The sequence below is a fragment of the Cajanus cajan genome, chromosome 6 (assembly GCF_000230855.2).
Source record: "Cajanus cajan strain Asha chromosome 6, NIPB_CcT2T_4, whole genome shotgun sequence".
In the NCBI taxonomy this organism is placed as follows: Eukaryota; Viridiplantae; Streptophyta; class Magnoliopsida; order Fabales; family Fabaceae; genus Cajanus; species Cajanus cajan.
Window position 1 is genome coordinate 58934609 of NC_138522.1, and position 128936 is coordinate 59063544.

At 34.6% G+C, this 128936-nt stretch overlaps 10 protein-coding genes across 27 annotated transcripts; 3 read left to right on the plus strand and 7 right to left on the minus strand.

Annotated features, from left to right (window-relative positions):
• The first annotated feature begins 10674 nt into the window (after window positions 1-10674).
• Window positions 10675-18759, plus strand: LOC109796616 (sucrose nonfermenting 4-like protein). Of its 3 annotated transcripts, none has more exons than XM_020356320.3 (14): window positions 10676-10921; window positions 11009-11344; window positions 11495-11582; window positions 12729-12893; window positions 13528-13635; window positions 13742-13801; window positions 13954-14043; window positions 14498-14632; window positions 16651-16795; window positions 16874-17047; window positions 17754-17817; window positions 17927-17996; window positions 18073-18190; window positions 18286-18759. In XM_020356320.3, exons 2-14 carry the CDS (start codon window positions 11232-11234, stop codon window positions 18375-18377), a joined length of 1422 nt encoding a protein of 473 aa, XP_020211909.1. In that variant the 5' UTR covers window positions 10676-10921; window positions 11009-11231; the 3' UTR covers window positions 18378-18759. The 3 variants fall into 3 exon arrangements, with proteins under 3 accessions (XP_029126888.1, XP_020211909.1, XP_020211910.1); XM_020356321.3 differs by lacking the exon at window positions 10676-10921 and adding an exon at window positions 12223-12388 and having other exon boundaries at window positions 11322-11344; XM_029271055.2 differs by lacking the exon at window positions 13954-14043 and having other exon boundaries at window positions 10675-10921.
• Window positions 18760-19896: 1137 nt separating this feature from the next.
• Window positions 19897-33411, minus strand: LOC109795661 (protein ALWAYS EARLY 2). Of its 11 annotated transcripts, none has more exons than XM_083059126.1 (17): window positions 32992-33280; window positions 32595-32703; window positions 32178-32318; window positions 32010-32072; window positions 30469-30546; window positions 29414-29546; window positions 28407-28684; window positions 27910-28192; window positions 27643-27738; window positions 26881-27104; window positions 26619-26797; window positions 26233-26515; window positions 22224-22427; window positions 21724-21888; window positions 21108-21290; window positions 20851-20966; window positions 19897-20163 (listed from the first exon to the last, which is right to left on the minus strand). In XM_083059126.1, the coding sequence occupies exons 2-17, from the start codon at window positions 32688-32690 to the stop codon at window positions 20133-20135; spliced, it is 2553 nt and encodes an 850-aa protein (XP_082915252.1). In that variant the 5' UTR covers window positions 32691-32703; window positions 32992-33280; the 3' UTR covers window positions 19897-20132. The 11 variants fall into 11 exon arrangements, with proteins under 11 accessions (XP_082915252.1, XP_082915253.1, XP_082915250.1 ...); XM_083059127.1 differs by having other exon boundaries at window positions 19897-20240; window positions 32992-33279; XM_083059124.1 differs by having other exon boundaries at window positions 19897-20966; window positions 32992-33278.
• A 1107-nt stretch (window positions 33412-34518) lies between these two features.
• Window positions 34519-38577, minus strand: LOC145949312 (zinc finger (Ran-binding) family protein). Its single transcript, XM_083059130.1, has 5 exons — window positions 37880-38577; window positions 37483-37600; window positions 36679-37031; window positions 36249-36347; window positions 34519-35979 (listed from the first exon to the last, which is right to left on the minus strand). The coding sequence occupies exons 1-5, from the start codon at window positions 38458-38460 to the stop codon at window positions 34686-34688; spliced, it is 2445 nt and encodes an 814-aa protein (XP_082915256.1). The 5' UTR covers window positions 38461-38577; the 3' UTR covers window positions 34519-34685.
• Window positions 38578-47445: 8868 nt separating this feature from the next.
• Window positions 47446-67776, minus strand: REV3 (recovery protein 3). Of its 5 annotated transcripts, none has more exons than XM_083059122.1 (24): window positions 67551-67773; window positions 67298-67380; window positions 66999-67053; window positions 66625-66674; window positions 66388-66500; window positions 65789-65831; window positions 65564-65632; window positions 65220-65336; window positions 64928-65099; window positions 64711-64802; window positions 64440-64618; window positions 64140-64356; window positions 61557-63162; window positions 60421-60642; window positions 59738-60015; window positions 58507-58649; window positions 57775-58366; window positions 57563-57709; window positions 51349-51624; window positions 50653-50760; window positions 50045-50250; window positions 49068-49371; window positions 48031-48642; window positions 47446-47762 (listed from the first exon to the last, which is right to left on the minus strand). In XM_083059122.1, the coding sequence occupies exons 1-24, from the start codon at window positions 67660-67662 to the stop codon at window positions 47589-47591; spliced, it is 5970 nt and encodes a 1989-aa protein (XP_082915248.1). In that variant the 5' UTR covers window positions 67663-67773; the 3' UTR covers window positions 47446-47588. The 5 variants fall into 5 exon arrangements, with proteins under 5 accessions (XP_082915248.1, XP_082915247.1, XP_082915246.1 ...); XM_083059121.1 differs by having other exon boundaries at window positions 59738-60003; window positions 65789-65855; XM_083059120.1 differs by having other exon boundaries at window positions 59738-60009; window positions 65789-65855.
• Window positions 67777-68932: 1156 nt separating this feature from the next.
• LOX1 (lipoxygenase 1) lies at window positions 68933-73216 on the minus strand. The gene is made up of 9 exons (XM_020355903.3): window positions 72908-73216; window positions 72370-72659; window positions 71894-72134; window positions 71426-71764; window positions 71225-71310; window positions 70963-71070; window positions 70567-70871; window positions 70208-70471; window positions 68933-69889 (listed from the first exon to the last, which is right to left on the minus strand). The coding sequence occupies exons 1-9, from the start codon at window positions 73107-73109 to the stop codon at window positions 69136-69138; spliced, it is 2589 nt and encodes an 862-aa protein (XP_020211492.1). The 5' UTR covers window positions 73110-73216; the 3' UTR covers window positions 68933-69135.
• Window positions 73217-90500: 17284 nt separating this feature from the next.
• Window positions 90501-94766, minus strand: AXR4 (alpha/beta-Hydrolases superfamily protein). 2 transcript variants are annotated; one of them, XR_014427562.1, is made up of 3 exons: window positions 93465-94766; window positions 91062-91394; window positions 90501-90727 (listed from the first exon to the last, which is right to left on the minus strand). XR_014427562.1 is itself a non-coding variant. In XM_020357391.3 (2 exons), the coding sequence occupies exons 1-2, from the start codon at window positions 94614-94616 to the stop codon at window positions 91134-91136; spliced, it is 1413 nt and encodes a 470-aa protein (XP_020212980.1). In that variant the 5' UTR covers window positions 94617-94766; the 3' UTR covers window positions 90501-91133. The 2 variants fall into 2 exon arrangements, 1 of the variants encoding a protein (XP_020212980.1); XM_020357391.3 differs by having other exon boundaries at window positions 90501-91394.
• Window positions 94767-99541: 4775 nt separating this feature from the next.
• On the plus strand, window positions 99542-106083 carry LOC109797353 (Metallopeptidase M24 family protein). The gene is made up of 13 exons (XM_020357366.3): window positions 99542-99959; window positions 100163-100288; window positions 100366-100485; window positions 100950-101225; window positions 101427-101599; window positions 101791-102045; window positions 102569-102720; window positions 103054-103244; window positions 103471-103579; window positions 103675-103829; window positions 104358-104450; window positions 104972-105052; window positions 105719-106083. Exons 1-13 carry the CDS (start codon window positions 99663-99665, stop codon window positions 105794-105796), a joined length of 2106 nt encoding a protein of 701 aa, XP_020212955.1. The 5' UTR covers window positions 99542-99662; the 3' UTR covers window positions 105797-106083.
• A 3762-nt stretch (window positions 106084-109845) lies between these two features.
• NP2 (NPK1-related protein kinase 2) lies at window positions 109846-115622 on the plus strand. Its single transcript, XM_020356644.3, has 17 exons — window positions 109846-110293; window positions 110548-110589; window positions 111099-111164; window positions 111254-111364; window positions 111447-111527; window positions 111612-111689; window positions 111792-111874; window positions 112469-112553; window positions 112629-112729; window positions 113080-113119; window positions 113314-113370; window positions 113459-113508; window positions 113592-113745; window positions 113821-114051; window positions 114156-114490; window positions 114580-114647; window positions 115190-115622. Exons 1-17 carry the CDS (start codon window positions 110009-110011, stop codon window positions 115291-115293), a joined length of 1971 nt encoding a protein of 656 aa, XP_020212233.1. The 5' UTR covers window positions 109846-110008; the 3' UTR covers window positions 115294-115622.
• A 1574-nt stretch (window positions 115623-117196) lies between these two features.
• LOC109795672 (putative microtubule-binding protein TANGLED) lies at window positions 117197-119495 on the minus strand. The gene is made up of 4 exons (XM_020355160.3): window positions 119156-119495; window positions 118927-119069; window positions 118568-118629; window positions 117197-118266 (listed from the first exon to the last, which is right to left on the minus strand). The coding sequence occupies exons 1-4, from the start codon at window positions 119234-119236 to the stop codon at window positions 117413-117415; spliced, it is 1140 nt and encodes a 379-aa protein (XP_020210749.1). The 5' UTR covers window positions 119237-119495; the 3' UTR covers window positions 117197-117412.
• Window positions 119496-122910: 3415 nt separating this feature from the next.
• On the minus strand, window positions 122911-127641 carry LOC109795670 (kinesin-like protein KIN-14S). Its single transcript, XM_020355159.3, has 13 exons — window positions 127450-127641; window positions 127292-127363; window positions 127154-127186; window positions 126705-126850; window positions 126507-126603; window positions 126157-126420; window positions 125776-126055; window positions 125191-125352; window positions 124717-124932; window positions 124600-124637; window positions 124229-124392; window positions 124024-124137; window positions 122911-123886 (listed from the first exon to the last, which is right to left on the minus strand). Exons 1-13 carry the CDS (start codon window positions 127454-127456, stop codon window positions 123152-123154), a joined length of 2328 nt encoding a protein of 775 aa, XP_020210748.1. The 5' UTR covers window positions 127457-127641; the 3' UTR covers window positions 122911-123151.
• Window positions 127642-128936: the final 1295 nt, after the last annotated feature.

Genomic DNA, 128936 nt, shown 5'->3' on the forward strand with positions numbered 1-128936 from the left:
ACATTCACATCATACAACTCAAAAACCATCTTTTTTTCAACATGCAACCGTCAAATGCATAAAAATCCCCATTTTTCCCAATTTTCCCGAAACCCCGAAAACGAAGAACTCTCCAATCCAACCATCAATCTTCTAAAATCATGCAACATTTGAGTTCCTAAACTCATTTACAACCAATCCTCACGAAAAACTAACTTCCCTTACCTCAGATAATAAGAATCCGAGCTTTCAGGGAAGAGAGGGAGAAAAATAGAAATGCAAGTAGGAAGAAGGGACCGGTGCTCTCAGCTAGCTCCTTGCTCAGCACTTACTGTAAAGTTATGGCACAAATTTCTTCCATATTTCCTGTTTTAAGGAAAACACGTTTCCTTGATTTTAGGCCATGATTATATGCATGGTTTCCTCTTTTTTGCTCCTTGTTTTGTTCCAGGTTTCCTTATTCTGGGTGCATACGCTTCTTCTCAATGCCTATATAAGGCATCAAGCATTTGGAGCAAATTGCAATTGATTCAGCAATCTACACACTTGAGAAAAATCATACATAGAGAGGAAAGATTCAAGAGAGTATTTTTAGTCTATATTTGAGAGATTATCTCTTTGTTCTCATGATATTAGAGAACTTTTTGTACTCTCCTATTTCTACATAGTGGAATTATCTTGCTCTTGATCGCCCGTGGTTTTTTCTCCGTCTTTGGAGTTTCCACGTAAACTTGGTGTGTATTTATTTTTCTTGTCTCTCTACTTACTTCGCTCTATCTCTAATTAACTTGATCCGGTGCTTTCGCATTCCGCTCATTCTTTCTGATACCCAACAAGTGGTATCAGAGCTACTTGTTTAATTAGAGATTCAATATGTCTACCGTCACTAAATTTGACATTGAGAAGTTTGATGGCAAGATTTGTTTTTCTATTTGGAAAGTCCAAATGAAAGCCGTTCTTACACATAATGGATTGAAGAAAGCTTTAGATGGAAAAGCCAAAAAGCCGGTCAACATGACTGATGAGCAATGGGACGAGTTGGATGAAAAGGCGCTTTCAGCAATCCAACTATGCTTGTCCAAGGAGGTTCTTCGTGAAGTAGCAAATGAAACAACCGTTGCTGCTTTGTGGCTGAAATTGGAATCTCTTTATATGACCAAAAGTCTCGCAAACAAGCTTCGTCTCAAAGAAAGACTATATACGATTCGTATGGTCGAAGGTACTCCTATTCAATCTCATCTTCATGAGTTTAATTCTATTATCATGGATTTGGAAAATATTGAAATTAAAATTGATGATGAAGATAAAGCTGTTTTGTTGATTGTCTCATTACCTTCTACCTATAAACACTTTAAAGAAATTATGTTGTATAGCAACAATGATACCTTATCCTTTGAAGATGTTAAATCTAATTTGTTGTCCAAAGAAAAGTTTGATCTTGATATCCACTCTGAGGACAAGGGTGAGGGTTTAAGTGTCAGGGGTAGAACTCAAGAAAAAGGGAGTACCAGTAACAAGAAAAGTAGATCCAAATCCAGAGGGCGTAAATCCAACAAAACCTGTCGTTATTGCAAGAAATTTGGGCATGATATCTCCGACTGCTTTATCTTGAAAAAGAAACAAGAAAGGCAAGAAAAAGGTAAAAATCCTGCTGAAGCTGCTAATGTTGAAACTGATTCTGATGGTGATGTTATGATATCTGTCTCTTCTGATAAGAGGAGCAAAACTGAATGGATTCTTGATTCTGGATGTACATTTCATATGTGTCCTTATAAGGACTTATTCACCACTCTTGAACCTGTTGATAGTGGTGTTGTCTTGATGGGTAATGACACCCAATGCAAGATTGCAGGAATAGGTACTATTCAGATCAAGACTCATGATGGCACTATCAAGACTCTTTCCAATGTTCGCTTTATTCCTGACTTGAAGCGAAATCTAATTTCTCTTGGCACCCTAGAGTCTCTTGGGTGCAAGTATTCAGCTGAAGGTGGAGTTCTAAAGGTATCAAAAGGTGCTATTGTTTTATTAAAAGCTAACCGTATTGGTAGTTTGTATATCTTGCAAGGATCTATAGTGACAGGATCAGCAGCTGTCTCATCTTCTATGTCTGATAAAGATGCCACCAAATTATGGCACATGCGCCTGGGCCATATGAGTGAAAAAGGCATGCACCTTCTGAGCAAGCAAGGTCTCCTTGGTAATCAAGGCATCGGTAAGTTGGAGTTTTGTGAACATTGTGTCTTTGGGAAGCAGAAAAGAGTTAGCTTCTCCACTGCAACTCACCGCACAAAAGGTACCCTTGATTACATTCATTCTGATCTTTGGGGTCCTTCTAAAGTTCCATCTTATGGAGGATTCCGTTATATGATGACTATTATTGATGATTTTTCTCGTAAAGTCTGGGTCTATTTTCTAAGGCACAAAAATGAAACATTCCCCACTTTTAAGAAGTGGAAAACTCTTGTTGAAACTCAGACAGGAAAGAAAGTCAAGAAGCTCAGAACGGATAATGGATTGGAGTTCTGTGAAGGTGACTTTAATGAGTTCTGCGCAAATCATGGTATTGCTAGACACAAAACCATTCCAGGTAAACCCCAGCAGAATGGTGTTGCAGAACGTTTAAACAGAACTATCCTTGAGAGAGCTCGTTGTATGCTCTCAAATGCTGGGTTATGGCATCAACGTGAGTTGTGGGTCGAGGCAGCATCTACAGCTTGCTACTTGATCAACCGATCTCCACACTCTTCACTTAATTTCAAGATTCCAGAAGAAATTTGGTCAGGTAATCCTATTGATTATTCTAATTTAAGAATTTTTGGATGTCCTGCATATGCACATGTTAATGATGGAAAATTAGCTCCTAGAGCTATTAAGTGCATATTTCTTGGTTATGCATATGAATCTAAAGGTTATCGTTTATGGTGTTCTGAGTCTAAGTCACGAAGATTAATTCTTAGTAGAGATGTGACTTTTAATGAGGATGCATTATTATCTTCTGGAAAACAATCATCTGTGTCTTCTTCCAGTACTAATAATCTGCAAGGTACTAGCGAGAAGGTGGAGTTACAGTTAAAATCTGTAGCTCCTAATGTTGATGTTCCATCTTCCTCTACCACTGAGTCTAGCATTGATGATCATGGTGATGATCATCCTATTCAGCAACAGGAAGAATATAACATTGCACGAGATAGGACAAGAAGACAGATAAAATTGCCAGCTAGATACACTTATGACAATTTGACTGCTTATGCATTGTCAATTGCACAAGAGGTAAATGATGATGTTGAACCTGCCAGCTATAGTGAAGCTGTTTCTTGTGTTGATTCTGCTAAGTGGCTAGTGGCTATGAATGAAGAAATTGAAAGTCTTCACAAGAACAACACTTGGAATTTGACAAAGCTCCCCAAAGGCAAACGACCTCTAAGGTGTAAATGGATCTATAAGAAGAAAGATGGCATTCCAGGGGTTGAAGATCCTAGATGCAAGGCGCGATTAGTCGTTAAAGGCTTTTATCAAAAGGAAGGTATTGACTTTAATGAGATTTTCTCACCTGTTGTTCGTCATACTTCCATTCGTATTTTGCTTGCTTTTGTTGCTCTGTTTGATTTAGAATTAGAGCAACTTGATGTAAAGACAGCTTTTCTACATGGAGAGCTGGAAGAAGAAATTTATATGGATCAGCCTGAGGGATTTGTTGTTCCTAGTAAGGAGCATCTTGTTTGTCAATTAAAGAAATCTTTATATGGCCTCAAGCAAGCACCCAGACAATGGTATAAAAAATTTGATTCCTTTATGATTGGGCAAGGTTATTCCAGGAGTAAATATGATGATTGTATTTATTTTCAACAATTTCCTGATGGAACTTTCATATACTTGTTACTTTATGTTGATGATATGTTGATTGCATCACGTGACAAGTCTTTGATCAACAAATTGAAAGCTCAACTCAATGATGAGTTTGAGATGAAGGAATTAGGTGCAGCTAAGAAAATTCTTGGCATGGAGATTCATAGAGATCGACAAGTTGGTAAATTATTCTTATCTCAACAAAAATATATTGAGAGATTACTTGACAGATTTAATATGAATAATTGTAAACCTGTTTCTACTCCACTTGCTGCACATTTCAAGTTATCTTCAGACCTTTGCCCACAAACAAAAGAAGAGATGGAGCGTTTGTCACACGTTCCATATGCTAGTGCAGTTGGCAGTTTAATGTATGCTATGGTGTGCACTAGACCTGATTTAGCATATGCTGTTAGCATGGTGAGCCGATACATGCATAATCCTGGAAAGGATCACTGGAGTGCTGTAAAATGGATTTTTCGGTATCTTAAAGGTACTAGTAATATTGGCTTGGTGTTTGACAGAAACAAAGCTACAACTAATAATGTTGCAGGTTTTGTTGATTCGGATTATGGTGGTGATCTTGATAGAAGAAGATCTCTTTCTGGCTACATTTTTACTCTCTGTAATTCTGCTATCAGTTGGAAAGCTTCACTTCAATCTATTGCAGCATTATCTACAACAGAAGCAGAATATGTTTCAGCAACAGAGGGTGTGAAAGAGGCTCTCTGGATCCGAGGTTTGGTCAAAGAACTTGGTCTCACACAAGATGTTCTTACTGTATTTTGTGATAGTCAGAGTGCCATTCATTTGACTAAGAATAGTCGTTACCACGACAAGACCAAACACATAGATGTTAAACATCACTTTATCCGAGATATTGTTACTATTGGTGAAGTTCTACTACAAAAGGTACATACATCTGAGAATCCAGCAGATATGCTTACTAAGCCACTTCCGAATGCCAAGTTTCAGCATTGTTTGGGCTTGGTTGGTCTCTACAACAAATGATTGCCCCTCTGGGGCTTTATCTGGCGATGAGCAACTTATTAAATTTGAGCCAAGGTGGAGATTGTAAAGTTATGGCACAAATTTCTTCCATATTTCCTGTTTTAAGGAAAACACGTTTCCTTGATTTTAGGCCATGATTCTATGCATGGTTTCCTCTTTTTTGCTCCTTGTTTTGTTCCAGGTTTCCTTATTCTGGGTGCATACGCTTCTTCTCAATGCCTATATAAGGCATCAAGCATTTGGAGCAAATTGCAATTGATTCAGCAATCTACACACTTGAGAAAAATCATACATAGAGAGGAAAGATTCAAGAGAGTATTTTTAGTCTATATTTGAGAGATTATCTCTTTGTTCTCATGATATTAGAGAACTTTTTGTACTCTCCTATTTCTACATAGTGGAATTATCTTGCTCTTGATCGCCCGTGGTTTTTTCTCCGTCTTTGGAGTTTCCACGTAAACTTGGTGTGTATTTATTTTTCTTGTCTCTCTACTTACTTCGCTCTATCTCTAATTAACTTGATCCGGTGCTTTCGCATTCCGCTCATTCTTTCTGATACCCAACACTTACAAACACAACAATCACCACAAGGAAGTTTGAGAAAAAGAATGGGATGGAGTAAAGTGAAGGAAGAGATGAAAAATGAGAAGGGAAGGGTTTTTAGGAGTGAGAGGTACGGGTCTTACAGGTTCAATGTGATATTCTTACTGAGAATAATAATAGTAAAAAAAATGTGTGCAACAAATCTATTTATGACATTTGAGTATAAAGATCAAAATCATATTTTTTATTTTTTATTTTATAAAATAAAACATGTATTTTAAATTTGGCAAATAATATATAAACAATATTTTTTGAAATTACAATATCAAAATGACATTTTAAATTTGATAGACCAAAATAATAATTTTTTATATTTAGAGACTAAAAGTACAAATTTTAAATTTTAGATACCAAAAAATACATACCTCAAATTTGAAAAATTATAGCATAATTAACCATATAATATAATATTTAATTTTAAATTATAATAAAATATAATAATATTTATTAAAATAACAAATCTACATATATGTATATTGAAATAAAAGTGTGAAAAATAATATAATATAAATTATAGATACTGTTGATATACGCAAATTAGCTAATATTTAACATAACTTTAATTAATTTATGTAAAAAAATTATATTGATTATATCAAAATTAAACTCTTTGAAAATTTTAGATGTTTAATACTATTAAGAACAGTAAAACATATTTATTTACGATATCATCTTTTTATATATTATTATAATAAAACATTTCATATCATCGACAAATTAAAATATATTATACATATATTTTAAAATATTACAAAAGTTGACACTCTTATTATTTACAATAATTTATACTCAAATAATAATATAAAACATCAATATAATTAAATTATATTTTTTTATGGCAAACTTAAACTACTTAAATCGGTTTACTGGTGAAATTGTATGATACTCTTTTACCTCAAAATGATTTAATCTAAAAAAAATAATAATAAAAGACAATCATTCATAATTAAAATCATTATTCTAAATGTGGATAAAAGAATTCACATTCACCATTCAATGCCGAATAAAACTTTGGTAATAAAGAAATATAAATATAAAAAATAATTAGACATTAAAATGCAAAACAAATTAAAACTATGATAATTACTTTAAGTAAAAACACATTTATAAAAATAATTAAAATAATTAAATTCCCTATCTTGATATCATAACTGTTCCAGTATGTCTTAAAGTCCCACATCGCCTAAGAGTCGATGTTAAGGGTAGTTTATAAACACCCTCTCTCCTTAATCCACCAAGGCGCCTTTTAAAGGACAAAATCGTGACGGCCCAACGAGTGTCAAAGCGGACAATACCTCGGGTGCGGTCATCCTAACGATGACAGCGAACTTAATGTAGGAACATTTGGCGCTAGAAGGAGGGCCTAGGCCACTCTTGCCCCTTAGCATCGACTGAGGGACTTGTTCCGTTATGCCTAAAAGTTCCACATTGCCTAGGAGTCGAGGCTAAGGGTAGTTTATAAACACCCTCCCTTCTTAACCCACCGAGACGCCTTTTAAAGGATCACATCGCCTAAGAGTCGAGGCTAAGGGTAGTTTATAAACACCCTCCTTTCTTAACCCACTGAGACGCCTTTTAAAGGACAAAACTGTGACGGTCTAACGGACTTACGGTAGGAACAATAACTAATGACATCATCTCATAATATTAAATAAATGAAACTTAAGTTTCATCTTTTGCAATATCATCCTATCCAACATGCTCACCTAGACATGTCATTTACCCCAAATAACAAACAATAAAGGTGTGCGAATACATTTTATACATGTTAAAGCACATATAAAAAAATCAAATAGAAAACTAAAATACACGACACAAACACACTTCAATACACAACTCAAAACACTTTATATATGAATTTTTGTATTCTTAATTTTATATGGATGTGATAATGAGTAATTAAACATTCACTTTTACTAGTTACGACAAAGATTCATACGAGCTAGCCAATATTTCATAATTGACCATAGTTAACGCTTATCACGCATGTTAATAACATGCTTCCCTAAGTTAAAACCCTTTGGGCTAATAACCCTCCTAATTGGATTTATAAACCAATACATCTAAACAAAAAGATATATAAATACATGGATTCTATATAGCAACACAACACATAAATGATTCATGGTTATGCAACAAATTGACTTAACCCTTTCCTGACAAAGTGTAGACTTTACAAATTACCAAACAAAGTTTGATATTTAACATTGCTAAGCATAGCTTAGACTTCACTCTCAACATTCGATTAGCACAAAAACTTAAATAACCCGCAACACAATATTTCATTCAATAACTCTTACTTTTAACAAGATGTTATAGATTGATGTAATATGCACAAAGTTGTAGGTTTGATCTTTGTTATTGTCATTGTTATTCTTATTGATTACAAAAATATGACAATATTACTAAGTTCTGATTACCATTAATGGATAATTTCAATAATATATATATATATATATATATATATATATATTAATTTAAAGGTTCATACTACATTATCTTTTTATCTTTTAAGGTATGAATTGATTGGCACAAAAGCGTGTTAGCTCAATCAATGAGTTTTTAAGTTTTGACTATATTCAATTTTATTAAATGTTCATAAAGAGAACGTGTCGACAGTAGTAATTTTATTAAGATGTTATAAATACTTATTATACTCAATAATTTATATTCTATGTCAAATTTTAATGATCAAAATGATGAATTAAAAATTATTAATGCATATATAAGTCTATAAGATTTTAAAAATTTTGAAAACTATTTAATACTTTGTTTTATTAATTTAAATCGATGGATAATCATAAAAATATTTTATATGTTGATTTGAATTAATAAAATGGAGTATCAAATAATTTTCAACTTTTAGAATAATTTGCATACTTGATCTATGTATTAAGATTTTTTAATTCAATGGTTTAATCATTTAAATTTGATGTAAAATATAAATCATTAGGTAGAATAAGTGTAGGTAGACTTTTTCTTGGAGTTAGTGGATCTTTCCTCTCTCTCTTCACACACACATATACACATACACATAGGGATGACAAATATACCCGTACCCACGGGTAATACTCGAACCTGTCCTGACTTTGACGGGAAATACCCGGTTTGACCGGGTACGGGTAAAACCCGATACTTTAAATCGGGTACAGGTACGAGTACGAGTATGTACTTACCCGTCCCGTCCCCGTCCCCGTTTTCATTTTTAATTTAATACCCACTTTCAATTTAACTATATTAAATAATTTTAATATTTTTTTATGTGTGATTATTTATTATAATATAAGATAGAAAAATAACTTAATTATAATTATAATATAATAAAAAAATAATTTAAAAATATCATTTTTTTATAAAAAATAAAAAATAAATTTTTTTACGGTACGGGTACGGGTACAGGTATAGCCGATATTCGGCAGGGACGAGGATGATGATGAAAATCACATACCCGACGAGTACGGGTACGGAGACGTGGATAAGTTTGACTTGCAAGGACGGGAACGAGTATCATGAAACTCGTACCCGACTCGCCCCGTTACCATCCGTACATACACATACACATATACATACACATGTATATATATATATATATATACATACATACACATATATATTTTAAAAATTAAAATTGCATCATTTTTTAATGTGCGAATTTATTGATATAAAAGTAAGTTAGCTCACTAAATGAGTTTGACTTTGAGTTTCGATTATATTTAGCTTTATTAAATGTTATAAAGAGAATGTGTCGGCAATAATATTTTTATTAAGATGTTATAGTTGATATAATATGCATAAAGTCTTAAATTTGATATTTGTTACCATCATTGTAATGTTTACTAATTACAAAAATATGGCAAGATATTACCAAGATTCAATTGCCACCGGTGAACAATTTTGGTAATATGTTTTATATAGATTTGAATTGACAAAATAAAGTATTATTTAGTTTTCAATTTTTTAAAAAATTTATAGACTTATTTATGTGTTAAGAAATTTTAATTTAATGATTAGATCGTTGAAATTTGATGTAAAACACGAGTTATTAAATAAAATAAGTTTACTTAAACTTACTTTTAGAATAAGTGGATCATTTTTTGTCTCTCTCTTTACACATATGAGGAGAGTTCAAATGACATTGATGTAATTTTTACCAACTATTACACTGTTAAATAATTTTTAACTAAATGTAAATTTTGTCAATCCAGTCGTTAAATTATAACGTAATATCACCTTATATGTTTATATAGAATTTTATTAAAGTTGAACAATAATTTAAAAATATTTAAAATATTCATATTTTAGTATATTTTAAAATGTATATACTACAATAAATCTGTTATATAATAATGAAGTATTAAATCAATTTAGATTAATATAAAATTATATATATATAATATAGACATAATAAATTATTAGTCTAATAATATATTTTGAAAAATTTACTTAATTAAAAATTATTAAACAGGGTAATAATTGATAAAAATTTCATATATTTTTTAAACCTTTCTATATATGTTAATTTAAAGTTTCAAATTGCATTATTTATTTATTTATTTTTAACGCACAAATTAATTGACGTAAAAATATGTTAGTTCACTAAATGAGTTTGATTTTAAGTTCCGACAGCTTTATTAAATGTTCATAAAGAGAACGTGTGGGTAATAGTAATTTTATTTGATTTAAATAACATTTATTAGTTTAAAAAATATATGTGATATCTATCAAATAAAAGTATATTGATTGCGATAAAAAAGTATATTAATTAAATGTATAATTATGTTCTTTGTATGTGTTGTAATTTCTCAAATTGATTTTTATACTAACAATAACAAATTTATTAAACGTGTTTATATGCATACATGTTATCGACTTAATTTTTGTTACATTAAATCTCTTATACATTCTTAATTTAGTACTTAATTTGATCTAATGAACGAATAATACATTCCTAACTCAGTCTTAGTATGAAGACCAAACTAAGAATTTCCTACGTATATATAGAGACCAAATAAAAGTTAAAGGTTAATGTAAGACATAAACACTAAATTGACAATGTTCAGACATGTAATAACTAAATTATATATATCTAATGAAGTATATTATTATTTTGTTTTTGGAACTCTATGGTCTCTATAAATTAAAATCAATAATTATTTAAGAAAAAGTGTGGAATTAATAAATGGAAATATTGTATAAATTGTGTTTGGGGGTGTGTTTGAATCTGAATCACAAAAATCATAATTACTGCCCACTGCATTGCATTTGTGTTCCCTCTGTTTTCTCTTCTCTCTCCCTTTATTCTCTGCCTCTGCCTCCATTTTTATTATTTACTTTTTAATCATTTATATTTAATTAGTGCTTCCGCCCTCCTCCATTCTCTCTCGCTGCATCACATACATCGTTTTCTCTCTCCCCTTTTTGACCTAAATCCCTTTCTGCTAATTCCGCGCATTTTTCCGTCACGGATTGCACACAAATTGTACTCACCTTTCGGAACTCAATGGTGCTTTGGATTACTCTTTTTTGTTTTTCCAATTGACGTCACTCTAATTCGTTGATTTTTCAGGTGGTCAATTGTCGATCAAGAGGTTTCGATTAACATTGCTCGTGTTTTCGCTATTATTGCAATTAGGAGTGTGGTGTTGATTGTGAAGGTGCACTGCATGTTCCGTTCTTGAGGAGAGGGGGTCCTCTGCTCCGAGGATTCCCGTCGTTGGTTGTTCAGATTCGTGCCTCTGTTCCAAGTTCGAGAGTTGCTCTGAATTTTAGGGGTCGAATTTCTGGGGGAAATGTTTGCTTCAGTTGCGGATACGGCAAGTGAGGGGAGTGGAGTTTTGATTCCTCAGCGCTTTGTTTGGCCTTATGGGGGAACCAGGGTGTTTCTTAGTGGTTCCTTCACGAGGTATTCCGTTACTTATTAAAACGCTACTTGCTGTTATGATCCTTCTTCTTTGTCATGCAGCGTGATAGATGTGATTGTTTTTGTGGTTTCTCATTTTTCTAGTGTTAGGAATGGGAATTAATTTACTAATGGTGACTTGTATGTACACAGATGGTCGGACCATATAGCTATGTCTCCGATGGAGGGATGCCCTGCTGTGTTTCAAGTTGTCTGTAACTTAATGCCGGGACATCATCAGGTTGTTTGGCCTCTGAATTTGGTTGGCTAACATGAGGAAATGATCCCTTGTGTGATAGATGCTTTTACTTTGTTTACTTGTATGTATGTATGTGCCTGATGGTCAGTGTATGGGAACCAGCTCGTCAAATTGTGTTTGTGTCCATGTTGCCAGGAAAATGAAAACCAAAAGGAGGAGTGAGCTTGTAAATTAATTACTTTAAGACTCAACTTGTGTGGTTGTGATTTTAATTTAGATTTTGCAGAAAGGAATAAGGAGCTTCATGATGATTTTCAGCTTTCATTTGGGGTTTGTTTTGCATCACTAATTGATGGGTAAAAATTTGGCATGGCCTTCATGGAAGGCATGAGAGTTGGTCTTGCCCCTGTTGGAGTTGTTGGAATGAGTGAATGAGTAAACATTGATGGTTGGAATTGAAATGACAACATTTGAGTAATTTGTGTCATTTTTACCATGGAGGAAGTCATGCAAGCTTGTTTTCTCAGAAGCAGGATGGTTGGTCAACTAGATGGTAGATTAGACTAATGAGTAATGATGTACTCGATGATATCATGATACCATGCAAAATTTTGTTATTGCAGGAGATCTAAATTTTTTTGAAGCATCTAGTTGACCATGCAAAATAATTTCGTTTTTGCAGGAGATCTAAAAATTTTGATTACTAGATTGAAAAAAAAAAGGGAGAATCACTAGGGTCGGCCTAGTGGTGGAGAGATTGGGATAGTAAGCATGAAGTCATAGATTCTAAGTCACTTCTAACCTCAGTGCGACTATTGTACACATAAAAAAAAGTTTGAAAATATATGGTAGGTTGGGTTTGTATTTTGTTTTATAATGGAACAAATATTGATTAGGATAACTTATATGCTTACAATTTTATCGTCACATTTAGATTTGTTTATGCTAATTTTTATGAAATGTTCCATTATGACATGCGCTAACAAGTAGATAATAATTTTATATTCCATTTATCTGTGCAGTATTTTACTGTCCTTACATTCACGCACAGTGTTAGTATGTTTGATATAATTCACCTTGTTGATATGATATCTGATATTTTAGGAAATATTAAAATACTGCTCCGCAATATGGCAAGGATAATTGATTCACACTGACAGTAATAATATTGTTTCCAATTATGTGCAGTACAAATTTAATGTAGATGGTGAATGGCGGCATGATGAGCAGCAGCCATCTGTAAGTGGGACCCATGGAGTAGTCAATACTATGTGTTTATTTAGAGAACCAGATATCTTACCTGCCTTAAATACTGAAGCACCTGGTAGATCCCACATGGAGGTTGACAATATGGTAAGTTTCTTCTCCCTTCTCGCTTTTTCCCTGTTTGCTATTGTTATATTCAAGTGTTTGTATAGTATTCTAATCAACACAGGAGCTTGACTCCTCCTGTGTGAATGGACTTTTCTTTCCAACACTAAAGAAATGACACAGGAGCTTGAATCCCACATTGGCTCTGTGGTAGCAACTGAATTTCCATATAATATATAAAGGCTCTCCCCTCTTTACAGACTTGCTTTTCGGAGTGGATTCTCCCTTGCATCACTAATGCTATGTTTTTAACATAAGTTTGATTATTGTTGTCTTCAACGTGGGGTTCATTTCATGCAAAAAAAATGTATGCATTTGTAGTTCTATACATGTGACTGTAAAATTCCAGTTTAATATATTACTAAAGTCAGAGTTAACTGTAAGGTAGATTTATCAGGTATTTAGAAGAAATAATTATCCAACACACTCGTAATGTGTGGCTGTGGCTGTGTGTAAAGTTCCTTTATTCCCTCTATGATAACTTTTTGATACAAATGAAAAAAAAATGATGCTGAAAAGTCTTGAATCTTCTAGTCTTCTTTTTGCTTTGAAAAATTAGATATCTTAATTTTTCTTGTATATAATCTTATTTCAAATGCAACACTTTTTTACCCAGGAAGCTAATCCCAGGATGCCTGTGTCTGATCTGGAGGCCTCTCGCCACCGTATATCCGAATTCCTATCCACACATACTGCATATGATTTGCTTCCAGAGTCAGGGAAGGTTTGAATATTTCTACCTTCTCAATTTTCCCTCTCCTCATTCAATAAGAATTTGAAATTTATTTTGTTTTAGCTCATTTTTCTTGATTGGTTTGTTACAATTGCAGATCATTGCCTTGGATATGAATTTACCAGTTAAACAAGCATTCCATGTTCTATATGAACAGGTTTTCCCCGCTTCTCTACTCCATTTATTACCATGACTTTTTTTTATCCCTTTCGATTTACATGAGGGCACACACCCATGTCCATGGAAGGAATGCCCATCTGCATGTCTGAGTTGTTACCTTGTATGAATTGTAATGCAATCTGCTTTCAGGGTGTATCTATGGCACCACTATGGGATTTTTGCAGGAGCCAGTTCGTTGGAGTCCTTAGTGCAATGGACTTCATTCTAATATTGAAAGAGGTTTGTGGGGAATAAATCATTTATGCAACTCTCCTGTGCCAGTTTTTGGTAAAAGTCATGATTTGCACCGTACAAATAGTAATTTTATAGCATTGATATTTTAAGCTACTTAACAGCTAGGCACAAATGGGTTTTAGGCTAATAATAAATCATTTATGGAATTGCTATTAGATAATTTGTGCTAATATGAAATATTAAAAGATATTTTTTTTAAGGAGAGAGCTTTACAAGTATTTCCATTCTGGAATCTCTGATGCTTATGTCTTAGGCAGATATCGTCTTGTTCCTCCAATGTTACATATGTATGTGGTTTAAGAACCTTCTTGTCGACATCTTGATTGTTCATTGTTACTTTTTTGAGTATCTAATATATGATTCATAGCCTACTGTTATAATGGAATGCATGGTGCGTATTTCTGTGAATTCAATAGTTGTGTAACAAGCATAATTTCAGCTGGGGAGTCATGGTTCAAATCTGACTCAAGAACAACTCGAGACTCATACTATCGCAGCCTGGAAAGAGGGAAAATTACAACAATACAGAACACTTGATAGTAATGGGGGATCATATCCTTGGCGATTTGTTCATGTAAGTGCTCATCAGAAGTTGTGATAAAATTTTCATGTTTTCTAAGTTATTCTTCCAATATCATACTGTGTAAGATTGTCAACATTTTACATGTTCAGGGTTGTAACCTGTGACATATTCAGGAATACATTTGCAACATAATTGATGAGTATTAAGTCCTAGACAATATGAATATCTTGTAAGACATTTTAGATGTAGGTATATACCACTGGTTCAATTTACATTTTTTTGGTGCATGAGTTTCATTTGGTTTGATTTTAAGAAAAAAATGTACAATTTTAGTTCATGGCCTGAGCTTTCAAGCCAAAGAATGTGTACTGAACCAAACTGAGATTGTGTGCACATACATGCGTACATATGTGAACAAAAAGCAGCGAAACAGTATCTTATTTTAGAAATCAGACTAGAATTTAGAAACAAAAGTTTGTTTTTGTCATGTGTCTAAAATGTATGCAATAGTCATATATAGGAAGTGTTGTAGGGAGATGATAAACATGTTGCAGTATATGTGAATGAGAATTTCCCTGTTTTATTATGGAATACTATCAACTACTTTAAGTTTCATTTCCTTCTCGTGTTGTGGTGGATGGGGAAAAGGATTCTTTTATAGCTAGTTGCAGCCTGTAGGAGACCTAAGTATTGCTATGCTATCTTTTTAGGATTTGAGCCTTAAGTGGAAGCCAAGGGTGGAGCCACATTATGGCTTGGATGGCTATTGACTACCCCAAAACTTATGTGAATGTGAAACATTGGCAAATTAAGACTTTTTGCTAATATTTTTAAATGTTTATTTTTTTGGACTTCCTTTGATCTAATAGTTGGCTCTAGCCCAACAGATATTTTTCTGACTGCCAATTTTTAGTGTTTGGACTTTGGATGAGCTTTTTGCTGAAGCTGAAGTGTTTACACAGTATGTTTATTGCTTTAGTTAAAAATTTTTAGCTCTTAGAAAAAGTGCAAACAGCATTTTTTATTCTTTCAGAAGTTTTTTTCCCTTCCCTCTTAAAGTGGTTTCAAGAAACAATACTTTCCTATTAACAAAAGATCACCCATTCAGGCATGAATGTTTTAGGCAGCTTCTTGTTCTTTTTGAGTTTTCTCTTCTATGGTCGTATATGTGTTTTTTCTCCAGTATTCTTCATAAAATTAACTAGTTGTGATCATGAAGTACCTGCCAAGCTCAAAGGAAAAACTTATTATACCACTATATGTTCAGGTATATGTTATGGTAATGAATGTTAGACTTTAAAGGAGGAACGAGAAAAAAGGTGGATGTGAAAATGAGTGTAAAAATGGATTGTAGTCACCCAAGGAAGGACATGATGTGGAATAATTGTATACGAGGAGATACTGGTATGATACTGATTGATGAAAAAATGACAAACTCGGTTAAGGTGATTTGGACATGTGCAAAAAAAAAAAAAGCCACTAGAATCACCAGCGACATGAATAGATTGCATGGTTTTCAACCTTGTTAAAACGGGGAGAGGGAGACCTAGGAGGACATTGGAGGAAATTGTTGAGAGTGACCTCATGGTGACCAATCTCCCTGATAATTTGATCTTTAACCGATATGTAGCTGATTTCACCTAGTGGTATGAGGCTTTTTGTTGTTGTATTCCCCATAAAAGGAGCACCTAGTTTTTAGTGAACTGGTCAGCTACCATTTCACGATCCTTTGGTATATTTCTAGAAATATTCAGATGTAGATTTTCTCGTGATTTTCTCTTATCAATTAATTAGGTCATGCTTCTGCTCCATTGCTTTTCCCAGTTGCTGGTTTTTTCTTTTGTTATATACTGCTTAGTATTTTGTTTAATATAAATCGCCATGGCTTCTTTTGCATTCATATACTTGATGATGATTTAACATATGTAGTTGAAGAAATTGCATTTACTCTAGAGCTTCATTCTGATTTTGTTTCTAGATTTCCCCTCCATCTATAAAAGGACTGGAGGTGAGCTTGAGTCTTTTCTGATTGGACTTTTTGCTGTCCACTCCTCCCCCTTAATCTTCAGGCTGGACCCCATGAATGTCTAAAAGATGTGGCTTTGAAGGTTTTGCAAAACAAGGTTTCAACCGTTCCTATCATCCATTCTTCTTCAGAGGATGGTTCATTTCCTCAACTGCTACATCTTGCATCCCTATCAGGAATACTAAAAAGTAAGATTCTGGGTCAACTGGTTATAGTTATAGATAAATGATTGGAAGTTGGAACTCATGTATGGACTTAATTTTCAGGTATATGCAGGCATTTTAAACATTCCTTGAGTTCTTTGCCCATTCTTCAACTTCCTGTGGGTTCAATACCTTTGGGTACATGGATGCCTAAAGTTGGGGATCCAAATGGACGGCCACTAGCAATGCTGAGCCCAAATGCTTCTGTTGGTGCTGCTCTGTCTATGTTTGTTCAAGGTGATCATTCTTGTGTTTGATCTGGTTGGTTAGTTATGTTTGTTCCCCCCTACAATTTTTTTCTCGAAGGGTTCCCACTTCAAATTCACTCCAAGGGTATTTCTTTCAATATCAATTAAGATAGGGAACACACAATTGAAGGGGAGGTTTGTGCACACATGGCGAACCTTTCATTTGTACACAAACCAATTGAAACAATCAATTTGTTTGACAAATATTTTGCATGTTGGACTCAAATCTGAAAATATAAAAAAACTTAAGTTTCAATGGCTAGTGTATCGAATGGTACAATGTTTCACTTAGAATTTTCCAAATTAAAGTGTCATTTCATGAACATATTTATGATTGTTATTTTGTTTTTGGCAAGAGGGATAATATTTAGTGAATAGCTGCCATGGAAACTGATTTTTTTCCCCCTTCTTTTTTTCATGATTTAGTACATAGTATTAATAGTGTTGCAAAAGTCAGAATGCTTGCATTGTAATTTTTATCTAGCTTTCTGTATCCTTTGTGTATATTGTTGAGAGTAAAACAGATGCGTATTGGAATCTGTGTCAAACTATGCAGCAAAAAGATATTCTTTATACCGAAATCAACTAATACAATGATTTATTGTTACCCTTATTCTCAAGTACATAATAATATACAGTGTACCACATAATTACCTTAGTTACATTTGTTTAGCAAATATGTTTTCTCTTTGCAGCTGATGTTAGCTCAATACCGATTGTGGATGATAATGATTCATTGCTTGACATGTATTCAAGAAGGTAGTATTTCCATTTCTTCCCCTTTTTCTGCCCCACGTGTATGATTTTCACATGTATACTTTCAAAGGTTTCCTCAAGATATATGAAAATGTGCCTATTTTCTTTTCAGTGATATTACTGCATTGGCCAAAGATAAAGCTTATGCTCGGATATCTGTCGATGAAATTAGTATTCATCAGGTAAATACCACGTGATGGATATTGCATTTGTTTGTTAGCAGAAACTGGATCTAAATATTTGTACTTATGGTTGTAGGCATTGCTTTTGGGACAAGATGCAAATTCACCTTATGGGCTTTATCACGGCCACAGATGTCACATGTGTTTGAGATCTGATTCATTGTACGAAGTGATGGTGCGGTTGGCTAATCCTGGTATTATTTTCTTTACTAAGAAGCTCCTGCTTTCTTGGTTAAAAGATTGACACTAGTGTCTTGGTTCACTTATTTCCTTCACTTTACTCACACAGGGGTTAGGAGACTCGTGGTTGTGGAGGCTGGCAGCAAGCGTGTGGAAGGGATAATTTCTTTAAGTGACGTGTTCAGATTCTTGTTAGGCTAGTTGGGATTATATTATAGCGGTGGTTGTTGCATTGCAAGGGACTCGTTTGTTCTATTTCTGACCTCCTTACTTTTCAGAGTCCTTGGTGCTTTTGCCCTCGTATCATATGCTTTCTAGGATACAGAGAAAATTATGTAAATTGAGGATCGTTTTTCTCCTTTAAACATCTTTTAACCGAATCGTTTTCTCCTGTGTGCCGGCACATTTGCAATTCATGTGTCCAGTGCTAACAGAAATCAAGGAGAAACCTTGGGTAAAAAAAATAAAGAGTAGGAAATGATTAAATATATAGCCCTGTACAGCACTATGCTGTTGGTTGTATCCTTGTAATTTAAGGGTCTTCTTTTTCCAGACCATTATGACATCAGATTTCAGCTGACAATCGGGAATTCGTTCATGAGTTCTGTGACTTTTAGTAGGTTTTGTTATTTATTATTTGGTTACGGATGGAGCCAGATAGATAGGATTGGGGGAGCCAGCTTACAAAAAAAAAATGATCTTATAATAAATATTATTTTTTATAGAAAATATTCACAATTATACATGTTTCAGAACAATTCAAGAACATAAACGTAAACCTAAGACGGTAAACATTGTTTTTAAATATCATAAATGTCAATCAGCTTTACTTTTACATGTTACTATTATCTACATGAATTGATAATATTTTTATTTTAATGTTATTTTACAAAATTTGTTAGTTTTTTTTTTTTTTTGGGTTTTGAGGGGGTGGGGGACGGGGTTAAGTAAAATGGGCATTCGTTCCTGCACAAGAATGGATCAAAAGTTTTTACATGTAATGTTGATTCAAAGCTTAAATATATTAATTTAAATTTAAAATATTTTATTTAGGTACAATAGTTTTTTTTTATAAAAAAATCATTAAACTAACGACTGTTTGCACCTAGTTAATGTGTTTATACAATGATGTCATACATTATTAGGCCTCTTATTTATTTATTTTATTAATTTTAAATCAAGTTTCTAAACCGAAAAATATTGCAATCGGATATTCGATCTTTTAAAATTTGTGTTAATTTTGTAATGGTTTGAAGTCACAACAAATTAACCACGTGGACTCGATTACAAAAATTATAAAAGATTAAAAACTCAATTATGTTTTTTATTTTATTTATTTTTATTTTTTTATTTTTAAAGTTTAGGGACTAAATAAAATATACAATAATGTATATTATAATATCAAACATGAGTCTTCGGAAACTAAAAACAAGTATCGCTATTTTATTTAAATATATATTATTATAATAAAGAGAAATACTAACATACAAATTAAGTCATAAAAAGGTAGGCAAGTTGACTGTATCAATCTACCATCAACTTGGTTTTTGGTAAGTCATGTTAGGTATAAACGGGTTGATGTGTCAGAAACCTCAACCAGTTTCACAAAAAAAAAAAAAATGGATCTCAACAGGTTGTTGTGTTAGAAGGCCATAACAATTATTTATTTATTTATTTTTTAATGAATATAAGGGAAAAGAGCTCCACACACTAAAATCCGTGAGGAAACACGATGGAATAACTATTTGCTAAATGGTCTTATATAAAAAGGAACAAAATCCTTTATCTAAGGATCGGCCAAATTTAATCAATACATAGCAACTTAATTTCATGGAGAGTATGAATCCAAACAAAATTACCATCTCTTCTATTAAATGATAGATATCATACACCAAAGTACTACAAGGATGCATAGGGATACAGCTCGTTGTCAACCACTGGATAGAAATACTAGATTCAGATTCCACGATGGATCCTTAAAGCCAGGCTGCCATACAATAAAGATTTTCAGATAATTGCCCTCATCAGCCATAGGAATAGCAACTTCACAAAGGCCTATATGTGCTGCAAAGGAAAAAAAATAACGATAACACATGAATCTCGTAAAACACCTCTAACTGAAGCGACACCTGCTTTCTTATTCACAATCCCGTCACAATTCAATTTAAATCGATCATGTCAACGAATGAAATCAATTGAATTTGTCTATGCGCATATACTCAAGGAAGTAGCGATTATTTGACATTGAATAGAATAAATAATATCCAAAGGGCCCTACCAGCTTATTCTCAAGAATTCTACCATTCCTATTCTTCCAAGTCAATAGTAACAACAAAAATAAGAGACCAAATATTGCCACTACAATAAACCTTAGAGGTTAAATTAGCCATAACAATTATTCTAATATTAAATATTTTAAATTTGCATAAGTATTCCGCGGAGATAGACGAATAAACATGTTATCCTGAATTTCAATCAAAGTTCCAATTTATTTATTATTGGCTTATTGCTAATGGAATATCCGATTTCAAAAGCTGTTTCATGCCGAAACTTCTATGTAATCTGAATCAATATTTCAGCATCCTAATTCCTATATACAAGAAGTCGAGAAAAGGAACAGAGGAATCAAGTAGGGATAAGACATAAAATCTGAGACTTAATTCTTCTCATGCACCTTTGAATTTCTCTGTAAACAGCAAGGTTTCGTGGACTGCGTGGACGCAGGCTGGTAACAGCAGAATCTAATATCTGAGCCACATCAGCTGGAGCATATTGTTGTTCAATACAAGTCTGCTAGTTGAAGAATATTAATTTAATTGTGGTTAGCATATTTTTCAAAAACGTCTCCAAGTTGAAAGACAAGAGTATAAGGCGTTCGCTCAAAAAGCATTTTTTACTAGGCTTTGGGCGTTTCATGTCTCATTTAATTACCTGTATCATGATCCATGTGGCGACACAGGAAGTTATAAGGTCCAAAGGAATTTGAGTATCGACTTTATTATGCACTTCTTGACCAGATGTATCATTGAGTAGAGGCTCCGATGAACAGAAAATTGACCGTACCTGCCCAGTCCTCGTGAAAGCATATTCACCTTCCCTCGTCGAAGACAATGCCTGAATTATAACATCAAGTAGAGTTCTTAGAAGCATATAGATTAGAGGCAATCTTGAACAATTTTCCAATGTATAGTCTTGTATGGTTCTTTAAGAGTCGAGAGTTACAATAAAATCAGATCATCTGACTTTATGTCTGGTGGCATCATTTTATGATTGCAGCTTAGGCCAAAAATACATTTGTTCAGAACTGAATCAATTTATAAATACGTAGAAACCCAATTTGAGGTTCAAATCTATGGGGATACTTAAAAGTTTACAAGCTCTTGACTCTTGCTACCTTGAACAAATTTGTTACATACTTTTTGTTGAGATATGAAAAATATCTTTCTTGGAGTTGAGTTAGGCCCTCAGCCCAAATTCTAAGAATTAATGTTATTCTGTTTGCGAAAATTCATAATTACTGTGAAAGCATAGGTGGCACCCTCCAAACCTTAAATGCAGCATCCACCATAGCATGTGCTCTAAGAATGGATTCTTTAATAATTTCGACACTTGATGGGAACTCTTGTACCAGAGAACCATCTATCATCCGTGGTGGCTGAGAGTTTCTCAAGTAAGTATTACGTTGCTTCAAATGAAGCACCGGTTTAGAAACCTGAAAATAAAATAATAAACCGTAAGTTGCTTCCATGTCAAAACAGACAGTTTTAACTTGTAATGATAGATTTCAGATAGAAAATGTAACTGTATTTTCTATGACAATTGTAATCCTTTGTTATCCTATCCTGCCAAACTTAGTGAGAGAAAGTAACAGGAGATCAGGTAAAAATGTTACATATAAAAGCAAAGCATAAGCACCAGAAAATATTTATTTTGGGGGGAAGGGTGAGGGATAGGGGAGCAAAAAGGAATAGCCATTGCATTAGAGGGACACAGTATTCAGAGAGTACAGATTGAACTTTGATAATTTTTATTTATAAGCAGCCCAACCTTTTTGTGCTTAGCCATAGTACTTGAAGATGAGGCTGCCTTTTCCATAAGTCCACTTGAAGCACTTGTCATGCAGCCTCCAAAACGTGATTTTTCTTTCATGTCTTTTTTTTCCCTCATACAAGGGACATTACCAGAACCAAACTGCCACCTTAGAGTTTCTGGCATATTATCCAACGGATTTGAAGGCATGCAATCAATGTCCTGCACCCAAACTTCCACTCATTAAAAGCACATAGTAAATGTAAAACCAACTTTCTCATTTTCACAAATAATATGTCACTTTTCCCCCTCAATTTAATAGGGAGAAAAAGTGTAGAGTTTTGAAGAATCAGTTATGGAATTTGCTAATATCTTGCAATAAGAAGCTACAATATATATTATGTGTTTGATACTAAATCTAGTGCCTAGAATCAGGATAGGACAATATCGTAATACTACTAACATTAAGGAAATTAAACAGCCTAGCTAAACAAAGAAAGAATCACAATCCCAAACACTATTGCACTAAATCCTAATTCAGAAATTTAGAATAAATCACAATAAATCCTAATTGAATCTCAGTACCACATGGTTTGTAACTTTTATTGATGATTATACTCGTATGACATTAACTTCCCTTATGAATCCGATAAATAGTTTCCGTCTTATCAAAAACTTGATGTTTATCAAATATTTGTCAATTTTTTTTCGTCTTGTCTAAAATCAATTTGGCAAGTCCATGAGCAGAATACAATCAATCAATGAAACTGAATATGTTAAAATTGAATTTTCTAAGTTTGTTATAGACCAAGCTATTATCCATGAATTAACCTATAATTAAAACCCAACAAAATGAGGTTGTAGAGAGAAGGAATCGTCACTTATTTGAGGTCACCAGAGCTATACTCTTTCAAATGTTTATTCTTAATGTCTACTAGGGAGAAATTGTGCAGAGTCCAGACTACCACCTAACTCATTAACAGATTACCCACTCATGTATTACAGGGTATTAGTCCAGTTAAAAACATGTTATTCTTTGCTTCTCCATTACTGTTGAGTCTCCCATGTCATGTGTTTGGGTGTTGCATTTGTTCATTCTCATATTCTCTATCGTGGAAAAGCTAGACCCAAGAGCCATAGTATGAGTATTTATTGGTTACCCCTACAATAAAAAAAAGGTACAAGTTTTATCACCCCAGGATCATCAGGTTTTTGTATTAACACGGATGTTACATTTCATGAAACAATATCCTTTTTTGTCAACCCTAAACTTTAGGGGGAGAGTATCCTAGAAGTCAATTATTTCTAAGGGTCATTACCTCTTTAGTCTTTGCAGGATGTCCAAGACACTAATATTGTATAGAAAGATTACAATGAACATTGTAACCTTGACTACCCTGGTCAAATATAAGCTTAATGGGTTTCTAGTTGGTTCCAATATGTCTCCTGTGTGACTATAATGCTTCACTTAGCCTTTCTTCCAGCAAGTCTCTTCGTAGGTTGCCCTTTTCAAGACACTGCCAGCTAACTCTAATAGGCTGCAAGCTTGGCAGGCTAGGGGTGAGCACATTTAAAGCAACTTTCTAACACCCCCTCGTGCCTAGGGCTATAGGTTTGGAGTGTGCGATGCAAGTGGGAAGTGGTCCAATAAATGAAGGATAGACTTTGACGCCTTCTTAAAATTTGAGTGTAGGGCCTAATTCAACTGCACAACCAATTTTTAAGGTGAGGATTTCACAAGCTTATAAGGAGTATGTTGGTCATATTTTTAGTTGATGTTGGATCTCAACCCCTCGAGACCCAACATCCCAGAGGCTGCACACTACAACAATCCCTCCATAGGTTGCCTCTTTTGAGACACTAGTTACTAACTTCGATAGGACACATTTAAGACAGGTTAAGGGTGACCACAATTAAGACGAGTTTCAAACATTCAGGTTTGGTCCCAAGAATCTTTCATCAAACTCCATCAAGTTCTTCGTTAAGAGCTATTTAAAATTTGAATATTCTCTCCTCCACAAACTTATTATAGGTATTTTTACCTCTTGGCAGCAACAACTAATAGATTCAGACATGTTAAGTTGCTAGTAATAACGGAGCACATTGTAAAAAAGTGTTGCGAGTTTCACCTTGTTGTAAATTATGAAGAATATCTTTGATTTAAAAGATTCTGGTGTATTATTATATTCAAAGTACAATTCCTGAACAATATTCTAGATTTTTTGTAGTTAAATAAAACATAAAGTTCTGACCATATTCTTGGTTCATGGTGTTGATCCACCATGACATGGTCACATGGTTCTTGGACTTCCACTACCTGTATTTAGGATTGGATTTGGAAGAGTTCGTCTATATCGGTAAAAGCATTCCATTTTGCTTTTTGCCTTTACTGTTGATGAACTGAGACCGCTGGTGGTAATCTTTCCCATAAAGATTGTGCCTAGTGATGGGCATTAGGGATTGAAGATAACTTCATTGCTGTCGAAAGCAATAACAAGATTTTCATGAATTTTGTGTTTGAGAACACTTTGATGCCATTAAGATCACTAAAAAAGGAGAAAATAATAATTTTATTTCTTCTTTACAATAATGGACATGGACATACATAGGCTGAACTACATGTTAAAATCTCCTAAATATGGAAACTAGGGATCTAAATAATATATATTACTCAAATAATACACAAGTTATATATGTACAATGATTTGGGGATACAACACTACCCCCTTCTGGCGGCTGAAAGGAAATTTATCATTACCAGCTACCAAGATCTTGAAGGAACTTTGTGGGCAGTCCTGACAAGTGGTCCGCCAACTGGTATTCTTAAGGGATACATGTTTAGTGGTTATTATTGCACTATCAAGCTTCTTTCTGATGAAGTGTTAATCTAAATGTACCCCAGCCTACCATGTAGGACAGGGTTATGTGGAATAAATAACTAATGGCTTATGTTATGTCACAAAATAGCTTCATAGGACCTCCATAGCGAACTTATTAGTCTAACATGATTTTCATCTATAACAGTTCACCTATTTCTTGAGTCATCGAAACTTAGATTCAACATTTGATCTAGCAACTAAACTCTTTCTTACTCCTACAAACATACAATAGCCAGAGCTTTACCTCCTATCAATGGCTGATCCTGCATGATCTGCAGTGATATACACTTCCATAGATTATGGATAGACACCCACCCCCTTCTGAATGCCAGTTCTCTTTCTAGAAGTGATGGTGGTTGGGATGAGTCTTCAGTGACCAAATAGGCCACATATTGCGTATCTGCTGGTGGGGACAGTGACTGTGCCGAGTCTAGCAGCTGAAGAAGATGAACAAGCACCATGAAGGTAGATACAGATCAAAGTCTGCCAAAATGAAGGCATCTGCCATGGTGATTGTGATGGAGGCAGCTAGGGTTTTGCGGAAGGAAAGTCTCCCACATTAGGAACTCTGGTACCGATTTGAAAAGGAGAAAATGATAATTATATTTTTTGATTATGAAACTGTACATGGGTTTAACATATAGGCTGAACTACATTAATGCTCAAATATGGAAACTGGGTGTCTGAATAATACACACACAGCCAAGAAAATAATAAACAAGTTAAATAATAATAAAAAAAATGGGACTACAACAGGATCAGATAATGGAATTTGCTAATTTCCATTGCAATAGGAAGCTACAATATATACTGGGTATCTTCACCCATGATTTTAGGACCTAAAAATCAGGATAGTATCTGTCTATGTGTGCTGGGTATAAAGTTTTAGGACCTAGCTAAGGGAAAATGATCAAACTCCAAAAAAACTATTTCTTGTAATACTTCCTAAATCCCAATAAATTCTAATTGAATCTGATCAACTGACCAGAATCAGCAATAATCTTCAATTTTATTTTTAATATCATATAAATATTTCTTTATACATGACGAGGAAGAAAATATTGGTCTTATTTGATACTACCTCATCGAAAAGGGATATAATATTTTAAAACAAAAAATCAGCATATGCTAATATGAGACCATGTTACCATGACAAGTTCAACACCCAATTCAGGACAGTCAAACTGAACACTGTACTTGTCATGGTGAACTTCAAGCACACTCCCATCATGAATCTCTCTTGTTTTTGAGTGGAAAGCAATCGCTCTTTGTCCAACACATAATGGTTTAGCCAAATCCGATGGAAGTCCATCTCTGATGCCAGTCCACAGTTCATTGTAATATTTCCGAACAGATTCCCGGTACAGTTTAACTTTTTGTCTTTCTCCATAAAGAAAGTGTTCAGAAAACCTGCGAGGTTTGCCAAGGGAACTGCAAGAAACAAGTAAATGCAATGTCAAATATGCACTTTCCTATTTATAACTGTTTGCAAGGTTCAGCAGTAGATCATGCTAACCACAACTGGATTTCATACCATTTTATGATATTCCACTCAACACGAGTTAGCCTTGGGATTCTCCCTAGATCAACTTGATTTAAGTATTCCGTGAACTCGCTTTTGGAAAACCATGGATAATCAATTGCGCTATAAAACCATTCAAACATACACCATCTACGAACCATATAGGACGACAAGCAAACAGAAAGCTTTTCCTGATACATACCAACTTAAAAGTTTAATGCCCTTCCAGAGCTTTAGAATGCTAGATCAATTTAAATTGAGTGAAAGCTTTTACCTTTAACAATAATGCCCTATCTTGGACAAGGGTCAAATATTTATTAGGTTCACTATTCAATATGTTCTCAGAAGATTTCTCTTTACGTGTGAATGATCTCTGTAAAATTGTCTTACGTCTACTTCTAAGTTTAGTTGATGAACCAACTCCAGGGACTGCATGATGGACCTTTTGTTTAAGACTCGGAAGTTTAATTCTCTCTCTGTTTTGGCTTGTTGATGTGCCTTCAGGTAAAGCACACTTCTCAGAGTAGCAACTAACAACAAGTAGATTTTCATCAAGAAATTCATGGAATTTAAGTTGAACAAGAAAATGTGCTAACTTTTGATTCCAAATCATATGAAGTAAGAGGTTAAAGTGCAATTAATTAAGCCAATGTTAAAAAGTTGGAAAATAGATGTTTCATACTTTCAGCCTTGTGTTGGAGTTACACATGCTCTGACTATCATGCAGAGTGGGTTATTAGATGAACTGAACTGAGACGAATATATCTTAACTAACTGAATTAATACAAATGCATAATGAAATCTCTATTGGTGTGTGTACACATCTCTTACATGTACCGAAGACTCCATTCTTACCAGATTCTGGTGTAGATGTTGGTATCATTAAAGAAAGTGACAGATCAACCAAAGTTTGGAAAGCATCTTAACTATCATGCAGAGTGGGTTATTAGATGAACTGAACTGAGATGAATATATCTTAACTAACTGAATTAATACAAATGCATAATGAAATCTCTATTGGTGTGTGTACACGTACCGAAGACTCCATTCTTACCAGATTCGGGTGTTGGTATCATTAAAGAAAGTGACAGATCAACCAAGGTTTGGAAAGCATCCCAGGAAGGGCTTTTATCTGTCAGATACAACAATTATTTACATGTTGTCTCTAAAGAGAAATGTGGAGGAAAAAATTCAATTTTTGAAATTCCAACCATTATTCTTACTCCAAGGTGTAGAGATGAAAAGCAACTTAAAAATTAATGGTTTAAAAACAATTTGCACAGATTCGTATCGAAAGAATTACCTCCATAGAAAACTTTCTTGCTTCTTTTACCTCCACATGTAGTGGCTTCTCCACCATCATGAAGATGGTTTCCAACAGTTTCCACTCTTTCCTTCTTTCCATGAATCTTTTTCCCTCTCTGATGAGCTTCAACAGTGCCTATGCCTTCCATGTTCAATAAGGAATCAGTATCTCTAGCACATTCACCTTTTTCAGCTCCCCTACTTTCTATTCTATCTTCCAAGCACTCTTCATCAATAGAAGCATCATAAAACTTGGCAGGAACTATCTCAGACTCTTGGTGCTAGTTGACAAATTAGAATATAATTAATTCAAATATCGAAAACATGTGACATAACAAAGTATGAACACAAGAAAGCTTGCCAGTTGCCACAAGCTTATATTTGAAAGTTAAATGTTTATTCACAAAACCAAAATCCAAATTAATCTTTTGAAGCAACAATATGGCCCCAAAGAAACAAGCTAATGGCAAAACTTGCAGGAGAGCAGTTAAATACCATTCTTTGCCCCCTCTGAACAGGAGCGACTTTCTGCTTTGTTCTTTTGTATGGCAGCTTTTGAGATACTCTGGGACAGTCACCTCCTTGTGCAACCTCAGCTGATGCCAAAGTCGAAATACGTACAAGTTCAATCGCATCTTCGCCATCATTAGCACCAAACTCTGACTTTGGGTTTCTTTCATTAGGCAAAACATTATTTTCCCTATCCTTGTTCTTATAAGAGTAGTCAACTGAGAAACGAGGCGTCCTTTTCCCAACTGCCCGTGGTCGGTTACCTGATTAATTGTTGAACATCATCAATATCGCAATCAAATGTAGAATGTTACATATGATAAAAACATATTACCATGTATTGAGTTTAAAAAAATTGAAACCAAGTATTCAAGCTACATGTTCGAACCTAAATGGCTAAATAACATGCATCGGAAGGGAGGGGAGTTCACAAAGGGTCCAGCAGTTTTATCAGTGCTACTATTTAATTAAAAATAATAATTACAAGTATTTTTCACACAGTGAAAAATGTCAAACTATAACAAGAAAGTAATGCATAAAGATTTCTGCATAAATTTTCTCTTGATAGAACTTGGCATCAGCTGGATTATATTCTAACTGAAGACAAACAAACAGACACCTTACAGACAACAGGCACAATGATTAAAACACTGCATAATTGCAACCATTCTGTCAAGTGACTTTGATTTAGATATCGGTAGTGCTATACTGATACCAGAATAAAGTCCAAGTTATATTATGTAAATCTTTTATGAGAATATTTATGTAGTTTCCTTTTGGGGTGAGGGGGCTGGGAGAGGGACATTGAGCTATAGATTAGTCATTCTTTAGGTTATTTTGCTGTCTTTCATCTTAACTATTAATTTCTAGTTGCAATGATTTTAAGCATACAAGTTCTGCTTCAGTAATCCAAAAATGATTAAAAAAGTCAGTTAGAGGAAAGCTAACTTCCCTTCATCATAAACAAACAGGGGAGGAGAACTAAAGGCAACCTTCATTGAAAGCAATTGATTGAGATTGGACAGAATCATTAGTGACCCTAAGCTGATTTTTGCGACATTTTTGTTTAATAGGTTTTTGAGATCCTCGAACATCATTGCTCTCACTTTCACTATCACTGTCTTCCTGCAAATTTCCAGTCCAGAAAAATAATTTCAGAAACACATAATTGGTGCTAATAAAACAAATATTGAACACAAAATAGCAAAGCTAAACAAAATTTCCAACAAAATTCTCCATGCATCAATCAATCTTGGATCTTGGCAAACTAATAAAGATGAAAATCCTATCATGAACATGAACTATAACACTTGAAACGTCAAGCTTCATAGTTGTTGAGGAAAAACAGCAGATATATTATGCTGTAAGGGTATGCCATTGGATAAACACAGCATTTTTTTAGTTTTGTCTTGGGCATAAAAGTTCCATCTTTCTTTCTGCAAGCTGGAAATTTTTGCTTCTGCAAAATAATTTTTCACACCAAAAGCTGCTTTTACAACTCAGATTTTTTTCCAGAGAAAAACAACTCCTACCAAATAGAAAATGTAAGATTTCATCTTAAAACCAATTGGTGTTAAGTGAAATTGCAAATAGGCATATAAACCACCCCCCAATAATCCCGCATGCCAATATTTGAGGTAGATATGGGATTCTCTAACAGACCCTTGACAGATGCCTTCCGAATCAGGCAATACATGAAAGAAACTAAGGAAACAATACAGATCCCCTCCTCTACAAACCACAGAAACAACAGAAATGGGCATAGTTATACCAACTTCAATTGGGACTAAAATTGGTACTCAATTGCATGAGATTAGCTCTTTGTTTGTATATTTATATTAACAAATCTGTACAATGGAATCCCATGATTATTGGGATTGAATCTATCCTGATTACATCAGAATTCAGAAGTATATATAAGGAAATAGATTTTACAAGGAGAAAATATCTCAATCATATCTCAACAGAAAACAACTACAGAAATATTAGACAACCACAATCATAATAAAACATCAAATTTTAGCTCAAAACTTAACTTTGACCATACCATCACATTATAGTAATCTGTCATCATTGCAATTAGGCCAACAACAGAAGCTACCCCCTCCGGAAGAGATAGGTATGCCTGTAAATTACAACTTGAAGTTTTAATGACACTTGAGAAAAAAAAAAAAAAAGCTAAACAAATTTAGTATGTTAGTTCATGATACATAGATGAAAGAAATTTTGAGAGTAAGTGTGGACTTAATATTCAAACTAGCTCAAGCTTATAGACAAATGAGGGGCTTTATTGGGGGTGTAATCATTAGTCAGTACATCTTGGTCAGCAGACAACCATTGTTGTTGCTCTTCAGTATGCAACTGCTATGAGGACAGAAACCAGCTTCAGTCTCAACAAGGTGTCAGCTTATGTCTCAACCACCAGAAAATCATTGGAAGGTGTTGAAAAGCCACCTAAGTTGTGGTCACCCTTAGCCCGCTTTAGTTGTGGCCTCTTGGAGAGTTGTTAAATTACAGGTTCAAGGATGGTAGTTGGTGGTCTAAGAAGCAACTAGCAGTTGGATTCAGACTCTACTCACTGAACCAAAATCCAAGATTCCATTTACATTTACAGACAATTAGTGTATATTCCCCCTTTCCATAATCCAATTCTACATACTTTCACCAAACATATGGTGCTTGACATTATCTTTGTTCATGAGAAAGTCTTGAACAAGAGACCAATTACTTCTCATATTACAGCTAAAGATCAGATAACAGATGTTCCAGACCAAGATCTCTCCAAACTCAGATCTGCGGTTTGTAAGAAAAACTCAACGTGTTTGATCATTTTCAGTTGATTCATCTACCTTGAGTTTGAGGTGAGCTGTTAGAGATATGTTATATGTGCATTGGTCCCTCTGTAAGTTCTAATAATGAAAACAGATAGTTGTCTCTAGTTCTCTTTCGTAACAAAGTCTGATTTAAACTGTTGTAACAGACATCAACCTTAATTAGACAATATCTCCAACTGTTTATACAACTCTATAAATACCGGAACTCGTCAAAGTACATTCACTGTTATGAATTATGGTATATGAATTATATTATGTGAGAAACAGATCAAATCAGTTGAAAACTAGAGAAGCAAATACAACAAGAAGGAGATGGACACAAGATTTAACAAAGAAAACTTTATAAACAATTATCTTTAATAAAGAGGGGAAAAACACTCTATAAAACTAAATGAGTAAACAATGAAAAATACTCAAACTTACAAAGAATACACCATGGTTTTTCTCTACACTCAATCCTTTTCTTGCACTTTCTTATTAAGCATAGATTCTAATAAGATTTAAAAAGCAATAGGTAGAGGGGATATTGAGAATGAAAGAAGGAAGAACAAAAGCCTGAGAATCCATAGGTATAAACAAAACATCAATAAATCAGTTTCCACAAAAGAAAATCCAAATTTTAGACAAATCAGTCAAGATTAAAAAAAATGAATCCACACAATAATAGCACTGAAATTCTGAAACTAAAGACAGTACATAATGATAAGGTTCATATAATGTAGCTACAGACTAAGCTACTGTAGTATTAATTTACCCGATTCATATTGTAAAGAGTCTCCACCATTTTGACAGATTTGTTAGTTACAACTGCAGCCACCTGGAAATCAAAATAAATCAATAAGGGTGCAGGATGATAACAAACCTTCTAATGACTAAGGTGAGATGGTCATCATAACAAATAGGAAGCCAAAGCAAGTACAACCGGCCACAAGTTTCCAATGAATAACAGCAGACAGAAGCACACCTTCTTCCAGTCTTTACCAAACTTCCTGTACGCTTCATAAAACTGCTTTAGTTCCTCCTCGTTCCATTTAGGTTCCCATTTATCAGACAACTTTTTCTTCTTCACAATGAGCGCATTAAATAGTATTCAAAAAGTCAAACTTTAAACACGAGAAAAAAAAAAAACTGTTTAGAGCAAGCAGAGAAATGGACTGGAATCAACAAAAGTTATGCATATAAGACAGATTCTTGTCAAGTGAAATTTGTGAACAACACCCATAATAACACCAACATTACACATTACACAAAACCCAATAACTATCATTTTATCTCAATTTTATGCTTTTCTACAATATCTCAATTTAAAAAGCAGAAACGCTACCTAACCAATACGCACCCGTTGCCTACTAGAGCCAGCTTCATCTTCCTCATGAGAAACCTCCAAAATTGATAACGGCTTATTCGTAGCTCTAGGCTTCTTCTTTGGTGCCATAAATCCTTTTTACCTATCAGCAACAAAAATATAAAATAAAATAAAATAAACAATGCAGTAACAACTCAGCTTCCGAGATGATCAATAATGCAAAATAGAAAGATAAACGCATAAAAAAAATTATCGAATAAAAGATCAAGAAGAAGCAAGATAGCTTTATCAAGAGCAAAAGAAAACTAAGAAACCGTTTCTTGGAAGAAAAGCAACATTATCAACAAGAAACGGCCAGACGGAAGCTCACTCGAAATTGTTCCTTACATTCAAATTCTAAATCAGAGATTGAACAGTGAAATTGGCTTACCATTGGTAGGGTTTAGGGTTTATTGGATGACAGAGAGGTGGCAGGGTTTAGAGAGAGAAGTTGCCGCGAAATGGTTTAGAAAGTTTGTTTGCAGTGAGTGTGAGGGAGGGAAGAATGCACCATCACATCACGCCATTGTTTCTTTTATATGTGTCGCTTCACCGCTCCTGCTTTCGCGCCTAATTCAACATTTTAACTTACTATCATTTTAACATTTGATACTCGGAACATTCCAAAAGTTTCTTTCCAACTTTTTTTAGTTATTGTGGTTTTAAACCCCTGTAAGTTGGAAATATTATACTCATTGTGTTTTTTTCCTTTTTAATTTAAAATGTATATGCCTTATTTTGCTTTTAGTAGATATTATAGTTTTTTTTTTATGAAAAATAATTTTGCTCAAATCGAATAGAAATAGTTAATCCAAAACTTAGTAAATTATATATGAAATTAAAATAATTTAATATTTTGTGATCATTAATTGTTGAATAAACGCTTTAGCCTATTTAGATAAAATATTTTGAATAAATTATGTTACGCTTTAGCCTATTGATATACATGTTTTATTTTTTCTTAAAAAAAAGGAAAATTTGTAAGCTAAATACCTTAGTAGGTGAAATTAAGAGAAAAAATAATATTAAAACGATATTCTTATAATTATTAATGCAAGTATTTGATTGAAAATAAATGTGAAATCAGTATTTATTATATGAAAGTTATTCATATTTGATATGTAGCGTCTATTCCATATATATATATATTTTTTTTTTATTGTGAAAACATTTATGTTTCCGGTGAATTTAAGTAAAACAATAATGTATCTCACAATTTAATCTTAACTCTTGTGTCTTAGCAAATTTTTCTCTGTAATATCCTGTTTTGTTTCGCAAACTATTTTAGTTAGTTTCAAGTTTTTTTTTTGTGCTAGTTGAGAAATTTGTTTAATCTTTATTAATCGTATTTGATAAAAAAAAAATACTGTTGCGGGTTGCATCAATTGTCCCGTGGCGGAGGCTAGGTGGGCCAAGTCACTGTCGAATTGGACTGCTGCGCTCTTAAGTAAAAAGAGTTGCACCCTGACTATCAACTATAGCTTTTAGCCTAGTGGTAAGCGTTCGATCCAACAATTGGTATCAGAGCCAAGGTCATGAGTTTGATACTCAGCGAGGCAATTGCTGAGGGAGAGATTGTTGCGGGTTGCATCAATTGTCCCGTGGCGGAGGCTAGGTGGGCCAAGTCACTGTCGAATCATGGCGCTTGGGCTGCTGCGCTCTTAAGTAAAAAGAGTTACACCCAGACTATCAGCTATAGCTTTTGACCTAGTGGTAAGCGCTCGATCCAACAAATACTAACTTTAAATATTTTGAGACATTACTTAAAGTAGCATTTTTAAAAACACTAACTTCTAACTTCTTATATTTATTTCATTTTTACATTTAAAGTATTATATTAAAGAATAATGGTAAAAATAAAATAAACCAGTAATATTTGATTATGAATATCTTGAAATATAATGCAAAAATAATAAAATAAACATAATAAATAGTGTAATGGTTAAAATGAATAGTATTTTTAACATCAAATGATATCATGATACTGACTGATCTTTGGAGGCTTGTACCACATTTAAGTTTAGCAATCAGCAGTATATGCAACGACGAACTGAAAAACAAAATTTTGTTCATGGAGTTGCGTCGCTATCTTTCAATTACACGCCTACTATTTCTAAATTCCTCAAATCCCTTTTCATCCACACTATATTTATTAAATTGTCCTGTGCCATGCTCCCTGTCTTCAAATTTATGCCGATGACGGTCATTTCCTCTGGACCCTCTGCCATTCCCATATGACTGCCGGGATGATCCATTACGGTTGTTTCCTCGGGACCCTCTGCCATCACCATATGATCGTCGAGACGGACCATCAAAATCATCAAAACTCTTCCAACGGTCATTTCCTTTAGAACCCCGGTCAAAATCATCAAAACTCTTCCAACGATCATTTCCCTTAGAACCTCGGTCATTTCGCTTAGAACCCCTACCATTCCTGTAAGACTGTTGGGATGATCCATCAAAATCATAACTGAACATATTTGCTTGGCGACCACCAATAGATCCAGATTTCCGGTTTTTGGCAAAGCTGCTTCTCCCAGAATCATGTCTATTCCCCTTATTTTGTCTGGATGGATCAAATTTGTTCCCTTTATTTTTTCTGAATGAATATGCCTCATCCTCATCAGAGTATAAGCCAGCACTAATGTCTTCCTCAGATTCAGAACCAAAGCTTAATTTCTTGGCTGATCCTCTGCCTTTTCTTTTTTGGTCAGCAGCAGAAACGTGCCCAGATTTGAAGTTGGAAAGGACGGACAGTTGTTCATCTGTAACAAAATCATGTTCATCATCCTTGAATCTTGAAAAAGATGTATTTTTGCGAATTGACCGGGACTGTACACTTCTTTCAGAAGCTGTTTTATGGCGTGCATGCATTTCATCATCACTGCCTTCAATATCTTCTGATTCTGAAAAGTTTTCAGCTTCAGAGAAATTATTTATAGATGTTTCAGTTCTTCTACTACTATTTTGAGTAGTTTCTAGTTCATAACTATCTATATCATCCTCATCTTCAAAATCATCAAACCCCATTCTAGGTCTATATTCTCCTTCAGGGGACCCTTCAATTCTGTTTTTCTCAAAATTATCTTCCCACCCCCTATGATTCCCATGTCGATCATTATTATCTGAAGAGAAATTTTCATTTATAGCACGAGTATCTGCATACTCAAAAGCAGCTACATCTGCACCATCTGATTCATTGTCATCAAAGTCAAAATTCCATGCATTGGAAACCTCTTGTCGGCTGGGCATCTTATCTAACATAGGTCTGGAACTGTGTGTTCTATCTTGCATTTTATTCTCCAGAAGTTCATCAGGTGGGCGTTTACACTCACAATGAAAGCATACCACATTCCTCCTGTAATTCAAGAAGTTGCATCTGCCAGGTAATAAATAAACAAGTCAAGCCAAACACATTTTAGAAATAGAAGCTTCAGGGGTCACATAAGCCTTATGAACTTTGATGAATAAAATTTTGCATGCTATTAGTATTAATTTTATCAAAACATAATTTTCCGGAACTTCAGATATGATTATTATAGTTGCCCTCTGTGTGTGTGCATGTGTGCGTGAGAAAGAGAGAGAGAGAAGAGGGAGAAGTGCAGGAACAATGAAATGAAATCAAAGAAATGAAGGACTTAAACTTACTCGGGGCACTCCCATTCTCCTGGCAGCAACTGTCTCTTAGGACGCTTGGCATCACACTGTAAGCAAACCGTATTCTTTGCAAAATTCATGAATTCACACCTAAGTGTTCAGCAGCACATTCAGTCAACAATAGTAAAATCCAAAATACAATATGCTGATGTCATCCAATAATGAGTTGTTCATAAACAATTGATTTCCTAGTCTAATCCTATATATTCAATTACCAGGAGGAAGTGAAAAAAAAAAAAGAGACTATTATCAGGTGTATGCCCAAAAATCAATTTCACTAGGCTTAAAAGGAGTACTCAGCATAATAAATTGGTTGAAAATAGAAAATTTTCAAATGTAAATTCACTTGAAACTGACAGCAGCCAGGTGGTAAAACTGATTACTATATAGCAAGTAAATCAGAGAGATTCAAGAGACATACTTAGGACATAGCCAGTCCCCTTTTTTCATCTCAACATCATCCCGTCCAACACGCCTCTTTGGAGGAGGAGGAGGTTGTTTCACTTTTGGTGGTGGTTTTTTAAACACTGGAGGAGGGAGATTTGGATCAATGGGAACTGAACCCAGCTTGACAACCTCATGAAGCAATTTACGAACCACTGTCTTCACAGACTTCTGCCTTAGAAGTGACTTATTGATGACTGATCCATCAACAGGATCAAAACCAAAAGTCAGCAGGAGCCGCATGACATCAAGAGTTCGTGCCTCATCCTCTTTGTTTGTTAGCAGATACGCCCTTTCACAATTGTTTCTCAAGCTGCAGGAACTACAGACCTGATATCAATGAATTTTTCATCAAAAATATACAAAATATACATTTTAATATTGAGTAACATATGCTATGGATCAAAGAACGAGACCAACTAAGAGAGAAATGTAAGGGGGGACTGACAAAGAAAAGGTGACATGTAAGTGATTGAGAGAAAGATAAAAAGGATGCTGGCAGAGTAAAAGTCATCCAAGTTCTTTGTCATCAATCATAAACATAGACATACAGATACTAATTTAAATGTCTTCACAGTACACTAGTGTTGAATTGCCTCCCCTCCCAAACATAAAACCCACTTCACTCACAATTGTATCCACGAAGATGGAACCAAAGAACTCAGACAGAGAAAATTTCACAATTCACAAATAACAGTTAACACAACCATTCAAAAAGCAACAAAGAAAATAACACTTATGTAAGTTATGTTCGACACCAAACAAAATGCATTACACTTACATCTCCTTCGTCAAGATGAGCATACTTCCTTAAAAGTTTAGCAGAGAAAACCACCCTTTTGTCCACAGTAGGGCATCCATAACCAACCAAAAGTTGAATATCCTTCCTCGACAAGGACCTGAAATCAATCATCTCCTCTTTCAAAAATTGTAACACATAACATCCCCATAGACATATATATCAACAAAACAAAGCCATAATAGCTACAATATCAACATAAAAAAATAATACATGCATTATTCTGTAAAGAAACCAATCAAAACGACAATTTTGTTAACTATTACCACAAATTTACAATAACTACCTTCAAAAGTCATTCTAACTTGATTTCTGATTGGTTGACTTCAGTGCATAAAAAATTAAAAATTAAACTCAATTATCATTTTATAGCACAAACCTCAAAATATCAAACCGGTCCCTCCCGAAATTGAGACACGCCATCTGAACGCTCTTGAAATCGTTAGTGAAATCGAATCCTTCAGCAACCTCGGGGGGATCAAACCCCAAATCGTGGACCATTTTATCCTCATCCCTCCTTCTGTGGTCGAAGTAATTCTGGTGCACGAGCGTCTCCATCAACTGGATCCACTCCGGCCACGGGTGCACGAACTCCAGCTCCTTCTTGGGAGGCGGCTCCGGCGGGCTGTCGACGGCGGAGAGTGGCGACTCCGGCTGGGCTTCATTTTGAGGGGGCGGAGAGGGAGTGTCCTTGGATTGGCGCCAGGCTCGAATGCGCTGAAGCGTTTCGTGCTTTTGTGAGCGCTCTTTTTCGATGGCGTCGATTTGGTCGAAGACGAAGCTGAGACGGGCGGAGAGGGAAGAGGGTTTGGGGTTGGAGTCTGGGGTGGTGGAGAGAGGTTTGGGGAGAAGGTGGGAGAGTGAGAAAGAGAAAGAGGGTTTAGGGTTTATGGAAGAAGAGAGATGGAGGGTTCTGGTTAGTAGAAGAGAGAAAGGACGATAACGATATCCATAAGCCATTCCTAACAGAGTGAGGGATTATCTCATTCAACCTCCGCTCGTCTCTGCTCTGCTGCAGAAGCAGAAAGAAAGCTTAAACCCTACATTCATTGCGCCAAACCTCAATACTCACGTCGGTTGTTTACAGAGTATTTATTTATTTATTTTCTCAAAAAAACACTTATGAAGTTAGAAAGAGAGAATAATTAAATGTTAACTAATAAATACAGTTTATGTAAAAATAAAAATAAAACTAATAAATACAGTATATATTCTTTTTAATTTTACCTAAACATGACAATTCTATTTAGTGTTCTTATAAAAGAAAAATCATGAGAACGTAATCTTATAGTATTTCACTGTTATTTAATTTCTATTATTTTTATTTTTATATTTTAAATAAATATATAAAAGTAAAGAGAATTTCTTTTTCCTAATAAATTATAATAATGATTTCAAACCACTGTGATTCGTCTAGGAGAAGGTTAAGTATATTAACATTTTGGAGCTATTTTTGTTTTGTTTTGGCTTTTATATTTTTATTTAAATGTTTTTTTTTTCTTGCCAATATATAATAATTAGTACAACATATTTCTTTTACGTTATTGTTAATTTATTATTAAATCAAATTTAGAACGAACATTTTAATTTTAACAATTTAGAAATTATGAGAACTAAATATAAACAGTTAGAATTAATGAACTACGATTACAAAAATTAAAATAAGGAGACTAATAATACAGTTAGAGATATATTTTTTTTTGTAAGATTTATATTTAGATTTATACAATGTCATGTCTAATTTTTATAAAAATAATCTTCTTATAAACAAGGGTGTTGAATGATAAAATAAATAACCATTTCAATTGTCTACAACATTTAAATTTTAATAATGAATTTGATTTTAATACACTATCATTATAAGAAAATAATTATAATGAACCAAAAATATTATAAGAAAAATTATGTTATTAACTAATTAAAAGTCGCTCTAAGTATAATTTTTGAAAAAAATAATACAAACTGTTTTTGCCAGAGATCTGTGATAGAGATGATCCGTTGGGTAAGGTTGGTGAGCCTCCTTCACGGGTACGCTTTGTGCTCCAAGATGGGGTGGTACCTGCAAAAGAGACTCCGATGCTAAAGTTAGGGTTTGTATGAGTAGATGTCTCGTATAAGTAATGCACGTACCTTAGTGTGAGTTAGGGTTGCGTTGGGCCTTGGGCCTGAGATCAGTTATGATCTAATTAGATAGTGGATTTCGTCTGGACCAAGATCTCCTGAGATCGGTTATGATCTGGTTGGATTGCAGATCTCGTTTAGACCGAGGTCTCCAAATGCGTGTTTCGAGGTCATTCCACGTAGCTGTGCCGAGCTCGAGCTCGGCATGGCGGTACAGATAGTACACTAGCCCCCCGAGCTTCGAAGACCGTGGGTCGAGAAGTTTAAGACCGAGCTCGTCAGGGAGTAGTGACCTTTCGCGTACGCTTGTTTATCGAGATGCCATGTGTCGCAACTGGTCATTTCCCGAAAACGTGCAAGTGGCGCGTTAATGGGAGTGACGGTTATGTAACGATGGTTTGCCTTTGTCATAATGGTTCTCAATTAATGTGTCATCAAACGTGTCCCTTGGCTGACACGTGCCGTGACCATTTTGAATTTGGGAGAAATCATTTTCTCTCCCTCGCGCCTCTTCCCATTTCACTTTACTCATTTTTCGCTCTTTCAGCTTCTTGCGCACGCTGTTTCTCTCGTTTCTGTTTATCCTCCGTCTCCATTTTCTCTGTTTCCGCCGTCGTTTCCGGTAACCCAGTCATTGTTAGGGTTATTTTCTGAGGAAGAGTACAAGGTACTTCCTTTCTACAGTTTTCTTTTTTCTTCTTCCCAAATCTTTCTTCGAGTCTTTCTTGTTTTCTCCATGGCTGGAGGAAGTGGTGCTGGATCCTCCGCGCCTTCCAAGGGCAAGGGCAAGGCGCGGGGCAAGGCAGTGGCTACTGGGACGGCCGCCGCCGAGAAAAAGAAGGTGGTGGAGCCGCCTACGGACCCCGTTCCAGGCATTCCTGGCTACGACTGGGTTCGGCGCGAGATGGGGGAGGCCCAAAGCGTGTTCCAGTCCTTTCTTGAAGTCAATGCGATTTTGAGATCGTACAGGGTTTGTGACCCTTCCATTTCCCGAATGATCCGGCTTGAACCTTGTCAGGTCGGTGAGGGCGTGTATATGGGGAAGTCTACTGACCCTCCCCATTTCTATGTTTACCAATGCTTCTTCAGGGATTTGGGCGTTTGTCATCCCTTCACACAATTCGAGTGTGACTTTTTGAATTTTGTCAATGTTGAGATTTCCGTTGAAACACTTTTGTTAATATTTGTAAATTCGTTTAATTCTATCAACGGTCTCAAACACGGCAAGTATACCGGCCGTTCAAGTAGTAAAAATATCGTATCCACAGGGATTAGAAGGTAAAATAAGCATTTAGTGACTATTCGTGACTAAAGAATAATTCCAATTTCATAGTTTGTCATGTGAATTCAAAGTTGTGACTATTGGAATGAAAACTATAAATAAATATTGGTTTGTGAGTGGAAAAAGATAGAGATGGTATAATGGTTGTGTGAGGTTGTGGGGGTTAGATTTCACCAAACGTCAGACTAATGAATCCTTAATCTCTTGTTATATACATTGCTTAGTCAACCCATAAGTTTACTCAAACCTAATCCCTTAGAGAAAGAGCCTAGGTGCGGACATTGAATATCAATCCCTTGAGTACCCAATATCTACACCCGCATTACGGGCTAGGGTTTAAGACTACTAATGGGTCAAGCTCTATCCCTAGATACAATCTCCACTAGGCATATGTTCCAGAACTAGTTTCAATGGTATTTCCCAATACTCAATGGAACCTTAAATCATGTAAAGGGTGATCAATCCAAAGCAAGCATTAAGCGTAGAAACGTACACAACAAAGAATGAAACAATACATATATATATCATTAAAAACGTAAGGATTACAATAGAGTACGTTGGTTACATCTAACCCCACAAAAAATGGGTGGAACCACTCAACAATGAGGGTAAATACAAAATAGAGATGAAAGGGGAAGTGAAGAACTGAAGGAAAGATCCACACACGAACGTTCCAAAGCTCTGAGAATTCCTTCTATAGCTCCAATGAGGCGCCCCTGCGTGAATGAGGGAGAAACCCTCGAAAATGGCTTCAAATACGAGCTTGGGGAGATCAGATTAGGGTTTCGCGCCCGGCGCGTAAGTCTTCACGCCCGGCGCAGGGCCTTCTAGTGAGGTCAAGTATTCTCTGCCTCAGAACACGCCCGGCGCAATTCCTTTTGCGTCAGGCGCGAATATTGCTTGCAAAGACGAGGCACTCTGTTCTTCTCAAGCCCGGCGCGGGTAATGTTGCGCCCGGCGCAGCCACTCTGCTCTGCTCCCTACTCCTTAGATTTCCAATCCTAAGGGTCTTCAATCCTCAAGTCTCTAGCTCAATACCTGCACAAAAATGAGGTGTATTAAGGTATTGTTAGCTAAATTTGGGTTAGTTATATCTGCACACAAAATGAACCAAAAAGAGAACAATTGTATTGCAATGGTTCAAAGAATGAGTGAAATTGTTTATTAAGTCTTGTCCAAAAAGAGGTATAATTGAGACTTAACAGTCAACTCGGCTCCTTGCCAGTTGCACCCCAATAGTTGGGGTTTTTTGAGGGCTTTTCAAGTCCTGTGTTCGGCCCTAGGAATAGAGGTGTCTCTTCCTGTCTTCCTTCATTTTTACCAACTGAAGATAGGTGTTCCGCCTTATGGCGTTCTGTCTCTGAGTGGGAGTAGGGATGGGGGTTTATTCACTCTTTACTCCCAGTCATACAAAAATTATAGACAAGAGTTCTTCCGGGTTGCCCTCGTGGATGTCGACCCCCTAGAGGATGGGGCGTTCTACTTCGGCGGGTTGCCGAAGTTCCCTTTCTATTGGTGCCCCAAACCGTCTAGGTTTCACGGGGTGGGCCAATTGAAATTGACAGCTTCGGAGGCGGCCTCCATTGAGAACCTTACTGCGCTTCCTCGCCCGCTGGATTGCAAGCTCGTCCTGTCGCTTGCGAATTCGGCGTACAAGGAGAAGGGCCTGGAAAGTGAGTATCTCGTCCTCTTTAGATTGTTAGGGTTTGTGAAACCTTCTTTTTCTGATGTGTTTTATTTTCTGTTTGCAGGCATCATGGGGAAGAACAAGTGGCGAAAGCTGAAGCATCGCTACAATGTTGCTGAAATTGAGGTCCCTGAGCCTCAAGAGGAGTAGATTTCCCCCTGAAGGTCAACCGAAAAAGAAAGAGGGGCGAGAAAGAGGTCGGGGAGACCTCTGCCCCTCGTGGAACGGAGGAGGTGACCTCCAAGGTCGCTGATGCTGATGCAGTCGACCTCACTAGGAGCCCTCCGCCTGAGGAGGCTCCCCAAATGGCCGCTGTGGCGACTGCTGAGCAAGTTGCTCCTTCTACTGAGGTAAGTGTCTTGTTTTCTTTAACTTTTCTTCTATGTCGGTTTTGCTTTGTTTATTGATGCGCTATTGCTCTTTGCAGGCGGGGATAGCTGTCGAGGTGGAGGCCCCGGTTGCTGAGCAGGTCGCCCAGGCCGCCGTGGTGAGTACCTCGCTTTTGTTTTTCCCTCTATCTTGTAGGTTGTTCATTTTGTTTCTTGACATGGCATTGGTTTTTGCAGGCAGGGGACGCTGCCAAGGTCCAGGTGCCCCCGAGGTCGGAGGTGCCAGGCGTGGACCCTCCTATTGCTGAGCAGGGGACGCCAGTTTCTGCCTCTGTTGAGGCTCATGGCAAAGGGTCGAGTCTCGAGGTCCCTACAGCTACGCCTGCAACCTTGGCGGCGCCGTCAGGTTCATCGTAGGGGGCTTCCCGGAGCCAATACATAGCTCACCGCTTTGGCAAGGGCCTCACCCAGGTGTGATTGGACCACGTGAGTGCCTCGGCTGACATGAACTCGCTATGGAGCGCTGGGGTGACTGCCGAGAAGTTCTTCCCCCAAGGTGCGCTAAGCTCGGGCGACCAGGGGCTGATAGACGAGGCTGGACCCGTGGAGGGCCTTGACGCTACCCAAGTCTTTCTGCAGAGGACCATGGCGATTGTGGACCACTAGAAGCATAGGTGGTCCAAACAACAGGAGGATCTGGTTAAGCTGAGGAACCGAGTTCAACCTCTGAGGGACGAGAACAAGGTCCTGAGGGAGGAGAACAGGTCTATGGCGGCTCCTCTCGGGGAGGCTAAGCTGCAGGGCGAGGCCGAGCTCCAGGCCACCCGGAGGGAGTTAGTCAGGGTCCAGAAGTCCTTGAAGATTGCTTTGAGGTCTAATGAGACCTATGCTGCTCAGGTGGGTGAGTTGCGGGAGCAAGCCAATTCTTCCCGGGCTCGGGTGCGCTCCTTGGAGGACGAGGTCACCGCACAGAAGGCGGAGCTGGTGGCGGCGGCCGAGAAGCGCCTTTGCAATGAGGTGCTCCTTGGTGGCCAAGTAGACGAGAATGCCTCTCTGAGGGTAGACCTCGCGAAGCTGGAGGAGGCGAAGGCGGGACTGTAGAGGAAGCTCGAGGAGATCGAGCGAGCTGTTATTTTTGAGCATAAGAGGGGATTTCTGAAGGCAGCTCGCCAGGCGAGGTTTCTCGCCCCGGGGTTCGACTTCTCCGCCATGCATGTGGAGAAAGTGGTCCGCTTTGGGAAGCTGGTGGCGGAGGATGACCTTGAAGACAGCTCCAGTGAAAATGCCTCTGCTTAGGCCACTTTTGTGATAGTCTAGTTTATTTTTCCTGTTTGGTTATTGCTTTTGAATTCATGTTTGGAACTCAACAAACATTATTGTGTATATATCGATGGTTCTTCTGCTCTTGGACTTGTGTGTTTTGCGCTCTTGCGGGGCTCAAACTTGGCCTAATGTGTATGTTTTGTTTTGAGGTTCGAACTCGACTCGTGGCTTATTATGAGATAAATTGTACCACGGTTCGAACTCGACCTCTGCTTTTAGGGTGAAATAGATCGTGCCCAGGTTCGAACTCGACCTCGAATAAGAGTATTAAGGTTCGTATTCAACCTCAAAGTAAAATGAATTATATCAAGGTTCGAACTCGACCTCAGGTAAGCGTATTAAGGTTCGTATTCGACCTAAAATTAGAGTAATATGAATTTTATCAAGGTTCGGACTCGACCTCAGGTAAGCGTATTAAGGTTCGTACTCGACCTAAAATTAGAGTAAAATGAATTTTATCAAGGTTCGAACTCGACCTCGGATAAGCGTATTGAGGTTCCTACTCGATCGAGGTGGAGAGGTTTCCACCCTTGAGGGAGTGGTGTCTCCATGATGCCATCCACAAAGGGATGACGGCGGAAGGTTGCTTGACCCCCCGTGACATGAGTTGGGGCCTTGCTGACTTCATGGGCCGACTTGTTCGTCGGTACATGAGACCGATGCGTGGCAGGTCGTGGAGTCGGTGCCCTAGTCGCAGTTCGGGGCTGAGAGACCGACTGCCCTTCTTCCTCGTGGAGGTTGCTCGCCTCAGGAGGATGATCAGAGGGGCGTCGATGGAGCTAGGCGCGAATCCGCTCGTTTTCAATGCGTAGCGTCGCTAGGTCAGCTTCATTGGCGATCCGCATCGCCGCTAGGTCGGTTTCGTGCTGGGCACGCATGTTTCGCAAATCGGTGTCGTGTTGTTGCTGCATCTGTTCGACCTGGTCGATCAGTCTCCTCAATGTGGCTTCGTTATCCATGGTAGTTGTGTGATCTGCGTCGTCTATTGCGCGTCTGCTATGGCTTCTGGTGAATACCATAAGCGTGGCCGATAAGAGTTGTCTTGATCGGCCCCACGGTGGGCGCCAAATGTTCTTACCGGAAATTTGTGATAGAGATGATTCGCTGGGTAAGGTTGGTGAGCCTCCTTCACGGGTACGTTTTGTGCTCCAAGATGGGGGTGGTACCTGCAAAAGAGACTTCGATGCTAAAGTTAGGGTTTGTATGAGTAGATGTCTCGTATAAGTAATGCACGTACCTTAGTGTGAGTTAGGGTTGCGTTGGGCCTTGGGCCTGAGATCAATTATGATCTAATTAGATAGCGGATCTCGTCTGGACCGAGATCTCCTGAGATCGGTTATAATCTGGTTGGATTGCGGATCTCGTTTAGATCGAGGTCTCCAAATGCGTGTTCCGAGGTCATTCCACGCAGCTGTGTCGAGCTCGAGCTCGGCATGACGGTACGGATAGTACACAAACATTAACAATTTTACCGGACACCCCTTCATAGTGTAAACAATACTTACACTGTTAATACATTTCAATTAAATCCTTTAATAAATTGCATTTTTATGGTGAACTTAATAATTCACATATAATAATCAAATATTATTTTGTATCATTAATTATTTATTAATATTATTCAAATAACAACTTTTCATATAAGTTTTTTGATCCAATCTTTTCTAGGCAAACGCTCTTATGATAAATTTGTTTAAACTTAAATGTTAAAAAAAAGTTATGTTAAGAAATAGGTTAAATACCTCTTTTGGTCCCTTACAATGTTTTTTTGTTTCAATTTAGTCCCACTTTAATTTTTTGTCTCAATTTGGTCCCCAATAACTTAAATTAGTGTAATTTGGGACTTCCGTCCAAATGATTTAGACGGAGTTAACTGTTGGTTACGTGGCATCTACGTGGATGCGCATGTGAACACCAAAATTCTAGAAAAAACCTGAAACCAAAACGGCCTGTTCTGAAACCAGAACGGCCCGTTCTGAAAGCAGAACGAGCTGTTCTGCTTTTAGAACGGCCCGTTCTGAATTCAAAACGGCCCGTTCCAGAACGGCATGCTTTTTATTGTATTTTTTTTATATCTATATTAATAAATATATAATAAATAAAAAATACAATAAATTAATATTCATTTATGAATAAAACTAAAAAAAAATCAAATAAGATAAGACCTTCCAAAATATTTTTTTGATTTGAATTTATCTAGTTCAAAATCTTGACTTGCCGCAATGTATTTCAAAAATTGAAAATAAAATTCAGGATTTAGGGGTACCTCCTCAAGAACAGGTTGTTATTGTTAGGGTACATCGTCAATGACTTCAAGGAAAAACACTGTTTCGTTTTATCCTTGACTGTATAGTATCAATTTGGTAGTAAGTGGTTCACTCCAGTTTGACTAACAATGAAATAAAACTTGTTACCATCGTCCTTAGTGATACACTGCATCATCATTAATGATATACTGTATAGCTCAAATGTTTAGCAATTGAAGTTATTAATCCTCATTAACAATATACCAAATCTAGTGTTTGAAATACTTTGTATTTTAATTTTTTGGGGCACGAAATTCTGGACCAGAACGGTCCGTTCTGAAACCAGAATGGCCCGTTCTGGTTACACTGTTGGTGTGTTAATTTTGGACCTGGAACGACCCGTTCCAGGTGCAAATTTTACACACCACTAGTATAACCAGAACGGACCGTTCTGGTTTCAGAACGGGCCGTTCTAGTTTCAGAACGGGCCGTTCTGGTTCCAGGTGTATTCAAGTATTTTTTGATCCACCGACGTGACATCCATCTGGCATTCACGTGACCACCGATTAACTCTGTTTAAATCATTTAGACGGAAGTCCCAAATTAGAACGATTTAAATTATTAGGGACCAAATTGAGACTTAAAATTAAAGTGAGACTAAATTGAAACAAAAAAATATTGTAAGGGACCAAAAGAGATATTTAACCTAAAAAATATTTTAATCTTTTATTTTCAGACTGATTTTTCAAAAAAAAAAAAAAAAAAAAAGGTTTACAGAAACATTTTAACATATTTAAGGAATTTTTTTTTTTCAAATTAATGAAGTGGATGTTCGGCTGTATATGCAGGATCCACTTCCAAGCAAGAATCGCGTCAAACTAATTGAACTAATTGTTGCTATTCGGCGCAAATATACATATACGGCGTTGCTGAACGCGCAAAGAGGAAAACACATCCTTGGGGATTAACTTAACTTTACATTTGATTAATTACAAGTTTACAACATCACACAATATACAAAATTTATTTTGCTTAACGCAAAATGGAGATATTTTACCATTTTGTGCAGCAAATGTTATACTCGCAAGCAAAACAGGTTTTCAGAACCATTCCACTGTGCATCTCGGATACAATTCTTTGTCTGCGGCAACATGGGTGGCAGCTAGCAGTTCTTTCTGAACCTTCCGCCTCTCATAGAACACCAAGCATGAAATGGACGTGCACTTCACACCACTTTCGAGAAGCCTATCCCCTCCTCCACAATGGTGACATATCTACAAGAGTTTAAAAAAAAAATAACTATCAATGGAGCAAGAAAGAAAACATCACAAAGCTTCGAATCTAAGGGATTTACGAAAAGAAACAAAGAAAAGCGGGTGATTGATACACAAACTTTCACCAAACATGACCCCGCCCCCCCCCCCCCCCCAACGCATAACTTAAACAACCCGATCAGCAAGAGAAAGAAATAAGAGACATACACAATATCTAAAGAATCCTTAAAACAATTAACAATGATGAAAAACATGCAAAGATACTTACAGCAACAAGATGTTGCATCTCTTGCTCTAACTTCGATGTCTTACTAATCAGTGCTGTCGCAGCAGCTACTTCATTTTCAGAACATTGATTGCATAAACGGGCTGATGCCTGGACCAACCTATCACATAACACACAATGTTTTGAAAGATAGTAATAATCAATTCTGGTTCGATGGAAATTTGAAGTTAATGTATGCTTTACAGAAGCTTCCCTTATGGGGCGAGGCATCTCCGAAAACCAATGGTTCAAGTCAGCACCAACAAGCCCAAATACCCTCTGTAAAGCTGGTATTATTTGTTTATTAATGTAATATAAATCATTTATTCTAAATGGAGAATCAATTGCCAAAACTTCCAATGGATCCACAACCATATCAACCAGGCGGGCTCCAGGCTCTCCATGGATTACAACATAGGGTATTCTCTCTGCATAACGTGGTTCTGACCTAGGGTCAACCCTCATTGCCTTAGTGGCCACAATTGCAGCAGGAGGAAGTGATGAGATTCTTGCACTGTAGGTACCCAAGCGAACCTCCTTTGCAAAGATAAAATCTTTAAGGCAGAATCTGCCAGAAAGAATCCTCTTCCACTGACGTTGCAAATAAACCTTCACCTGCAAGCAGCAAATAAAAAGTGATAAGCATGACTCAGATGAAACCAACACCGTAATTTCAAATCAGATGAAGTATCCAGAATAAATAGTTGTAATTCTGTTGTTTCTTTGTATTTTTCCTTTCTTACAAAGAGATTGCTTGAACAGGGAGGGTAATTAAAGGGCATAAATCGAAGTGGAGGAAACATTAGAAATAACGTTAAACAAGGCAATTGGGTGGATAGATATTAATATGTAATCGAGATAATTAGGGTAACTATAATCTTCGTATTTTATGACACCTATTATACAGTATATAATAGCCTTCACTGTGTAATTGAGACACGGAGTTTATCACATGTTTCTCATTTTCTCAACAATTTTTAAACAACTAGTACATTCAATGTGATATGTATGGGAAAGACGCAATCTGCTGGCATTTATACCTCCAATAAATTATGATGCTCAAAAAAGAGTCTCAAAGACTGCTCCATTATCTTTGCAACTGCACCACACGTATCCCTGCGTACTGTCTCAATACCTTTAGCATCAAAAACAGGTTCAATTTGGCCAGGGCTTTCATAACTGTAGCCAACATATCGTTTCTTAGTAAGGAGGAAACACGGATGATAAACTTTTTCCAACTTCAGGGTGACAGGGCTAGGATTCATAGCAGTGATAGCAGAAGCAATCTCATTTCCAATTTGGAAAGACTCTTTTATAGTGCGCCCTCTAAGGAGGACAAACATACTGCATGAAATACAGTAACTTTATTAGTTTTTGTTCCTTCAATTTATTTACACCCCTGCCAAATTTACTAATCATTAAAAATTAAAACAAACTATCATGAAAGGAGATGATGCTATGGTCAAAACTAGAGACAATATTCAATTGTTACAGAACCCGGCAAACTGCATCAATATACTATTGGAAAATAATTAATACAAAAATGAATAAACATGTGTTTTCAAAGAAATGACTTGTGATTTAAAAAATGATTTTACAATTATGTCATTATTAACAATCATCTTTTTACATGTGATGACAATAAAACGCTAGAACAAAAGGGGGTGTCATGTAATTTTCATGTGGAATGTCTTCATCATAACTATTATGTATTTCCAAATTTTATTCAAAAGGGATTGCCCTGGTATAGAGGGAGCTTTCAGCAGTCATAATATAATTTCAGATCAGAAGGCTTCTAAAACCCTACAGCTCTTCCTCCTATCTGATCTCTCCCCCTCCCCCCCCCCCAAAAAAAAAAAAACTCCGGGTCAAACTGTTTCCTGATACATAACCCTTTAGGAGCTAGGCATCCTTTTGTTCAGTGTACTCTGGAAATAAGTAAGCTGAGTATGCTTTAGGCAAATCACAGGAGACATCAAACTAACTTACTCTAATTAGAGATATAGTATAGTGTTACCTATCAGTATCTCCATAAATAACTTTAGCATTCCACTTTTCGTGTAGATTTACAAATGATATAGCTTTTTCCAGTGTACTACGGCCACACTGAACAATACTGTCAGCAAGTTCTGCACAGGGCATGCGACCACTAAATCCAGCAGCAGTGTAACCATATGTTACGTTCGCTATGAGCTTCAAAGCAAGCTGTCTTGCATTAAATATCTGAAAAGAAAATTGTACTACTTGGTAAATTCTATTTAAATTATGCCTATAAAAGAATCATATCCTAAATAACGCACAAGTATAATTAAATTCACAAAAACCATAAATGGTGAAGGTAAAAATATTAGTATGCATTTATTGGAAATTTTTCATAAAATTTCTGTTTTTATTTTTTTTATAAATATGGAGTTTTCAGAAAATCCTCATGACTAAAAAGAATAAATTTAATTCTTTTTTTTGTAGAATCTGAGCAATAAATATTACAAAATAGAACAAAAGAACATAAATTCTAAACATTATATACTCATGTACATGGTCTTCAACTGTACTATTATCCTAGTAATGTTAAGCAAATATACTGGGTGCAACTAGAAGACATGCAATTCCAATTCACATCCATACCCGCTGAAGAACTTGCTCTGAAGGTGCCAACTTTTTTATTGCTTGTTTTACCATTATTCTAGTTGTTAAGATTTCTTCCAATAAGCGCGGAAGTACACCTCTTCGAACCTGTATGACAGTACAACACAGATTAAAGTTATTTTATCCTTTCCACAGGAGTCACTTGCAACAATACATGAAATATTTACTGCACCCAAATGATACAAATAAAATATATAAAAGCTGATTGATTTATAGGAAAAAGGTTGACATAACAGTTTGCCGAACAGAAAAAGAAAAATAACAACTTGCACTAATCTTGATGAAACAGTGTTGTGTCTATGGTCATTGGGATTAGGATAGTAACCAGTTAACAGAAACTAGCCCCATAATTTCAGCAATCTAACGTTCTGCAAATATATGTCATTCATTCAGCTCCATTAATTTTAAGTTCAAGAATCCTTCATCTGTGTGTGGGTACAATGAAAAAGAGGAGATGGAAGACAGTGGGTCAAAATTTGAGGCTGCTCAACAGAAAAATCAAAGATTGACTGAATCACAATGATCAGCTAATGAGAAACTTGCCCCACAATTTACAACAATTTAAAGCTTTGGCAAATCTATAGCATTCATTCAGGTTCATTAATATTAAGTCAAGAACTTCAAAATATAAAAGAAGTTAGAGAATAGGAAAAGAAAAAAGATTGACTGAATCACCTTGGAAGGTACAAACATAACACCATTCGGAGTGAGCAAGATTTGATCCTTTAAATCCTGCAGAACATGCTGCTCTGGTGAGAATGAACTAACCCCTAGTGTGTTGGCCTTTTGTGCCACAACTTTACCAAGACAAGTGCAAAAGCAAAGATTGTATGCAATTATCATGGATGGATATAAAGACTGGAAGTCAAGCACAACAACAGGATCTGAATAAAATCCAGATTCCGGTTCCATTACTAGGGGTAGGCACTCCATTGCAGGTTGAGAAGCAACCTAGATGAGAAAAATGAGTTATTAAGCCCTTAGGACTTGGGTACAGGTGAAGAAAACAAATATTAAATAGACTATAAAAGAAGCTTCAGAATAATAAATAAATAAATAAATAAAAGAGAAAACATGTAATTAACAATACATATGTTAGTGTATATGGGTTACAACAAAAGGGAATATTTGTTTGTTTGTGCTTTTTGCTTTTTGCATTCTGTGATATCTTTAGGATATCTTCAGAATCTTTTTAGTGGACAGCTGTCCTGCCACCTCTCTAATTTTTCTCTCTCTGCTGGTTGCTTTTACAACCGTTTTCTCTCTTTTCTCTCACTGTTGTTTTTAGAAAAGGTTCCCTATATATTCAGCTCTCCTTGTATTCCTTCGTAAGCATCAATGATAATAAAACTTCACTATTACATTTTACCTCTCTTGATTTTATCTAACATGGTATCAAGAGCCTTCTGATCCTGTACCCGGATCTTAATTTTTCTTCCTCATCTCTTCTATGGCAACTTCAAATAATTCCTCTCCCTTTTCACAATTTTTCTCCAACTCCATAGCTGAAAAACTTGATGATTCAAATTATCTTCACTGGAGGCAGCAGATCGAACCAGTCATCAAATCCCACAAACTTCAACAGTTTGTGGTTAATCCGCAAATTCCACCCCGGTATCTGACAGATGCTGATCGTGATTCTGATATTGTTAATCCAGCATATGAAACCTGGGAGGTCCAGGATCAAATGCTTCTCACATGGCTGCAATCGACGCTCTCGAAGTCTATCCTTTCCCGTGTCATTGGCTCCATTCACTCTTATCAAGTGTGGGACAAGGTTCACGAGTATTTTCATACTCAAACTAAAGCTCGTGCTCGACAGCTCCGCACTGACCTGCGTTCCACCACTCTTGATGGTCAGTCTATGCGTGATTTTCTGACTCAAATTAAAACTATTGCTGATGAACTTGCTGGAGTTGGGAGTCCTGTGTCTCTTGAAGAATATGTTGATGCTGTTCTTGAAGGTCTGCCTCAGGAGTATGCACCTGTGGTCTCTGTTATTGAAAGCAAGTTTGTCACTCCTCCTATTGCTGAAGTGGAAGCTCTTCTTCTTGCTCATGAGTCAAGAGCTAACCGGTTTCGTAAGCAATCCTTTTCTCCTTCAATTAATTACACTCAGGGTTATTCTCGTGGCAGTGTTAGTGGTGGTCACAGTGGGCGTCGTGGTGGTCGAGGTTCGGGCAGAGGCCGTGGTGGTCGTTTTGCTAATTTCCAGTGCCAGATTTGCTTCAAGTATGGCCATACTGCCAATGTTTGTTTCTATAGAGCTGATGTTAATTATCAACCTGCAGAATCCCTTGTTCTGTATGATCCTACCACACTGCAGCCTGTGCAGGTCACTTCTTCTTCAAATCTTAAAGGCTCCAACACTTGGGTGAATCCTAATCCGAAACAGCCCAGCCAGGAGGCTCGTGTTAATGTCACACCAAGTGCTATGGTTGCTAATACTTCTCAACCAGGTGCTAACTCTTCATGGATTCCTGATTCTGGTGCTTCATTTCATGTTACTGGTGAGCCTCAGAACATTCATCAACTTGAGCATTTTGATGGTCCAGACCAAATTTTCATAGGAAATGGTCAAGGTTTGCAAATCAATGGTTCTGGTACTTCCATTTTTATTTCTCCTATCAACTCTCAATTTAAGTTTCACCTGAATAATCTTCTCCATGTTCCTCTTATCACCAAAAATCTGTTGAGTGTCAGTAAGTTTGCTAAAGACAATTGTGTTTTCTTTGAGTTTCATGCTAATCATTGTCTTGTCAAATCTCAGGACACCAATGAGGTTCTTCTTCAAGGTGTTGTTGGTGCTGATGGGCTTTATTCTTTTCCTCATCTAAAGCTCCAAGGTCCCTCGGCATTGGTCTCTTCTTCAGCTCAAATACCCTCTCAGTCTGCTGTTTCACCTTCTGCAGTCTTAGATAGTTTCAATTTCAATAAAAATTCTGATGTATCTAGTTCTTCCACTATGTGGCATACTAGACTTGGTCATCCTAATTCTCATGTTCTTAAGCTTGTTCTTACACAATGTAACCTTCTCTCATCAAATACACATGTTACTGAATTTTGTTCATCTTGTTGTGTTGGAAAATCTCGTAGACTTCCTTCTTCTGCATCTCAAACTATATATTCTGCCCCCTTGGATGTAATTTTCACTGATTTATGGGGACCATCTCACATTACATCTTTTTCTGGTTATCTTTACTATGTTGCCTTTATTGATGCTTTCTCTAAATACACCTGGATATATCCCTTAAAATCAAAGGCTGAAACTCTATCTGTTTTTCAACAATTTAAGGCTATGGCTGAATTACAATTCAACACCAAAATTAAAAGTGTTCAATCTGATTGGGGAGGGGAATACCGAGCTTTTACTTCCTTTCTTGCCACAAATGGAATCCAACATAGAGTGATTTGTCCCCACACACATCATCAAAATGGTGTGGTTGAAAGGAAACATAGACATATTGTTGAAATTGGTCTCACCCTTCTTCATCATGCCTCCTTACCTCTAAAATTTTGGGATTTTGCTTTTACCACTGCTGTTTATCTTATCAATAGATTGCCTTCTGCTGCATTAAACTTTAATGTTCCTTTCACTACTTTATTCAACAAATCACCAGATTACAAATTCTTAAGAACCTTTGGTTGTGCTTGTTTTCCTTTCTTAAGACCATATGCCAGTCATAAACTTAATTTCAGATCCCAGGAGTGTGTTTTTCTGGGATACTCAAACTCTCACAAAGGGTATAAATGTCTCTCTTCTTCTGGCCGAATTTACATTTCAAAGGATGTCATCTTTAATGAACATAGGTTTCCTTACACAGATTTGTTTCAGCCAAGCCTTACACAAAATGTCTCTCCATGTCAATATTTCAATCTCAATCCAGATTTGTCTCCTCCTTGCACCACTTCAACTGTTCTCTCCCAGCAGCCTCCTTTGCCTTCTCAAATTGGTGATTCAAGTGTATCAATCATTCCTTCCGTGTCTTCTTCCCAAAATGTATCTCCTTCATCTCCTGAGTCTTCCTCACAAAATGTCTCTTCTCCTACCTCTTCCACTGCCCCTGCCAGTATACCAAGAACCATTAATAACCATCCTATGCAAACTAGGTCTAAATCTGGCTTTCATAATCCTCGGATACATCCATCCCTGTTCTTAGCTCACAGTGAACCTAAAACTGTTAAGCAAGCTCTTGCTGATCCTAACTGGTTCTCTGCTATGCAACAAGAGTACAATGCCTTAATGCTCAATCATACTTGGGATTTAGTTTCTCTGCCATCTGATCGCAAAGCAGTTGGATGTAAATGGGTTTTCAGAGTCAAGGAAAATGCTGATGGCTCTATAGATAAGCTCAAAGCTCGGCTAGTTGCAAAGGGTTTTCATCAAGTGCATGGTTTTGATTTTCATGAGACTTTCTCCCCTGTTATTAAACCTATAACTATTCGCATTATTCTTACTCTTGCTCTCACCAATAATTGGAATCTATTTCAGCTTGATGTAAATAATGCTTTTCTGAATGGCACTTTGGAAGAAACTATTTACATGGTGCAGCCTCCTGGATTTGAAGCTGGGGATAAGAGTCTGGTTTGCAAGCTAAACAAGGCCCTCTATGGCTTGAAACAAGCTCCTCGTCAATGGTTTAACAAATTAAAATTGACTCTAACTCGGTTTGGCTTTCAAGCTAGCAAATGTGATCCATCTCTGTTTCAGTACCAACATCAAACTCATACCATTTTTATTCTAGTTTATGTGGACGACATCATTATCACTGGCAGCTCTTCTTTGCTCATTCAACAAATCACCAACCAACTTGACTCAATTTTCTCTTTAAAGCAATTGGGAAGCTTGGATTACTTTCTAGGTATTGAGGTTAAACACTTGCCTGACAAGTCTCTGGTTCTGACTCAAAGCAAGTACATTCGAGACCTTCTTTTTAAAACTAATTTGGCTGAAGCTCATGGTGCTCCTTCTCCTATGTTCTCTAACTGCAAATTGTCCAGGTCTGGGAATGACTTCTTTCATGATCCCACTTTTTTTCGATCTGTTGTTGGTGCCTTACAGTATGCTACACTTACAAGACCTGAAATCAGTTTTGCTGTTAACAAAGTTTGTCAATTTATGGCTACTCCTCTTGACTCTCACTGGGTGGCTGTCAAACGTATCCTCAAGTATTTAAAAGGCACACTCTCTTATGGTCTTCATATGCAACCTGCTGCTGTAAACGGCCCCATCTCTCTCACTGCCTTTTGTGATGCTGATTGGGCCTCTGATATTGATGACAGGAGGTCCACTTCTGGTTCTGCTATCTTTTTTGGACCCAATTTGATATCTTGGTGGTCCAGGAAACAGCGTGTTATTGCTCGGTCCAGCACAGAAGCTGAATATCGCAGTATAGCCCAAGCCTCTGCTGAATTAACTTGGATTCAAGCCCTTTTGCAGGAACTTAAGGTTCCCTTTTCTACACCTACTTTACTCTGTGACAATCAAAGCGCGGTGGCCATTGCTCACAATCCTGTTTTCCACAGCAAAACAAAGCACATGGAGATTGATGTGTTCTTTGTTCGTGACAAAGTCCTATCCAAGCAACTTCTAGTTTATCACATACCAGCTCTTGATCAATGGGCTGATCTTCTTACTAAGCCTTTGTCTGCTGCTCGGTTTGAAGTTCTTAGGAACAAACTCAAAGTGCAAAGTTTTTGTGTCAAAACTTCACCTTGAGTTTGAGGGGGGCTGTTAGTGTATATGGGTTACAACAAAAGGGAATATTTGTTTGTTTGTGCTTTTTGCTTTTTGCATTCTGTGATATCTTTAGGATATCTTCAGAATCTTTTTAGTGGACAGCTGTCCTGCCACCTCTCTAATTTTTCTCTCTCTGCTGGTTGCTTTTACAACCGTTTTCTCTCTTTTCTCTCACTGTTGTTTTTAGAAAAGGTTCCCTATATATTCAGCTCTCCTTGTATTCCTTCGTAAGCATCAATGATAATAAAACTTCACTATTACATTTTACCTCTCTTGATTTTATCTAACAACATATAACCTGTTTCAATGGGTGAATAAGAGAAAAAAAAATGTTGACAGTGATATAAACTTATTGTACATGTTACAAAATAATTGGGTGAGAAACCTGGTGATGCGCTGAACAGAACCCACACAACAACATTTTATTATTAAAATTATTCATTTATCACATTCAATCTCCTTTCTCATAACTTAATAACACATCTAGAAGAAAATTAGAAAAATAAGGTGAGAAAATGACAGATTCAAATATGGTTGGCCTATTGCATCAGATATTAGTAGTACCTATGGTATGCTCTGAACTATAAATTCAAAGAACCTTAACCCACCCCCTCATCTATGACTGCCTTTTTGTTTGGGTGGGGGAGGGGAAGGAAAAGCTTGAGAGAGAATTTATGGAAGAGTTGGCTGTGGCAGCAGAGGAGAGGTTGGTGAGTAACTGTTCCAAGTTCCAACTAATAATTAAAACTTTTATCTTCTGGCACAAAGTGTACTACTTCTATTGCGCATCTGAGTCAAGCACCATTGTTTTCAAAATATTTTCTTAGTTGAGATCTATTTCTTCCTTGTGTTAAAGAGAACCAGTTTATCCAATATGGTTTATTGATTATAAGAACATCTAAAAAAAGTAAAATAAATAAAAACTGGTATAAAGTATTAAATAACCAGATACTGCAAAAGTGTATATCACAAATGAAATCATGTTAGGAGGGTGGGTAAACAATGGACACCAGTTGAGAGCCTCATGCACCGAACAACAGCACTTTCATATAATCTTATTATGCTTGGTTTATGGTAACATTACTAACCATTCAACATCATAATCAGTTATCCACTGTAAAAAAGGGGAAATGGGAGCACTGAGAGAACCTGTTGCTTTCCAGGTGAGATGGCAAGATAGTTTTGTGTATGGGCCAACCTCAGAAACATGGATTCAACACGGTATTGTGATCCTCTAGAGAGAACAGAAAAAAACTCTATGCCAAAGACACGAGCAAGTTCCGATGTCCGATTCACCTGCAGAAGAAAAATATCGCTAAGAAAATCCTTATTTTGGCAATAAACCTATGATACTACCTTACCATATCAAGTTGGTTTAATATCTCAAGGTTCAGCTTTACTCTCTCTGTAACATATTTGATACATCGATATCTTGCACGTCCAGGACCACTTGAAAACCATTTTGTCAGCACCTTCTGGTGAAAAGAAGGAATTTTCTGCCTCAATACAGCTTCAGCAACAGCTTCAACTGAATATAAATTCAACTTAACTTCTCCACGTATCAATCGCCATACGTTGAGGACAATTCTGCCACCTACATGAACTCCACTAGCATGTGTCCGCCCCCATTCATCCTCAATTATTGAATTTTCTGGCACACAACAATCAAGATTAGGGGTATCATGGATGTCCAGTTCCAAGATATCTTTTTCTGAAGATTTGGTATCTTCAGAAGCAATCAAAGACTCAGATGGAGTGCGAGACAGATTATTAAGTAATCCCAAACCAAGATGTGACGCCCTTTCTGCTAGATAGCCAAGAGAACTCCCTTGAATATCCCAACCCATCAAAATATCTGGGTCAGATGAAGACACAATCTTTATAAATTCTTTTAACAAGAGCTTCTCATCAGTAAAGACCAATATTTTACAGCCAGATAGACCATCGAAACTTCTGCAAACCAATGAAGAATAAGAACAGCATCTTTTTAAACATGATCATCCTGTAACAGATAGTGTATACTGATGTACAGAATTTATCAATAGAAAACCAATCAAGAAAGAGAATGAGTATACAAAAAGACATCATCATACCTCTGACAAGGACCAGATTTATTATGTAAAAGAACAAGAACTTCAACAATAGAATCACCGTCATTCTGAAAACCAAGAGCTACAATGTTGATGCCATCAAATTGAGGATCAGGTAAAAGGTCTCCTCTAGATTCTGCAAGAATCTATCAGTTGCAGTCAAGTTAGACCTATGTGAGAAACAACACTACAAAGATGTTCATTTAAAAAAGACACTAACAAAAAAAGCTTATTTAAAATTTAAAATATAATTAAAAGATAATAAATTCCAAAAAGAATTTTACTTTTTAATATCAAGCAATAAAAGACAAATAGATTCCCTAGTTTCTGTTATAAAAAGATACTGATCCCTAATTACAAGTATTCCCTTGGGTTTTTAATATAATATAAACAAAAAATAATGAATAAGCTTTTGCAAGTGGAGAACTATACCTATAGCAAGTTGATTTGATAACAGAAGCAACATGATCACCATAAAGCATCTAACAATAAAAATAACTAGCAATAAAATAAAATAAAATCAAAATGAAGTTTGATTGAGTTATTAAGTAACATTGTTACTTTTAAGCATGACCAATAATGGGGATTGATGGTTTGATGCTTGTGTGTGTTACTATGAATGTGTGAATCAAACTAACACGAAACCGGCATGGACACCTTGACATAGCTAAAGTCTAAAACATAAAAATTCCAAAATACTAGAACTGTCAGTTTACATAAAAAATAAAATAAATAAAAATAACTAACAACTTGCTAAGATCTTTAAAAAGACTCGCAAAAAAAAAGAGAGAAAAAAAAACTTACAAAAGCAAAATAGAAAATTTATTTAATACAAATCTATTTTTAATTTAAAAAAGATTGATAAAAGGAAAAGGTAACTGTGTCCAACCATATAGGTGTGTCTGACCTGTGTCCAAGCCAAAAAAACAAAAATGAAACAAAAGAAACAGCAAAAATGTGTCTGACACGTGTCCAAGACGTGCCGGCTGTGTGTTGGTGTCAACGGGGTGTTGGATACCCTGACACCTGTGTCGGTACTCACTAGTGTAATTGTCACCAATATCAAGGATCTGGTTCTTAGAAAATGATAGGAAAAAGTTATTTTAAACACCAAATACCTAAATTAAGGTCTTCCAATCAGAATCCAACAAGAAAATTTGAGGGACATCAAAGAACTTTAGAAGTCATGCACAAATTTGCTGGGAAAAGAAAAGGACAATACAATTTTCAATACCTCTATACTAAGTAATGTAAGTTGCTGTCCACAGCCAACACTTGCAGGGTCTCGAAATCCAATTTGACTCAGAGGGGTAAAACTTGATTTTCCATCGGGACCTGATATCTGAGAAATATCTTGCGAGTCATCTAGGCATGTTTTCACTCTTTCTGTTTGTCCTTTTCCAGTGCATGGAGGCTTCTTTTCGGTATCAGCATCTTGATACAGCTTAGTCATAAGAAGAGGTGCAGTCTCAGTAGCACATTTAGGTACACCCTTGTCCTCTGCATCTATTTCTTAATGAATAAGATTAGTATGACCAGATCCAGGTATTAACTTGTCATAATTGTTAGATGTACAAGAATGTTTTTGTTAGTCTTATTTGTATGTTTTAGTTTTGTATCTTTAGCTTTATGCATTATTATTTTATTTTCTAAAGCTGCAAAAGCTTGTAAAACAAACTTCTTTAATTATAAAATTCAGAGCAGTGTCTTCCTGAACAAGACATGAACCCCATTCTTCACCTTTGGGTCTATCTGTTCTTATTAACAATAATCAACTGGCTGAAGAAAAACCAACATTTTGCCAAATGATTTGCTAACAAGTAACTTGTACACCAATTATGGCTGTGTTTTTTAGTGAATTTCCTAGAGTAAGTAATATGGGCAAAAATAAATCACTGATCACGGTTTAGTAGATACCTCTTTCATCACAACATAGCCATCTATGCACAGTATCTGCAGGAGGAGGCAAAATATTAGGTGTTAATAGGTAGAGGTGAGAGCCATCATTTTGATAGTGAGTGATGACACCCTTCATCCCATTAGATGTAAGTGTTTTAATTGGACCATACTTGTTGCAAGTTTCCATCTCTTTCAGAGAATCCCTCGCAGAAATGGGAGGAAAGACATCCAGAGCATTCCCTTCAAGAAATAAACACAATATGGTGTGAAGTTTCATTAAACATGCAGTATGATCAGACCAGAGAACTTAGAAGCATAACAATTAACAAACTAAAATCAATAACCACCACCAAGCCTCATCCCACTAGGTGGGTATCAGCTACATAACATACTAACATTGAGTGACAAAATATCATAAAATGTATAACTTCCTGGATCAATCCAGTCACCAAGATTCATCAGGATTATACTGTGCCTCTAAATGTGTATATGATTAAGATGAACATTTAAAAAATGCAAGTTTCCAGTACCACAAGGAGGGAGACCATGAATAAAATGATAGCAATTTGTAAAATTTTGCTAGCCTCATCATGAGTTTCTATTAGATTAGATATTAAGAATCATAACAGTATTTCCACATAACCTCTCTCATGCCAGCCCTATGTGTCTTCCAGCCAAAACAATTGCAAAAAGAGAAGCCATCCAGCAATGAAAAGAAATAATTTTCTATCAAAGCTTATTTCAAAAGTTAAATCAAATTATTGACAACGTAATAATGTCAAATAAATCAGCATTGAATCCAAAAAAACGATGAAGAGTGGGAAGTCAATATATGAAAGCTATCCGTTAAAAACTTTTATTAAATGGTTGGACCTCCAGATAGATAAAGCAACATAAAAGCACCATCTTAGTTTCCTTTGTAAGATCTGTAGACTGGTTATTCCAGAGAATGGTAGTTATGAGTCATAAAAAATGTATATAAAAAAAGGCTGAATGGCTATTAATATTTAATACATAACTAGCATGAGAGAGGCTTTATTGTTTAACAAGGCATGCCATTGGACTGAATCACAGATTCACCAATTCCTTTGGAAAAACAAATTTTAAAAAGGAAAAAAAAAAGGGAAATTGGGTTAAAAAGGTGAAGTTAAAACCTGGCATTTCATCACAGCTGTCCTCATCCAAATGTAAATTGGTATTAGAGGTGGTTGGCAAGGACAAAGTACTCTCAAGATTCTTATCATCCAGGGGGTTCTTGCCTTCAGCTAATTTCATGTGACTACCCTTTAGGTCGGTGGGTTCAGAACCAATAGTGTCATGCAACAAATTTTCATCCATCTTTTGATTATCCACTTTTTCACTTAACAATACTTGCATATCATTTGCAGCACTTCTGTCCACGGAATTCTCATAAAACATCATCTGATCATGTTGCACAAAAGATATGTTTCCATCAGAACTTTGACCCATGCAATTATATTTGCCAGAATTTTTATCAATGAATGAGCTCTGCACACTACTTGAAGCAGAAGAATTGGTTTGTAAACTTCTCTCAGGAGCTCTGACTGTATGAACAGCAGATGTTCTTAACCGAGTGTCTAACAAATGATTTTGGGTACAGGCATCAGAAGCCATAGGTTTTGTAAAAGCTGTGCCAACTTTATGGTTTTCACCCATGCAAGCCACAGATTGGTCTATGGAATCAATAAAATGAAAATTTTCAGGTCCACCATGCATTAAAGAAGACCCTCCCTTTGAACAGTTCCTCAACACTTTACTTGCTTCTACACCTTCCATTTCATGCGGACTAAAACATACGCCTTTTGGCATCGTAGCTTGTAAAAAACTATCATTGACAGCTGGAAGAGGCAGTTTCCCATGCACTAAATTAACATGATTGCTAACTTTGCGGCCACAACTCTTCTGGTGTTCCTTTTCTTCTTCATCAGTTTGCACCGTTTTTAAATCCAGTTGGTTTTGCCAAAGGCATGTATTTGGCTCCCTATGCTTGTCCAAAAGAAGCTTTTTAGTAGTTCCAGACTCAAATTCAGCTTGTTCAACACGATAGGATCGCTTTCGCCTCATCAATTCCCGCAAAGAGTAGTTTGAATCTGAAGTATCTTTGCCGTTGTTCCTTATAATACAAGCACTATTTCTAACCTCATTAGTGTTTAAGTAACCTGAGTGAGCAGAATCTCCGGTCTCACTTTCAAATGGATGAGTCTCAAGTAAAGTAGCATGCTCTCCAACATCATTAACCTTATCCATCATGGAAAAAGGCAAAGACCCCCATTGTTTATTCCTTTTATCTTTACTAACTGTACTTGTGTCAGTATTGTGCTGTATGTGGTACTCAGAAGCCCTTTTGTATTCACTATTTATCTCAACTAGAGAAGAGGTTCCAGAGAAACCACCGCGTGGACTTGAGAACTCATCATCATTAGAACCATCAACTTGGGGTAGCATACTGTTTGATGAAGCTCCAATAGAACCATTGTGATCAAAGGAATGAGAACGCTTTTCCACTGGTAACTCCAACACATGCATATCATCAATTGAATCAAGAATATCCTGACACTCCTTTTGGGACTCATTCTCATAAGCCATATTAGCTTCTTCCAGCACCTTATCAATTGTTGCAGCAGGTAACAAGGGAGTCAAGATTGTTTCATAAACAAGTTCATCATCAGAGTTTATATCCTCTGCAGCTTGAGAAGTTGCAAGCCACTTTAGAAGATTTTGTGCTTCCTTATCAGCAGCCTAAAAAGGAGGAAATACAGAAATACAAAAAAATTTAATAGACCAAATTGTTTAAAAGAAAACCAAATGTTGAATGGTGCCATTAAAAAACTAACTCCCAATGACTCCATTTAGTCCTACAAATATTGTTCCTGGATTGGTTTTAAGAAAAAAACAAGAAACAAATCCAGAAGTGCCCGAGTACATTATTTTCTTATTTCTTTAACAGATTTCTGAAATTTTCAATAATTCATGGTAAAATATCCATATACAGTTTTAAAAAACTAAAAACTATATGGAAAAAATGAATCCATTAGTAAAAAGTAAAATCCAAAGGATAATATTTCCTGCATAAAAAAATTTAAATAATTTTTATCAACTCTTGTTAAGGAGATTAAGCAGTGTATGAAATCATTGGGATTAATGTTCAGGTATATTGCAGCAAGTGAATGAGCACCAGAAAAATAGTAAAAAAAATTACACAATTTAGTAATTAGGATCTAGAGAACCAACAATAAAAAATATTACTCAAGGTAGGTGATTCCATGCAAGCATTTACAGGAAGATAGAGGATTCAACATAAAGCAACCCTTCTGAACAGGTATTTCATGGGATACTGACTAGATGCAGAACAACTGATTACAGAAAGATATATTTTGAGAAAGGGGTGGGAGGAAAAGTACTTTTGTTGTTTTGCATGTAACATAGATTTAACATAAAACAATCCTTCTGTTTAGATCATTCATGGGATCCTGACTACATGCAGAGCAACTGATCATAGAAAGATATATCTTCAGAAAAAGGTAGGAGGAAAAGTATTTTAGTTATTTTGTAGGTAATGTATATACATAATAAAGAGAAAATACACACACACAGCCTATGAAATAAACACTACTCAACAATTACCAACCACTGAATTTTGTTAAAAAAACAAGGTAAGCATAATTATGAAAATATCTTGCTAAAGATAGAAGAAAAATCACAGAAAAAGTTACTGCCTTTATGTCCAACGTTCCAATCATTTCAGATGATCGGATTTCATCCATGGTCAACATTTCAAGACTTGTGTCATTCCCTTCCTCATGCAATTTGGCATTTTTGCATAATGAAGCTGGTGGTGATAATGAGCCAATTATGTCTGTTTCTCTGCAACAATTCAAGGCATTTTTGCATAATGAAGCTGGTGGAGATGCCGATCCTATTATGTCTGTTTCTCTGCAACAATTCAAGGATTGTTATGCTTCACATGTGCAAAATTTAATAAATTTTCCATCATGTAAGAATAGCTGCATACAAACCTCAATTCCTTCCCAGAAGGAGTACAAAATAAAGAGGTTTCAGCTTCACAGCACAATTCAATAATTTTTTTCTCGAAGTCAAGACCAACAGAGAAAAGTTTCATAACATCTTGTGGAAGTGGTTTGCAAGGATCAGAAGGCATGGTAGTCTCCTGAATTCCAGTCCGTTTCTGCTGTTCCTGAAATAATATAAGGCAATTAACTTAGATAAAATCCAGACAATGTAACATGACAAAATAGAGCTATAGAAAGAATAATCATGATAGGCTACCTCCCATATTGGTACAAGTGACTGAACCATGTTGACATCTGAGCATGTTTGTGAAAGAGATGAATACATTTTAAACTGCTGATTAAGAATCTCTGCCACAACAGATATATTTTCATAATAAGGAAACAACAGTAGCAGAAGACAACACTAAATATTTAAGTATATATGTGTTCATGCACATGTGTTTGTGTTAGTATGGCTATGAAACCAGACAAACCATCTACAGAAGTATCTCCTTCAAGCTCACAGGTGCTTTGGCGTTTAGGACAGTGAGCCTCATCATTTGACAAGGCACTGAATTTGTTTGGGAGAGACCACATCCACTCAGATGGGACCATGGAAGACATCCACAATCTTGACTCTGAACATGCATGACCATCTGTATCTGCCTAATCAAAAGATTATGATATCAAACATAAACAAGAGACATATATCATCTAAACAAATAAAAGTTTGGTAATTAAACAAGGGAAATAGGGGAACTTTGAAAGCTAAAAACATTAACACACCTTTCTATGCTGCTGCTGGCTTTCGATATTAAATTTCTCACAAGTGTCAGGTATAGGGTGGCGGAACTTCATCTTTGATAGGTGCAAATGACCCATGCCATACAAGTTATAATCAACCTAATACAACAAAACAAAGCTTATAAATCTACAAACATTAGACAAAACTAGGCAAAAATGAGCTAGACAATTTTGCATTTAGGTTATAAGGCTGTCAAGTGAGAGAACATTGATGAACAAACACATTCAATACATCAGTTCACATAAGAAGCCATAGGAAATGGAAATAAACCAATTGAACAATGCCAGAAAAAATGTCATACAATAATACATACGAAAGTACATACCAGAAACTGAAGAATAAAGGGAATATGTGATTCATAAGGCTGTAAACTTTTATCAAGAACAGCTCCAGCCTGAAAAAATAAAAATCATGATGAAAGCTTATTCTGTGAAGCATCAAACTAAGATGTACTAAATTTAATAGAATTTTACAATTATCAACAAAAATTTGCACATTATGAACAATGCGATAAGCTTAGCCAAATATAGGTAATGTTCAGAAATTGTACCAAGAGAAGAGTAGCTGCACGGGAGACATCTTGCGGATAATATCTTAAGCACCAGTCAAGGCTTACTCTATTTTGGGGTAAGAAGGATCCCATGATTAAGCATGCCATCATCCTAGCTTGCACATACAAGCGGTAAATATGCATGTTGTGCAACTATGCATGTAGGAATATATTGCAAATTAGTGTTTTAGTTTGTGCAATGCACAAAATAAATATTTATTTTATATAATTATACTTTACAATATAAATAAATTCTTTGAATATATAAATTATATTATAATTAAAGTTTGTAATAAATAAATATATTTTAACATATAAATTATATTTTAGATTTATAATATATAATTTAAATTATAATACAAAAAATATTTTTAATTATTGATAAAAAATTTGAAATTCAATATAAAATCAAAAATAAAAAAGATAAATTAATATAGAAGAGATTGAGAAAATTCCATAAAAACACTCTAGTTGAAGAAATCGGCTAAAAACGCTCTCATGGAAGAATAATCCCTAACAACACTTTCATACAAGAACTATTCAAATTTATATATAGAGATGGAAAAAAAATATGTACAAAATATCTGGATAGCGGATACAGGTATATCTTTACAAATAACTCCTCAAATGAATGATAGCCATAAAATTTCCTTGCTCGTACAAAGCTGCATCCATGTACATGTTGTCTTGTTGAACCAGCACTGCCTTTAAGCTGTAGAAGTTGCAAACAAAATTGATGTCACATCTTTAATATAAGAAACTATAACTATGAAGTATAAACACACGAAAAAGCCTAAAATAGAGTATAGAACACATTCTAACTCATGCAAGGATACCTTTAAGACTCTCTCGAGAGAAGCAGCCACCTTATAGGTGTATGCATCACCTGAGCAACATCAATAAAATTTTATTCCACGTATTAAGTTACTAAACCAAAATGTGAGATTTATTTGAAGCACAACCACCGAAGACAGTTAGATAAATCAAAAGCATCATCCAGATGATTAAAATTGGCCTACAATGTAAAATAAAGAAAAGAAAAACAATAAAATATGTATACAGAATAATAAAACAGTTAAATATAGGTAAAGTAAATTATTTACCAGAATATTAGACGAAGGAAATCAAACAAATTCAAATACAACTACAAAGATACAAACAAACACTTGATATAGACATAGCAGGACCAGTCAATATGACTTGCTATTACCTTGGTCTAGTTGGAGTGGTATATCTGAACACGGCACATATAAATAGGGTAAAGCCTACAAAAAAGAATACGGACAAACAATTTAAGTGTATGTAACCATAGTACCATATGAAAGAAACAGTGACAACTTTGCTTAATACAAAAATGTTAAATAGTTGAATTGGTTGCATTTATGATAACAAAATTGCTAGCACTTGAACTCATTGGGAAATAACAGGTAAAACCGTAACTAGCTATTGCATCTTGTTTCTTAACTAAAAATGGTTTAAAATACAAACAAATTTCGTGCGTGATCTTACTCGATGAATGTGCAAGCAAGTCTTCTGGCCAGCGGGAGTAGAACCATACACTCTTATTACAGGCACCTCATTCACCTTTCCACCTTAGTAAAAAAAAAAAAAAAAACAAATTAAACAATGAAACGCAAACTAGTGCAGTATGAGATGAACACTGAAAGTTTGAAACACTGAATGAACCCTAAATCGTTGTCGTTTGTTCTTCGGCAGTTCAATTTTACATGGAAAGTGAAATCGCTTAGGGTTGGTGTCGTACCATGGAAGCTACTATAACAGATATCGGCGTCTGGGATTGGCGGTGCCATGTAATGGTCGATGGAGACAATTCGAACGCTGAAAACCTCTGAATTCGACTGTGAATCTGACATGTTTTTCCCTCGCTTTTGCTCTCTTCGGTGAAAGAGGAGCAAGAGAGATTGAAAGCGGTGGAAGTTTCGGTTTATTTAATAAATTTGGCGCTAGGCAGGAAACAAGTATTGGTAATACAATGGTACGAAATCACTCGACTCATATCGAGGAAGTCAAAAATCGATGACTGATTCGGCCCGAAATCGAGCAGGCTGATTCGGCCCAAATGGGATCAAGTGGTTCAATTTTTAGCCCAAATGGGATTAAGTGGTTCAATTTTTAGCCCAAATTCGCCCGTTTGGTTAAAAAACACCAGCACTTTGTTTATTAATTTTTTAAATATTTAAAAGTAATTATTATTGCGCAACAATGACTTAATTTTACATTTCACTATATTACATTATTTTTACATCCATCTTCGTATTATAAACTTATGTTCTCACTCTTTAAACAAGAGTTTTTTTTAGTTTTTCTCTTACTAATTTTTCATCGTAGTCAGTGTTTAGTCCATTTTTTTCAGCTTACCTTTTTTTTCTTCTGAGAAGTATAAGCTAAGCGAAATACTTTTAATTTACATGACCTTATTAAATTATATTTAAATAAATTATTTTACCCTCTAAAAATTATTAAATAATATTGCAGAAGTTTTTAGATATTTTATAGTTTAAAATCAATACTTATATTTATTTAATTAACATTACAATAAAATATATCATTTAAATTTATTTTATTGATTAAAATATTTTATGAAAATTTTAATTTTAGGACTTTTATACGCACCCATCTCATAACATAAAATTATTACGTAGTTAAATAATTTTTTTATATTTGAAAATATTTACAATTTTCATTCTTTAGATTTAATTCATACTTCAGTTTTTTTTTAAATATTAATTCGTAGTTAATATTTTAAATTTAAAAAGAATTGAATTCTTTAAATTAAATTATAAAAATATATTTATTTCATGATTTTTAGGATATAATTTAAATATTTTTTAATATATATTGACGTAGTTAAATTATATTTAAAATTATTTTATCTTCTAAAAAATTGTACTTAACAATAATATAGAAAAATTTCAATATTTATAATTTTTAATTAATATTTAAATTTAGTTAACTAATATTAACTTATATTAAACATTTTTAGCTTAAAGAAAGCTTAAAAACTAATAAAAATGAAATTTACCAAACAAATTATACTTTTAAATTTAAGCTCTCATTTTTAACTTAAACTTTAAAGTAATTTTTAAGAAGAAAAAAAATAATCTGTACCAAACATAATTATAATGTAGGTAATTCAACAATGACTTATTTTTGCATTCCACTCTAACAAATTATTTTCACACTATCATACATGTAGATGAATTGATACACACTAGAGAAGAATGGAAATTCACAAACCTCAAATGGCAGGAAAAAAAAAAAAAAAAAATACACATCACACTTAAATCCGAACTCAGAAAGCAATTAAAGGGAACAAGCAAGCCCTTTCAAATTGCAACACTGTTGGGAATTCCCATGCCAGTTAGTCCAGCTTTGCTGCTGGGAAAAAGCAAGGTGTATGGCATGTTAACTGGTCCAACTCGGTTCTTGTGTTTCCCATCATTGTTCAATGTCACAATCTTTTCCTCAATTTGTGCCAGCTTTTTTCCAAACTTCTCAAACGCTTCCAATGGCTCCACATCATATGTCCAGTTAGGAGTGTCTCTCTGTCCAAGGTACACCTCATCAGAAGAGTGCCTAGACAATATTTCAATGAGTGAAATGCCTATAAGAGTCTGCAACTGTGCTGTGATTGTTCTCAGAAAAGCCTTCTCAGGGTTGCTCACAAGTTCATCATATTCTGAAGTCCCTTCCTCGGGCATGAACCTTCGGCTTATGGTGGGACGGTTTGGGAGGAAACCTGCATAAGGGTATTGTCCAAAGTTGGTTGATGCATGCAGAGCTGAAGCAACCCATATAATGATGGTGCAAACTTCAATAAGATCTTCACGAGTTTGCATCTTTGGCCACCAAGGCTCGTGTTTCTTGTCACCATGACCCTCCTCTCTTAACTCCTTCCACCAAGATTGAAGTTCCTTGTCTTTCTTGATTGTGTCATCTTCCTTGTAGTAAAAGGAGCAATAGTCCTGGACCCATTTCTTTATAGCAAACCAAATCTCTAGCCCGTCAACAGCGAAAGGGTAATCCTCAATCACAAGTCGAAGGCCATGTGGAGAACCTGAATCTTTAACAGCCATTCCTCTGAAAGAAGAAAATATGTATCAACTCATAAATATCAAATTGGATGATGAGTTAATGTTATCTATATGTTAGTTATCATGCTTTCAACCATATATTTAGAACAAATCATTAATATCTATCAATGGTAAATAAAACAAATTAATCTGATGAATTGATGTAATAGTTAAGCATCCTGCGCTCATGTTGTGAGAAGGATCTATTTGAGCCAGCAGCAGTCATGGTAATACAAGCAAGATTAGTCTCTGGTCTAATGGGTTACAGATACCCGTGGCATGACTCAAAAACATCTAGCAATGGTGTGGTGCATGTGTGGTTTACCTCTTGATAAGATCCTCAGGTAATGCTTGTTCAGGAAAAACCCAGCTCTTATAAAGCACAGATGACATCTCCATGGAATACTTGGATGGAAAAACTGTGGCCTCTACAATGCCTCCTGCGTTGATGAGGATTTGTCGCGCTAGTGCATTTATGTTCATGGTGTCACGAAAGTGTGGATGCAGTAGTTTATGAATAGGGTGAAGCACGCTAAGTTGTCTGTTTGCTGATATGACGAATGGCTCAATCACTGCATGAGTATGCAACCTGTGACAAGTCGAAAGATACAATAAATTATTTTCAATGAAAGATTAACCAAGTTTGTTGTCTTTGCTCTTGGGTCATGATTGGTAAAGTAATACCAGTGGCTAATAAGCTGATGATAACCCGAATCATTTACTGCTACATAAGCTTTAGCTAACTGCCAGATAGAATTTTCAACACCTTCTTCTGCATGAGTGTAAACTTTACTGATGACACCATGTTGATCTCCTTCAGGATGTGGCAAACTCAACTCAATGGCCAATGGCTTTAAAGTCCCATCATTTTTCAAGAAAAGAATTGTCCTGCTGGCATAGGTTTTTGAAGAAGTCGAGTTTATCCTCCTCAAGTATGGTATTAGTGAATCATGGTGATCTAATATGAACAACTTCTTGTGTCTGATTGCCTATTTAACCAAATACAAAATCAACAGTAAGAATCACACCATCAAATTCACACAAATTTATTATCAAAACATAATATCATATCAAACTTGCCTCATTCACGGTAAGCCCATCCATGTTGCTCTCAATGTGCTTTTTCCTTATTGTACTGGTTTGATCGCCATAGACTTTGGAATCAAGCTTACTTGCTGGTGGGAATTCCTGCAATTTAGTTTGGATAATTGAGAGGGAAAAAATACATTCAATTATCAATTATGTTTAGGACAATAAAACTTGATAATTATAACAAACATACTATTTTTCAGTTGAATGCATTTGATTCTAAAATATTAAGGCTAAAATCACTTAGACTTACATGGAGGCAGCGAATTATAACAGGGTTTACACCGGCTAGCATTTCTCTTGCAAATTCTTCATCCGTTCTCCATGCAGACTTATCCTCTGCTCCAAATCATTAATACATAAGAATGTAATCATCAATTCATCATACATGAATAATTTACAAAACGCATGTCCATGTCCATGTGAATATGGTATAAGAATTATGCGAAAATACCTTCAATCACTTGAGGTAAGGGAAACTTCAGGAACCTTTCACCATCAGTTCGGAGAATTTCCTTGAACAGCTCTGCAGGGATTTTATCCCTAATATTCTTAACTATACTTTGTGGCACCTTAATCCCACCTTCAAAAAGTTTAAATACATCTTCAAAGCTATCAAACTCATCAGGGGTGCTATCAAATAGAGATTCCAGCTCAGGTTTGATGACTTGAACTATGGATTTCAGTGCATTAGCAAGAAAGTCTGCCAATTTCAAGTGACCAAATCTCTCATCCCTTGGAACATAGATGTCCAAGCTCATGGCAAAATTCAATCTACTTTCACTATTAGCATCTGGTATTATAACAACATAACAAAGAAACAGCACCAAATCAGAAATCTAAAACTAAATTCATTTCACCAAAATGCTTTTAACAAAAATGGACTTGAATAAATAGCCAAGCAACACATAACAAGCTTAACCTGATTTTGTAGGTGGTCTACTAGTTCTTCCCCTTCGAGGGTAGGGATATTCAGTGGACCCTCCTAGAACTGGACGAGCATATTCTGGACCTTCATCCGGATCACCCAAATCATTGTAGTATGCATAATCATAGACCCTATCCCACTCTTGCAGGGTCCCTTTTCCATCTCCTCTTAAACTCTCTAGTTCTTCTTCTCTATACTTAAGAAGCGGCACTGGTGTTTCACTTGGAAGATATGTCTGGATGCAATTGCAATACATTAGTACCAGATCAACTTCCATGTAACACAACCAAGTTTTTGAAGTTACGACAAGAAAGAGATAACAAGATTTGATTATGTGTTAGGTGAAGATTGATCAAGACTATAACGGTCTTAGACCACGAATGTAATAATTTCACAGTAATTCCCTCTATACAGTTCAAAAGATAGATTAGCATGGCTTAAAGTGCTTTCATGAAATTTAATAGTTTTACCTTGTTGCTGAAGAAAATGCGATCCGTTTTATATTTATGTGCAGGGTATACCCAAGAGTTGCAGATAAAGTGGATGTCACTGTGGCCTGGAACATTTTCAAGTGTCAAGGTTTTTAGGTAGAACTCGCTGTGATGATCATTTCTGATTAAAAATGCTCCTGGGGTTCCTATATCCTCATCCCAATCAAATGTAACACTGAATGCTGATTCGCCTGCGGTCAAGGGTGTGAATGTGGTGATCCAGTCTTCCAAATATGCAGGCTTCCCAAGTTTTCCTTTCATGCCATTCCCTTCAAACATTTGTTATTCCCATCCAAAAATCTTATTATAATGAAAAATATAAAAATGAAGAAAAAAATTAAGTAGAAACAAATATGATAACTTTCTAATATTATTAAGAGAAAAAGAGGTATGTTAAAACAGGGAGCACGAAGCAAGCAAGAACCATGAGATATATGCAGTAGTGCAGAGACACAGAGATGATTGTATGAGGAAAATAATAATAATAATAAGAAGAAGAAGAAGAAGAAATAATAACCAGGGTCTGGTTGAACAGCACTTATGAGTTGAAGAGAAACGCGTTTGCCCACGAACTCGTGAAGACGATCTAACAAGGAAGCACTTAAGTCGTTAAAGTCGAGCACATTTTTCTTCATTAAGATCACGGTTCCTCTTATGCACTCGTTCTTGTTCATGTTGTCGTAGTTGTTGCTCAGAGCATTCGCTACGTTCTGAATCATTCTTCTTTTGTCAGAACCAGAGTTATTACAGTAATTCGCCCTTAATAATCTACCGGAAGTAACAATAAAGAAATACTAATCAAATTCTTGTTACGTGAACATATATTAATAAAATAGTTGTGTATTTATAGGCAAAAGGAAATATTAAACCGTGTTTCTGATAATGATTTTCTTACTTAAAGACAGGTTCTCTGTTTCATTAGTTCTTTTACTTTTTCTTTTCTTTTCATTACGCATTTACGTTGTGTTTGGGACATAAAAATGTTGCGGAAATAAGTACGTGGGAGGGGAAATAAGAGTTGACAAATAAGTTAATACCTTAGGAAAAGCTAATATTTGATAGGTGAGAAATTTACAGACGTAAGTTCTACATTTCTAAATAGCATGAAAATTGAAGAGAAGATGCGAAACATTATTATTTCGTGACTTTTCTTTCCTTTCGAATAAAGTTTACACAATAAAAATCTCTCATCATACGCACTCAAGTCATACTTTACCCCAACGAGCTCGTGGATTCTATTAGGTAAGCTTTTGGTCATACCATGTTTGCATGTTGATGTCATTGTTTAAGCTTTCTTTAATTTCAAATTTGTCTTATTGTTGGTTTTTATTTACTTAGTTGTTGTTGCTTGTCATTGTTGTGATTATTTGATTTTATTTTTTTTTTGCACTAATGAGATTGAGTTTCAAGTATTTGATCTAATTTTGATTCGAAAATAATAGATCATAATTGATTAAAGCATTTGTTTAATAGATTATAATCATTGGTTAAAAATGCATGATGCAGATATGGAATGTATATATACTTCTTGTATTCAAATGCTTAATGTTTGTAATTGATTGTGGTTGCATTTCCTTTGAATGTCTAACTTTATATTTGAATAAGGGTTTGAGTACATTTGAATATAACAAATTTCATTTGATTACAATATATTTGTAATTAATTACAACTAAGTTTCATTTGATTACAAAGTATGCAATAATCTGTTGTAGTTGACATTCACTTTAATACATATCCAATAATTTTGTATGTTCAAATGTATTCTATTCATTCATTAGAAGTTGGTTTATTCGAATGAAATTTAAATTTAATCAAATAAATCAATTTTGTAGGACTAATTTATTTGGTTGTAATCAAATATCATGCATGGTATTCAATTATAATGAAATAAATAAGTTTGATTTATTCAAATGAAAATTTGAATTTAATTTATTACACAAAATATAATCATGATAACCCAATAGATACTATTTAGTTAATTTTCAAAGGTAAAATAGTAATTTTTATTCAATTATAATTTTTTTTTTCATGTATTCAAACCAAACAACTTTATAATATTATTTATCTTCTATTTTTTTTTTATTTGTCTCAAATCAAACGAACATCATTCTCATCTTATTTTTTTACATATATTTTTATTCACTTATTTTTTTCTCTTCTATTTCTTACCTATTTCTTTTCTTACAATTAGATACAATGTTAAAATGATTATAAAAAAACATTTCCATAGAGGAATTTATGAAAATAAAATAAAAATATAGATAATAATGTATTTTTATGGGTTTAGTTTTAATATATTATTGATGTTCATATTTTATAACGTGAATTAAAAAATTAATTTAAGTATGATTTTTAAAGTAATTATTATAAATATCAATAATTTATTTAAAAAATATTATTAGTGGGGAATGTGATTTTTTTACGTTTATCGGTCAATTTATTTTAGTTAAAAATATATAGTTGAAGTATAAAAATAATAATAATAAAAAAACAAGGGAAAAAAACGAATTTAGATTTTTTAAAAAAAATCCTTCAATTCAATATTTTAGAAAAAAAAAATCATTTTTCTTCATTTAAACTAAACATATAGAATTTCTGTAATTAACTGAATTAACATAATTAATTTCTTTATGTCTTTATTTTTATTATCTCGTTCCTTTCAACTCTTATTATTAAACGGTATATGGCGGTTTTTTTAGACAAAGTCACTAAGATATATGATATTAATTTTCTCTGTTCCGGTGAAATAAAATAGTATTTACTCAATACACGCTATTTAGCTTTAGATATACATCCAAAGAATTTTTTTACATAATATTAAATATCGTGTTACAATTATTTCAATCACACATCAATCTTATATATTAAATTTCTATTTTTATTTTACGTCAAAGTATTTTTTTTAAAAATATTTTTGACAAAAAAGTTTTTAATTTTTTTTCATTTTATCTAATTAATTTTTTTTTATCGTGATTATTTATAAATTAAATTTTAATATTTAAAATAAATCACCAAAAATTAAAAATAATATTATATAAATTATTTATTATAAATAAAAAATTATTTTTTATATATTTAAAAATATTTATTTATATATTTGTAAATATAATTTTAATATTTAAGCATAATACTTATTTATATATAATTTATTATTAATTTTAATTATATAGAACAAATATTTAACTGTTATATTACACAAATTAAAATATTAATATTCTATAATACGAGTTAACATTCTAGGAGGACATCTTGCACTAATTGTTGATTAGTATCCAATAATAACTTTATCATTTGAAACTTAACCATTGAAGATTTTTTCTTCTTCTTTTTATTACGTTCATTCTGATTTTTCCCTTTCTTCAAAGTGAGTATATCTTTTATTGGTGATTTCACGTCAACTTGTCTTAGTTTTTATAATCTACCATTCATCTCTTAATTAAAGATATTAGATATAGCCGCCATTTTTTAGGAATATGTCATGTACATTTTCTGGTCCATTATTCATTAAATTACTATTATAATTTGGAATAAAGTGAGCCTCTTCCAGCTAGCTAATGAGGAATTGGTTTATTCAACCCTCAGAATTTTCCTTTTGCAACCAAAAGAAACTTAGAAGAGGTATCTCAATCTATGACATTATTATATAAAATTTTCTATACTAATTTTTCTTTCCCTCAATCACACATCATTTACTTTTATTACAAACTTTTCTCTTCTCTTGATCTCTCTCATAATTATAGAAGTTAGATAATCTTATTATACAAAAATAATTTCTCGAGCATATTTGATTAGAAAATTTACATTTTTACATATAGCTGTATATATGCATACGCACACGTAAATCAATTTATTATAACGTACACTCGTTAATTTTTTGAAAATAAATTTATTAGAAAAATAATTTAAATTAAATAACCCTATCATAAGTAAATATATATATAAGAAAAATTCAAACAATACTGATATACAGTATTTAATAATTTTATATTAAATTTTGTTAAAATTAAATATCAACTTAAAGATAATCTTTTATAGTAACTTTTACATCAGTACGTTTGCAAACCTCACGCGTATACGTGTATGTGTGTATTACATGCATAATTAATTCAACGAACTTGTCGCTTACGTCCATCAATAATAATAATAATAACCTCTTTTCTATAGTAGACTAGTAGTATGTTGGGATCCTTTTTGATTTTGATTTCAATAAATCTAGTAATTTTTTTATTTATCAAAGTAGAATATTTATAAAAGGACCTGAAATGATTATTTAAAGAATTAAAAAATAATTAAGTACTGTTTCTGAAACGTGATTTCAAAAATGAGTTAAAAGAGAGTTGTATTTCAAAAACATGACTTCTACTTAAAAAAAAAAAAAAAAAAAAAAAAAAAAAAAAAACTCATGATCCAAAACTTACTTTTTTAATTTAATTTTATGTAAAATTATGACTTTAAGGTTATAAGAGTAATTTGTGAAATATAAGAGTGCGCCTTCATTTTAAATTTAAAAGATAAAATGTATTTTAATCATGCTTTTAATTTTTTTTTAAGTTATATTTTAAAATATGACTTTTTTTAACGTTTTATTTCACATACACAATTTATTTTATTTTAAATTTTTAAAAGAAAAATACCATTTCGAAAATATTAAAAAAGACAATGGGATTGCTGCATTAATTAATGAATAAATTTATTGGGCCTCAAGTTTGGTGAAAGGCTAGAAGTTTCTTGCATGGCGTTGGATTTAATGAATAAATTTATGGCTATGCTTTTAATTTTAGCCTTAGGCGCGTTTTTCTTTCAGCTAACTCCTATAGGCCATTTATATTGCTTTGGCAGCGTCATTTCTTTTTCGACTTCAACCACACTAACTTTTGTTCCTTATATAGAAAGGCATTATTAATGATCAACTAAAATAAAATACTATATTTTTCTTAACAATAATAATTAATATTTGTTATACGAAATAAATTAAAGAAATAAAAATTTTAAATTGATAAAGTGTTATGAAAATATTTTTTTTGAATTTTAGATTTATAAAATAAAATATTATGTACAGTGCTATTTTTAACTAAATTTTTAAAGAAAATATTACAATTCAATTTATAAATAAAGATAAAAAGCAAAAAATTCAAAGAGATAAGAGATTAAAAGCACTTAAAAATATTTCATTAAAGATTTTATTGTTAGATCAATTTCTCCTTTACTTTATATAGTGAACTAAGCTTTCTAGTTTCCACTTTAATATGAAGAAATTGGGAACCATGTACCGTTAAATGGTAAGCTTGCACATTATAAAAATGATTTATTTATTAAAAATTTATATTTGATTTTTATTATATATAAAAACTTAACAAACTAGCATCAACAGGATATTTATGACAGGAGTTTTTTGATTTGAAAAAAATGGGGAAACACTATTAGTGACTTTAATTTTTATGACTTGGCCTACAAGAGAAGTTATGCCTAGCTTGTGTGAAGAATATATAGGATAATAACACACTTAGATTTGATACATAAAACTTAAAAGTAAAATTGTTTCAATCAAATTAACTAAAAAGGCTTCTGACAAAGAAATGAATGGGCACTTGTCATAATTCAATGTTATGTGGAAAACTTTTAACAACATATATAACATTTTCGAATTAATTGGGGGAGGAAAAGGACCCCCTACGAAAAGGTGCCCAAGTTTTGCACCCTAGGCAAAGATAACATCTAATGAAGCATGGTGACTTGAAGAATAGGAAAACCGCCAAAGATAACCTTCCCAATTAATGTCATTTAAGTTTGATTTTTTTTCTTCTTTTTTACAAAAATAAAAACTGATAAAATGAGAGAACACTTATAATAGTATCGGACACCAAATATAATTATTAGTAAAAGTCCACTTAGAGAAATTACTACACAGAAATACATATATATAAATAAAGGAGATTTTTTGTGTATAGAGTATCATTCTATTTGTATATATATTTACCATTTTACTTGAATTAGAACTGCTATATACATGTTAATATGTTGAGTATACGTGATACTGTTGTTCTGAAGATAAAGCTTGAGGACAAAGTGATTTTGAATTAACCAGAAGCAACTGATACGAATTTTGTGTGGGGGTCATGTCCTTGATTGCTAAGTTGATTGACATTTAACTGATAAATAGGAGTTGGTGGTCCCAATTAATAATGCATGCATTTGCAATCCAGCTCATGCAGACCATGGTTAAGCTGGCCTTTGCCTTAGGTCCCAATTATTTAAGTAATTTTTAGATTATTAAATAAAAATATCAAAAAAATTATAACAATAAAATTCAAACCTAAAATTTTATACATATTAAAATCAACTCATCACTGATTTAATTATGTTGTGATATATTACGTTAGTAGCATATTTAAATTATTTGATCTAGTAATATGTTTAAAAAATTTAGTTATTTATTGATTGTCCTAAAATCGGTTGATAATCATATTATTATAAATAATATAAGGTTAAAAATTTTGTATTAATTGAAAAAGGAAATTGTACTGGCTAGCCGAGTTGTCGACTACTCAGTCAAAGGTTTACCAGCCTAACCAAGCAGTAAGCTCATTATTGCCGAGTTCCTCAACCCGACCATGAAACATGGACATCGGAACACCACATGGCCCAAAGAGGCCACGTCATCAAAATACAATCTTGTCACTGCGCTGCCCACGCGTTATGGGAACGAGGTGATGGTTATGACACATGGCGTCATGACAAATAGGCGTACGCGAAAAGTCACGACCCCTTGTCGAGCTCGGTCTTAACTCCTCGACCTACGGTCTTCGGAGCTCGGGAGGCTAGTGTACTATCCGTACTGCTATGCCGAGCTCGAGCTCGGCATCACAGCACGGAGTGACCTCGGACACGCGCTATGCGACATCGGCTCGCTATCCAATTAGGTCATAAATTGATCTCGGGCTCAAGGCCCAACAAAACCCTAATACACACAAAGGTACATGCATTACTTATACGAGACTCATACATTCACAAACACTAACTTTGACATCGGAGTCTCTTTTGCAGGTACCACCCCCATCTTGGAACATCAGGCGTACCAGTGAAGGAGGCTCACCAATCTTACTCGGCGGATCACCTCTACAGTAGATCTCCGGTAAGAACATTTGGCGCCCACCGTAGGGCCGATCAAGACAGCTCTTATCGGCCACTCTTATGGTTTCTACCATAAGCCATAGCAGACGCGCAACAAACGACCTAGATCACACCACTAACATGGATAACGAAGCAGCATTGAGACGACTGATCGAGCAGGTCGAGCAGATGCGGCAGCAACACGCCGCTAATGAGGCTGACTTAGCGGCACTACGCACCGAGAACGAGCATATTCGTGCTCAACTCCCTCGGCGTCCCTCTGATCAACCCTCTCAACAAAGCAACCTGCATGAGGAGGAAGGGCACTCGGTTTCTCAACTGCCAATAGCGGCTAGGGCACCAACCCCTAGGCCTGCCACACATCGGTCTCACATACCGACCAACAGGTCGCCACATGACGTAAGCAACGCTCCTGCCCACGTCACGGGAAATCAGGCGACCTTCCGCCATCATCCTTTTGTGGACGGTATCATGGAAACACCTCTCCCTTTCGGGTGGAAGCCTCTCCACATCGACCGTTACGACGACACCACGGATCCGGTCGAGCACATCGATCTGTATACCACACAGGTAAATCTTTACACTAATGAGGATGTCATCCTGTGTAGGGTTTTTCTGACCCGCTCAAAGGGGCCGCGCTCAACTGGTACACCCAGCTACCTCCCGAGTCAATTGACAGCTTTGGCACCCTGGTCAGACGGTTCACAGCACAGTATGCGACGAGCCGACCTCATCACATAACATCAGCTGCCCTGGCCAGTCTCAGACAGAGTGACGACGAGCCACTCCGGACGTTCATGGAACGATTCGCCGCCATCTCGGTAAAGATCCGAAATCTGAATCTCGAGGTCGCACTGCACTCCATGCTCATGGCGTTGAAGCCAGGACCTTTCGTCGATAGCCTTTGCCGACGACCTCCTCCCGACATGGACGAGCTCCGAACTTGCGCTGCTGGGTACATCCAGATGGAGGAGCATGCCGAGTTCCGCAAGGCAATTCGCACCACAAGGAAAGCAAGACCAAGGTCAGGCCACGAACATTTAAAGTTGGCGATCTTGTTTGGCGATTACGGGGAGAAGCAAGAACAGACCCCTCCAAAGGAAAATTTGGAACTTGAAATTCCACCCACCTCAAAATTTATTTCTCTTGACTTGTAAATTCAGGTGATGTACTCTTTTTTCCTCCTCAGTCTTTTTTCTCACTAAAGAAAATGGTTTTTGGCCAAGGAAGGTTTTAACGAGGCACACCTCAGAAATAAATCAACAAAGCAACTTCATTCCCATACATTTTCGGTATTGGCTCATTAACCGTGACGACTTGCCAAGGTCGAGTTCGAACCTTGTGAGTGTAAAAGAAAAGAGAGAGAAAGAGATTTATGAATGTCAATGATTATGTTTATTGAGTGTATAAGATATAAGGCTAAGAGTCTTATATATAACTCAAGAAATTGATTATATTAAGAACAGAATAACAAACTATTCTAATTGCTTAAAGTAACTGAATCTTAGCTAATTAATTAAAATTATCCTAACTGAATAAGAAAACAGAATGAAACAGAATGAAGAAATCATTCTATCTCTAATACCCCCTCTCAAGGTGGGCATGTATATTATGCAGACCCAACTTGGAAACAGCAAGCTTGAAGGAATTAGGATAAAGAGATTTTGTGAACACATCAGCCAATTGATTTGCAGAAGGAACATGAAGCAATGTAACAAGGCCTTCTTGAATTTGTTGTCTAATGAGGTGACAATCAACCTCTATATGCTTGGTTCTTTCATGAAATGTTGGGTTTTTGGCAATTTGTATTGCTGATTGACTATCACAGAATGTAGAATAAGGAACTGGAACAGAAATCTGCAGATCATTAAACAAGTATTGGAGCCATTGTAGTTCACAAGTCAGTGAAGCCAGGGCCCTATATTCAGCCTCAGAATAGGACCTAAAAACGGTAGATTGTTTCTTTGACTTCCAAGTAACTAATGATTTTCCCAAAAAGACACAATAACCAGTAACCGATCTTCTGGTTGTGGCACAAGTTGCCCAATCATAATCTGAGAAAGCCTGTATCTTAAGAGGAGTATTGGATGGATAAAAGAGACCAGAACCAGGTGCATTCTTCAAGTACTTAAGAATTCTCATAGCTTGCTGCATATGTGGTTCTCTTGGGCAGGAAACAAATTGACTGAGCTGTTGAACAGCAAAGCCAATGTCAGGCCTAGTATTGGTCAGATATAGTAATCTGCCAATAAGTCTTCTGAATGGAGAAGGGTCTGAAATTAAAGTACCTTGATCAGCATGAAGCTTGACACAAGGATCTGCAGGTGTAGAAGAAGGCTTGCAGCCAAGCATTCCTGATTCAGAAAGTAATTCCAAGCAATATTTTCTTTGATTTAAAATTAGACCCGTCTTGGATCGAGCAACTTCAAGACCTAAGAAATATTTGAGAGGACCAAGATCTTTAATATGAAATTTGGCATGAAGATGGTTTTTCACGGATTGGATTTCAAAAAGACTATTGCCACTAAGGACAATATCATCAACATAAACCAATAAAACTGTGATCATTGAACCTTGAGTCTTGACAAAAAGAGAATTGTCTGCAAAGCTTTGCTTGTAACCCAAGAAGAGAAGTTCGGAAGTTAATTTCTGGTTCCAATTACGGCTTGCCTGCTTCAAGCCATATAGAGACTTTTGAAGTTTACAAACAAGCTTTGGATGAGGAAGAGAAAGACCAGGAGGTGGTTTCATGTAGACTTCTTCATGCAAGTCTCCATGAAGAAATGCATTGTCAACATCCAATTGATGTAAGAACCAATTGTTAGCACTAGCAACAGCCAAAAGAACTCTAACTGTAGTGAGTTTCACAACTGGTGAGAAAGTTTCAAAGTAATCAACCCCCTCTGTTTGAGTGAAGCCCTTGGCCACTAGTCTGGCTTTAAATCTTTCAATTGAACCATCTGCTTTGTGTTTGATTCTGTAAACCCATCTGCAGCCAACTAATTTCTTGTCAGGAGGAAGATGAGTAAGGGTCCAAGTATGGTTTTTGTCCAAAGCGATAAGTTCAGATGCCATAGCCTGCTGCCAACAGTCACTTTGACTTGCTTCTTTGAATGACCTATGTTCAACTTGTGCAGAAATGTTGTGACAAAAAGAAACATGATCAAGTGAGCATTTATCACAAGAAAGGAATAAATGCATAGGATAAGGAGTAGAATGAGATTGAGATGCAAAGGCTGCACCACAATAGTATTGATGCAAGTATCGAGGCCTGTTTTTAACTCTGAGAGATACTCTGTTAGGAGGAATAACAATTTGAGTATTTTGATTATCATTAGAAACAATAGAATCATTAACAGCATTAGAACTATTATCGTTAATTGCAACAGTTGTGGCAGGTGAAATTGGCAAAGTAGGTGGGAAATCAAAATGAATGATGTCAGTTGTAGAATGTGTATGATCAATAGGAAGTTGAGAAGTATCTGATTGTGAAGTATGATAAGGAAATATGTTCTCATGAAATACAACATTTCTGGAAGTAAAAATGGACTTAGAATGTAAGTCATACAAAACATAACCTTTAGTTCCAGGTTTATAACCAAGAAAAATACATTTTAGACTTTTAGGAGCAAGTTTGGTTCTGCCTGAAGTTAGTGAACTAGCATATGATAGACAACCAAACACTTTAAGGTTGGATAAATCAGGTTTAATTAAGTGAACTAGTTCATAAGGAGATTTATGATTGAGAAAAGGGGTAGGCAATCTGTTAATAATATAAACAGCAAGTTTGAGAGCATGAGACCAAAAATTATTAGGAACTTTAGCTTGAAACAACAAGGCTCTACAAACATTGAGAAGGTGTTGATGTTTCCTTTCAACAATGCCATTTTGTTGGGGGGTCTCAACACAAGAAGTTTCGTGAAAAATGCCTTTTGCATTAAAGAAATCATTTATGAAGAACTCTTTTCTATTATCAGAACGTAATCTTTTTAGTTTGCAAGAAAACTGGTTTTCAGTTAGTATAATGAAGTTTGGAAGAATGATTTTGACATCACTTTTGTTTTTAAGAAGAAGTATCCAAGTGAATCTGCTATAATCATCAACTATTGTTAAAAAATATTTGTAACCTTCAATAGAAGTGATGGCAATGGGACCCCAAATATCAACATGAATTAATTCAAAAAAGGACGTGGTTCTGGTAGTACTAGTTGAGTAGGGTAATTTCTTTTGTTTAGCAAAAGAGCAGGCATCACAAGCATGCACAGGGTTAAAAGAAATAGCAGAATATTGAGAAGCTAAAACTTGTAGAATTTTATTGGAGGGATGACCCAATTTCATGTGCCACAAAGTACAAATATTTGTATTATTAACAAGAGCAGTATGTTGTAATGAAGATTGATAAGAAAGAGTACTGGAATCAGATACATTCAAGTTGTTATTTCCTAAGAGATGAAACAGGCCTTGATACTTTTTAGCTACTCCAATCATCTGGAAGGTAGTTATCTGCACAATAACACAATGGTTTTTACAGAAAATGACAAGACAATCATTGGAATTAATTAATTTTGGAATAGAAATTAATTGAACAGAAAAGTCAGGAACAAAGAGAGTGTTGTGAAGGATAAGATTTCCCAAAACAACTGTGCCAGAAAATTTAGCAGTAACAAATTGTTGATTAGGCAATTGAATTGAGATAGGAGAAATCGGTGTAAGAGTGGTAAAGTTAGATTTAAAGGGGCAAATGTGGTTAGTAGCACCACTATCCAATATCCAAGTAGAAGAGGAAGGTACAGAACCTGATGGATTGATAGTGCATTGATGAACACTTGGCTCTGGAAGGGAGGGTTTCTGTGACTGTTGTAGCAAAGTAAGTATGGCTTTATATTGTTCCTTGGAAAAACCAAAAGGAGCACTTGACTGATTTACCTCTAGAGCAGAAGAATCAGAGACGACAGAAGGTTCAGCAGCAGCAGTGCTGGCAGAAGGTTTAGAAGGACCAGCATAATTTTTGTTGTTTTTATAACCTGATGGAAGTCCATGTTTAAGCCAGCAATTTTCAGATGTATGATTGGTCCTTTGACAATGATCACAATACTTGTTATTTTGTCCAGAAGATTTATTGAAACGACCTCTTCCTCGAGAATTAGAAAAACCACCACGATTTGAGAAAGAGCTATTTTGAGAATTATCTTGAAAATTCACATTGGCAACAGATTCTTGTGAAATATTGGAGAAAGAACCACTGAATTCACGTTCTTGTTGAAGAACTAAGGAGAAGGTTTTCACAAGATTAGGCATGGGTTCCATGAGCATGATTTGGGAACGAACCTGAGAAAAACCATCGTTGAGGCCGCGAAGAAACTTGATAACACAATCATCATCACGTTCTTTTTGAATTTTTGAGATTAAACCACAATTACATGGAGTAGAACACGTACAAACCAGAATAGTACGATACATTGAAAGCTCTTTCCACAAAACCTTAAGACGAGTATAGTATTGTGACAATGTAGAATCACCTTGCTTGCAATTTTGAAGTTCCTCTTGCAAATCAGCAATTCGGAACTTGTCACCATGCGAGAAACGTTCAAGAAGATCGGTCCATATGTCAAAAGCGGTATCCATCAACATAACTGATTGTTTAATCGAAGGCGTCATGGAGCGTGTGAGCCAAGACATCACCATTTTGTTACATCTTCTCCAAGTTTCATGAAAAGGATCGGTTGGAGTTGGACAAGGCAGGGTACCTAGCACAAATTGTTCTTTGTTCTTTGTCTCGAGAGCGACGAACATGTCGTGTTTCCATTGATGAAAGTTGTTATCTTCGAGTAGAGGAGTGACGAGAACAAGAGAAGGATTTTCTGCTGGATGAAGAAACAAAGGATTTGCTGGATTTACAAGGTGATCTGATAGAATGTTAGGGTTTGCATTGGCTGGGTTTGTATTTGTGGGGTTGGTATTTTCACTATTTGCCATGAGAAATCAGAGAAAGATTGTAAAGTGCAATTAAGGAGAAACAAGAACAATGGAGAGAATTTCAAGTTTGCAGAAAGGAAGCAAGGTTTGAGAGAACGCAACAGCGGAAGATTGGCGATGATACCATGTGAGTGTCAAAGAACAGAGAGAGAAAGAGATTTATGAATGTCAATGATTATGTTTATTGAGTGTATAAGATATAAGGCTAAGAGTCTTATATATAACTCAAGAAACTGATTATATTAAGAACAGAATAACAAACTATTCTAATTGCTTAAAGTAACTGAATCTTAGCTAATTAATTAAAATTATCCTAACTGAATAAGAAAACAGAATGAAACAGAATGAAGAAATCATTCTATCTCTAATAAACCTTGATGTTAAAGTCGGGTTCGAACCTTCAAATACAAATTACGTTGCCAAGGTCGAATCTGAACCTTGATGCCAAGGTCGAGTCCGAACCTTGAGATCACATTTTCTTAACCAAGGTCGAGTTCGAACCTTGATATGCCAAGGTCGAGTCCAAACCTTGAGATCACATTTTCTTAACCAAGGTCGAGTTCGAACCTTGACATGCCAAGGTCGAGTCCGAACCTTGAGATCACATTTTCTTAACCAAGGTCGAGTTCGAACCTTGATATGTCAAGGTCGAGTCTGAACCTTAAGATCACATTTTCTTAACCAAGGTCGAGTTCGAACCTTGATATGCCAAGGTCGAGTCCGAACCTTGAGATCACATCTACTTAACAAGGTCGAATTTGAACCTTCAAACAATAAATTTGGGAACTCCTCAGAAGCCCCTTTGCTCTTACATCACTCGGTGCTTGGGAGGCAAGTGTACTGGCCAGCCGAGTTGCCGACTTGTCCCTCACCAATCTACTGACTCGGTCAAAGGTTTACCAGCCTAACCAAGCAGTAAGCTCATTATTGCCGAGCTCCTCAGCCCGACCATGAAACATGGACATCGGAACACCACATCGGCCCAAAGAGGCCACGTCATCAAAATACAATCTTGTCACCGCGCTGCCCACGCGTTATGGGAACGAGGTGACGGTTATGACACATGGCGTCATGACAAATAGGCGTACGCAAAAAGTCACGACCCCTTGTCGAGTTCGGTCTTAACTCCTCGACCTACGGTCTTCGGAGCTCGGGGGGCTAGTGTACTATCCGTACCGCTATGCCGAGCTCGAGCTCGACATCACAGCGCGGAGTGACCTCGGACACGCGCTAGGCGACATCGGCTCGCTATCCAATTAGGTCATAAACTGATCTCGGACCCAAGGCCCAACAAAACCCTAATACACACAAAGGTACGTGCATTACTTATACGAGACTCATACACCCACAAACACTAACTTTGACATCAGAGTCTCTTTTGCAGGTACCACCCCCATCTTGGAACATCAAGTGTACCAGTGAAGGAGGCTCACCAATCTTACTCGGCTGATCACCTCTACAGCAGATCTCCGGTAAGAACATAAATGTATTTTCACCAACATACGATTAATGAAAAGATTGAAAGAACCATTTTGTTTTAAAAGAAAGGTTTTGACAACATATTGTATTTTTTTTCCTCACTCAAGTTTAGGAGATTTTTTACGTTAAAAATTATGATATAATTTTTTTTTTCACTTTCATTCGCTGTCTATTTTAAGTTGAGTCAATTTGGATGGTTAATTATCAAACTAATAAAATTTTAACAAATATGGGCAAAATTTAGCACATGTCACAAAATGAACCCAAAAAAAAAAACTATATTCATCAAAATAAAAGATTAAATATACTTTTAATTCATGAATTTTTTTATTTTTAGTTTTTAAACAAGTTTTACTAGATTTTAGTTTTAGATTTATTTCATTAATAAAACAATTTGACGCCATGACCAAAATATTAGCTAAAGGAGAAGTTCAAAAATAAAAAAAAAAAAAATCGACAAAAATTTAGAGATTAAAATTAATATAAAAAAAAACTATTTGGAAACTAAAAACAAAAATAGACAAAAAAGGGTAAAAAAAAATATAATTCTAAAATAAAATATGTATTAGAATTACTCCGATTTAAAAAACAAACACCCGAATTTACAGTATAATAATGAATAACTATAAAAACAACTTAAGTATCGGTGAAATACAGCATTTACCATTAAATTTGATCTCAATGTTTTTATCATATAAAGAACAAGCAAATATTTTTCACCTTAATGAAATAATAATCTAAATGAAAAAGGATAATGAATAAAAACAAATATCTAACAATACTATTTTTCATTAACAAATTTTCAGTTCAGCAAAGGACACTAACACGGAACACAAGATGTACACATTAAACATAAATACAAAAAAAAAAACTATAGACAAATTATTGGGTAATAGAGTTTCCAATGGCACCACCATAAAAACATAAAGATAATATAATAAATTACACTTCTCTATTTTAAGAGATTTAAGAGATAATATAATTTAATTTACTTAATATTTTAAACAACTGATAACTATTAATTTATTATTATATTATAAATAAATAATATTTACTATTATGTTTATGTGACTTCTCAATAAGCTATATGACTTCTCATGTATTAAGTATTTGTTTTTTATTACCTAAACTCATTTTTAATTAAAATTTACAATATTGATATAATATCTCAAATAAAGAATACTTTAAAATAAACCAAATTCCAACGTGTTGTGATATTAATTTAAAATTTAAAGTTAAACTCACCATATCGCTAAAGATTTGTCTTAATTCAAAATATTATGATACAATGCTATTTTTAACAAATTTAGTCATAATATAATTTATTGGTGTTAAAAAAATTATAATATAATTTATATATTCAGAAGCATTTATTTATTATAAATTTTAATTATAAGAAATAAATAATTATTTTATGCACTACATTAACTAAAATACTAAATGTGTTTAATTAAGTGTTACTTATTTATTTAGATAAATAAATTCAAAACTGAGATTGAACTCAATTATTTAAATGAATTAAGCGGAAACTTATAAATTTGACACAACAACTTATGAAATAGTTTAAACGCATATATCATAAAAAAAAAAACTATATAATTTATTACATGTTAAATACATATTTCAATTTGTAGTTTTTCATTTAATATTAAAAATTTTATTAAATACTAAATTGATAAAATTAAAATATATTTTAAGAAAAAGATCATATAACATATACAAATAAGTTTAAGTTAAAAACTTTCTTTCTTTTAATAAACAAAACCCGTTCAACTTTTTTTTTTTTAAAGCAATTAAGCTAAGTTTGAAAAAAAATATACTTTTTATTAAGCCTGAAATTTAAGTACTAAACTCAACTCATTTACATTTCTTTGATAATCTCACCAATTGAGTAATAGTGAAAATACAAGAATTTCCTCTCTTATTCATCTTTTCTAACTATGGGTTGGTTACTTATTTTGGTTCTACACCTCATGAGTTTCCTTGTAAAGAACGAGGCTTCTTCTTCTACCCCTTATGAGATTCCTTGCAAAGAAAGAAGCGTCTTCTTCTAATGGAAGACAAAATTGACAGTTCGACACTGATAAACTAATAATTCGTATATTCTTATTATCATATAAGTGAATCCAAAATCACAAATATGTATTCAAGCATAAAATCTGACTATTTTGTTTTTAACTAGTACTAACAATATACATTTTAACACATTCCCCTTAATATACTCATTTTTATTAATTAAAATTTATTAAAAATTATAAAATCAGGAGACCATTATTAAATAAGGTGTCAGTCAAAATTTATGTTTTCTAATAATTTTTAATTAATTAGAAAAACAGTGTGTTCATTTCTCTCTGTTTATTCATCTCTTATGCGTTTAGTAAATAAATAAATAATTAAACGTATTTCTATAAATGAGAAACAAAATAAATAAATATATTTTATAAACTGAAAATGAATATTATCGTATTTACAGAAATTAAAAACATATTTACCTAAAAAGTATAAAACATAGAGATGACATTAGAGTGAGTTATCTCAAAAAAGAGATGACAATAGATTGAGTTAACATGTACATTTCATATTTTGGGCCCAAAAGGTTTAGCGTTTCTGATATAACGTGTATGGCCCAAAAGAACATATAATAATTGGGCTACATGTCGAAGCCTTTGGGATAGTTTGGGCCATATAGGCTTCGTATGATTTACTCCCCTTAGCATGACTCCGTAGTTGTTATTTTCTTTCTTCTTGCACCCTTCTTTAAGTTTTTACTCCTTTTTATTTTTTATTTTTGTTAGAATAAGTAGTGGTTTTGGTGTATAAATTTTTAATCCTATTTTAACTCTTGTAACTACTCAAACCATCTACCCCCTCCAACTGAAACTACATATTATTATTTAATCTCTATTATTTATATTTTAATTTTTTTAAACAAAATACAGAGGCAATTGCCCTGTAAGCCTGTTACCCTAACTAAGTTCCTCAAAAGATTAAAGCCAGAGCAGCACTTTCACTATCGATATGCATGCTTCTCTTTAACGAATCAATTGTCGGTGCTACTTCTCTTTTAGCGTGGACATCCAGCTCAATAAAGTTATTACATGGATTAATAACCTTTCCCTAAACTTTATACTTTATACCATTGACCACTCATCATATTCTTCAGACATTTTATGCCCATCACCTGTCAAAACATTAAAAAATTACCTAGTAGATCCGGATCTTCTGCCACTGTAAAAATAACTCCAGGACGTGCAATTTCAGATTTCACTATTTAGAATTAACATTAGTTTTTATGTCTAAGTCAAGATTCATTTCATGGGTGGAGCCCCCTGCACGTTAAAAACAAACTGGAGCGGTTCATGATAAAAAGGCAATTGGCCATTGCAGTTTAATAACACTAATTTTAACTAAACGAAATTTCAATATCTCAACAAAGGAAAATTCTTTTAAAAGTATACGTAAGAGTTAATTACATTCTTATGCTTCTAGTTTTATACAATGAGTTTTAATTGATATAACAAATGTTACACAATCATCTATCTGAATTACTAAAATATCTCTAGTACATTGATTAAAATTTCTACTCACCAAACACCTTCCAAAAATAATTCCAAAATCAAAATACAAAATGTAGCTCCAAAATAGAGCATACGAGAGCAATCAGCTCAAATATGTAAAAAATAATTCGTTACAACTGTCTTCTTATGCATAATTGTTCTTCCGTGCATCATCTTCTCACACCCTTGAGCCACTTTAATGTAAAACAGTAAAAAAAAAAATTTTAAAAAAATACTAACCTGTAACTTTAGCTTGCAAGAAATATTAGAACATATTTGGATACAAATTAGAAGAGTTTTTGAGAACTTCTCTACTGAAAATATTTTTTTACTTTCAATAGAGAAACCCTTAAAAGCATTTTTAACTAGTATCCTATTTGAATGCGAGTTTAAAAAAGCTTCTGAGAATTCCTCTATTAAAAAAAACTCTTTATTTTTTAGTATAAAGACTCTGAAAAACTCATCAAAACTTATATCCAAACAAGTGCTATATATGTTACGAGCTTCTGCGTTCCAACAAATACACACCTATGAGCAGCATGAAGTGAAGAGTACTATCTGCTAGTGAGAACATTAACCAGTAAAATCCAGTAATCATTTTCACCAACCATGAGGTCCATGACCAAGCCCATATGCGTCCATATAATTAGCTCCATGGATGTGGGCATCACCATATTCATCGTGTCCATGACCATGATCATGACTATGATGGTGATGATGATCATGACCATTACTTTTTGCGTCATCTAACATCTTTTGTATGTGATCAGGGATGGACTCTTGTTCAACTTTCCTAGCAGACTTCGGTAATGACAAGACAAACTGAGAAATTTTTTCACCTATCTCATCTGCTACGTCCTCCTGAGATCACGACAATTGAATTAATTTCATCAACAAAAGGAAAGGACATTGACATCACATGGTAAAATGGTAAATTACGTGATATAGAAACAAATAAATAGTATGAGCGGATAGAATGGTTGTATTTTTTATATAGAAAACCTACACGAGAAAAGGAATGGGTATGTCCAATTCCACTGGATGAGAAACAGTTATATTCAAGATAAAAGTTGTAGTGAGAGAGAGTTATGTTCTTGTTCTAAATTTGGATCTGCTTTACTCCCTCTATTATCTATTATAAGCAAGAAAACACATTTTTTGTTCTTAAATATAAGCAAATTTTAAATTCTTTTGCCTCATTTAATAATACTTTCCCAAAAAATCTCTTCTTTAATGCATGACCTTTCAGTTACACTACTTCTTTTAATATTTATAGTAAGGATAATTTACGAAAAATATCATGGGATTATTAAAACTTAATGCAGATAGCTGATTTTCTAAATAAGTGTAAAATCAATTTCTTTTGCTTATAATAGAGATCTGAAGGAGTAACTATTTACTACAGGAAAGGAACATGATCAATGAGGTTCTTACAAGTAATGACCTAGCTACTCTAAGAAAGCAACTAATGCTGGATTTGTTCCACACCAGGTCCTAACATCCTATCAAAAACCATAGTATATACATACAGTAATGAAAGAAAATATTTACATCGTGAAGTTCATTAACCAATTCTATTGGCAAATGAAAAGAAGAATAATACTTTGTTCATGAATTCCCATATTATATTTTAATTATTAATTATTATACCACTTAGAAGCACCAAAGTCAACAACAGTACATCCTTCCGTTTTTAATTCATTATTTCACTTGTCTAAGGGGATAAAAACACATGAGGGGAGGGGGGAACAACTTGTTGCTGGAAAACTTCTCGTATTGTAACATTCATCAAGCAAACTTATTATCCAGATTAGACTAATAATGATAGGTAGATATCTGAAAAAAACTAGAGCTTTTCCAGAACACAAAAAATCAGCAAGCACTGCAGATATGCATAAGAGGTTTGCATGGCCAGACCAGTTAAATTGGAGCATCCAGTTCAAACTTTGCACCAGATTAGGAAAAAGAAAACCCACATAAACTAACAATTTATGCATAGGGTGACACAAAATGCACTAAATTGTTTATTATCTAGTCATTATAGTTGGCTCTTAGTTCATCAATTCTTCCTTTTCCTTCACTGATAAACCTTATCAGAAGGCTCTACTTTAGCAACTGATTTTGATTGATTAGAGACCATAAAGTCATGCTTTTCACCAGATCAGGAAAAAAAAGTACAAACCAGCTCAAGTGTATGCATTGCTGACAACTTCTTTACTAGGCGTATAGGGAAATTGAAAAGTTAACACCAAAATCTGGTGGAAGCTTGAATAATTAAAAAAGTTCAATCAACATATAGCAATCAATAGTTTTGCAGAAAGTTTAGATCAACATAACACAGCATAGTCACAACATCACACAATCTGATGTTGAAACTACTGTGCAATGCATCTGATCATGGTTTAAGAACAATTGAACAATGATAGTAACTAGCCTATTAAGTAGGAGAAACAAAACAGCTTCAGAATTCCAAAATCTTTAGGAGATGTTTGGTATATGGTAAGTGTTTTTATGCCTAGAGGAAACCATGAATCCCAGGAACCATGATTCTTAAAATGTGTTTAGTTGGTTATAAATGTTCTTGGAAATATTAATATATGTTACTTGAGAATCAATTTTTTTCATCACATTACTATTGGATCACTTTTTTTAACACTGGAAAAGTTTGATTCCTAACTCTTCATGGGAACAAATTGGTGGAAAACCTATGTAAAAACACATTCTCGGAAAACTAACATTGTCAACTTCAAATTCCTGAGAAACTAAAAACTCTTTGTGTACCAAACGCCTCCTTAGTGTAACAGTAACATTACTAACATAAACTAACACAGTTTGAATTCCATCCCATTTATCCATTTCAATCCAATCAAACAATCGCTTCATGACAGCAACAAAACAAATGAACAAAAGAATAACAAATCTTGATCTCACCTGAGCCCACCGGCAGCCAGAATGTGTAACAAAAGTGGCCCGTGGAAGCGCCTTGGCGACACGGTCACCCTCCCGGCTCCATTCCGGAGACCAGCCAGCAGACCACAGCACCTGCATTGGCACACCACTCAACCCCTCACCCCACTCCGCCAAGTCAAAGCTGGAATTCACCCTCTTGGCAGCATTCACAACCGCCCTCCCCCCATCCCTGCCCTTCAACAACACCCTCAACGCATCCAAATCCTCACCACCAACCCTCCCGGAACAGCACAAACCCACAACCTTAGCATAAACAAACGAGACCCCCAACACCACCTCCCTCACCACCGGCACCTCCACCACCCAAACGGGAAAAGCACCCTCCGCCGCCGCGTCGATAAGCGTCACACTCCTCACCAATTCAGCCCTCTCGGAGACCCAATTGGCACAAAACCCTAACGCGGAATCGTGAAGAACCAAGTGAACAGGTGCGAGACCCATTGAGTCAATAACCTCCCCCAACACTTTTCCCATCTCTTGGGGACCCAAATCAAGTGGCTTTCTTACTTTTCTCTTGGACATGCGAGCTTGAATCTCCTCGTACGGAATCTCCCCCGTTTCCACTATCTGATCGAACGCCCAGAAGATACCCTTCTCTTGAATCTCGCTGTAGACGTACCAGAACCTCCCCAGAACCCCGTTCACGCCCTCCACGGAAGCTTCAACGGACTTGTCGGAAAAGCCGTTTCCGGGGAGGTCGACGGAGAGCACGTGCAATCCCTTGGAGGCGATGGATTTGGCGAGGTGGCGGTAGGAGAATGAGCTGAGACCTTGGCCGTGCACAATGAGAATGGTTTCCGACGATGTGGGGCCGTCTTCGACGGTGAAGACTTCGAGGGGGGTTTCGTTGGGGTGAGTTTGGACCTTGATGGTGCGGCCCTTGGAGTGGTGGTGGCGGAGGGGGGTGGGGAGGGTGAGGAACCAGGTTTTGGGGTCGTGGGGAGAGGGGGAGGAGGTGAAGACGAAGAAGAGGGTGATGAGGGAAACGGCGAGAGTGAAGTAGAACCAGAAAGAGAAGCCGTTGTTGTTGTTGTTGGGTGGTGAAGGTTTGGGTTTGGTGGGTGGGATCTGTGAGTTAGTGGTGAGTTCTGGTTCTTCTGTGATGATAGCCATGATGGGTGCTTCGAGCTTGGGTGTGGCTGAACTGAATGACTAAAGCCACCACCTTTCGGGGTTTCAGAGCTGGTTACAGGGACAGCATCATTGCGTGGGTAGTGGGGCGGTAGTGCGAGTTTCGGACTCCGAGTTTTAACGTAATAGCAGTAATAGTAGTAGTAAAATCAACCAGGTTAATTTAAAATTATTGATTACAACAGCACTATGGAAAATCTCTATTACTCTATCTTCCTCTTTCTTAACTGAATACATTCATGTTAATATTTACTATATTAACATTTCATTTGTTGCTTATATTTAAGTTTGATTACAATGAAATTTTACTTGAGAATGATGCTAACATGTATTTCATGCATGAATCAGCAATAACCAAAATGCTGTTGAATAGTTATTTTGAAAGCTACATAAAGTGGTTACTATTTTGCTGCATTACGAAACATAGGAAAGTGAAAAACAGTTTTATTTATTTATTTATTTATTATTATTATTATTTAATTTTATTAGATCTTGAAAATAGTATAGATAAATGTTTTTTTAAGTAAAAATAATGTTGGTAATGGCAATAAACTTTCTAAGGCACTTTTTATTATTATTATTATTGCTCGGTTATTAAAACTATGAGCCTTTTTATTTTATTTAATGCGTTTTATTTAATTTTGTATAAATAGTGTATTAAAAAGAGGATATTGAATAATGTATTGTTGTTTGCTAATGCTCTTAAGATAATATTACAGTTGAATTTTAAAGGAAAATATTAAACATTTTTCAAAATTAAAATGCATAATACTTGAGTTTTATAGTCATTTCTTTTACTTTTTAAGTTTGCAATAACATCGAAAAGTTTAATTTTTATGCCTTATTCAACATTATTAATCAATTAAAAATATTGTTGTTATGTTTTCTTTTCTTCTTTTTTTTAATTGTCATTTTTTTATAATTTCTTTTATTTATCTGTCGTTTTTAAAGTTTATGACAAAAGTTATCATAATTAATTATTGAATATTTATTTTTAAATTATTTAAATTTAATTTATAGATAATAATGATAAATAAAACTTAAATTAAATAATAAATTATTTTTTTAAAAAAGGGTTTTTGTTAAAGAGAAGTTTTTAAAAATATTCTGTAAAATAGAAGTGTGTTTAATATAAAGGACAAAATTGATGTCATAGGAAAAGAGAAACAAAAATAAAATGTATTAATAATCCGTTTACAAATGAGATTTCTAAAACTTATTACTTTATCATAAAATTAAACAAACTTTATTATATATATATATATATATATATATATAATAGATTAGAATTATAATAATATCGATGTAATTTTTACTAAGTATTATATTTCTTAATAACTTTATATTAGATGTAAATTTTGTAAATCCAATCATTAGATTGAAAGTTCACGTTAGTTTATATGGATGTTTATATTTTAGTATATTTTGAGTGAATATATTATATCAATTTTATTTTATAAAAATGAAGTATCAAATTATATTGAATTAATATAAAATTTTGTATATATAAGAGTAAAAGACTTTCGATATAACAATTAGATTTACAAAATTCATATTTAATATAAAATTATTAAGCAGTGTAATACTTAGTATAAATTATACCAATATTATTATAACTTATATATATATATATATATATATATTAGTTTGTGACAAATTAATGGTGTAAAGTTTAATTATACAATCAATACATTGATTATTTACTTTAATATAAAAGTTAAACTTATATGCATTGTATGAGCTTTTATGAATAATTTTTAAATTTTATAAAAATTTATAGATAATTTATTCAATAATTTTTTTAATTTTATAATTAAATTATTGAAATTTAATATACATATATATAATTATTAAATAGTATAACTATATCATTTATTATTATTATTATTATTATTATTATTATTTTGATCTCATCCTGTAATTATATTTTCTAACAAAACTAGTCTATTAAAGTTCAAGTTGTTATCATATTATTTTTTGAAAAACTTATACTAAACTTCATTCATAAATATTGAAAAATTATTGTGAGGACCCTATTTTCATTTTTCCATTTTCACCCTTATTCATTTTCAGCCTCACTCACTCTTCCTCACACAAGACTTTCTTTCCCTCTAAACCCTCACTCATTTTCTCTCAAATTTCCTTGTGGTGAATCTTGGTGACCGTAGGTGCAAGTGGTGTGAGAGCTGATTCCTTGTACGAGAGCTGATTCCGCAAGCTTGTTCTTCCTCTCCGTTCAAGCTCTTTTTCACTCTTCTTCTTCTCCGTTCAAGTTCCCGGAAGCTCGAAAATCTTTGCCCGAGGTAAGGGAAGCTAGGTCTTGCTGATTTTGGTTGTGAACGAGTTCTAGGAACTCAAAATTGTTGGCTGATGTTACTGATTTTTGGTTGAAGTGCTGAAAATGAACTTTGGGGTTTTTGGGGTTTTTGATGAATTTTGGGTCTCTCACTTGTTTCATGGTTGCATGTGTAAAAAGGAAGTGTTTTTGAGCTGTTGGATGAAAATGTGGAGTTTTTAACCGATTGCATGTGTTTGAATGACTTGATTTGTGCGATTTGATGAAATTTTTGAACTTGGGGAAGTTGCTGTTGAGCTTCGCGCTGGGCACTGTTCTTCGCGCCGGGCGCGAGACTACCAGGAGACTCCATTTGAGCAATCTCGCCGGGCGCAATGATGTATGCGCCGGGCGTGCTTGGAAATAGGCATGGCAACGGGGCGGGGCGGGGGCGGGTTTTACGTTCCCCGCCCCCGCCCCCGCAAATTTAAACCGCCCCCCGCCCCCGCCCTCGATACCCGCCGGGGATAAAATCTAGGTCCCCATCCCCACCCCCGGCGGGGTTCGGGTTTCCCGCCCCCGCTTTTATTTTTTTTTCTTCTTTTTTTCTTTTAAATAAATATGAACAATTTTTAAAAAATAAAAGAAATAATATAAATTTTTACATATAAATATTTATAATTTTGGTTTATATATATAAAAATAATTTTTTAATTATATTATTAAGCAGGGCGGGGGCGGGGGGCGGGTATGGGGACGGGGGCGGGTATGGGGACGGGGGCGGGGTGGGTATTAACATCCCCGCCCCCGCCCCCGCCCCCGATTTTATCAATCGGGGAAAACCCAAACCCGAACCCGAACCCGATAAACACGGGTTTTCCCCATCCAAATCGGGGCGGGTTCAGGCGGGTACCCACGGGGGCGGGTTAGATTGCCATGCCTACTTGGAAATGAGAGTCTCTGGCTGGCCCTCGCTGGACGTGACTTGAACTGCGCTGGACGCGATGACAGTTGTGGCATATTTTGGGTTATCTGGTGCTGCGTTGGGCGCGAGTTTTGTCGCGCTGGGCGCGGAGACCCCTTGGGGGTCTCTGCCAGAGGGGGCGCCGGGCATAATTTGAAATTGCGCTGGGCGCGAGACCTTGGTAGGTCTCTGCCTTTCCCACGCTGGGCGCGGGTTAGGCCACGTCGGGCGCATGAGACCCCTTGAGTCTCTACCTGACATGCGCTGGGCGCAATTGGGTATTGTGTCAAGCGCGAGAGAGCCTTGGACTCTCTGGTTGAGGTACGCCGGGCGTGAGCACGCTTGCGCCGGGCGCGCTAGCCCCTGGTGCATCTGGATGTGCCACACCGGGCGCAACCATGGGTGCGCCGAGCGCGTATGAAGATGTTGATTTGATGTACAATTAGCGGTTAAACTTTGCTGAATTAGCCGAGAGAGGTGGTTTTATGCTGAACTAGCTAAATTTGATGTTATTACTGTGCTAAGCTAGCTGTTATTGATGAGTTTAAATGTTGTATTATATGATATTGCTGTGCTCTAGAATGATGAGCTGAGGTGTGAGTAGTAAGCTGTGTTGAATACTACTTAGTTGTGCTGTATGCTGAATTGCTGTGTTGTGCTGTGCTGTGAGCTGTTTTGCTACGCTGTTTATTGTTGAGCTGTATGCTGTTATAGCTGCTATGTCGGTGCTGTTAGCCACTATTGTGGTGCTGTTATAGTCGCTATGTCGGTGCTGTTAACCACTATTGTGGTGCTGTTATAGCCGCTAAGCGGTGCTGATATTGCTGAATTGCTGTGGTGTAGTATAAGCTGTGCGGGTGTGCTGATAGCTGTAGATGTTTCCATTCATATATTTATATGTGTATGTTGATTTCTTTACACTAGCTTACCCTTTGTTGTCTTCATGATGTTTGGACTGCAATGTTCATACTATGTATGGAAGCAGAGCAGGGATAGGTTGGTGGCTGGCGTAGGGTCTGTAGCTGGCAGACGGAGCTGATCTATTTTGATGTTTTGTTGTTTAGCTACTGGGTGTAGTAGCTTTGATGTATTTTTGTTGTACACTCTAACTCTAGTCGGATTTGAGACCTTGTATATACATATATTCTAGATCCTATATTATATACTTGTTCTATCTGCCTGATGTTTCCAGTGTGCTGTGCCATGTGTAGTGACCAGCTCGATCGTTACAATTATCACACTCATTTTTATCAATTATCTTTAGAGGCGTTTTTATTTTATTTTATTTATAAAAAACGCCAACTTTTAATAGTTATGACTTTCGTTTTTATTTATAAGAAGATACATGAATCTTAATTAGAAAAAATAATATAATTTATTTATAGAAGAAATAAATAAAAATAAAATATATTTATTATTATTTTTTAAAAGAATAAATTTAACACATCTAATTTAAAATAAATTTATTATCACCAATTAAATTAATTATTTTTTAATTCTAATGAATTAGATAATAAGATGTTTTATATAAAATTGGATGTACTAATTTAATAAAATTATTTTTTTTGAAAAGACAAATTTGTTAATATATATATATAATTTATTTTATTATTTTTTTTGAAGATTAAATTAAAGTTTGATATGGGTGCAAATGGTAGAGGCACGGCAACCGCACCCAGCTAACACACTACATAAGAAGAAGAACGTTATCGTGTGAGAAATAAACTACTGCATCACTTCCATTTCTTCGGAAAGCACACAAATTATCACTGCAATCAACTACAATACAATGCAGCGAGCCCTCGTTGCATCTCCTCTCTCACTCTCAACCCGCTCTTTCTTCCTTCCCCTCCCTCTCTGCCTCTCGCGCCCAATCCCAATTTTCCACAATCTCAAATCCCATAACAAACATTCCTTAACCATCCGAAACTGCACCAGTTCCTTCAAAGCCAAACCGTCTTCGGAAATCAGAAAGTTTCGCAACGACCCCGAGCCTGACCCTAAACTCACCGCGCTCCGACACCTCTTCTCCAAACCCGGAGTTCAAATCGACGCTTACATCGTCCCTTCTCAAGACGCTCACCAGGTTAGGTTTACCTTGCTTCAGCAACATCCCTATCAATGTAACAGCATGGTTGAATAAATTTCTTCGTAAACTTCATAAGTTAAAATTAGATTATGCACTTTCCATATTAGTTTATCCAGCATATGTTGTTCAACTTGTGTTTAAACTAATTTTAACACACATTAAGTATATGTATTTTGATTTTGATTTTGATTTGGTGTTAGAGCGAGTTCATCGCCGAGTGTTACACGAGGAGAGCCTACATATCGGGTTTTACCGGCAGTGCTGGAACTGCTGTTGTTACTAAGGACAAAGCTGCTCTATGGACAGATGGCAGATATTTTCTACAGGTTTCTTTGATTTAGTCTTCATTGAGAATGATTTTTGTCGATTTTGTGACTTATTTTTCTTCTATGATTTGTTGTAGGCGGAGAAGCAGCTGAGCTCCAATTGGATTCTCATGCGAGCGGGAAATGCGGGAGTTCCTACTGCTAGTGAATGGCTCAATGAGGTTTTGGCTCCGGGTGGCAGAGTTGGCATTGATCCCGTGAGTTTTCGTGGGGCATTTGTATTGTGTCTTCTTTTATTGTGTGTTTGGAAACCTTACAGGAAGTTAAGAATTACATCAACTGTGTGCTACCAAACACCATTAAATTATGTTGCAGGTTGATTTCCTAAAATGTTATTTTCTATTTTTGTAGCAAACTGTATATTTACTGCTATTCATTCCAACTCTCATCAAGTACAAGCTGAAGGTGTTCTTTATTTTTTCTTGGTCATAATTATGAGCAGTGTTGTATTGTCAATGTAGCCAATTAAGTAGTGAATAGGTTGTCTTTTCTAACTCGTAATCTAAATCATAAATATACTGATATACTGTCAAAGATTGTGTTCATCCTCTCTTGTTATACTAAACCAATGACCATGTATTTTCTTTTCTTTAGTTTGCATACCTTCTTTTTTGTCCCTGTGCCTGATATGATGTTCTCTTCCATATTGTTAAGGAGGCAGTTTCTTTTTACTTCGGATGCTGCAGAGGAACTTAAGGGGGCTATCTCTAAGAAAAACCATGAGCTCATTTACTTGTACAATTCAAATCTTGTGGATGAAATATGGAAAGAATCTAGGCCAAAACTTCCAAATAATCCAGTTAGAGTGCATGACTTGAAGTATGCTGGTTTGGATGTAGCAACAAAATTGTCATCTTTGAGGTCAGAACTTGACGGTGTTGGCACATCTGCAATTATCATCTCCATGCTCGATGAAATTGCATGGTTATTGAACTTGGTAATGTATCTTTAGTTCTTTTTCTTTACACCATTACCTGATGGTTATGTATATACTATCACTTATCCTTGTAAACTTTGTCTGAGCCTTTTATTCAAGTTTCATGGGTCTAACATAAGTAACATATCGGTTTCCTTTTTCCCGCTGTTCTCTGCTGATTCTTCGCTTAGTGAGAGTAATTTTATACTTTTTCTTTTGAAGCGAGGCAGTGATATTCCACATTCACCGGTTGTGTATGCATACTTGATTGTGGAGATTGGTGGAGCAAAATTATTTATAGATGATTCCAAAATTACTGAAGAGGTGAGTGATCACTTGAAGAAAGCAGATATAGAGATCAGGCCATACAATTCAGTTATATCTGAAGTTGAAAGGTAATTATGGAAAATCCATTTTTTTTCATGCCCCTCCCAATTTTTACATTGTTTTAATAGAAATGTCTAAGATATTATAGTAGACAACTAGACATGCCAAAGCAGTAGCTTTCATTCTTTCAATTGTTTATGCTTACTTTCTTTGTAAAAGTGGCATGGTTTTGGGAACTGAGCTTGATTTTCTTTTTCAGGCTGGCAGCACAAGGTTCCTCCCTTTGGTTGGATACTTCATCTGTTAATGCTGCTATTGTAAATGCGTACAGTGCTGCTTGCGACAGATATAATTGGAGCCGTAAGAGTAAACACAAAACTAGGACAAATGGTTTTGATGGATCCATTGAGCACTCGGACATACCCTTTGCTGTTCATAGAGCCTCTCCTGTTTCTCTAGCAAAGGCCATAAAAAATGAATCAGAGTTAGAAGGAATGCAAGATTGTCATTTAAGGTTACCATATTTTACCTTTGTGATGATAAATATGGATTTTTTGCTTGTTTTGATTTCTGTATTTTAATGATCTACATACATGGAGACCATAGAATATCCTAGACAGGCTATGCATTGGACTTTGTTTCAGTTATTAAAAAAATGGTCAGTAGTTTTGAAAAATTATGAAAGAACTTGTGGTCAGCTTACCACTTAACTTTTATTTGTCAAATCAAGATTTTTCTGGGGTGGGGTGGTATATTGTCTTTTTTATTTTATTATGCAAATGTTAGTGGATTAACATATTTTTAATAAAGTATGACTTGTCTAGATTTAAAGAGAAATCAGAGTTCATGCAATTTTGGATGGCTGGCTGCATTATCTGTTCTTCCCCTGTTGGATATTCATAAGTGTTTGATAGGAATGTTGAATTAAATAATTTTTGTGCAATAGTCACTCACAAGCTTGCTTTCAGGACACATACACACACATACATAATACATATAACTATAACTATGCTATTTTTTTTTTCTTTTTTTTCCAGGGATGCTGCTGCCCTTGCTCAGTTCTGGGATTGGCTAGAGACAGAAATCACTCAGGATAGGGTAGTAACAGAAGTAGAAGTTGCAGATAAACTTCTTGAGTTTCGCTCAAAACAAGCTGGTTTCCTGGATACTAGCTTTGACACAATAAGTGGTACAGTGGTAGACTGAAATATTTTTATATGTATTTTCCATTGAATTATGGTTAAAGAAACTTGAAAAGATACTGCTATAGTTTTTCCACAGATTTGTTTAACTGCCAATAGTTTTAGGGAAAATTACAAATAAAAACACCTCCTGCTGTAAGTATGGACTATGGAGTGAGAAGGAACACCATTTAGTAATCCCATGTAACAGAATATGGTAATTTGATGAAAATATGTTGCTATTTACCGGTAGTTCCATTTAGTATTTTTACATCTCTTCTTTGGCTTCAGTTCAATTCCTCTTTGTTTTGGGCTATAATCAATTGATTTCATTGGTTCAGGTTCTGGTCCAAATGGTGCTATCATACACTACAAACCAGAACCAGAGAGTTGTAGTTTTGTGGATGCCAATAAATTGTTCTTATTGGATAGTGGTGCTCAATATGTTGATGGCACAACTGACATAACACGAACAGTTCATTTTGGCAAGCCTACAACAAGAGAGAAAGAATGCTTTACCCGAGTTTTGCAGGTATCTTGCTTTTATACCTTTTTCATGGCTTTATTTCTGCGTTTTATTCATGGGAGTGTCCTTCCCAATTCAGCAATCTAGGTTAATTTGTCAATCATACAAATTTATACATTTTTATTTTTCAAGTACATGTTTAATGGCTGTGTTAGTGATGTTTAATATCTCAGTCCTGGTAATTTGACCTTCTTAAATAATTGTTTGTCTAAATCCATGTATCTAATTGCAGGGTCATATAGCTCTTGATCAATCAGTCTTCCCAGAAAATGCCCCTGGTTTTGTGCTGGATGCATTTGCCCGTTCCTTTCTTTGGAAAGTTGGACTTGACTACAGGCATGGTATATTCCTACTTCAAATGGAGAGCTGTTATACATTTTCTTAAAACCAAATGGTTGAATTGATTGATTGAACAATTGTCCTGTTATCTGTTCAGGGACTGGGCACGGTGTTGGAGCTGCATTAAATGTCCATGAAGGCCCTCAAAGTATTAGTCACCGTTTTGGAAATTTGACCCCTCTAGTGAAAGGCATGATTGTTAGCAATGAGCCTGGCTATTATGAAGACCATGCCTTTGGTATTCGGATTGAGGTAATATTCTCTTCAGCTATTTATATGCTCTTAAATGTTAACTTTAGCTCCTGGTGTTGGTGTATTGTTTGGATTATCATTTAATTAGTTTTATTAGGTGTTGTTAATACTCGTATTAATTTCATTTCCTTTAAAAAGTTCATCCTTTAAACCTAATGTTTGTTGGAGTATGTGAAGGTAATTCAAGAAGTATTTTGATTTACTAATGAAAGAAGCTGTCTTTTGAGAACTTTTGAAACTCAAATGCTATTTTCCAGATTTCTTTACTGGTTAATACGTGGCAATTTCAATTTCATGGATGGATTGCAAAACCTTCCATCAATCATGAGTGTTTTAAGAGGCTTGTCATGGTTGTTAGATCGATGATTTTTCTATAATTCAATATTCTTGCCATCACTTATAACGAGAAAATGCCAGGATACCATCCTATTAGTCATTTTTCCTTTTTTCTCTGCTTAACTGTTAAAATAACATCTTGTCATTCTTATATTTTGGCTTGCATGATGATTACACTCTTTTATCTTGCAGAATCTCCTGTATGTAAGAAATGTTGAGACACCAAATCGTTTTGGGGGAATTGAATACCTAGGATTTGAAAAACTTACATACGTACCCATTCAGGTATGTTGTTGCGTGTTGGTCATCCTGACCCTATATTTTTTTGCCTCTGTTAATAGTTTTCTTTGTTTTTTTTTGGGTGATACTCGTGAAAGATAAAACACCTGTTGTACCCCAAAAGGCCAAAACACCACTTGCAACTTTGCAAGAGCCTGTTAAATAGCTTATTCTACCATAAATTTGGATCTAATATGCTTCTGTACTGATGTAGTAGTGGCAAGTCCTTTTTTTAAGTGTTGATACTTGATATATGGGATTAACAGAGGTCCTTGAGGCCTATTTTGAGTATTTTCTCCATACCTGCACCGTTGAAAGTATTCTTGGGAAATTTATCATTAATTAGAATTGGCTGCTCATTCCATTCTGAATGTTAATACTTTAAATATTTTTTCTGAGGATTTGAATTGATGTGATGCTTTCAGTTTTCATTTGGTCTCCTCATTTTCTCCTGAACATTAAAACATTCTATTCTGAACCATATATCCTTTCGTACACTTCTTTACCATCCTGGGCATATCTTGCAGATTAAATTGGTTGATTTGTCTCTGTTATCGGCTGCAGAGGTTGACTGGCTTAACAACTACCACTCACTAGTCTGGGAAAAGGTATTTTGCTTTGGCTCTTTTTGGGACATTGGCTTTTCCTTCTAGTGTGTTCCATGGTTTTCTTTTTGCTCTTGTTTTGCTCTTTGCATTGTTTATACTAGTCGGATTGATATATTTCGTATCTCTATTTATTTTTTAAAGAAAAAATAATAACTTTAGGAAGAGAGTAATTGTGTAATGTATAGTTACTTAATGAAAAATTTGATTTGAAGGATAGAATGACTTTATTAAAAATGGAGACCAAAAGTAGTTGAAGAGAAAGGTATCATTTTTATCTATTGTTATAGAAGATTATACAAATGCATTATCACTTTATCCCATGGGCCTGGCTTTGCTTTAAATTAAGGCATAATTCATCTAGACGTACTTTTGTAATTCCCTGTCCGATACTTGGTCTTGTGTTTCTTTAAAATATAAAATTTTGATGCAACTGCAACTCAGCAATTTAAGAATAGTAAAACGTCATGGAGCATGCTTGTGTTTACAATCTGATCACCCTCTCTCTTTGGCATTGCCTCGGAATGGAACCACCCCTTCCCCCCTCTATAGGAACCAAACAGTCCCCTTACTCCTACACCCTCCAGTTCCCTAACTCCCACTTAATTTTCTATTTCCTAACCTTGTTTAGTTCATTGTTTGTCTGGTAACCATTATTATTCTTCACAGGTTTCACCATTGTTGGATGGCTCTGCTCGCCAATGGCTTTGGAACAATACTCGGCCTGTCACCCATGAGAGTATCTAATGATTTTCATATTAATGTGCTATGGTACTCGTGGTTCACATTCTGGCATGCAGCCTCCTCGCCTATTTTTTCAATACAGTAGCTTATCTGCATAATTTGTATAGGAGACGCTGTGAATAAAATAGTGACAAGGGACTACACGAATTTGATCATAGGATCTTGGCAGGACGAATGAGCATTCAGCCATTTGTGCCCCTTAAGTATGAACTACTTAATGAGATTCAATAGAATTTTTAAACTGTTGTAGAAATTATAAAAAAATAATGATAAGTCTCGAATTTCTTGCATTCCATGATATTAATTATAAATTATAATAGAAATAAAATGAAGACTCTCCAGACTCCAGCACACTCGCGTATACGAGTTTATGCCTATTATTGTGGATCCTAATGTAAAAGAAACTTTTGGCGTTCAAATTCAATTACTGCTCTGCCAAAAACATGTGCGGGAATCAATACCCGAAATAATATTTAATTGCTCTTGTAATGTGGCTTTTCTTGGTGGCATGCTCCGCCCCGGCATTTGGGCCTTTTATTCAATATAAAAATTTATATGGCAACTTAACTTTTGGGGTCATACTCATACCTTATGGTTACTTATCAGATTATGGTTCTTTTTGGATCAACGTTAAATTTTATGGATGGACCCTATTATCAACAAAAATAATTATGATCCAACTTGTATGAATAATTGTTATTAAAAAAAAATGTTATATTCTAAACATTTTTTTAAAGGAATTCTCTAGCCATAAATTTCTATTTGTATGATCCAACAAAAAAATACACACACACACATAATAGTAAAGCTCCCTCAATTTTTATTTTTATTTTTTGTAAAAAATACAAGAATGTTTTTTTCTTCTTCTATTTTTTGTTTCTTAAGGATGCCTCCTCAAAACATTATTATTATTTTTGGCTCTGACAGCCTTACTTGTCATCTATTGTTGGATTGAATAACATTCGATCAAATCAACAATTTTCTATATTTCTCCATTCCACGTGTTTTGGCTAGTAATGCTTGTCGGTTTTTTCTTCACAAAACGATTAAACTAAACTAAATTGTGAAAACTAAAGTTAATTATAATAGTACTTCACTTGAATTAAATTAAATTATTAAATAGTTTAGGCAATTTAAATTAAACTATTTTTTTAAGTTTAGTTAACTACATTCTAATTTTTTTTAATAAAATATACTTTATACTGAATTAAATTATTTTTGTACTCTAAATCAAATTTTTTTATTGTAATTTGAACGGAATGAAGTTGATTTTTTTTATAGTAATTTAGTTTTTTAAAATTGAACTTAAGTTCAATTTAATTTTTATAAAATATTAGTTGTTTTTTTATAAATTTTTTTATAGTTTAGTTTTCTAATAGTTTAGTTTAAAATAATTTTGAATAGCCCTATTAATCAGTAAATAGTTTGTTTTAGCTTAATCAATTCTCTCAAGTTTGAGTCATAGATATGTAGTTGTGTTAAATATTTAGAGTCTTGAAAAGTATCATTTTCTCCTTTACATTTAACTAAAATTAGTAAAAACGAGTAATACAAAGGAAAGAAAAATTAAAACAAAAGACATGATTTAAAATTATTGTAAATTTTTTTTAAAGTATTAAATAATTTAAATTATAGTCAATGTATTTTAAAATAAATTTTAATTTTAATACATTGCTTACATGATCAATCAATTAAAAATTATCTCATAATAATATATCAAATAATTATTAAAAGTTTATATTTTAATTATTCATGTTAATGTATAGTTGGATAACATTAAAAAATCTTTAAGATATATAATATTATTTATAATAAAAAGCATCACATGAATTATGGAAAAGTTATTATAATTTTTTTATAACTAAAGTGCACTAAAAAACTTTTTATAATAGTTTAATTTTTTTAACTTAACTTAAAATATAGTTTAGTTTAATTTTTATAAAAAAAAAGTTCAATTTTTTATAATCTAATTTAGTTTAATTTTTAAAATAATTTAGTTCAAAATAGTTTTTTTTGAACACTCTTGGTGTGTAGATTGCAGTTATTTCTTAAAGCTTTATTGGAACTTTTTCTACAAAGTGCATTTTTGTTTCAGTTTTATTTTAAATTATTTTTCTAAAATCTCTATAAATTAATCCAAATATACACTTATTTCTCCTAGTTTTCTTGAGTGTATTTGTAAAACCTTCTCATTAATACTTTTGAATTATAGGTATTTGGTAATTAAGTAAAGTAATTTTAATTATAGCATGCATTAAAAAAGAAAGAACACACTAGATACCTAGCAATGCAATATTTCAAAATTAACAAAATGACGCAATGATTCCTAAAGATAGTATTCCATGATAAATTAAATATTAACTGCTCTATGTATCGAATCATTGGAGGTGTAAAAAAAAAAGTATGGAATCATTGCATATTTCTGCAAAATAAATAAATTATATATCATAGAAGTTCAAAATAGGAATGATAGATTTTCTGCATTTATCTGTATGTGCTACAGTTGTCCTTGCTTATTTCATCAATTGTAAACTTAATAATAATGGACCATTACAATATTTTTCAATGAAAAAAAGCATGGTTACTTGTGGGAAACGTTACAAGAAAAAAAATGTTAGAAGGGTTTTTTAAGTCAAGTCAAAGACCCGTTAGACTCTATTCTAAACGTACAAAAAGTTGAAAATTTAAGTAGAATGCAGTTTGTGCCTTCATGAACTTTTAGCTGATTTATACTTCATATGTGTCTTAGTTTTGTTCATCTTAGGCTCCAAGTTAAAGAGCTATGATCTTTAGTTAAGTTAATGCTCAACACAATAGTTGTAGCATAGTTTATTTTAAGATATAAGAAATACATGAATAGCAAGTTTGTTAATTTTTATTTCCCAAATGGGTTCTCCCAAAATTCGGTAGCCTGAAGTGCAACTTGGATGCGACTTTTTCATCAACAAAACAGTCTTTTAATGTAGGGTTGTGTATACGAGATCATAGTGAAGCTTTCATCAGAGCTAGAACTCGTGGTTTCACTATCTTGCCGGAATTAAATGAATGCGAGGCTTTGCTCTCCATGAAGCATTATTGTGGGTTAGAGACTTTAATTTAGAAGGGGTAACTTTTGAATCAGATTGCCATTATCTGCAGAATGATGTTTCCGACTGCGTAGTCAGATTCTTTCTTCGATAAGCCAATTCGGTGGCTCATTTATTAGTAAAGAAAATCGAATTCAAAGTTGATCTTCGTGATATTCATCATATTTTACCTTGTATTGTTTATCATATTATCAATTTTATGAATTAAAGAGGTTCTTAAAAAAAAAAAAAAACTCATTGATTTTATGTATCGACAATGTTATATCACTATCATTTTTATATCTTTTATTTATTTATTATAAAATTTAACAATTTACTATATAACAAAAACAATGCATGATAATATAACTTAATTTTAAATGCTAAATTATATTTTTTTATTTAAAGAATGTACACTTATTTAATTGATAGATGTTGGATTAACAATTGAAAATAATATCTAAAATAATATAATTTTATTATATTTAAAACGCATAAAATAACTTCATACTATATAAGCGAGATGAACTAATATTAACTATAAAATTTATTATAAATTATCCAAATCAAACATAAATTCATATTTTTTTTACAAGATTATATAATTTAAACAATCTTTAATCTTGATAATTATAATTAAATCTTGTTTCGGTGATTCTCAATCATTTCATTGTATTTGTGACGCAAACAAACATGCACAATTAATATAATTATTTCCTTAAAACGAAACTTATATTTTGTTAGGGACTGGCTTCATATTTCTGAATTATTATGAATTTTAAAAAGGAAGAAAACAAATGAATTAGAGGGTCAAGTCAATAATAATGATGAGTTGAACAAAGGGTGGACGTCGTGTCTGTAAAAAGGGGTGAAAACTGAAAAGGAAATTGAAGTGTTCCAAATTAAGTAAACAAGTCCAAAAAACCCGAAGAATTATGAAAACGCCCCCGAAAGTTATTTTTATTATATTGGGAAGTCACCCAAAATTTGAAAAGTGATATCCGCGACCCCTTTCCCTTTTCCCTCTATTCTTTGTATTTGTATAGTTCAGTTCCGTGGTTGCCGACGCAACGTCTCTCTCTAACTCACGCATTCGCATTCGCATTCGCATCACTCTTCACTCTCACTGAGAAAGCGAGAGAGATCACAAATGCAAGACATTTTCGGATCAGTTCGCCGATCACTCGTATTCCGCGGTTCGCCGGAGAACGAAGAAGCCTCGCTCGGAGTCGGAGGAAGCCTCGTCGATAAGATCAGTTACTGTATCCGAAGTTCCAGAGTCTTCTCCAAACCCTCGCCGCCGTCGCCGTCCATTCCTAAGGACGCCGCGCCTCCGATCCGATGGCGGAAAGGCGAGTTGATCGGTTGCGGCGCCTTTGGCCAAGTCTACGTTGGAATGAATCTCGATTCCGGAGAGCTTCTGGCGGTTAAACAGGTCAATTTCTTTCTTCGTTAATTCATCGCCTCTCGCTTCATCGTTAATATACGCTATCTAATTTTGCCTTCATTTCCTTTCGGAGTTCGGTTCCTAGCTTCTGTTTCTCTTTTTCGCTTGATTATTTTTCTGAATTCACTTCGTTCTAGTCTCTTGTTTTATCCGAGTCTGTCCTCGCGGTTCGATTTTATTTGAACTAGTTGTGGTTTTAGCTTTAGTGCTTATTGATTTTGTTTTTCTTGTCTGGTTTATAGGTTTTGATTGCGGCGAGTAGTGCTTCGAAGGAGAAGGCACAGGTTTGTTGTTTAATTAAGTTCTATTTGCAACTAGTTCTGATTGCATCGACTAAAGCAATTTGCTGTTAGTCAATTGTTGTAACGCATATAATATAGATTAAAGACGTTCGTCGGTACTCGATTGTGTACACAGTTCCAAATAATAAACAGGGTTATTGTAACTTATAGATGTTTGATTTTGCCTGTTGCTGTAGTTGTTACAATTTGTTTTCAACTAAAGGCATTGCACAATTTTTGTGTTATGAATTTTTTTCATCTTAAATACAAAGTTTACTGCGAGACTTGAAGAAGCGGGTGAAGTAAATCCGTAATTTATGCTTCAAACTAGGGATTATCCTTAAGTGATGCGAAAACAGTCTCCTTTCACACAATTATGTAAATCCAGAGTTTATTTGTTCTTAAACGTGGCATGACACAGATTTTGTGGTGTTCCTATCTTTGAGATCTTCATTGAATTTGCATAGTCCTTATGCGATTGTTTGATTAATGCGTTGTCATACTACTAACAGGCTCACATAAAAGAGCTTGAGGAAGAAGTTAAATTACTGAAAGACCTTTCACATCCCAACATAGTTGTGAGTATGATGTTCTATCGGTGAAAGATTCTTTAAGCCAATTAGTTCGCCCAAACTATCTCTTGACTGGATATTTTTTTATGCTGTAGAGATATTTGGGTACAGTCAGAGAAGAGGACACCCTAAATATTCTCCTGGAGTTTGTTCCTGGTGGATCCATATCATCACTATTGGGGAAGTTTGGGGCTTTCCCTGAGGCTGTAAGTTTTAGTTACGGGTCCAATATACTTTGGTATTTGGTAATTTTATATCCCAAATCATTTCCACTAATTCATTCAACAGGTAATAAGAACTTACACGAAGCAGTTACTACTTGGACTTGAGTACTTGCACAAAAATGGAATCATGCACAGAGACATTAAGGTGACTTTTATTTCATTGATATGGATATGGATGCTATCTTGGTTCTTTTCTGGTGGCTGATGTTCAATTTTAAATTAATTGCAGGGGGCCAATATTCTTGTAGATAATAAAGGGTGCATAAAACTTGCAGACTTTGGGGCATCCAAGCAGGTCGTTGAGCTGGTAATCTCAGTCTTATCTGTTGCTCTACTATTATGTATATTGCTTTTCCTTTGTGAGGGCTCTTTTGTTTGCACATTTGTTTAAGGAGTGGTTTTTATCTAGGCAACCATTTCCGGTGCCAAGTCCATGAAGGGTACTCCATATTGGATGGCTCCTGAAGTTATTCTCCAGACTGGGCATAGCTTGTAAGGACATTAACCCTCTTCAGTCTTCACATATTTTACAGATATGCCGCTCTGTTTTTAATTAGCTTTGACATTCACATGATTAAAAAAACCCGGAAGTTTCTTCTGGTCAGATATCACTTGGTATTGTATTTGTAGTCGTGACTGACTGTTAATGATTCCAGGTGTTGACCATTCTGTGCAAAAGTTTTGTATATCTAGAGTAGTATTAGAATTGCCTGCCTTAATTATACAATGATGGTTTCTGTTATAAAATAAAAATCTTTGCTTAGGATATTGAAGAAGTTAGTGGCAGGAATTTTCAACAAGACACATAGGATAACTTTGCTTTTAAAGTTTCCGGTCCTAAGAAATTTGAAGCAGAGTTATTATTGCTTTCATCTTAATTGCCTTGTCTGATTGAGATAGTTATATGTTTTAGATGAATGACATGTACAAATTCAAGCTCATACGTTTGAAATTCTATTAGTAGATTCTTATATACTGTGCTTGGGGTCATTGCTTTAGTTATTGTGCATGTGTATAATATCTTTTTGTAAAGGTGTTTCGTTTGAAGCTAAATAAAGATGTTTTCATATATTGATGCTTTTTTAGCTCTGCTGACATATGGAGTGTGGGTTGTACTGTGATTGAGATGGCCACTGGAAAGCCTCCCTGGAGTCAGCAATACCAACAAGAGGTGTCTCATATTCTGACTCCTTAAATTCTGTTTTGAGGTGCTCTCCAAACATCTACTAAACGAATGAATTTTCAGGTTGCTGCTCTCTTTCATATAGGAACAACTAAGTCCCATCCGCCAATTCCTGATCATCTCTCAGTTGCAGCAAAAGATTTTCTGCTAAAATGTTTACAGAAGTATGTTAACTTTAATTTTCTCCTGCTTTCCTCATATCACAAATTCCTTGTTTTTGTGTATTTCATCGTGTCAATTAATACTTATGTCTTAAAATATAGATTGATCGTGCTAAACATTATCGATTTTTTTTGGTGGGTGGAGTGGGGGTGGGAATGGATTGGGGGAGAAAGATTTCCCGGAAGTTGGGACATTTATATATTGTCAAAAAAAAAAAGAGTTGTAACATTTAATTAGTGTGCATGTGTTTGTAAGAGAGAGAGACACAAAATGTATGCCCTACTATGCTCTCTTTTTAAATGTTCGTTACCAGATTACAAATATCATGAATAAATATATAATCCTTTTGTAGGGAACCAATTTTGAGGTCATCGGCATCGGAACTGCTGCAGGTGATTCTATGAACATTTCTCTTTAGACTGGTCATATGAAATTTAGAACATTTTGAGTGGCCTTTTTAGTACTGTTAGCTATTGATTGGTAGTATTGTCCAATTTTATTATTATTGTTGTTGTGGTTGTGGTTGTTTTGTGTGAAATATTTCAGTCTCCCTAAGATTAACTTTGAAGTTTGTAACTTGCTGCAGCATCCCTTTGTTACTGGTGAACATATGAATACTCTTCCTCTGTCATCTAATGTCACGGTATGTAAAATTGAAGTGTTATTTAAAATGCTGCAATAGTATCTTTTATAAATCAATTTTTAAGGAAAATCACTTTCACTTCTGACAGGAAAATTTCGAAGCTTCTTCTCCATCGTGTGCCCCAAATGTTGAATCCTTGTAGGTGTTGAAAATTTATTTCTAGGACTTTCTAATGAATGGTAATATGATTATGTTTAACAAACTGTTTGTGATTTATGTAGCCTTTGCAGCTCAACAGTAAATCCTCTGGACTCGGGAAATAAACAGTTGTGGGGAATGAGCAGTGATGATGATATGTGTGTGATTGATGATGACAAAGAAGAGTTCCCGCAGAGTGATGTCAAATACAAATCAATGATGTCAAATGATATTGAGGTGATTGCATCCAGGTCCATATTGTTTTATTTAATACGAAATTAATGACTTCTTAGAAACTTTTTTTTATTGTAGAGTTTCAACCCAATGTCTGATCCCTCTGATGATTGGGGGTGTAAATTTGATGCAAGTCCAGAACTGGAAAATAGAGCGATTAATTTTAGCACCGATGAAAGTTACATGCCACCTGATCAGTCGGGGGCTGATAAGGGTCAGAATGATTTTTCCTTTCCAGGCGTGCCATCTCTGTCAGAGGAAGATGATGAACTCACAGAGTCAAAAATTAAAGCCTTTTTGGATGAGAAGGTATTGCTTTTAGTTGGAATAAAGTTAGTCGTTCTGCTGTCACTTCATCAATCTTTTTGTCTTCTAATTGCTGTCATAATGTTGACTGTATGCATTTATGACAGGCTCTTGAACTGAAAAAGCTGCAGACGCCTTTGTATGAAGAGTTCTATAACAGTTTGAATACATCTTGTTCTCCCAATGTGATTGATAGCATAAGTGATGATACTGCCGCTCGAAAATACTTGAAATTACCTCCTAAAAGCAGGTCACCTAGTCGGGTGCCAATTACCACTCCATCTAAAGCCGTTGATAATGCTGGAAGTCCTGGAAGTAATGGCCGGTCCTCATCAACTATTGGCCATGTAAATAACCATAGTTCACAGGATATTCCAGCATCTCCCCTTAATGAATGGAAAGGAATGGTAGTTGACTCTCAGCAGCAGCCCAGTAGCCCAAGGTTGGTTTGTTTTTGCCTTGCATTGCTTTTCTCAGCATCAATTTATTATTTTCAGAAATATAAAGTAATTTAAGCACTGTATCTTGCAGTCTAAACTTTTCCGAAAGACAGAGGAAGTGGAAAGAAGAGCTTGACCAAGAGCTTGAGAGAAAGCGAGGTTAGAAATCTCTTTTTAGTAAAATATCTAATAAGTTCCTGTAATTCCTAATTCATATATTTTGGTCCTTAACTTCGGCGTGCATCAGTTAATTTGTTTAGTGTTTATCAGTCAATTTAATTCCTAATATCAGGTACCAAATCAATTGATGGTTGTTAAATTCGAGTACCAAATTGAGGACAATTGTCAAATTTAGGGACTAAATTGACTATAATTTGATATATAAGGAAAGAACCAACTTGACTGGTAGTGTCAATTTCAAGTTGATAGTTATTGTTATATTCATAAACAAAATCAACTTCATAGGAGGAATGAAATTGACTGCTGATGCTAATTTTAACTTTCAAGGATTAAATTATTGTTTTACAACTTTTACTCTAGTTTTTTAAACTTGTTATTTTCTTATATGTAGTAGTACTAAATTTGACTATTTTATGGAAGCAAGAGACTCCAAGTTGTGGGTCTGTCGTACATAATTGAAAAATACTTCAGATAAAGGGAAAACATAATATGTATTTATTTACAAGTGGCTAACTTTGCAGAAATGATGCGGCAAGCTGGCATGGGCGGAAAGACATCTTCACCAAAGGATCGAGCTTTACATCGGCAGAGGGAGCGGACAAGATTTGCTTCTCCCAGCAAATAAAATAGCATTGCAAACACGTGTTACTGCAGTTTTGTTGGGGTCTTTAATGTTATATATCCAATTTGGCCGTTTTGCCATATGAAAAATCTCACATGCTTACTTGTCCGTGTTGTGCCATGTAAAGCTTTCTATTGCTTGGAAATTTTTACTTTCCTTTAGGGTTGAGAGATGCTTGGCCGTCAAGTTTATGCCCTTTTTGTATTATGAAAATAGAAATAATCAGACCTATGTGGCGCAAGATTGCCTCTGAATCTGTTGCCACTTGTCTCATCCTTTCCCCCTGCTAATTGTTTTTCAATGGTAATTTGTGCTATGATTTGTTATTCCTACAGTACGGAATTAATCTCTTGATGAAAGGAAACTCAGCACAATATGATAGAATTAGACCTACAATTTAGAATTGTTAGTTTCATCTTTTTATATATAGAAAGATTCGATTAAAAATCATATTTTTTGTGAAGGGCACAAATAAAGAACTATTTTAAATAAAAAAAAAATTTGGATGTCTTTTGTAAATCGAGAGGATGGAGGTGGTTGAAGGACCCAACAGCAGTTTTAGGCTTTTAGCTTCAGAGTTAATCTATTTTTTATTTTTATCTTTTAACATTTAAACAACAAAATATAATAATACTGAATAATTGGAATATGATACGATTTGGAGGGTTTGGTGAGGTCACTTGGAACATGTAAGAGTATAAGTGTATAACTGATACAAGAACTAAATTTAATTTAGGATCTAAATTTTTCTAGCGGGTCTTTTATTATTACGTAGTATTTTTTATTCACCGGAAATATAAGAAAAATCAACTATCCCTCAACAGAAGGAATACAAAGAGGAGAGGTCACATCCTGATACTCATTCTTTAGAGAGAAAAAAATAATATCATCATATAAATTATGAACCATTCTTAAGATATAACGAATATCACATATCTCAGCATAAAAAATGCGATTGCTGCCCCATCTCCGGATCCACCAACAGCTGCAACAAATAGGAACCTGTTACCTGTTATTAACTACCAGTTGAACTCGAATCCAAGAAACCGCATCCGAAGAAAGAAATCTAGGGTGAGCTAGTGTTCCCAAACGTGTCTAGGCCTCCTTAGCATGAGGCACTCTCTCAGACAATGCAAGAAATCCTCCAAATCATGCGAACAAGAAGGACAAGCTACTGAGTTTGACAGATTTCTTTTAAAAGTGTAGTTATTTGGAAGAGTCATGTGAAGTACGAGCCACAAAAGCAAACGGATCTTTTCAGGAATACGTAGCTTCCAAAGCCATTTTACATAACACTTAAAAATACTAATTTTTACTCTAAAGCTAAAAATTTAACTTAGGTTTTAACTTTATTTTTAATGAGTTTCACCATTGCCTTTTCAAAAAGTTACACCATTTTATATTTCTACTTCCACCAACTAATTTTAACATTAAAAAATATTTTTAATAGCCGAACAAACTTTATAAGAATTCATGTGCTCCAAAGCCGCAGTTGCTTATAAAAAAAATATAGAGCAAGAAGAAAAATTGGACAAATAATCATCGTTGTAATTTTAATGATCAATTAATCATAATTAATGTTTCAATTTTAATTTTCAATACATTTATAGTTGAATCAAAATTATGAATTTTATAAAATTGAAAAAATAAAGTTCAAAACTAAAAAATTAAAAGAATAATTCAGTCCAAAAAAAAAGAGCATATATAGATAAGAAGAAAATGATGTTAACATAAGATGGAAAGAGAAAGTGAATGCATAGTGGGTATTTTTTACTTTTATTTGCATTCCTTTTTCTCTCTCTCTGTACCTCTACTGTTTTTACATTTTGGATCTTTTTGGAGTGTATAATACACTTTCTGAAACTAATTTCCAAAATATAAATTATACAGTGAGTTAAAATGCTGATTAAATATGTAAAATGAGTTATATCATTCGGGTAAAAAACAACACACAAAATAAAGATATACACTGTCTTTGGGAGCAATGGAGCTAACATTATTTTTGAAGTAAGAAGCTTATTTTTTTACTAAAAAATTTAGAAAAAAAAACTTTAGACATTTGAGATAAAATTTCCATCATCAATGGTTTAAAAGAATTGCCGGAACTGGAACATACATGTTCTTAAATTCTTGGAGCAGTGATTTGCACTGTTGATGCTGGGCGGTGTTTCCCTCCACTTTGCTGTGCACTTTTCTTGCTCTTCAATGGTGAAACAAATCTGGTTGCCAATCTCGAAGGAGAAAAAGATCGACAAATTTTTGATGCCACTGACATCTTTGGAGAACTCTTCTTCAAACTTACTATCCCATCACTTTTCTTGCTCTTTAATGGTGAAGCTAATCTTGTTGTCACTCTAGAAGGAGAGAAAGGTCGAACCCATCTCTTTGGAGAACTCTTCTTGCTCAGACTCAAACTTGTAGGTGAAGAAGAAATGGACACAATTGGTGGCTTTTTGACTTTGACTTGAAATTTGGAAGCTTCTGAAGGTGGGGACTTGATCAAAAACTTGTTTTGTGTTCCCATGTTTCTTGATATGACAGGAGATTTTGTCTTGCAAAAGTGTTGTTGCCTTGAAGAATATGTAGAAAAGAATAAAGGGTTGCGGCTATTAACACATAGTCTATTTTTGGGAGATACCCTATTTGGCAAAAACATGTTATCATTCTCTTTGTCAGAGTCTCTTGCTTTTTGAGGAGAAACCTTAAAGTTGATACTTAAACGAGCACGTTGAAGTGGTGGGGTATCAGATCGTGGTTTAATTTGTTTCTCTTTCCTTCTTCTAGCATTGAATGGTGTGTTATCCGGGTCAACTTTCTGGTTTGACCGATGGGACACCGGAGATTTTGGGCCCTTGGTTGTTGTTTTCTTAGTAACTGTTGAAACTATGTCTCGGGCAAATTGACTTGCCTGCAAAATTTCTCCAACAGTTTCGCTAACAAGCATTGCGGGCAATGACATTTGCCTCCATTCCTCACCTGCATAGGGATTGCATTTACAAGTCAAGGGGTAAATTAGATGAATGGCTCTTTTGTTTCTTGCTAGAGACATGAATTATTGCACATTATTAATATTAACTATAATGTTGCTCACGATAAGTAAATTGACTCTGGTTTTGACTAATAAGACCATCTGATGAGAGTTCTTAACTATGTTTTTAAATATAAGAATAGTTAGAATCTTCAAGAATGAATATATTATGAGACAAGTTAATTAAGAACTCAAATTAAGTTCTTTTATTAGAACAAAATATAGAAAAGTTCTTATAGAGAACAAGACCTGAATTAGTCGGTCTAGGAAACTTCCCCGGTGGAGAACTTCTTGGTGCATCATGCTTGATCCTTCAAAATATGGTTATGAATAGTAAACTAGTAATCATACTAAAGAAAAGTAGTAACAATTTTGTGAGTTTTATTTTCATACAGCGGCAGTTTAAAGGTTTTTATACCATTATCTAATGAAAAAAAAAAAAATTCTAGCTATGAATTTTAGAATAATTACTCTGCATAATAACTTAAAATCGAATGAGAGTATGTATACATATGTTTCTAATGCATTCTAGTTAATTTTCTTTTTCATAAACTAAATATGCTTATCTTAAAATTCAAATAGAATAACCAAAACCAAAATTTATATACCTGGCTGATTCTTGCTTGCACCTTAGACTGGTTCTGAGATAACCTTTGGTGCTGCGAGGACTGAGACTTACCCCTGACACCACCTTCGTTCCGCCGTACACCGTGTACTGAAGTTCTTGTAGTCGAACCATGCATTGATTGACCTTCAATTCAAACACCCACAACGATTCACTTTCATGGATCCAATTCTATGAATAAGAGAAAATGAGTAATGTGGTGGGTTAATTACCTTGTTGAGTGTTTCTCTGATTAGAACAGGATTGAGAGCATGTAGCATTTTGTTTTGCTTTGGTGGGGTTCTAGCAACCATCTTTGGGAAGAAGTGGGTCTCAAATCTCAATATTTCAAAAAGTTAACAATCACTCACTCTCCCCAACTAATCAATTTCCTATATTTATTGAGAATCCAAACCAAACCTTGTTCTTCCATACATAGTTTGGCTCCGAAGTGTGAAATCAAACCAAATGGTCCTCACCTTTGCAACGGTCAAGCCTATCCACATGAAACGGCAATGACTATGGTTGAACCGTTCTATTTTCTTTTTGAAAATGATAAATCACGTTACTATTTTCAACTCAACGCTTTCATTTATTTAAAATGAAAACAATTCTAAACGTTTTTATTTTCTTTGGCACCATGGATTATTTCAATTCTAAACGTTAGAGATTATTAACTTTGAGAACTAATAATAATTACTTCTTCTGTTATTTTTCATATTCGTTTGGATACTATTTTTTTTTGTTTGTTATTTTTTCATTGTTACTTCTTTAAAATTAATGATTTATTAATTTTCTTTTTCATTTTTATCCTTAATAATTAATCTGTATTTACTAAATAATGTATTTATTCATTTTCAATGTACATATTTTTTCTCCAATTACCTAAATGGTATAATAGAAAAATAAGTAATAAATACTTTGAAAAACTAAAATATCAATCATTTTCATAATTCTTGTTTCTAGAAATTTGTGGTTTTGTTCTTGAATTTAATAATGTTCATTAGTTTAATCTCTAAATTAGATGATTGTCAATTAATATGATTGTCCTAAACATACGAAAGTTAAGGATCTAAATACTCCCTCCATTTTTTTTAAGAACAAAAAAAAATGTCAAAACAGCTATAAATAAAAAACGGAGGGAGTAAATCAAATTCATTGGTGATACTAATTTCAACGACTAAAGAAATATTTTTTTACTAAAGAAATATTGTACTCTTAAAATATTTGTGGGTATATAAGTGACTTATTGGTTTATTTTAACGAGAAATGAAATATTTGGCTTTTTGGCCAAAGTAAATAGAAAATAAATAAAAATTCTAAAAATATATATTTTTAAAAATAATTTATCAAAATAAATTATTTTGGACATGTTGGCACAAGAAAATTAACCCCCAAAACTTTGTGTGCAAAACACAAAAGCACAAAAAAGTCTACCTCTTAAACGTTTTGTGTATATTTTTGAAATGTATACAAAACACCTATTCTTGGAAATGTCATTTACTCCTGCAATCCTATTGCATATGTTGGCACATGATGACCTCATTTGTATCGTATTTGCATTATCGATTTGAATATCCTTGACAGGAAACATCATTCATGATCTTAGGAGTAGGATTTTTGGTGGTGGTAACTGTTCTCATCATCTTGATCTAGGTTATGACTTAAACTCAACATTTGCAAAGATGATGCAAATGATGATCAAGGTGTGAGGAGGAATTCAAACCATGGTACTAGACATAGAGAGAGACGATGTATTCTTATACCACATGATGACCATGATCCAGTTTGGAGACTATATAGATGGAGTTGTTTGTTATAGTTATTTTTGGTGTATTTTGTTGAAGGTTGTGCATCTTGAAACTATTTTAATAATATTTACCCATTTTGTTGACTATTGTTGTTTTCAATTAATTTAATTTTTAAAAAGTTTGGTAAATTACATTTTAGTGTTTAGAACATAATTAAATAAACATATAATAATATTACTAAGTATGGATTAATTTTTAAATCTCACTTTTTATGAGGACTTTGTAATAATTTTAAAAAATAGTACCCATCATTAGTGCTTATATATATATATATATATATATATATATATATATATATATATATATGATTATGTTGGTTCATTTCACAGATCTTTACTCCTCACTTTCAAATACAAGTCACATACGCTCTTTAAAAACTGAGTTCCCTAGTAATGTTTTTGGAGGTATTTATAACAATGTAGAGATCATTCAAGCAAGTTTGGTATTGACTATCTTACAAAAGAGAAACAAAATGAAAGATTAATCAAACTAAGACATGATACTTGTTGAGTTGTGGCATGCCACACAAAGCAAGATGATCAAAGATGATCGCAAATGAGTATCCCAAATTTGTTTTTGATGCCCTGTATCAACTGAAAATGGTTGCTACCAATATACACCTTTCAAGGTAATCCAAGATGATGATGTCAAATTCATGTTCAATAAATATGCACAAGATTTTGATGAGATTGTTATTGATTTCTTATTGTTATTGAGGATATTCAAATGCAACCATACATGATATGGGATTTGATGTTGGATTGCTTTAATTGTCAAATGAACATACTGCAACTCGGATTGTGTTTTTTTCTTTGAAAATGTTACATTTTCAAAGTTATGATGTTTGTTTTCATTATGGTTTATTGTTCGTTGTGTGTTCATTTTTAATTGTGTTGCTATTTTGAATGTGTTTATTATTCAATAAAGATGTATTCGTTTGTACTAATACTTTATGATGTGTTTCGTGTAATTTAATCACCTTTTACTATTCATATATTAAGAATTTCATAGAATTTTGTCTCATACTACAGGTAAAGTAACAGTTTAGATCTCATCAACAAAATCAACGATTGAGATCACATCGATTTAGTCAAATTTATTGTTCACGCACCAAAAATCTTCTAAAGTTTTGTTTTATTGTAAGGTAATGATCTAGATCTCACTAACAAAATTTACAATTAAGATTGCATTGATTTAGTTAAGTTCACTATTCACACATCGTGAATCTCCCAGAGTTATATCTCATATTGCAAGTAAAGTAACTATTCGAATCTCACCAACAAAAAAATCTCATAGATGTTTAATTTGTGTGCATTTCAAGAATGCATAGAAAACCCTTAGAGAGTAGACCTTTTTTGTGCTTTGATGTCTTATAAATATAGCGTTAGAAACTAGTAGTGTTTTCTTTAAAACGCTATTGACGTATCCAAAATAATTTATTTTGATAAATTATTTTTAAAAGTATTTATTTTGGTTTATTTTACTTTGGCCAAAAAGCCAAAATATTTAAAATTTTAATATTTATAATGCTAATATAAATTATCAATAATATATTGATAATCCAGATTGTCTTCTAATAATAATTAGTAATTACCTAAAAAGTCAAATAAATGACACTTCTCAAAATGTTTAGGAGGCTTAAGGGAAATATAAGAAAAGAAAAGAAATATATAATAAATAATGTAAAAAAAAGATAAAAAAAAGAGATCAACTATAAAAAAATTAAATAATATTATTAAAAATTTTGGGTTTATAACCAACTTTTGGTTTTACTCACATAACAGTAGTCTGTATTGATTCAATATTTTGATGTCTCTGACAATTGGTGAGGAAATTTAGAGCCAGCCCAAAATGGAAAATGAGTGAACTATCATTTTGGAATCCAATTCAAATTAGTCTTAAGAATGAAAATTGCAAATTAGTATCTGAAATTGCATTCTGTTGATCAATTCAAAATAGAAGGACTATGTTACCTCTCTGAGCAAGAAAAATAAATTCAAAATGAGTAAAATAGATGGAACTAAGTTGACGACACGTTACACTTACAAGGACCAGAACGGGAGGCGGGGGAGATCTTGGCTTTTAAAGATGCACGAATGAGAAAAGGATGAACTAGTGACACATCATAAATTTGCATAACAAGGAACAAAAAACAAGAACGAGTATTAGAAGTATAATAACCAAAGGATATGAATGAAAACTCTATAAAATAAAAGAATTTCAATTTACAAAACCAACACTAAGACTATTAAAAAATTCAACTTGATAAACGAGATTTAGTTCCATACACGATACTATATGCCCTTGTCTAATAAAACAAAGATCATTGCATTTTGGTGGAAGGCCGAGATAGCAAGGGTACTTTCTGCTATTTTTCAGTAATTTTCTTTTGTTAGAGAAAATAAAGATCATTGCATTTCAGTAGAAGGGCTGAGCTGGCTTCACCAACAATGACTTTCTGCTGCTATTTTTCAGGCCTTTCTGCTTAAGAGGAGTCCACACCAAAGGTTTGCGTTGCAATGCAACCACAGTTGAATGCCTAGCCATCTGCGAATCTGCCAGTGTTGGACTGCCCACAAACATACTATTGCTCCTCATTAAAGTTGGTGATGTCTCAACTGAGGTCCTCGTTTCTGGCAATGAGGTAAACAACCTTGAATACCGATTTTTCCTTTGGTTCCTTATCAGTGATTGCTGAGTGGGGGAACGGAGTGGAGCTGTCATATTAGAAGTTGTGACAGGACAAATTGTAGCTACAGAAACTCGCCTTCTAGGTTGAAGAAGGGTCTTTGTTGTTGATGGTGTCATTGATGCGCCTGGGGGTCTTGCAGCAATGGATACCCTTCTTCTTGCTTTAAAAAGGCCTTGTGTATTTGCTGTAGACGTTCTGACAATGTTTTCCTTTGCATCTATGGAAGAGCTGCATGAGGGCCTTCTCTCAGGTGGTGGAGGCAAGAAGTTAGTAATTTTTCTCAGTGGCTGTCTTTTTGAAGGATTTAGTGGCGGCTTGTTTATAGTTTTCTGGGCAACTGGGTGATTTATCGTTGACTCTGACACTGTTGAAGGTGGAGCTGAAACAGAAGCAAACAATCTACTTTCTTGTTTCAGTCTGATTTTTCTCTCCTCTGCTATCTGGTTCTCAAGATCCCGAACCTTTAGGAATTCATCCAAACATTTGACGAGTTACATTTCAAAGTTAATGAATTAACACGGTAGAGACAGATCAGAGAACCTTTATAAAATCAACACCTATAAGTCAATGACATGCACAACATTAGTCATGGTTATACCTTTTCTTGAAGATTTCTGCACATGAGTTCTCTTGTAGCAAGTCTCATTTGCAATGTTTGTACGTTATCTTGTAATTTCCTAGTTTCCTTCTCATCGTGTTTGAGTTTTTCTGCCTGTTTGTGATGAAATTTCCAGTATAAGAATGAAAAATGAGTTATTAACAACTACCATCCCCACCCCTCAAAAGAATAACTCTAAGCATACCATTTGCTTGTACTTGTACAGTTCAGTATGGTCTGTTTGCTTGCGAGCTGGACCACTCTCAATTCCTCGAACACGCGTAGCAAAATTCAGAGAACAAAGTGTCTCTGTTAAGTCTACTGCACTTGGACTTATCTGGACAAACATTAAAGTTTTGCAATCACCCCCTGCATTTCAATCCCAGATCAACATCATAAATATCAGGAAGGAAAAAAAAGAAGAAGAGAAAATGCACATACCAACAGAACTTTTAAATAATAAAACAGCTATGAAATTGTAATCCTAATTAATACTTTTTAATCCAAAGACATAATAATCAGTTATAAAGAGCACCAAATCATTGAGGAGCATAGCGTTGTGAAATGAATCCTCACCTAAAGAGCTCTGGAGCATATGTGTAAGCTTTGAGTTCCTATCTCAAAAAAATAAAAAATAATAATGAGATAAAGAATGATTATGTAGAGGATATATGTTGGAGATTAGAGAAATACCTGTAAGGTATGTGGGCTGATTTGGATGCTAGGGCCGAAATAACATCACCAAGTGCTGATAGAGACTTGTTTATGAATTGAGATTCCTTTAGTCTTTCTCCTTCAGCTTCAGTTTTTCCCACTCGCTCACTGCCAGCTAAGTCTACTAGCCAAAGGTGACTCCTTGTTTTCTGGCCATTGATTAAATTCTCCCCCAGAACAGTCACTCGCAACAAACTGCATGTAAAACAACACCAACCAGGCAACCACCCTTTTTTCATTATCAATGGTGAACAAACAATATCTATTTGCTGGCTTGTCCAATAATTGCAATCAAGCAATTTAATAAATAATTTATGGATCATGCCTCTGTCAACTTTAAACATGTCATTCAAGGAAGATATCTGCTCTACTTATATGTTTGAGATATTTAAGCACTTAAAAATAAAAAAAGTACAAACACAAAATAGTTTATCAAAAAGAAATAAAAAATACCAATGAGAACGACTGCTAAGCTCATTAGCACTAGTGGATCCAACAGATCTGACTCGGTTTCCAGACTTAAGCTTTTCCCAGACATCCTCTGTTCCATAAACACGGGCTTCAACAAGTCCAGGGACTTCTTGGGTTCCATCTGCTGCTTGCTTTATCTCCAACCTACATTTTATTGGATAAAGCTTACAATATGTTTTCCACCTCAGTATTATTACTTGATAAACATTTAAAACATCAAAGCTTCATGCTTAATTGGATTGATGACAGAGGGGGAGGAAAAGATTGAGATTATGTTATGACATAATGTTAGTGGGTTTTAAGTTTTAACTGCTATATGCAAATCCAACCATGCTACAATAGAAGACAGGTGCAGAGATGATTAATTGAAATCACAAAGTTTTTCAGAAAAGTTAATATTTCCTCTAATAGTCATGGATAATTTTATCAGGCATCTCTATCTTGGAAAGAAATGTGTTAGGCACTCGGATTATATTTCATTAGCATCATGTGAAACAGTGAAAAAGTGAAAGTTGTATTTCATTATAAAGCTTTTCAGAGAATAGCTAAAGTTGAATGAAAACTCACTTCTTTATAGGTTCAACTGAATTTTCCACCAATAAATCTCTTATCTTCTCATTGTAAACCTCCAACATGCTAACAAGCAATTCATATTTTATCATGCCTTGTCTCTCTTCAGATATACGAAATAATTCCTCCAGGGTTTTATAGTTAACTCCCCTATGCTCTGGTGTTCCCTCCATAGTAAAAGTCTTGCCAGTTCCAGTTTGACCATATGCAAAAATGCAAACATTGTATCCATCTAATACAGATGTGACGATAGGTTTTGTTTGTTCAAAAACAGTCTCTGCACGTTAAAATAAACCACACTAGTAATCATTAACCAACATATGAAAGAAAACTTCATAAGTTAACATAACCACCAAAATGTTCTAAATTCTTATGTACCTTGGTTATCTTCAGGTCTGAACACATAATCAAATTTAAACTGCTTTTTAGAAGAATCAGTGCAATTAACTTGGAGCTCATCAGGAGATGAATCAAAATTGACAACAGATACTGCTGATCCATTTGCAATTTCACTTTCATTTAATGGTCTGCATCTGCAGAAAACTCGGATATTCCCCTTTAGTTCAATCACTTCATTGTATAGCTGTCTACGCTCAGATGATTCCTTCAAGTACTTTCTTTTCAAAACTTCATATTTAGCACCTAGTGACAAACAATAAAGATGAAAACCTAATATCAGAAGGAGACAGATATTATTTCTCAATTTTAGGTTTATGCTAGAGCCTTACCAAGAAACTGAACAGACTTTAAAACATCTTGGCCTGGAAATGACTCAGTTGTGAGTTTCACTTGATCAGATAGGGCCACATGTTGTTTCTTCAAATTCTGATACATGAAGAAAAAAACCAACATCAACAAAAACAATAATCCGGAAGAAATTTGATTCTTTTGTTTCATCATACCATCAACCAACATTTAAAATTTACCTGAACTTTGGTACTCAAGTCAAGGATTTTCTTCAATATTGGGAGTGTATGACCCTTATCAGGAGAACATTCATCAATTCCATTGGAGATGCTATTCTCATCCATTTTGTCAAAGGTCTCATTGTTCAGTTCTGCTAATGCATTATCTGGTGATAGAACAAAATCCATCAGACGACAGAGGCAAAACCGAAACCAGCTTTGTAAGATAGTAATATTTTACTTTCTTAATATTTGGGATAAAAAATCAAATATAAACCACGAATCACATTCTCTTTGTAAAACACACTAGGTTTTAAATTTCAATTGCACAAAATGAATGCCTATATAAAAACAGAAATTGAATTGAAAATTTTGAACAATTATAATAACAGTAAAAGAAATAATCTTGAAGAGAAATAATCTTGTAAATGTATGTCATAAAAGCACAAAGTGATATCAAGAAGACAAACCTATCTCACAATCTGCTACGCTTGTCTGTGAATCTGATGAAATTAAAAAGCATAATCCAACAATTACTAATGCATTTTTTCAGTAATTTTCAAAATCTAAATAAAAGAGCCAATATAATAAGAAGAAAGAATGGAAACCTGAGGACGGCTTCGAATTACAGTGAATAACGAATCGATTGAACTTTTCTGTGAGCATCTCGATTATTTGATCTGCAAGAATCGCGTTAAATGTTAAATTTCGTCCTAGACAAAGAGAAATGAGAAGAAAGAATGGAAATGAGGGATAGAGCAAGCACCATCCATGGCAACGTAAATCTTGAAAGAGAGAAGAATGTAAATGTCGAAACCTTGAAGCTTAAAAAGAAGAAAAAAGAAAGAAAGATGAGATTTCGGAGACGAAGAAGGGACAGAGAGAGAGACAAAGTTTGGTGTTAAATGGTTAAACTTGAAAGCGAAGTGAGGGTTTGAATTTTGGGATCGGACACTGAAGGCAGCTTGTTTTCTAACGGCTAGTCATACTAACAAATAATTTGGGCTTGGGCCTCCTATTGAAATGCCCTTTTGTTACTTACAGTAATATTTTATTAAGCTCCTTTTTTCTATAAGTACACCTTCTTTTTTTTAAAAATAATTAAATTTTTAAAATATTTTTAATTTTTAATTTTAATTTTTTAATTTACATTTATAATATTTAATTTAGTATTTTTTTTTACACATCTTCCTTCTTTTTTTTCAATTTTTATATGTACTTTCTTACTTTTCTTTCACCTCACATATTTCGGTAGTATGTAAAATTTGAAAGAGAAAAAAAAAAGTACATGAAAAAAAAGAAAAAAGTAGAAAATTAAAAGTTAGAGGTGTAAAATTAGAAAAATTATAAAAAATTACAATATTTTATAATTTTTTTAAAAAAATAAAGGAGGTGTACTTGTAAAATAAAGAAAGTATATATATCATGAGTCTTTTATTAAAACTAGTAGAAAAAAGAAACTTTGTGCTTGTATTGTATTAAAGAAAAAAATAAATAAAAATAAAAAAATAGAAATTACTCATAAAAAAAGTAATTATTGAAAAATAAACAAAAGATAAAATAATCCATGTAAAAATAGAAATCAAAAGTAATTATTAAAAATAATATCTCCTCTATACTATCTTGTATAAAAATTAGTTTTTCTTATACATAATTAGAGTTTTATATCTGATAATAACTCACTCCCACCACCTAAGGCTTGCCACCTATGCAATTCAGTTAGACTAAAGAAATAAGCTTTCTAAATTTTTAAAAGTTGTAATTATATATTTTAAATTTTTACTAAATCAACTTATACATATTAAACACAAATTTTTATATTGAACAATAATATTTTTAAGAATTTTTTTCTATAAAAAGATTTTTAAATATTTTTAATTAATTCAAATTTTATTTATCATAATTATTTTTAAATTAAATTTTTAATATTTTTAAAACAAATTATCAAAAAAATAATAATATTGTGTTATAATATAAATTATTTATCATTAATATAAAATATAATTTATATATTTTAGTATTTATTTATTCAAATTTTAAATATGATTTCTATATTCAAATATAATATTTATTTTATATAATTTAATATAAATTTTAGTTATATAAAAAATATTTAGTTTATGCATTACATATGCTAAAATACTAGTTGAAAAAAATTAAATGATACTAGTTACTATCGCAAGTTCAAAATACAATTAATAACTAAGGATTTTTATCCAATTTAAAAATAAAAACTAAATTATATTTTTAGTC

What these genes read in the sequence shown, in the direction of transcription:
- LOC109796616 (XM_020356320.3), top strand. Translation starts at nt 11,232, where the DNA reads ATGTTTGCTTCAGTTGCGGATACGGCAAGTGAGGGGAGTGGAGTTTTG. An exon ending in CTTAGTGGTTCCTTCACGAG is followed by an intron (nt 11,345 to 11,494) that starts GTATTCCGTTAC and finishes GTATGTACACAG; the next exon opens with ATGGTCGGACCATATAGCTA. An exon ending in ATCCTTGGCGATTTGTTCAT is followed by an intron (nt 14,633 to 16,650) that starts GTAAGTGCTCAT and finishes CTTAATCTTCAG; the next exon opens with GCTGGACCCCATGAATGTCT.
- LOC109795661 (XM_083059124.1), bottom strand. Translation starts at nt 32,690, where the DNA reads ATGGCACCAAAGAAGAAGCCTAGAGCTACGAATAAGCCGTTATCAATT. An exon ending in CAAGAAAGTTTTCTATGGAG is followed by an intron (nt 27,739 to 27,909) that starts GTAATTCTTTCG and finishes TGTATCTGACAG; the next exon opens with ATAAAAGCCCTTCCTGGGAT. An exon ending in TGGTAAGAATGGAGTCTTCG is followed by an intron (nt 27,105 to 27,642) that starts GTACGTGTACAC and finishes CTTTACCTGAAG; the next exon opens with GCACATCAACAAGCCAAAAC.
- LOC145949312 (XM_083059130.1), bottom strand. Translation starts at nt 38,460, where the DNA reads ATGGCTTATGGATATCGTTATCGTCCTTTCTCTCTTCTACTAACCAGA. An exon ending in GACCGGTTTGATATTTTGAG is followed by an intron (nt 37,601 to 37,879) that starts GTTTGTGCTATA and finishes GATTGATTTCAG; the next exon opens with GTCCTTGTCGAGGAAGGATA. An exon ending in GGGGACTGGCTATGTCCTAA is followed by an intron (nt 36,348 to 36,678) that starts GTATGTCTCTTG and finishes CTGAACACTTAG; the next exon opens with GTGTGAATTCATGAATTTTG.
- REV3 (XM_029271059.2), bottom strand. Translation starts at nt 67,662, where the DNA reads ATGTCAGATTCACAGTCGAATTCAGAGGTTTTCAGCGTTCGAATTGTC. An exon ending in TCTCACCTGGAAAGCAACAG is followed by an intron (nt 51,625 to 57,562) that starts GTTCTCTCAGTG and finishes TTTCTCATCTAG; the next exon opens with GTTGCTTCTCAACCTGCAAT. An exon ending in AGATGCAACATCTTGTTGCT is followed by an intron (nt 47,763 to 48,030) that starts GTAAGTATCTTT and finishes AAACTCTTGTAG; the next exon opens with ATATGTCACCATTGTGGAGG.
- LOX1 (XM_020355903.3), bottom strand. Translation starts at nt 73,109, where the DNA reads ATGATTCAGAACGTAGCGAATGCTCTGAGCAACAACTACGACAACATG. An exon ending in TGCTGTTCAACCAGACCCTG is followed by an intron (nt 72,660 to 72,907) that starts GTTATTATTTCT and finishes AAATGTTTGAAG; the next exon opens with GGAATGGCATGAAAGGAAAA. An exon ending in ATGGGCTTACCGTGAATGAG is followed by an intron (nt 70,872 to 70,962) that starts GCAAGTTTGATA and finishes TTGGTTAAATAG; the next exon opens with GCAATCAGACACAAGAAGTT.
- AXR4 (XM_020357391.3), bottom strand. Translation starts at nt 94,616, where the DNA reads ATGGCTATCATCACAGAAGAACCAGAACTCACCACTAACTCACAGATC. An exon ending in CTGGCTGCCGGTGGGCTCAG is followed by an intron (nt 91,395 to 93,464) that starts GTGAGATCAAGA and finishes TCGTGATCTCAG; the next exon opens with GAGGACGTAGCAGATGAGAT.
- LOC109797353 (XM_020357366.3), top strand. Translation starts at nt 99,663, where the DNA reads ATGCAGCGAGCCCTCGTTGCATCTCCTCTCTCACTCTCAACCCGCTCT. An exon ending in TAGCTTTGACACAATAAGTG is followed by an intron (nt 102,721 to 103,053) that starts GTACAGTGGTAG and finishes TCATTGGTTCAG; the next exon opens with GTTCTGGTCCAAATGGTGCT. An exon ending in TTACATACGTACCCATTCAG is followed by an intron (nt 104,451 to 104,971) that starts GTATGTTGTTGC and finishes CATATCTTGCAG; the next exon opens with ATTAAATTGGTTGATTTGTC.
- NP2 (XM_020356644.3), top strand. Translation starts at nt 110,009, where the DNA reads ATGCAAGACATTTTCGGATCAGTTCGCCGATCACTCGTATTCCGCGGT. An exon ending in TCATGCACAGAGACATTAAG is followed by an intron (nt 111,528 to 111,611) that starts GTGACTTTTATT and finishes AATTAATTGCAG; the next exon opens with GGGGCCAATATTCTTGTAGA. An exon ending in GTCAGCAATACCAACAAGAG is followed by an intron (nt 112,554 to 112,628) that starts GTGTCTCATATT and finishes ATGAATTTTCAG; the next exon opens with GTTGCTGCTCTCTTTCATAT.
- LOC109795672 (XM_020355160.3), bottom strand. Translation starts at nt 119,236, where the DNA reads ATGGTTGCTAGAACCCCACCAAAGCAAAACAAAATGCTACATGCTCTC. An exon ending in TCAGAGAAACACTCAACAAG is followed by an intron (nt 119,070 to 119,155) that starts GTAATTAACCCA and finishes TTTGAATTGAAG; the next exon opens with GTCAATCAATGCATGGTTCG. An exon ending in TGCAAGCAAGAATCAGCCAG is followed by an intron (nt 118,630 to 118,926) that starts GTATATAAATTT and finishes CATATTTTGAAG; the next exon opens with GATCAAGCATGATGCACCAA.
- LOC109795670 (XM_020355159.3), bottom strand. An exon ending in CAGACCTGAAGATAACCAAG is followed by an intron (nt 126,056 to 126,156) that starts GTACATAAGAAT and finishes TTTAACGTGCAG; the next exon opens with AGACTGTTTTTGAACAAACA. An exon ending in TATGCTCCAGAGCTCTTTAG is followed by an intron (nt 124,393 to 124,599) that starts GTGAGGATTCAT and finishes ATTGAAATGCAG; the next exon opens with GGGGTGATTGCAAAACTTTA.